The sequence below is a fragment of the Buteo buteo genome, chromosome 8 (assembly GCF_964188355.1).
Source record: "Buteo buteo chromosome 8, bButBut1.hap1.1, whole genome shotgun sequence".
NCBI lineage: Eukaryota > Metazoa > Chordata > Aves > Accipitriformes > Accipitridae > Buteo > Buteo buteo.
The window spans coordinates 16187233-16314254 of NC_134178.1; the positions used below are offsets into that span (position 1 = coordinate 16187233).

The 127022-nt window shown below is 42.7% G+C and overlaps 2 protein-coding genes and 1 long non-coding RNA gene across 10 annotated transcripts; all 3 read right to left on the minus strand.

Annotated features, from left to right (window-relative positions):
* Positions 1–21657: 21657 nt before the first annotated feature.
* Positions 21658–22868, minus strand: LOC142034018 (uncharacterized). Its single transcript, XR_012651428.1, has 2 exons — positions 22806–22868; positions 21658–22697 (listed from the first exon to the last, which is right to left on the minus strand). It is a non-coding gene; the product is annotated as an uncharacterized LOC142034018 (long non-coding RNA).
* Positions 22869–24056: 1188 nt separating this feature from the next.
* MRPS6 (mitochondrial ribosomal protein S6) lies at positions 24057–71528 on the minus strand. Its single transcript, XM_075034800.1, has 4 exons — positions 71515–71528; positions 70882–71431; positions 37450–37589; positions 24057–25100 (listed from the first exon to the last, which is right to left on the minus strand). Exons 1-4 carry the CDS (start codon positions 71526–71528, stop codon positions 24920–24922), a joined length of 885 nt encoding a protein of 294 aa, XP_074890901.1. The 3' UTR covers positions 24057–24919.
* On the minus strand, positions 48699–87450 carry SLC5A3 (solute carrier family 5 member 3). Of its 8 annotated transcripts, XM_075033756.1 has the most exons (6): positions 70882–71013; positions 62934–63042; positions 61652–61942; positions 59925–61539; positions 57515–59581; positions 48699–57076 (listed from the first exon to the last, which is right to left on the minus strand). In XM_075033756.1, the coding sequence occupies exon 6, from the start codon at positions 56772–56774 to the stop codon at positions 54633–54635; it is 2142 nt and encodes a 713-aa protein (XP_074889857.1). In that variant the 5' UTR covers positions 56775–57076; positions 57515–59581; positions 59925–61539; positions 61652–61942; positions 62934–63042; positions 70882–71013; the 3' UTR covers positions 48699–54632. The 8 variants fall into 8 exon arrangements, with proteins under 8 accessions (XP_074889857.1, XP_074889856.1, XP_074889859.1 ...); XM_075033755.1 differs by having other exon boundaries at positions 57515–61539; XM_075033758.1 differs by lacking the exons at positions 57515–59581; positions 59925–61539.
* Positions 87451–127022: the final 39572 nt, after the last annotated feature.

The following is a 127022-nucleotide window of genomic DNA, read 5'->3' on the forward strand; positions in this document are numbered from 1 at the left end:
CAAGGAATTGCCAGAGCGCATTTTTTCCCAGCCCAAGGGTGTTTTCACTGTGATATAAATTTGCTGATTCAGGACAAACCCAGAATTTCATAAACTGTCTTTTCGGTGCCCTGCACACATGAAGACCAGGCCATGTGCTCACAAAAATAGTCTCATGCACACAAGCAGGACTTTAGTTAAGCCACTGTAGTAGGCAGGCCTATAATTAGGAAATTTTGATTTGATGTTAAACATGGCTGGATTTGGGAGTCAAAATGTAGGCTTCTTTTACACAGCTGACATGCTGCTTGATTTCACAGGCTGCAAAGGGTGACCAGGAAAATGCCAGAACTAAAAGTATCTTTCAGTAAAGAATCCAGTTCTTATAACAATACCTGCCTGCAGTTTCCCACAAAGGAGATAATAGCTCAGTGAATTGTTCACATATAATCAGCCATCTAATTGTGTGTGCAACTGCCAGGCTGGAATATGCAAATCCACCAGCAAAATGAATATGTGCATTCTGAAAAGTGAACTTTAAAAGGTCTATGGTGACAGGCAGCCAGCAAGGTCTAGTTCCAAATGTCTTCTACAACCTTATCATGAAATAAATGGCACTCAGTTAAGTTCTCAATCCACTTCTGACCATTTGACTTTGAGGTGACTTTTCCTAGCTACTAAACTACTTTCCCTACAGTCATCCTTCACACTACTGTGAGACCATATATAAACTTCAGGAAGGTTCTTCATCAAGGTAAAGTGCACCAGCTCTGCTCCATCTCCTGTAACAGTTCAGAAAGCCGGTTCTCTCATTTCAATCATAAAACAGCTGACAGTAATTGCTTGTTCTGTCTTGCTTCCAAGCAAATGAAAACAAGGACCTAAGGAACAATAGAGTAGAAATGACACTTGTGAAACAAGCATGTTGTAAGTCCTAGATAATCAACTATGACAAATGCATTCATAAATGTGTAATTGTTATATGAAGGTGGGGGGGCAGCTGGAGAGGTGCTGTGTTCAGACTCACAAATCATTGAAATTAGAGAGGGAAAAGAAACAAGCCACCTGGGGCCAACACAGAATCATCACCAATGGTAGTTCATTAATAAAAGGCCCTAAGGAAATAACATATGCCTAAATGGGAAAATTCAAGAGGCTATTCAGGACTAGCATGCAGTTGCATGTTTGGAAAACCAGCCATAATGAAGGCAATGATAAATGACTGTGAGCAAAAAAACAAGAGAGAAATCAGAAGAGCCAAAATCGAGTTTGAAAAATAAATAGCCCAAAGTATTAAAAAAAATCGACTAGAGGTCCTTTCAGGGTTTGTCCACATTAGTGCTTCAGTTCCAATCAGGAGCATGCTTTTGAAGCAAATCTCTCCATCTTCACTTAACATGCTGTGCTCATGTCAGAGCAGACAATCTAGATTCTTCTCAGGTGAAACTAAACCAGAAGATGCACTCCAGGAATCCACTGAATGTGCTCCAGTTGCTAAGTGGTGGTCACTTCATGGGACCAGGCCAGAACAGATCTAAAATAAAAGCCCCTTGAAATTTGTAGAGTGTGTGGATCCTGTATCCTCATCAGCACTAACTGTTCCTGCTTTGCAGGCCTTCTCCTACTGGCCATCACCATGTGCTAGCATATATACAGCCTCAGTGTCTCTGAATCTTGAAATAAGAATCTGAAATGAAATCTGAGCTGGGAAATGTGTGAGGTAACCTGGGCACTCGCTAGGTTGGTGAGGCTTTAGGGAAACAGTCACAGCAGAGACTACATTTCTGAGAACCTAAAGGATTCCTCTGCACCCACCTTTAGCACTCAAGTTGTTGAGGAGATACCTATCCCAAACCTGCATTTTTTAGTTCCTAAACCAGTCTGACTAAGAGATGAATGTGTCAGCAATAATGGCTTATGCTAGAGCATAGGAATGAATTTTAAAAGCACCCACTTTCCAGGTTTATCTTCATGAGTCTGGGTGGAATCAAGTCAGGTTCTTACAGAAATAAGTAAACTCATTAAGAACAGTCCCTGTTTCAATGGTTGGGAGGACAGCATAGTTTTATACCTTTTTTTCAGAAAGCTGAAAAGCTGAGTTACACAACACTAGGCCTCACAGGTTAAAATAGTTTAAAAAGAGAACAAGAAGTCCCCAGAAGATCACTCAGACATGGTCATTTCTCACAAATGTGGTTTCTGCCCTACAAAAATCATGTGTCATCTGTTTTCTAGAACATTTTGGTAAAGGCACTGGAGAACTGTTTGACAAAGCTTTGCAGGCACTCTAAAGACTGCCAACAAAGGCGCTGCAGAAGTCACTACAAGTGTGGGGTGGATGTGATTGATAGAGTCATTGCAGTTTAATGAGGTAGTACCCATCAGCTGATCTGCCAAGGCTCTCTATGCCATTGTAACAGAGCGACTTTCACTCAGGTGTCCATGCTCTGCAGACACAAAATGATCCTAGGCTGTGAGACCAGGTAATCTCATGTGGCAACAATAATCTAAATGGTGTGAAAATCAAGAGTCAATTTTCCTCATGGCCAAAGGTGGCAATGAGACCCTTCCAGTGCTACACTAGGTTTGCTGTCTTTAAACACAGGCACTGATGACCTGGAAATGGAATTAGGCAGGGAGGCAGCAACACTTCCAAAGGGTGCACAGTTATTTAGGTTAGTGAGGCAATAAGATTTTCCAGAGGGATGGACAGTAGCTATATGATGCCAAGCAAAATGTAATGCTCATAAATAATGCACAGTGCAGGGGAAAACTGTCTTTCATTGTTGCAGAACACTGCCAGAACTGCATCAGCTCAGCAAAGGGCTGTGTGTGCCACTTCAGATGAGTCCAGGGTACCCTGACTCAGGGTTTTAGTGCAGCCAAAGAATTAAGATATATTGGCTGTAGAAGAAATGGCCTGCAGAACAATGCAGAGAGATTATCATTCCAACTTCCTACATAAGTGGAGGTGCAGGCACAGCTGGGAAAATGCACTGGTCACTTCATTTCAAAGTCAGCATCACAGAAGTCACTACTGATCACTGACCTCCTGTTGTCCTCTGCCATCTGCCAACTCAGTTAAAATAAGCTAAGTTAATTTATACAGTTTATACAGTAGGGTTTTGCTGCCACAGTAGACTCACTTTGATTGGAACAGGTTAAGGAGTACTTACACAGGCAATTATGCCATCAAATCAGAGACAAAATAAGTTGTTTATGCAATGAGGTGTGAGAAATAGCTGGGGTTAGACTTGGAGGAGTGTGAAGGGGTAAAGAATACAACATTTAATTACAGCACCAGAAACAGGACGGATTGACTGTACCCAGAAACTGGAAGGCAATTCCAATGAGGCTATTCAGTTATCTAACACCATTAACTGTAAGTGCATTTAATGCGTTTTAATGTGATGGTAGATAAAATGTTTTGAGTACCAGCCTTATGAACCAATCTTTCCAGGCCTAGTGTGGTAAATGTTAAGCTGAGAGGATCTAGAAGAGTAAACTGAGAGCATGTTCTCATTGAAATCTCTCCTTGGACATTCTGCAGGGCATTTGTGACTTCTCCCAGCTGTTAGCACCCAAAGGTAAAACGCTTGCAGTCACTAGAAACTCCAAAATGCACCCAAGGCTGCTGAGGTAACACTCCCATCCTCTCACCGCTACTCAGGCAGGGACAGGTAGTGGTCCCCGCACTCAGAGATGAAGCTAAGCAAACTTTGTGGTCATCCTCGCAGCTGCAAGGCCTTATCTGCTTAGATCAGCAGCTCATTTCCCAGGTATACAGAAGGCTTGGGCTCATCAGCACTCTCCATTCACTTACATTGCACGGGGTGCTATCTAATAGACGTGCAGGTAGCAGTTTGAATTCACCAGGTGCTGTCACAGGAGAGGGGTGGGGAAAGAGTTAAAAGTAGATAGACATTGGCTATCACATGGTACTCCCTTTTTTGCATTCTCAATGTTTACATTTTTTGGCCACAAAAGGATACATAAGTTGGAATTGTTTGTTTGGGGGTGGAGGAAACAGGTGTTACGTTTATCTGTAACCATCACTTTCAGGTGGCATTGTATGTACTTGTTCTGTTAGCCAGGAACTAGTATGCCCAAACAGTTTATGCATACAAGTAAACAAAGCTTGAATTTACTTAGGCTGTGCTTACATGGTTACTTTAATCCAATACAAGTGCATGCTGCCACTGGCAGAGGCTGCTTGGCTCTTGCCTTTGCCCCACAGCACATCAGCATGCTCCTCCTCCCTGCCCAGGGATTTCATGCACCAAGAAATCAAGTAGCCAAACAGTGATCCAGATCAGGGAACCAGTTCATCTGCAAACAGGTCTTTTTTTCCTGTTAAGTTGCTTTTCAGACAATCAACCTGGCACAGCATGCAACTGCAGTGGCATTAAAACCATGAGCATTTCCGTGTAAAGGAGATGTCAGGGGAACGTGGTGGCCTTCCCAGCATAATCATCTGCTTATCTGTAGGCTCATACTCAAGTTCTCTTGCTGTCAAAAGGAACTTAGGCACATACTTAAAACTGATCTTGTGTCTCAGAAGCTGTATAGAGCTTTTTAGCAGTTTTAAATTCTAACATAAATAAAACTCTATTCTACTCATAAAATCTCTACAAGCAAGTTTCACAGAAGTAAAATTCTCCATGTATGATGATCATTAATATTATGCAATATTTGTATAGCAGCATGAAGTCATAAAACACGGACAAGAAAAAGAAAATTACCTGAGATCATCTTACGACTGTAGTTCCAACAGCATACATACATTTCAGAGCTGATTGAAAGTTAGAATTTCTTTTTTCATCAAAGTTTGACATTCTGAAATTTGGGGTTGATCCAAGGATAAAACCAACTATTTCAGCAATTTCTCAATAAATGGGCAATCTGAAGGAAAACAAGAATTAAGAAGTGGTTAAAATTGTTTAAATTAAATCTTGTTTCCGGGATCAATTTTAGGACTTTGAAATTTCATTTTAAAATTATTTTTTAGAAGTTCTCTTACTTCATATTTTCCAGTTATTTCATGACTAATCAATAGCATTATGCACTGACTAATACCAACATGTCATAATATGACGTATCATAATTTAAATATCTTTCTATTCTACCAAAAAGTGTTATTTTTAAAACCATTAAGGGCAGTTGCTGCCTAGTACTGATCAAAACACCTTTTTTCTCTCACAGGATAGTTTGATGCTTTGACACAGAAAAGAAAGGAAGATAAAATATTTCAGTCAGCACTGAGCAGAAGCTACTCTAAATTACATTTAGAATAAAATAAAAAATAAAATTTAAGTGATAGAATGTTTGAACTTCATGTCATACTGTATGTACTACATCAATGCTAACAGCACATACAATGTCTAGAAATAGTTTAAAACAATGAAAAATATAAAATAAAACAGAATTAAAAATATTTTTAAATAAAAAAGAACATTTTAATTATGTAAAATTAGGTTATTTTCCAAAACAAAATGTGCAGCAGGAGGAAGAGAGTAGCAATCCATTTCATTCTGCTGCAATTTTTGAGCCCAAATCTGGCTCCATCTTACTGAGGAAAGCATTTTTCTTTGAAGCTGATATGACCACTTCTGTGAGAATAGCGAAAAAAAATATTGGCTCGGAAAATGCCTTTCTCAAAGAGAAGGAAGTGATAAAAAAATATATTATACCAATTCTTCTGGGTTTTTAAACACTTCTGTGTTACTACTAACAAACGATCATGCCTTATCTCTAAGTTTTCTCTAATAACCTTCAGGTGACCTGGAATATACTGGGATAATACCAGAGTAATTTTCCCCAGCACATTTAAAATGCCGACACAACCAAATTCAACGCATGGCCTCTTTGTGACTTTTTTCATTTGCAGGGGAACATACTTATGCAACATCTTTAGCTCTGCTGTTGCCTCTGCAACAAAAGGGAAAAGCCCAAACCACCGTCTGTCCATTCCAGCGACTCGACAGGGACCCACCAAACCACTGAGCAAAGAAAAAACTGGAATTTGCAGCTGCAAAGCACAGAAAAGAGCTGCAGTCGTGCAGAGGCACATTCCTCCTGGAAGACAAGGCCGCAGTGGGCAGCTCCTCAGAGCCAGCAGCAGGCCCACGCCAAAGTAATGCACTGAAATATTGGCATTTTTCAGAAAGGGCTCAAGCATTTCGGTTGCCTGACCTGCAAGGCAGATTTTATTTAATTAGGTTTCAAAAACAAAAAAGGGGCTAGGTTTCTGGTCCCTCAACACACCATTTGCCATGTGCACAGTGGAGTGTGGCAGCCATTACATCCCCAGGAACCACCAGGCCCCCACCTGCCCCTCAGGCCCTGCCAGGACCTACCTAATTGGTGACCTAAGCAACTAAAAAAAAAAAAACCAAAACAAAAAAAAAAACAGATAAAATTAAAAAAAAAAAAAAATAAAGGGTTATTTTTTATTAAGGGTCCAAACAGGTGGATAGTAGTTCCTAAAGTCCCCACTGTGAGGAGGCCACCGGACAAGCATCACTCACATCATGGCTGCCCCTCCCTGCACACCCCAAAACTGCCGCATGCCAGGGGCCCCCTCCTGCTGCTGGCTGCTGAGCCCCGCAGCAAGGTGGACATGAGGTTTTTTGGGCATGGCTGTTGCCACTCTTTGCTCTTACGTGAAGGTTGAACATCACGATGCTTGTCGCTGGGAACAGTGTAAGGTGCTGACAGGAAGCAAGTCAGGGTTGGTTGGGTGCTCAGTTTCTCTCTTTCCCCACCTCACAGAGAGCCTGAGATGTAAGGAAGCCCACTTACATAAATGGAAGAAATTCTTCTAATGAAGAGTGAAGAAAACAGCTTCATCACCAGAAACAGCCCCCCGCTGTGCTTGAGATCAGATTTTGAGAACTTGCTCCAGACAGACTCCACAGTGGGCCGAGTTCAGAGACAGTGTCTGGCAGTGGCAACAAAACCCCACATCTTCCTGGGGGAAATAAATGTTTGAAGCTGGAGGATGCATGATCTGTATCTTAATATCATCCCTGATTTAACAGGAAACCATTCCATTAAAACGTGGTGGTGTGATGGGGGAAGACTTGTTCATGTTGTAACATCTCCCTACAAATCTTACCCTGAGTGCAGCTGTTGACGAGGAGAAACAAAGGGGACTTTTCTCACAACCTGAGAATGACAGAGCATTATATGAATGGAAATTCTGGCACCTGCTTTCAAAATAAGCAGTTAATTTCATTTCTGTGTGTCTATAAAGCTCATAAGGGTTACAATGACACATGCTCAGATGCAGCCTTTCATTGCCAAATGTTTTTCAAAGAGTTTTACAAACTCAGCTAGTTCTGCAAAACTGTATAAGCACACATGCACATTAGCAAATTCCTGCCTATTCCTGAGGTGCAGCTGCCCAGTAGAGGAAATAAAACCTTTTTTTAAAGCAGCAGGGCAAAGCAGGAGATAATTTAAGGAATGTAACGGCATGCCCTCGAGCATCTTCATTGCCCTTGCTGGGACACAGCAGCTCTTGAGTATTCATCTGCAGAGCTACATGCACCTTTTATCTAAACATCCATGGCCATACTGGAACTGCCCTGACCCAGACCTTATGCAGGGACTTAGAGGGTGCTCTGGTCCTGACCCTATAACATATGCAGATAGGATGTCCAGTAAAAGCCAAGTGCCTGCATGCCTGTGAGGCTCTAAATTCCAGATATCCCAGGGTGAATAGCTTAAGGACTCAGGGTGGAACAAATTCCCTGCAGTAAAAGCTAGTAGGCAGAGAACTATACGACCCATAGTTACCATTGCTTGCCTTGCAGTGGCCACTCTTCAGCCTTACAACCTACTCACGCCATTCTGATGCCAGTCCCTTCCCAGGCAATTTTCTATGCAAGTATGGAAGCTGAGTGACCCTTCCAGAAGGATGGTCCCTGTTGTAGTTAGCTACAACCCAGAGTGTGATCCTCTGGTCCACTGTCAGCAGACTGGGACAGCATCTTCTGCAGATGGCTGCAGAGAGCAGAGCAGTACAGAAATGGAGTCTCATGATACAATGACTGAAATGCTAGGCAAGTGCGCGTATGCCGGCAGGCAGCTTTAGGCATACAGAGAGTGAATGGGCAGTAAGTACAAAAGCCAGAAAACACAGACCCAGGTTGCTGTGGGAAGGCATTAGAAGACTATCAGAACCTGGCTTATAGTCTTTGGTGCCCAGATTCTGGTTAACTTCTTACTGCCGGGCAAACAGTTTGAAACTCTTTGTTTTACGGTGAAACTAAAGCCCTGGTATCTGTTCCCAGGAAGTTAGCAAGTCTAAGCTCTCAGGAAAGTGCCAAGAGTTCAGTGTAAGGAAAGAGTCTCCCGTGTAAGGGGAAGTGATCTGTGGCAGGGGAGTTTCTCCTAGGTTCACATACCAGGTTATTAGACATAAAGCCAAGACCCTAGCCTTTTATGACCATTCAGGTTCTTGCCATCAGGCCTTGTTCTGTGTTCTTACCTTCTTTAGTCCAACCTGCAGCAGCCCCATCTGCAGAGGACAGAGGTTTTCTCGGCCACACCAGTCTAAACACACAGCAGTCAGTCCTGAAGGTTAACAAAGTTCTTTACCAGCAAGCTGGAAGCGGTGGACCACGCAAGGGCCATCTTAGTCAGGCAGATCTCTTAGCTGTAGTAGTAAATCTTCATCTCTGGTCACCTTGACTTTGTTCACGCTGTCAAGGTGACTGGCCTGGAGTCCAGACCTGAGCTTGGAGATGTAAGTGGTGTGAGCTGGTAGCATCGAAAGTGCCCACAGGAGCAGAGCTTGAGTGTAAGCTAATCCCCTCCTACACCTACCCTTTCATGCCTAGAGAGCAAACTGCTGCACTCCAGGTAATGGCCAGAGAAAGTCAGCACACAGGGAATGTGAACAGGGAGTTCAGGCTAAAGTGTGAACACACAGCCTAAAGTACACATACATTTTCTGTGTTTATACCTTTTTCTCTCATACAATTTATGGACAACTTAGGAAATCAAATATAATAGTGCCAAAGGCCATAATTTCGATGATTTATTTCTAAAATTCATTCATTTCCTCACTCTTCTCTTGAATTTTCTTCTTCCTGATTAGACCACTTGCTTTTTTCAGTGTAGTGTTTTCTCAAACTATTTTATTATTTTCCTTTGCTTCAAGTTTCTCCCTTTTTTTACTGAAAAATATCAAGTTTGGCCATCGCTTTTTCCCTTACTCCAGGTTTGGTATCTTTTATTTCCCCAGATTCTCTCCCTCCTACTGATCCTCCAGGGAGAGGCTCTTGGAAGGAATAGACTTACTTGCTGGTAATATATACAAAGCTACAAATAAACTTACTAGCTATATAAATATAGATGACTTTTCCTGCAAAGTGTCTCATAAGGCTGTTCCCACAAATGGGAAGCTGTACATCACAGAAATATCATAATGAGCAGTATAAGACTTAAAAACAAGCGTTCTTATGAATATATCTTGACTTCTGCTTCTGAAGGTGACAGGCACTGTGCCTCATGCTGCCTTTTTTCTGAGCTTACACCTTCCACTTTGTGCTTCTTTCACTCTTCCAACAGTGGAGGATGTGGAGAAGCTTGTCTACAAAAGCAACACCAGAGATGGTATGCACGGTAGCAGACAGTGGGCAGATCTGGAAAAGCCCTGTATCTAAAAAGCACTGCCTTAACAATATTTGATATTAAAAGAGATCGGTTGCTTTTATCATGTGATTGGGAGAGTGGAGAACCAGAGATCCCATTTTCCTTTTTTTTTTTTTTAAGGTCCATGAGACAAGGGGAAGATTTATTTCAGAAACTAAATCCATAGATTTCTCAAACCCAAAAGTGGGAACCTGCCTCTCTTAAACAGATGGCAAGTTGTAGGAAGCCAAACAGAAACAACATTCATATTTTACAGTGAGAGTGATTAACCAGTGGAAGAGTCTCTCCAGAGGAGGGGCTAGATTAGCTTTCATTTGAAATCTTCATCTGAAGTTTGGCTACCTTTCAGAGAGAAAATCTATGCCAAACCAAACTTGTTGGGCCAACTCAAAACAGGTTGGAGTATGGCAATAAGTAGAGTCTGTGATAGCCAGTAGATTAAACTGAATGATCTAAGGCACCTTCTGGCCCTTAAGGTGTGTAGGACTATGAAGCCAGGAGACTGCAGTTCTAAAGAAATCCTTTGAGACTTGCTGTACACCTCACCTATCTCCTCCATAATCTCTGCAGAGGACATGATAGATCAAGTTCCTCAAACAGCTCACTGGCTGTGGACAATGATAAAAGCACCCAATTAGAAGAACTCATAAGAAAATAAATTGATTCAGGAATGCATTGAAGAAGAGAGAAGTGTAGAATAATACGTGAAAATTAATCTAATCATAGAAAGACACCTGAAATAGCTTGAAAGTCAAGTAAGTGCAAGTACCTCCTAACTCTAGAGTTTCCTACCATAGAAAGAGGATTTTGAAATGGTTTGTCTCCTGACAATGAGGCTCAAATTAAAAAATAAAATTGAACTTCTTTATGGTAAAAAATATTGTAGAAAAACTACAAAGAACTGGTCAAGGGAAAGATGTCAGAAAAAAATGGCATCTGTTTATCTGTAGTCAGAAGAAGTCTTTATCTTTCCCTTAGCATGCCTAAAACACGCCAGCCTGGAGAAGCCAGCAGGCTTTCCATAAACTCTAGAAGGCTCTCAACCAAACACTACAAGATATTTTCAAATAACGGACACACATAGCAAAGAGGAGGAAACTCATTAAAGTTAATTGGCCCACCTAGAGAGTCTTTTCTCTGCCAAGAGTTGCTTTTTCTTTTTTTTTTTTTTTTTTTTTTAAAGAACTCTGTTGCTAGCACTGATCAAAGTCAAAACAGTTGAACCCTCAGTAAAATCTCCCAAAATTTCTACTTTCATCCAGGTCTGAGAAAAAACTAACATCTGAATGAGGAAATAACTGATATGCAGGTAACCTGCTAGACTTTATTTTCAGGATTTAGAAAGAACACAACCTATTATTTTTCAAGGAACATTTGTTAGAAATCTTTTAGGAGAATTCTGCAGAAAGCTCTGAATTTTGAACCTGGATGACATCAAGTAAGTTGTTGATCCTGCAAATTTTCAGGTATGCGCTTAGCTTTGTGCAAGTAAGCAGTCAGATTAAAATCAACAGGGCAAGGAAAGTAAACACACGTTCTCCCCCAGATCCAAGGAGAAATCAATGACAATGGAATAAAACAAAGCATGTGCATGCATTTGCAAGAATGAGATACCTTGATGACCATCTGGACTTCTTAATTTTCATCCTCAGAAAAATACCCTAGCAAATACTTTTGGTAAAACCAGCTACCATGGACTCCAACTGGCTTCAGTAGGTTGACCACATTTACCATTAAAAGAACCCGTAACGTTTCTGCGGATTCTCACATGAGGAAGACCACTATTGTACTTTCTTAAATGCCAGCATTTAAGGACCATGTAATTCAAATCATAATAACACCCAGAGGGGGGCTCTTGCTCTTCACAGCGCAATTAACTGAGGGTTTTAGACCACAGCTGTTTTTAGAGTTCCCAGAGGTCAAGAGGAATGTCACGTGCAGGAGCAATTATAATGCTGTGATTTACAATCCTCTTCACAGTCATCGGCTCCGCTCGTCTCCGAGTGATTACTCAGTGTCAGCGGAGGCTGTGGAGAAGCCGGCAGCACAGACCTACACAAGGAGAAGTGCCGCACTTTTCAGTAGTGATTCACCCACTGAGCACAGAAAGCCTTCAGAGAAACTTGCTGCAGCCTTCTTCAACTGGAAAGATGGGCTGCGTCTACACTGCTTTGTTGGCATGCTTCCCGGCACCCCTTCCCTGTCCCCCCATGCTGCCCTGGCCTCAGACTGTCTGCAGGGATGCCACGAGACCCCCTCAGTTGTCATGACGGGCTGGGAACCTCATCAGTAGCTTTCCCAGAGCTGCCCAAACCCCTTATGCACCCAGAGCATAACACAGCACCAGCCAAACCACTGCACACACAAACTGCCCCACCACAGACAGTGTGTATCCTCCGAGGTCACACATCACCCGGTGCACCAGTGCAGGGGGACTGCAGCAAGCTCCAGCACCAGAGGCAAGTCCTGCTTGCCACTCATCCTGCCACCAGGCCCACGGACGTCCTCCACCCACACAGAGCCTGGGCAGTGCCAGCCAGCGCAGCGAGCCTCTCTGGGCACAGCACTGCATGCATGGGCCTGACACTACTTTGTCATGTGTCAGACTATTGCTCCCCATCCTTCCTGTCCCAGCCAAGCCCTCTCCTCCCACCCTGGAACCTACGCTGCAAAGCCAGGGTGCTGCAGATGGACAAGCCCACCCGGTGCTGTCTCCAACTCAGCCAGTCATCAGCCGCCTGGTGTGGGAATGCACGTCCCAGCACACAGAGACCCCAGGTCATAGAATCATTTATGTTGGAAAAGACCTTTAAGATCATCAAGTCCAAACAAGGTTATGCACTTGTCCCTTGAGGACAGAGAAGGAGGTGCATATGAGGATCCATGAAGTGACTCCAGCTCTGGCCTACCCATTTACCAGCAGCTGTGCCACCCCAATCTCTGCCACAGGCCACCTGCCCACACCTCATTCTGGCTTCTGTTATGGCTTAACCGAGCAGGCAGCTAAACACCACACAGCCGTTCGCTCACTCCCCCCCACAGTGGGATGGGGGAGAGAATTGGAAGAAAGGTAAAACCCGTCAGTTGAGATAAAGACAGTTTAATAGGACAGAAAAGGAAGGGAAAATAATAATAATGATAAAAGAATATACAAAACAAGTGATGCACAATGCAATATCTCACTACCTGCTGACTAATGCCCAGCTAGTCCCCGAGCAGTGGGCTGCCACCACCCGGGCCAACTCCCTCCAGTCTTATTGTTCAGCATGATGCCATATGGTATGGAATATCCCTTTGGCCAGTTTGGGTCAGATGTCCTGGCTGTGTCCCCTCCCAGCTTCTTGTGCACCCCCAGCCTCCTCACTGGCAGGGCAGCAGAAGAAGATGAAAAGTCCTCAACTTAGTGTAAGCACTGCTCAGCAACAACTAAAACATTAGTGTGTTATCAACATTATTCTCACCCTCAATCCAAAACACAGCACTATACCAGCTACTAGGAAGAAAATTAACTTCACCCTACCCGAAACCAGGACAATATCCATCCTTATTCTATACCATCTACTTCATGCCCCGGTCCCACACTTTCCAATACATCCCAATTAATCACCTTCAGCTTTCCTGTCTTTTGATATATACACACAGATGTAATTCCCTTAGTCTATGGGCCTCCCCTCTAAAATGTCTGTTGAGTTCATTTAGTCCATGATTTTGGGGTCTGTCTGTCATAACAGTCCTTCAGGGCAAGAAAGATGGTGTGTGGTGCTGGATTGCTGCATGCTGAAGCCAGTTCTGGTTCCATCACCGCTGCACTGGTCCGGTTCTATCATCACTGCACTTTGCTTAGTTTCATCAGAATTCATTCTTCATTAATATGGATAATTCTTACTGTAATACCATTGATATGGCATATAGCAACCACAGTAGCGATGACATACAGTATTATATAGCAATTAACATCTTACAGCTCAAATCATTGGCTATTCTCACCCAAAATCAAATCCCCTTGAGGTGCACACAGGACTTCCTCACCCTTCTGGATTTCCCACCAAGTGCGCCCAGGTCCTTGATCAAAAGCAATCCCATGGATGGGTTTGTCTTTGCCCAAGGCAGAAATAACCCAGACTGTCTTCCCCAGCATACTTTTAAAGTGCACTACAGTGGCTTTATCCCCTTCTACAGTATGTGAAAATTTTAATTGGGCAGGGCCAGCCCAATTGGCAGATCCCCAGGTGTTGACTAACCGGGTGGGTTTTGCTAAATGTGTATCCCAGTGTTTGGATATCCCAGCACCCTTTGCTCTTAGTGTAGTCTCCAACAGTCCATTGTATCATTCAGCTTTCCTGGAGGCTGGCACATGATAGGGGATGTGATATACCCACTCAATGCCATGCTCTTTGGCCCAGGTGTCTATGAGGTTGTTTCAGAAATGAGTCCTGTTGTCTGACTTGATTCTTTTTGGGGTGCCATGTCACTGTAAGATGTGCTTTTCAAGGCCTAGGATAGTGTTCTGGGTGGTGGCATGGGGAACAGGATATATTTCCAGCCATCTGGTGGTGGCTTCCACCATTGTAAGCACATGGCGCTTGCCTTGGAGGGTTTGTGGGAGTGTGATACAATCAATCTGCCAGGCCTCCCCACATTTATATTTCAGCCACCATCCTCCATACCAAAGAGGCTTTAACTGCTTGGCTTGCTTGATTGCAGCGCATGTTTCACATTCATGGATAACCTGTGCAATAGTGTCCATGGTCAAGTCCACCCCTCGATCACGAGCCCATCTATATGTTGCATCTCTTCCTTGATGGCCTGAGGTACCAAGGGCCCACCAAGCTATAAATAATTCACCCTTATGTTGCTAGTCCAGATCCAGCTGACCCACTTCAATCTTGGCAGCTTGATCCACCTGCTAGTTGATTCCATGTTCTGTAGTGGCCCGAGTCTTGGGTACATGAGCATCTACATGACATACTTTTACAACTAGGTTCTCTACCTGAGCAGCAACATCTTGCCACAATACAGTAGCCCAGATGTGTTTGCCTCTGTGCTGCCAGTGGCTCTGCTTTCATTGCTGTAACCATCCCCAGAGTACATTTGCCACCATCCATGAGTAAATATAAAGCACTGGCCATTTTCATCAATGAGCAATGTCTAATGCTAGCTGGATGGCCTTCACTTCTGCAAATTGGCTCGATTCACCTTCTCCTCCAGCAGTTTCTGCAACTTGTCATATAGGACCCATACAGCAGCCTTCCACCTCTGATGCTTTCCCACAATAGAACAGGACCCATCAGTGAACAGGGCATATTGCTTCTCATAGTCTGACAGTTTATTATACAGTGGGGCCTCTTCAGCCCACATTACCTCCTCCTCTGGCAATATTCCGAAATCTTTGCCTTCCGGCCACTCCAAGATCACTTCCAAAGTTCCTGGGCAACTGAGGTTTCCTATTCAAGCCCATTGTGTGATCAGTGCGACCCACTTTTACCCCACGTGGCATCAGTTGCATGATGTGTAGAGGAGACTCTCCCTTTGAACATCCAACCCAGAACCAGCAGTCGGGGTGCTAAGAAGAGCTGTGCTTCAGTACTAACCACTTCCGAAGCAGCTCAAACCCTTCATATGCTGCCAATATCTCTTTTTCAGTTGGAGTATAGTGGGCCTCGGATCCTCTGTATCCCTGACTCCAAAACCCCAGGGGTCAGCCTCAAGTCTCCCCAGGTGCTTTCTGCCAGAGACTCCAGGTAGGGCCATTCTCTTCAGCTGCGGTGTAGAGCACATTTTTTACATCCTGTTCTGCCTGGACTGGCCCAAGGGCTACTGCATGAACAATCTCCCATTTAATTAGTTCAAAGACTTATCATTGCTCAGGGCCCCATTTGAAATTGTTCTTCTTCCGGGTCACTTGATAGAGAAGGCTTACAATCAGACTGTAATTTGGAATATGCATTCTCCAAAACCCCACAATGCCTAAGAAAGCTTGTGTTTCCTTTTTGCTAGCTGGTAGAGATATAGCTGTTATTTTATTGATCACAACCATTGAGATCTGATGAGTCCATCTTGCCATTTTATTCCTAAAAACTGGATCTCTTGTGCACATCCCTTAACCTTACTTTGTTTTATGGCAAAACTGGCTTTCAGAAGGATTTGGACTATTTTCTTCCCTTTCGCAAAAACCTCTTCTGTTGTGTTGCCCCATATAATGATGTCATCAACGTACTGCAGGTGTTCTGGAGCTTCACCCTGTTCCAGTACAGTCTGAATTAGTCCATGGCAAACAGCAGGGCTGTGTTTCCACCCCTGGGGCAGTTGATTCCAGGGGTATTGGACACCCCTCCAAGCGAAAGCAAACTGTGGCCTGCACTCTGCTGCCAAAGGGATTGAGAAAAATGCATTAGCGATATCAATTGTGGCATACCACTTGACTGCCTTTGACTCCAGTTCATATTGAAGTTCTAGCACATCCAGCATGGCAGCACTCAGCGGTGGCATGATTTCATTCAGGCCACAATAGTCTATTGTTAAGTCACTCTCCATTAGACTTTTGCACTGGTCATGTGGGACTGATAAAGGGTGAGTGAGTCTTGCTGATCACCCCTTGGCTCTCCAGTCAACGAATCAACTTGTGGATGGGAATCAGGGAGTCTCAGCTGGTGGAATATTGCCACCAGTGCACCGTTGTGGTAGCAATCAGCACCTGTTCTTCTTCGACCCTCAGCAACCCCACAACAGAAGGGTCCTCCAAGAGACTGGGCAAGGTAGACAGCTGTTTAATTTCCTCCATCTCCAAGGCAGCTATACCAAGAGCCCACTGGTACCCTTTCGTGTCCTTGAAATACCCTCTCCTGAGGCAGTCTATGCCAAGGATGCACAGGGCCTCTGGACCAGTCATAATGGAATGCTTTTGTCACTCATTCCCAGTTAGGCTCCAATACAGTTATCTGTTGGGATTCCCCTGTCACTACAGAAATACAGATGGGTTCTGACCCATTATAGCTTTATGGCATCAGGGAACACTGTGCACCAGTGTCCACTGGAGCCTTATACTCCTGTGGGTCTGACATGTCAGGCCATCGAATCCACACAGGCCAATAAACCCACTTGTCCCCTTCCTCCACCTGGCTGGAAGCAGGGCCCGTCTAGTCCTGGTCATAGTATTCATTACTCGCTTCTTGTAAACATGAATCAGAAGTCCCTTTATTAAGATCAGAAGTGAGATCAGCCCTTCTACTCTGTCTGGGGAACTGCCCACTGGAAACTGGAGCAGCAATTTTCCTTGAAGAACCCCCTTTTGTGATTTGTTTTTCCTTGCAACTCACATACCCGTGCCTCCAGGGTCGAGGTAGATTTTCCATCCCACTTCCTCATGTCCTCTCGTGGTCACGCAGGTAAAACCACAGGGTGGCTTATGGTGTGTACCCACTATATCCTCTCTCTTGAGCAGAGGAATGCTTACTCCTAATAGCTGAGATACTGGTCTGTACAGGGGTAGAGTAGGACATACCCTCTTTGAATTGATGAAACTCCGCAGACAGTTTCTCCACAGCTGAGATGCAGGCCCGTAGGAAAGAAGAGAGACTTCCTTTGTATTGCTGGAGTTGGCCAGCCAATTCATCCACCGTTTGTCCCTCTCCGTCTTTCCAGGTCATTACTGTCAATGAGTTGGCATACGATAATTGTGTGCTCCATACAAGCTTCCACTACATGGGTCGTGTACACTTGACTTCATCTGGATCTTTGGATAACTGCTTGTTGTCCAGGTCATCATAAATCACCTCCAGCATGGCTAATTCCCCCAGGTACTGGATACCTCTCCCTGTGGTGGTCCACTTGCCTGGGTGACATGTAACATCTTCCTTGAAGGGATAACTTTCCTTCATGCCTGACAGGAGTCACCTCCAGAGGCTGAGAGCTTGTGCTCCTTTTCCAATCACTTTGTCAATGTCCCCTTCCCTACACTCTAATTCCAGGCTACTGGCCTCGTTATTCCAGCATCAGAGCAGCGAGGTGATAATGTGCTCGCCTGGACAAAGGCTGAAATACTTTCATGTATCTTGCAACTCACTCAGGGACAGCATGATGTCATATGGTATGGAATATCCCTTTGGCCAGTTTGGGTCAGATGTCCTGGCTCTGTCCCCTCCCAGCTTCTTGTGCACCCCCAGCCTCCTCACTGGCAGGGCAGCAGAAGATGAAAAGTCCTCAACTTAGTGTAAGCACTGCTCAGCAACAACTAAAACATTAGTGTGTTATCAACATTATTCTCATCCTCAATCCAAAACACAGCACTATACCAGCTACTAGGAAGACAGGTAACTTCATCTGAGCCAAAACCAGGATACTTGCCACCAACATTTAAACTTGGGTCTCATGAGAAGTTCAAGCGGCTGAGTTGGCAGTCTCTGGGCAGCGGTAGCAGAGGATGGTGAAGGAGTGCTTCCTGGGAGATGGCTAAAGCAGGAGAGGAAGAAGAAGGAAGGAGGAAGGCAGGTGCACCACCAGCGCTCACTAGCCATGTCTCTCTGTGCACTCCATAACCTCTATGGCATATCCAAAGACCATCAAATGGGCATTTCTGTCAGCTCTGTCAATCACAGGCAACTCCTGTGGACTGCAGCCCAAAGCACAGCCTTAGACATGGTAAGATCTCAGGACAACACCAAGCATCTAAGTGTATGTTGAACAAATATGCGCACATCTTTTAAAGCCAAATCTTGGGCCCATCAATCAGCAGTTGACAATTGTTTCACAGTTCTCTAACCAGAGAATAAAGTTTCCTTCAGCCACAGTGCAAATATCTCCCAGCAGCTCTTCCAGTATATCCAGCCCGGGGAGAGAAACCCTTCACAGCTCTATCTCCTGACCCACTAAATCACTTTTCAACGAAGCTTAACAAGGGTGCCAGAGCAAGCCAGCAGCAATTTCTCCGCACATGTGGAACACAGAAGAGCCACCACATCAAAGCAAGGGTGGTCGCTACTGACCCGGAGGCCAGTCAGTGTAGGAACCCCAGCATGAAAGTCCCCATGAACAAGTAGCTGAGTGTGACCCCACATACCAATCCCCCACCTTCCAGCTCAGCCTGCATCCTGCACAACAAACAAAGCCTTGGGGGCTGGAGTTCCTTGAAAACTACTTTTCCAACCCAAGATTATGCAGATTTTCCTTCCTGATGATAGTCCTCCTTTCTCTGGCAGGAATCCTAAGCTCTCCTAATGCGGCTCAGATGAATCTGACCAGCATCATGAGTGCACTAGTTCATTTTTTGTTTCGTTTATTTTTTCCCTTTTGGCTGGGTGTAGCTGTTATGTAATTTTTTTCATCAATATAGGGTAGGGCATTATTTATAGGGGAATTACAGGGATTACTAAAGCAAACCATTTGCACTTTCCAGTGGCTGGTACAACTTCCAATATCCTACCCTGCCTCATAGTTAGCAAGTTGGAGGATCAAATGATTTTGGTTTGATTCTCCTCCAGCATGCTGATGCAGCACAAGTCTTGTGTCTACACTTTTGAGCATGCTGGGCACAGACCCATACCCACCAGCTGCTTCCAGTACCACTCTGTGCAAACATACAGATTGCTTCAGGGTAAGAGGGAGGGATGTACTTTTGTTTTCCCCCCTGGTATTCCTACATGCCTCTGTGGCCTGTACTTAGCGTGGGTCCCTTCAGCTTCTCCACACAGACCCTTTACTCCTTTGACACCCTTCTCCATCACTTTTCACCCAGTGTGGTCTGTTATGACCATTGCTGCAGCTACTTACCATTGAATGGGATGCTTGGCCCCATTCACCCCTCCACACCAGTGCTATGGATCCTAGCACTTCTAAGGTGCCTAGCCCCTTGACATTTAAGGAGTGAGTGTATTTCTTTCATGACATTCCCACTCACTGAACAAGAGAATGGGAATGATGCCCATGCATTAATAAGATCATGAACATCCTGCTCTTTACGTTTTCCTCAGTCATGGATTTCCCAGGTATCAATGCATACAGACAGAACAGATTATGTATGACATTTCCATTCTGCTCATCACATACAAAAAACAGTGGAGCAGACAGCCTGCAAGAACTCTGGGTACGCAACAAGCCTTCTCCACCCTGCCTCACCCCGCTGCTGCTTCCAAAGTGAATTGTGAAGGGAAATTCAAAGCCTTTTCTCCCTGCATGTAACTTTCATGTCAGCCCTCAGCAGAAAGTTCAGCTGAAGTTACCTCATTACCACAGTCAGAAGCTCCGTGAGAGCCCTGCATGTTAGGCATTCTCCAAGGCGCACCACCCAGCCCCTGCACGGAAGTGTCATGCGAGTCTTCATCAACAGTCTGCAATCCCTGCTAAGATGGCTAAAGTATTCCCCTTGGGAGAAAGTGCATCGTACTGTCAGGATACATCTGCTCCTGCAGAACTCGGCCAGAGGCCTCCTACTGATTCAGTGGAGCTGCACTATCCCCAAAACTATCCTCAACATAAATGTGCTGAAGATTTCAACAAGCCGGATTTGCTATGTGCCAGTTAGCATTCTCCAAACAAGGTTGACTTGGCAGTCTAAGCACAATGCAAAAACAACAGGGATGAAAACTCTCCCAGGTTTACAGTGAGCATTACCTCCCATTAAAAATGCTTTTAGAAGGCAACCTTGAATATTCCAGAAGTGGAATCTGTCAATGCATCACTCCCCCTCTTAACCAGCATTCAATAAGTGGTGACTCTCCCACTCCCCCGCAGCGCTGCACAAATAGCTGTGCAAAGAGGAGCAGCATTAGCCTAACATAGTCCGCCAGCTGCAGCCTGCATGTTTTTAAAGGTCTGTTGAAGCAGCACTAAGAAAGCAACACATTACATAGGTCATGGAGAGTAACACGTTTTTAATCTTCCCTTTGTGCGGCAGTTGGGAAAACACATGTTTTGGCTCCATATCAATTCTCACTTTCATCCTATCTGAACCTTAGAATTCTAGGAAAGGACACAATGATGATTCCCTTTTTAATTTCCCTTGTTCTGTTTCAGTGGGTGGAGGGACATAGCACCAGTCCCAATGAATTTATCAAGCATCTCATTTGCTATAGTTGTGTTTTTCTGAGAGCTCCTCAGTTCAGATGTTACATGAAAATCATGCCAGCAACAAAGTTTGAAAAAAGTGAATCACAAAATCTAAAAGGCCAATAAAGAGAACCTCATATTTTAAACAATACTCATGATTTTTAAGCCCATGATTACATGCCACGAGTTCAAAATATCTGGGGGGGGTTTGCCTGATGATTCTTGAATATTTATGCTGGAGACACTGGCAGTGCTGGACAGATCCTAGGAGCTCCTCTGAGCAGAAATAATGTGTGGCAGACTGGTCATGTCTTAAGAGAAATTTCTGTGACTCCAACAGCACTGCTTTAAATTTTAAAGACTTCCTTCATGACAGAGTGTAGCAACTTACTAAACAGCAACTGATCTCATTAAGGGACAGGTGATGTGTTTCAGTGATCAAAGCCTAGATTCAACAGTAGGAGCCCATGAGTCATGTCTACTGGTGCCATTCTAATTACTCCTCGGATGACTTCCAAAGCAATACATCCCTGTGTGCTTGTTGTACCCAGCTCAGCCTACAGCTCCGAAGTAGACGACCAGCTGAAAAATGATTTTCAGAGTGCCATTAAAACATTTAGTGACAGAAATATTCTGCTAACACTGAGGATCCTGAAATTCTTTACGTTCACACCATCAGTCAGCTGCACAGCAGATGCACTCTCGTCCATGGGACCAAATCCCTGCATGCACAAACTTCCTGAGGTCAAGCCAGTGATCACACCAAGCGCTCTGCAAACAGAATGCTTTGACGGTGCAGTGCCTTCAGTCTGCTGAAGAAACCTCCAGAGTGCAAGATTCAGCTAAGAAAGAGAGGCAAGATCAGGAAAACGGAGTGCCTGAAGACATACCCAAGATCTTCACCATAAAACCACTTGTGCCCATTTGTTTGCTGAAGGTTAAGATGGAAAAAGAGAAAACATTTCCGAGCCAGGAGAACTACCAGTTGTTATTTTAATAGTTACCCAACTCTGTGTATCTCCACAATCCACAAACAAGAAAACCAGAGTATCTAGGAGCATAAAACTACTTATTTTATACACTCGGGAACATAATCTCAGGAAGGGTTGAAGAGCTTCACTATTGGATTCTTTGGTAAACAAAATTTAAAGTACTGGTATTCAAACTGGTTAGGCCTTTGGGAATGCCAACAGAGTTTGACATTTTAGGTATTTGGCCACTGTTTGGCTGCACAGACTCTTCTGGCTCTCCAGTGACACCACATAGTATCCTGAAATTTTATTCTTGGAGATCAAGAGTCGCTCACAGCCCAGTGGGACAAACCAGCTATCGACGATCAAAAAGGCAAACACATCTGAAAGACGTGCTAAGGTTTCCCTTCCTCTGCAGGGACAATTTATGATTGTTCAGGGTACAGTTACTCGCTTTCTTCCATGACACAACTCAGACTGTTTGCTCAAACCCAGAACTGCTCAAATCTTCTGATACACTCCAATGTCCATTCCTGCGTTTACAACTATTGAGAGAAAAGACACACACTGTTATACATTAGCTTCCCAAAATAGCTAACTACCAGTCTGGGTGGCTGACTGAGCTAAACAAATTGCAACCCAAAACTCCCTCCTTAGCCTCCCCAACCCCACCCCCTATTAAAACAAAAAAATAAAAAATGTTCATATTAGAAACTATCAATTATGAAGAAAATAGTACATCCAGTTGAGAGCCAGCTATTCAGCAAACCTTTTATAAATAAATCCTGCTGCTGAGAAAGCACCAGTGCGTATGTAACCACGCACCAGTCCAGCAAGCACAGCTCTGCTTGTGGCCACTGGTTTCAGTGGTCAGTGTTTCTATCCCAAAGGCAAAGACAACTGTCAGTCACTCCCCTCCACACACTCAGTACTTCAGAAAACAGGATCAGCTGTGGCTCCAAGAGATGCATTACTGCTGATCCGCTCTTGGGACGAGATGGACTCAGGAGCCCAAGTCTTCTGCTTTTGACATCCATCAATCTTCTGTTAAGATCAGAAATGGGCCCCACAGAAAAGAGGGGTATGAATGTCTGACTGGCCAAAGGTCATCATTCACAATATTGTTCATATTTAATAAGCTGATGGTCTCACCTCTAATGAGCATCTAGGATTTTCCTACTGAATGCAGGCATCAACCTAGAAACTGGAACAAATTAAATGCAAAATTTAATACTATGCTAAAGGAAATTGAATAAGGACAAACATACAACATTTACACGTGTACAGCCTCTGTTGACAATCTTCTTCATTTTGTGAAGTTGAAAGCTTATACATTCTCCTTTCTACTCAAATGAAATCTAGGGCCTGAAGTTCTAGCCAAAGGCAAAGTAACTTTAAACTATAGGTTTTCTGTTCACTTTCTATTTAAGAAAAGCTTCTGAGAAACTTTTGAGTAAAACACATTCTTTAAAGCATTCTGTATTTCCCTACTGGTAGTTTGCACTTTTTACACTGTGAATCTGAATTTTCAGCAGCCCATCAGATAGGGCAACTCAGGGAGCCAAACCTGTGGCATAGATTTACAAACCTACAGCTCCTCCTGGCTAAGCTCACACCCGTATGGAAGGAAGGTCTGTCCTACAAGCAAAAATCATTGATAAGAAAAGCTCTTCCTGGAGCAGGCACCAGTGCACGCAGCACAGGATCAAAACTGGCAGTAACTACAAAAAAAGAAGCACACCTAATATAAATCCGGCTTCAGTAAGCATGTAGTGCATTCTCTCTATTATCCCAACATTTTCTCCAGGAAAGAAGAGACAAAATGTGAGTCTGCTCTAAAAAGAAAAGCAGATTTAAAAACAGAAAAAAGAAAAAACACCAGAAAAAAAACCCCAAACCCCACATGCATTCATGTCTCCTAAATAAAGATGCACAGAAAGAACATTTCCTCCTTTGTTTTTCTAATTCACTTTTTCCTTTAAAAAAGATACTCAGAAGAAACACTGGTTTCTTCCTCCCACAAACTTCTGCATCCAAGGAAAAAAGCAGCATCCCCCACCCCTCCCCCCAATTACTCAGCTACCTCCACCAAAAAGAGGGACAAATGCATGATGAAATAGCATGCGGGAGAGTAGTCACACCAACGAGACCTGTCACGGGTCTCTGGGAATCTGACCTTGGCCTCTGGACTGGCCTTCCCTTTGGCAACGCACAACGCTGCAGTGCCAGAGGAGGCAGCTTCTGGATGAAGCTCATTCAAGTAAAGAATATCCTCTTTGCATAACAACGTATCAGTGTCAACTTACTTTCTTCTACAGAAATAACTATCCACACACACTCTCCTTCGGAAGGAGAAATGGCCAGCGCATTCCTTCAGTAGCATGGGGGAAAATATGGACACACTCCAGAAACTACTGAATTTATTTCCAACCTGCAGGTCATACTACATTAATGTCATCTTACACATGCATTGCTTTTTCTCTGGTTTTCACAAGAGCAAAACAAAGACAAAATATACATTAAGACCTTTGCCCTGACGTTTTTCTCAGTTTGAGTCCACCTGGATCTAGCTGATGGTAAAACATAGCGTCTTTTATCCTTCTGTTCCTATATAAGCATGGTTATTCTCTAACCTGCTGCCTGGAAGTTTCTGGCCTTTTCTATAGAGACCAATTTTTTACCTGTAATTTGAACAGACTTATTACCTTAAAGAAAGAAGTATGACGTGGTTTTTGGCAGTGTAAGTTATTTTTTCTTGCACCTTTTCTGCTTTTAAAAAATGAGTCAAGTTTTATTTTTAATCACGCTTTTATTATCTTTTTCCAAAAACAAAAAACCCCACCTCCAACAAATCAAAAAAACTCCAACAAATCACATCCTATACTGCTATATTTACACTGTAGACTTCTTAATCTCTTATGTAAATATACATATTCTGAAGTAATCTGTCTTTGCAAAAGAATGCTATTTTTAGCATTCTGATGATGGATAAATCTTCATTATCAATGTAATGCTCGAAGAGAAGAGAGAAGAAAATCAATTTTCAAGTTGTCAGATATCAAGATAAGCATACAGATTAAGTCTATTCAAATTATTTTAAACAAAAAGAAACCTCGAATGTTACAATAACTTAAGATAGTGTACTATACCACACACAAAACATGGCCAAAACTGATTGGTTTTGATGGACATTAGTTATCACAATTTTTTGCGGAAGTAGGAATAAAAAGGTTTTTTAAAAGTTTCAAACGTGCTATTTGGAATATTCACTTCTTCTTCGCAATTAGTTTATCTTCATAGTTGACTGGAATTATGCCACTGCATTCTTCTGTCTTTGATACAGGATGCTTTATAAAAGCACGTCTAATTACATCAATATCACGTCCTAAATGATCCATCATGGTCGATACAATCGAAGGTGGGCCCTCTAAGTCTATCAAAAAATACCTGCAATGAGAAACATATACACAATAAAAAAATATACCTGTACTGCAACAACTTTAATTGAAGTAACTGTTTTGTGGGATTTCTTAAGTGAAATTTTCTAATTTTTTCTTGTATTTTAGTACCAAGTGGTTTGAAATAAAAGCTCAGTATTATCTTGATTTCAAATAAGAAAACTTCAATTGAAGCAGGCTCACCCTCAACTTTTCTTTGTTGTACAGCATTGCTTACCCAAGGAGATTAAAGAGAGCTTACTCTTCTTGACCTGTTCCATTCATTTCTACACCTTGATTTGAACAGTCTTAAAAAAGAAGGTAGGGTGGCACATTCATTTCAGTTACAACATGCATCCTCCTTCTTCAAATTCACAGCATTGTTTCTTTGGGAACCAGATGTCAATGTGAAACATCTCAAGCTTATATATATACAGGCACATTTCTGCCTTTAAAGTTCTGCTTCAGAGCTGAATGGAAATTTAAAATAAAAAAAAAAAAACAAACAGCAAAAGAAACCCAAGGAGATGGACTTATCCCAAATTAGGCACATCTCTGATATGAACATAGCTTCAATTTTCAACCTGAGGGTTGGAGCAGAAGCCACATACAGGCAATACCCACTTGCACAGTTGGCACTTGGTGACCATACTGTTGTGCTGACCTTGGTGGGACTGAAAAGGTCTTACTTCCACACATGCACAGCATGTATAAAGCATACTGCTCCAGGTAAGCACTTCGTGTCCACCACACAGCTATCTTTGACCCAACTGCCTACCTACAGGAAGGAGAATGTTACTCCCCATTAATATCTTAGGTCATCAAGGTTACTTCTACAATAAATTCCTTTGCTGACGAATTGCACCTTCTTCGTGAGCTCAACTATAACTTTGCAAGAGGCTTTTAAAACTCCAGTACACCCAAACAAGCAAAGAGGTTGTCATGGTTTAACCCCAGCCAGCAACTAGGCACCACGCAGCCGCTCACTCACTCCCCCCCACCCAGTGGGATGGGGGAGAGAATCAGAAGCAAAAAGGTAAAACTCGTTGGTTGAGATAAGAACAGTTTAAAAAAACAGAAAAGAAGAAACTAATAATGATAATAACAACAATAATAAAATGACAATAATAATAAAAGGATTGCAATATACAAAACAAGTGATGCACAGTGCAATTGCTCAGCATTCACCAACTGGTGCCCAGTTAGTTCCCAAGCAGCGATCCATTCCCACCCCCCCACCCCACCCGGGCCAACACCCCCCAGTTTATATAGTGGGCATGACATCACATGGTATGGAATACCTCTTTGGCCAGTTTGGGTCAGCTGCCCTGGCTGTGTCCCCTCCCAACTTCTTGTGCCCCTCCAGCCTTCTCACTGGCTGGGCATGAGAAGCTGAAAAACCATTGACTTAGTAGACTGAGCATACTACTGAGCAACAACTGAAAGCATCAGTGTGTTATCAACATTCTTCTCATACTGAATCCAAGACATAACACTGTACCGGCTACTAGAAAAAAAGTTAACTCTATCCCAGCTGAAACCAGGACAGAAGTCTACTGCACCTCATGAGCCCCATTTCAGACACAGGACACAACTACACACTGCACATTAACTTAATCTCAGATATGCAAATTCAGATCCTGTCTCTTAACACGAGATGTACCTTAAATTCATTAGCAACATTATGTCTGCTTTTCCTGCAAGTTATGAGGGACCTAGTGCCAGCCATCATACTAATGCAAAAAACAAGTGAGCCATGTCACTGGCCATCCCTCCTCCCCTGAAATACTGTGAATGAACCAGCATTGTCAACAGAGCTGTAACCAGAACACTTTTTATCACTTTGTCTGCATTTGGCATGGCACTAATGACACTACAGTAAAAAGACACTGCAACTGTCTCAGAAATCCTACTGAAGAGAACTAAGCACTCACCTCATTTCCAAGACTATCAGTAATTTAAAAGCTAAATGTACAGCACAGCACTTCCCACCTAGCTATTTCATTTTAATCTTTACACATCCTCTTATTAAAGCTCCCCTTTCCTCCTAGTCCACTCAAGCACACCACCCCATGAAGCATCAGTATAACCTGAAAGTGATATCCCTTAAATGAAGTCATATTACCCAAGCAGGATCAAGCATCCCAGTTTGATTTAAAAACTGTACCTAACAGAGAGGACTTTTTTCTGCAAGAGGTATGGATTCTTACTAAGTCAACTATAGTGTGAGCATCACAGTCCATCTTCATAGAGATAATCTTGGAGGGTAAGTCCCCAAGACCAGAAGTTGAACTGGGAGTCTGAACAGGAGATAAAGGAGATGGGGTCATGAACAACAGACACACTCATGTTCTTCATGCTGCATGGCATTCATTTTCATCCAACTAAATGTGTTACATCAAAAATATTACACACAGAGGAGACCTGTCAGGCCAGAAATGACTCAAGCAGCATGTGCTGGATTACTGCACAGGGGTGGAATCCACCCGTGGAAAACATGGCGAAGATGCTTCTCCTTAGCCAGACATCCTAATCCTGAAGCTATTACACAGGTACCTGCATTAATAGCCACAATTTGTCTCTGAAGTCTTTTTCAGAAAGACCAGATTAAAGCACTGAATTCTTGTATGTGAGGGGTCTGATGGCAAAAAATCTCCCCACAGCCCATACTGAAGCAACAAGTCCTCCAGAACAGATGCCCAGCTGGTGCAGGCTGTGGCCGAGCGTCACTGAAGCCAAGGGACCAGTGCCAGGTCACATCAGTGAAGGTGCTGCTCCTCTGACTGCAGCAGGGCTACTGAGAGCTACAGGCATACCTTGCCTCAAGAAGAATTTGAAGAAACTCTGGTGGGTTCAGTTCTCCTCACAAACCCTCACAGGCTTCAATGGGGAACAGGATTTGGCTTAATATATTTGGAAAACTGAACTGCCTACCGTCTTCTGGTCTCCAGAATTAAGAGATGCCACCTGGTTAAAAGTTTAGGGAGAGAAACAATTTTTAAGCTTGGACAATTCATTAGAAATACTGCACAGCAACATCTGAAGGATGCACATCCCTTAAAAAGGGAAAGTCATATTTTCTGTTAAAGCCATTAAAAGCCACTGGTAAATTTAACAGATGACACTTAACTCTTCTTGGGAAGGAGCCTTCCAAATCCTCTCACAGTTGCAACTAACAGAAAGGAGAATCGGGGGAGAAATTCTAGCTGGTGATCCACCACCACTTTCATGCCCCTTTCCTTTAGCAAGAGCATTTGTTCCCTTTGCTGCGCTGTTTTAGTCCCACCACTTCTCAAGAATTTAATTTCATTTCTGCTTGCAAGTCGTATGCTGCTTTTCGTTGTGTTCCTAAAATGGCAATAGTTTTTTTTTTCTCCAAAGGCTGCTTTGCAACTTTGTGCTTTCTCTCACATTAGCAAAGGGTGGAAATTTCCACTGACGCACTGTTGATAACTGAAGGAGAAGGGGGGGATGGGAGGATGAGCTGTTACAGCATATCTTTATGACTCCTCGCAGAATAGGTATTTTATCCGAGCATACAAAACTGCAGCAATTGGGGACAATGTGAATTTTTAAAAACAACCACCACTCTTCAACGTTAACAAGCAACGATCGCCTTCCTGTGCCAAAAAAGAAAGCAGGAAAGGAGGGCCAGCGTAAAAAATACTATTTCTTCATTAAAGAAAGAGAAGAAACTAATGGCTGCAAAGGTAATAACCAAACACAATTGACAATGTAATCCCTGATGAGATCTGGAACCCCTTCCACCCAGATATACACATTTAAATCAGCTGTCACGAGGCAGTGGGGTTTTTTTAACCCATCCTCAATAAGGCATGCAGCTACCTTAATTTCAGGCAGTGATCTATGACCCGATACGCAATGCTGTAGCTACTGTTTGTGTAGTAAACAAACCCAAATCCCAGTGAGACTTAAAGATAGGGAAAAATACAGGAATGCAGGAGGGAAACCACCTCATTCTTGCAAGCAAAAATGCAAAAGCATTTAGGCTCTCTAGGAGTCAGCCAAGTCATCAGGGGAGAAATGCAGGAAAATTCCACCGATTCACTACGAAACCACAGTTATTTTTGTCATTCTGCTCGACTGTAAATAGAAGGATGATTTAAATACAGGAGAGCAAACTGAAACATACTAAAACAATGCATTAACTGAAAAAAAAATTAAAATATCATATGATCTCAAATAAAGGAGGACATGACTTTGCATATGAGAGAAGAAAAAAAAAATAGAGGGAAAAAAAGCCAGGTTTCATTTATCCTTTTTAACATATTCAAGCCAGATATTGTTTGAAATTTGAGTCCTAAGGATACTCAAATATTTTGCTTTCAAATGGACAGTCTAGGACTTCAAAGAACCCTGAAAAGTACCTGGATCAAAACTCACTTTTAAATCCTCCTGTAACAGAACTTTGTCAGCCTGGGGAGCCAAGGGAAAAGCACGTGTATGGTGGACTTGGAAGAGGCTATGTGGTCCCATGGTTGTGCCCACAAAATACCTGTATGCTTAAATTTCTCCTTCACATAGTGGCAGTAAGCATATGTAAGCTTCCCCAGTGGGGAGGTGGAAGACACAAAACAAAGAAAATGTTCTGATGAACAGGTAGAGGTGAAGCATTGAACAGGGAAACAGGAAACTGCCTGGAGGAAAGCAAGCTGCGGCACTTGTGAGAGCAGCTGGACATTCGTTCTCATTAAGGTAATTCTATATAAAATTTTTTTCTACCTGAATGATCACTAAATCTTTGGGACCACTGCATTGTTCTGAAGAGAAATAGTTTGCTTTTCTTCTCAACTCTTGTGGTAGCTACCCTTCCTCAGCAGGACAGGCAGGCAAATTCATGCTCAGAAAAATTATCACTTTGTAGCTGGAAGGACTAGTACACATGTTACTTTTAGCTTTTAAAAAATACATAAGGAATAGAAGGAAGTCCCTTGAAAACCACAAGGACAGCAACAGGGAAGTACCAGATCAAAACCAAAAGCTGGTACCTTGGTAACTAGACTGTGCCACAGCAATGACGCAAACAATCAATAATGAGTGAGTACTTTGGGGAAAAATACATTTTACCATCCACACTCTTCAGAAATTTCATTTGCCAAATTCTACACATAGATGCCTGTTATTAAGCTAATTAAATAATGGAAAGACATTTTGCAGCGTTGCAGAAAAATAAAAAAAAAAATGTTACACTGCAAAAGAGAAACCAGCCTGATCTCTTTGGAGTATTTGAAATGCTCACTAGGCAGCATTTGAAAAGTTTGCAAAACTGTTATAAGAAGGGCTGAAGTTACACAGCAAGTATTAATTCTGTATAATTTACAGCTTGAAGAAAAACAAAATAGTGACTGATTCCCATCCCACTAAGACCACTATTTGAGAGCGGCCATCACATTTAATCAATGTGCTCGCACAAGGATGCTACAGAATTTAGTGCATCAGAAAATGATAGTGTGCCTCAACATCACAAACTATTGCACAGTGCCATTTCTTCTGAAAAGCATCAAAATTGCAAATTGCACTCCCACTGGTCAGGTGGAAGAAAAAAACCCAACTATTTCAGGGCTCTGATACTTGAAGCACATCCACACTTACATGTATGTGCATGTGGACAAAAGCATTTGAAGGAAAAGTGATGGTTCAACTCATCAATGAAGAAAGCCCCATCTAGTGGAAGAAGACAATCAATTTAGCAGAAAATACTACAAATGTGCGTAATACTCAAATATTCAAACTGGTTTTGTTCTCATTCAAGTGCATTACAGACCCAGAACTCCTTTTTGCTGAAACAGATCAAGATTCTAAAAACCGAACAGAAACAAAGAGCACAGGCTGTACATTAGCTATAAATTTAGTTCGGTGGTATTAAGAAAGGAAAGTTTGCAACCCCTTTCATCTGTTTTTCTTTCCTCCTCTTTGGTCTTCAATAGCCATGAAAATCATCAAGAAAGTCTACCTGAGTGAAGCTAAACATATCGGTACATTTATCTGCAGGATGAAGTCCTTTAACTATGTAATAGTTTGTAGTTTACTAGGGGGTGGAGAGAAGAGAAGGGTTCTTAAAACTTGTAAACACTCCAAAGCACAATTCTGATGAGTAACTATTTTTTTACTCTTACAAATAAAGTAAATAAAATTGTATCCAGACAATGTGGGTTATTAGAAGACACTTCAGTTCAGCATCCCTTCTCCACATGGAATACTATCTTGCCACAAGCTGCTTGTTTAAAAATAAGTTGTGTAAGTACAGCTCCTAAGCTCAGATATTTTATGGAAAGAGGAAAAGTTTGAACATGTAATGTAATTTACATATCTATGTTTCCAAAACATTCAAATGTCTTAAACAACATCATGCTCAATTACTGAAATACTCTTCTTAATAACTATCTATTCCTTGCATATTAGGCCACTGAGGCACCAAGAAACGAGAGAGAGAGTCAAGTCCCCTTTCCTGAGCACACGCTTTGGCAAAGCAACGTTACGCCACGTGCCATAGAACGAAGGCAAAACACAAGGTGCTCCCGTGAGAAGGCCAACCGCTTCAGACCCTAAACCACCCAGAGGAGGTGGGAGTGATTTGGGGGAGGGCCAGGACGGCCTCCAAGCCTTCCCCGCCATAGCAGAGGGGAAGCTGGTACTGAAGCTTGGTGCTCCCAGCTGCTGGGGAGTAACCGCAGCGCTGCAGGGCCTGGGAGCCAAGTTGAGTTCATCATGCTGCATCCTTGGGATAGGACGTCCTTGCCTTGCCATTTTCCCCCATTGCACAAACAAGTCCGCAGCGCAACTAAAACTGCAGCATGGATTTTCTGACTCCTGATCCCATTAGATGCTATCAGTATATATCCTGAGCTCCTCAGTGGACCCTGGCAATCACCAGGGTCCCTGCACACCTCCTACAGAAAATTCCCCATCCGGGTGTTAAAATAAGCTCCCAAAATATAATTCAGCAAGAACAAAAGTAAGACCTGAGTGCTATTTCAGAGAACAAGTGCGCTGATGAGATAACTGGGAGTGAACAGCAAAACAAAAAGATTAAGAGACAAGCAAGCAAATAACAAAAGAAAATTGCCATCTTTTCAAGATCAAATTTGAAAGGGAAAAAAACAAGGCAATGAAAAACTGACAAATAGAACATGGAAATTGTTATGAATAATCAGAATTATGCACAGTTTAGCTGGAGAACTCACAAATAAATATATGAAATAATAAAAATGTAGGGAGTAATGTCTAAAAACATTACTATATTACAGGTAGATTTAATAGGGGAAAGCACACACGTGCACAAAAAAAACATAGAGGAGAAAGGCCACAGTGCTCTACTGATTTACAAAACCATACTAAATCTGAGCACTGACGAGGCTGATGTATATCAACTTTTCTACAATGGAGATTACAAAAATAAGAATAGAAACAACATTTGGAGGGAAACAAAATCACTAACAACAAATCTCTAGGGACAGCAAGATACACAGTATTCAAAACCCAGTTACACCTGGGCACTTTCTTCCCCCCAAAGTTCCTGTCATAGCTCCTTCCAGTTTAATAGATTCCTGGTCTGCAAAAAGTTTGAGCCATTACCTTCCCAAAGAAATGTCTGAAATCTTATTTCTTGTAAAGATCTGTTTTGGAGCCACCCTTGTACCATCTCCCCTAAAGTAAAAATATCCTACATACCACCAACGTCCCCCAAACCACCTCCTTTATCTGATGCCCTGAAGCATGAAGCGTCACAAGCATATGATTGAGGCATAGCCTGGCAAGGCCAAAGAAAACAGGTATGCCACAAAGTGCAAACCCACAGATTGTGCTACTGAGATCTATCATTTTACAAGCAGTTGCAATATTCTCCAGTTTAGCAGTGACCAAGTATGCGCAATGGCTCTGCAATGTCATCACCCAGCCCCAGTCTGGACCCTTTATTTGAAGGTTGTTTTGAGGAATTCAGTGCTTCTGTATCATCTTAAACAGCAAACAAATCCAGAGTTTAAGATTCCTTGAATTCATTTACTAGCACACATCTTATTTAAATCAGTTCACTTTTGTTTGTTCCAGAAATAAGCACCTCCTGATACATGTAATACAATATTTAAAAAAAAAAAAAAAGCATCATGTTAAAAGCAGTTTAAATACAACTCATTAAAAATGATAAACAAGTAGCGACTGGTAAAACAAATACTTGGCACAAATCTATTGCTCATTAGAAGATGAAGTTGGTAATCCTTATTTACATTCTTCCACTGCTTTTTCAGAGACAGGGTGGCCATGGGCAAGTTACTCAGGCTCAATGCGTCAACTAAATTTACATACCTAACCCACACTGGAACCTATGTGTCCTTGTTACATTTTATTCATCTGTAAAGTGAACAGTATTTGTTACAATTTTGTTACAATGTTGTGAGCTGTTACTTCAATCAGGGCTCTTAAATACTTTAAAAACAAAATATTAATGTTCTACTATGGCAATTAATACCATCAATGTAAATTAGTAGCTAATTCAACTTCAGTTTAAAATACCAGTAAACCAGTGATTTAAAAGTTTGATTCTTCAGAGTCACACAGTTCCTGAAACATACTATTTTCATAATTACTTAAATGCAAAAGCTGTCAATATTAGGTCTCTAAAAAAAGGAGGGTGTTTTCTGCCAAGAGAGATGCATTTAAGAGAAAGACCTAAATTTGTTTTATTATACCCTCAATGCACATGCACCACCTGCTCAGTGAATATAATTTCCTGAGAAGAAACAAGTCAATTATACGTACGATCTGAGGTCTTCAAAGCTGCCTGGGAGAGTAAAACCGCTCATTCCAGTGACAGCTGTGGGCCACAATCCCCTGCAGAAGGCTTTGAAAAATCTCAGCTTTACAGATCAATTGGCAGTAAAATTCTCATTCTCTGTAAAGTCTCCTGGATATTCTTAAATTTGTAATGTGCCTGTAATGCAGTATATCCAAGACAGATGATTCCGAAGCACTACAGGACTCAGAGTGGAAAATGAGCTTTATTAAGAACACAACTATCCTCCCTATTGACTTATGAATAGGTATTTTCCAGTCTAATTCTTTACTGTTCACTAAAGACACTACCAAAACCTGGCTAAGTCCAGCAGTATCTTTGCTGTGCATGTGGCACTTGTGTGTCCTTTCACTGTCAATCACTCAGTTTTATGATATGCTCATAAAGACTTATGCTTATAAAGACTTGAACTGCAATTAAAAATTGAAATTAACTAAATGAAGAAAACGTACAGCAAGTTCTGGAAGAAGGATGACTACTGGGCATACCACAGAGCACATCTCAGTTGACCCATGAATAACTGGTGCTGCCCTACTGATGGCCCTTGATTTGAGGTTAAGAGACACAACCTGGATAGCACTGGGAGTTTTATAAGGGAGCAAAGCTAGGCTCACTACACTGGTGAGGAAGTTTGCTTTGTTTTGTTTTGTTTTTCAGGCAAACACCCCACGCAGGTGAGGGGATTCCATGCCATTTGTGTGGTGGTCACTGGAGCTGTCTCCAAGAGACATGCTAGTAAGCTGTGACCCATGCTACGACTATTGTACTGCACTAATTTTCATACAATTTTTTGCTACAAATATTGTGTTCCACTAGTTTTCATATAATTTGCCAGCCAGGAGGTCCAAGGAACTAACAGATCCAGCGTACATCCTAACTCTCCAACCATCTACATACTGCTGGAAACTAAACTAGCTAAAGCTCTGCTAGGAATCACAAAACTAAAAAAAAAAATAAAGTAAAATTTAAAAATATTTTTTAAAAGAAGGAAAAAAAAAAAAGTTTTGAAAGATTCAACACTCTACCCCCCCAGACACACAGTATCATTTGCACTCTCACAGAAGCCCTTTCAGTTACTTCAGAAAAAGCCCAGACTAAGGAAAAGGTGACACACTCCGTACTACTCAATATACCACTCTACACCAACCTGCTAAGAAAGGGAACATAGACAGAATTAAAAATTGGCTATGAAGGAAAAAAGACTTTAGGACTTCTTCTTAAGTACAGGTGTATATTCAGCTTAGTGAGGTATCTTGAAAAGCCTTTTTTTTCCTTTTTAACTTTGTCCTTTAAAAAAAAAAAAGATTACTTTTTACAGATGCTGTAAAGTAGAACTGACTGATTTTATAAGGTGGATCAAGAACTGACTTTTCACTTCCTGTTCCTAGATTATGTTTAATATCCTGAGTAACTTATCCTCCAGACCATATAAAATATTGGATGCTATACCAGGAATCCACCATACCTGTACACTGAACTGCAATCTCCCTAGCAAAATCCACAGAAATATAATTCTCACCCATTACCAGGTACTGAAACTGCCTGCTGCTTCCCCTTGTAAGATCTTGTGTCTCCTGAATTTGAGTTCTCTAATTAAAAGCACACAAAACAACTATTTCCTGCAGTACCCTCTCTCAATCACTTCTCCCTTTCAAGAAGCCAAGCAATTTAGGGGAGGGAACTGTCATATCCAAATACAGAGGATCCAAATCCAAGGCAAGCAGAATGACTGCTAAATATTTAGAGACACTTGAACTGGGAGGTGGAGGAGGAACAGCGATGGTGACATTAATCTGATGGCTTCCTGCCCGTGTTTCAAGACACGATCACAATTATTTACTAACAAAACCTTGTCTCATTCAGAACACAAAATATGTCTGCTCTGAAGACTCTGCAAAGAAGAGGGTTACAGTCTAAAGATCCCCTCGTCCTGCTTCTTAAGTAGGTAATCTGCTACAGTAAATGAGTTAAGCTAGTTTACAGGTCTGAAAGATACCCTGGAGAAACGGCTTCTATTCATCTCTGCTACATAGTTCTTGCGATGCTGGTTACTGTCTTCTCCTGTCCTGGTTTCCCTGTTGAAGAACCCAAGATCTGATCTACAGAAGTATTGCCACCCAAGCCAGGTGGAAACTGTCATCCGAAGTGGTGAAATGTTAGAGAGTGCTAAGTACTCTAGGGGAAAAAAAAAAAAAGCTAAAAGCTAAAAGTCTCAACTTCTGCACCCAAAATGAGTGGAACTTAGTCCCTCTGCCTTAGCTTCCCACCTGTGCAAGGAGAGTAACACCAGCTCCTTCTTCTGCTGAAGCTGTCAGAAAAGACTTTAATGTTTATAAAATGCTTCTACTCCAACAGAAGGATGAGGTAATTAGTAATTCTGTCTTGAGACAAGGCTTTGATTAGCTTCCGTGTGTAGGCCTCCATCCTAAAATGCAAAACTGGCAGGATCAAGCCACATTTTGAAGGACGCCACAGAGCAGGAGCGCAAGACGGTCACGGCCACACCACCACATTGCTTTTGGTTAAGTAAGAGGCAGGTGGTGGAGATTTCCTTCCCTACCTACCCTTTCTGTCAGTCTGCTTTAACTGGCAGCTGTCACCACTCCCACTTCACAGGAGAACGAAGAGGTCCTCAGAAGAGGGAGTGAAACCGTGAGCCCACCCCCGGGGAGATGATCCAAGAAGGGCTTCATAAGAGGAGCACCTCTGGAGTCACCTCGCCTCCCCCAGTGCCAAGGAAGACGGTAGGTGGGCCGGTTGGCCAACCATCCGATTAGGCACAGTTGCATTACAGGGATTAGGAGGAGCGTGTCGCTAATTGTTATTTTGATTACCGCCGGCAGCCCCAGCACAGCGCGGGTTGCCTAGCAACATTTCTGTCCTTGCCAGAGCCAGCATCCATTTCAGAGGTAGCCTCCAGGAGCAACAACACGCTGGCGTAAGCGAGCAGGGGGTGCGATCCGCAGCACCTTCCTCCCGCTCCGCGGGGGAAGCCCGACATCCCAGATGCCAATTCACAGCTCCATTTACATTTGTCATACTGCCTGTAAACCGCACGGTCATCTTTAACATCTTGAACAAAAACCATATCAGCAACACAAGCGAGTCTTACACCGTACACATGGTAATTAACATTTAGTTCAGATGCATTACAGAAAAAGAATCAATCCTGCCAATTAGCAACCAGCAGATTAAGTATGACTTTTACCAGTAGACAGCCTGACTGTCTTGGAAAATAGTTATGTAAAAATGACATAACGAAATAACATTGTGTATGTTGGGGAAAGTAGTTCTGCAGGCCTGGACTCAGGCTACTTGTAACACGATGACTAAACACTAACAAAAAGCCAACACCACACAATAAAAGACACAAAACACTTGAAGCGGAACACACGCACGCACAAACAGCCACACAACACCTTCCTGAGACCACAGACATCACAGGTGTGCTCCCAAAAAACACAAGGAAGACCAAACAATGAGAGTTACTTATGTACATTTTAAAGTAGCACTTAAAGGATTTTAAGGAAAAATGCATCATGCATACCCTCCTCTTCTGTGGCGCTCCTTGTGCTTGGAGATTTTGTAAGGTAGAGACCTTTCTCCCAGGTTTTCTAGGTTCCTCACAATGGCTCCTCTCTCCATAAGAGCCTCAACAGTGCGCTTCAGCACAGCTGCAGTCTCAGGCTTTAAAAGAAAAAAAAAAAGAGGGGGAAATGTACACAGATCTGGTTATTCTTGTTACGCGATTAGAAGGGACACCTGTACTTGCACGGCTCAGTGCTGGAAGAGATCATTCTGTAGCCTGAGAGGGCAAAGTGGAAGCAGCAGCAGACCTCCTCCTAAGGAAGAAAATTTTTACAAACAAACAGCCAATTCCTCTGTGAATTACAGCAACAGCAAAGGTTCCACCAAAGTTTTCAAAGTCAGGCCCCAACAACAACAGGAAAAAGGAAATAGTTAATGGATTTAACTCACCTGGTATCACTTTGGCTGACCCTTGCACAGGTGTAAGTAAATACATGTGGCAAACAGCAATTATGAATTGGCAACAGTTTTAAAGTCCCTGGACCATCGATGCTCATTAATATTGTTCACCACCATATTTAAAGTGAACAGTGTGAGGGGACACAGTAACCCATGGCTTGCTACAGAGACAACAATTAACACCACATTCATTTTATATTGTCATTTCAACTGCACATGCATAATAGATATTTGGACCCTTGGCTAAATCACTGCATATCTCATTACTTTTGCATAGCTGACATCCAAGCCTTTTCAAGAGTTAAGGAACTGACGTGCAGTAATTAATCTAACATGCAGAGTTTCACTCCTTAGAAAAACAAGTTTGAGGGACAGGCAGCCAAAAAACAGTAGGTAAAACAGATGCAACATTTTCTTGCTCACTGCATAACAGGGCTCTTTAGAGCGCTGAATCATTTCAGTAATGACACTCAACAATATCTACGAAAATGTTAATAAAGTACAAATTAGAATGTTTTGAAAACAACTGCAAACTTATACACTCTCAGGAACAAGAAGTACTTTAAGAAACAGATCTCCTACAGAGAAAGGAAACTAAATGGATGTCCAATGGAACACAGACCAAACTGTATAGCTTTCTTCTGCATTCCTTGCACCATTTCACATCAAGATATATTCCCAAGTCTACTTGTCCAGTGACATGGCAACAGCTGTAAATGGAAAAGTAATAAAAGAGCTGATTTTCAGCTTTATTCGGATTATCAGACCACCATAATAATTTCACTGTCCCTTCTCAGCCAGAAGAAAACTTGTATAAGCCTTCAATCACCTTATGTATAACATGACTGAAAGTTAGTTTCTTAAGTCTAAGGTAGAGTTGTACACCTTGACTAAGAAAAAGGGTTGTTTAATGTCCAGATCCCTTAACAGAAATTGGTGGGAAAAGGTGGTACCAGAATCTCACAACATGCCATGCAGCCCATGCTCTGAAGTGTGAAATTTCTCTTTCATTTTCCTGAGGATACAAGGTGATATGAAAGAGCCTCCAAATGCAGAGCAGAGATGTTCAATGTATGACACTTTGCAATGCTGACTGCTCTGAGAAAGACCTGAAATACAGCCAGCCTGAAATGTTTTCTTGTTTCCATGGGCTAACTGCCCTGTGGCAGTCAAAAGTCAATCACAGGATCATACCTACTGCTTCTCACTATCAATCAGAAATTTTATCCCCCTTTCTCCAGCTGTATAAACTCTTTGGGAAATTTATTTTCAACACAAAGAGCCTAAACAGTTATAAGGTCAGCAAAAATGCCTGAACTTTTTTTCAACAAATGTTTAGATTGTGTTGTAAAACAATTACGGGGATCAGACAAGTATGTTCACACATGAAGAAACGTTGCTACCTTGCCAAAATTCTTCAGTGCACTAAAACTATTGTTTCTCACAACAAATACTAAAGATATCTCTTGTCACAGTGTGAAAAGTTAGGATGAAGGGATTAAGATATCTTATGGATTATACTATATTAATTTAAATTGTATTTTAGCTCAGAATCAGGAGTAACACTATTCTTCAGTAGACTTAGGATGGCTGCCTCCATTATCACTCATTAGATTTTCAGGTAAGCACCTTTCATGCTTAGGACCTCCTTCCCCAAAAGATTTGCAGAATTAATTGGGTCTTCTTACAACTCTTTTTGGCCTCTTGCCACAAAGCAAGCTGTTTCCACAAATATTACAGGAGTCTGAATTTCTGAGATTTCCAAAGGTCATTCGAGCTTACCTGAAACAAAACCAGTGAGTTCAAAACTTAGGAAGGAGAGACTGACAGATGGGCAGGCAAACCACAACTATACAGCCCTTTGCTAGAAAAATAGCATAAACCCAATTCTGTAAAATCATGTGGGCACTCGCACATCAATGCTACAGCTGATGATACTGACCAACTATTGATGCTGACCATGTTAATACTTTCATTCCCCCCCCCTTTAAATCTCTCTCATCTCTCAAATACTTCTGCATACTACATTAAAATACTAGAGAGTATCCCATCAACACAAGGATTTTCTTCCAAGACAGGATTCTTAGTCTTCTCTATATGCTCATATTTTGTGTTACTTTTCATCCTCTAATATGTCTGACAATTACCACTAAGCATTCACATGCAGTCCTCTCTCTCTCTCTCCACAAACCCAAGCAGAAGGACAAGCAAGTATTATCAAAGAAGAACTGGAAAGCAGCAGCTATGGCATGTTAGTCCCTCAGTACTTTGAGCAGTACTCGAGGAGTGGGAAGGGTGACTGTCAAATCTGTTGGCTGAGCTGACAGGACTGAAGATGAGGAACAGAATCAGGAAAAGCCAAGTAAGGATATTAAGTAGTGTCTTCACAATAACGCCAACAACTAGGTGAGAGATAGAACAAAATCTCTTATTCTGCATCACACCCGCATGTTGTTTTGCCATAGTGGAAAGCGTTCTTTCAAACTTCTGCTATTGGAGAAACAGCAGTAACAACCAGAGAAAGGTAGCAGCTCCACTTTACCTGACCCTGTCCTCCACACTCCACAAATGCCGAAACGCAAGGGCAGAGAGGGGAACAGAGGCTCTTTTCTTAAGACTTTCTCCATGAAGAATTTCTACCCAAGCTCCTTATGGCTGTTTTAGCTTGACTTACATGGCACAAAGGCAAGAGAAGCTGGCCCAAACTCTAGACAGGTTTTAGGCTGCTTCCATCAACACAGGATCTCAGCACTCAAACCCATCTAAATCAGGAGCTACTGGTGAGACACTCTCGTTTGTTATGAAGCAGCAGCTTCACACAGACAAGCCAAAAACTAGGGTAACATAGTTTAAGGCTATAAGAACTACACTAGAAATGTGGCTTCAAGAAAGACGAGAAAAACAAGAATAACTGAGTTTGTGAAGCAGGCACCAAGGTACGCATTACTATCTAGAAAGTTTTGCCTTTTAAACGAGAATCTGACACCAACCATTAGGATTTTACTTACCCACATTAGTAAGGGAAATGAGCAGTTTTAGGAGAGAATGGGCAGCTAACTTCACAGTTTTAATATTTTGTGCACTGCAGCACACCTGTACTGCTTCCAACCCTAGGCTTGAAAATACACTCTTGGAAAGCAATAGGATCTGCCATTCAAGTCTTCTCCCACTGTGCCTGCTGTGGGTGGTTAGGTTGCAGAAGCCTCCACGGTGCTCAGACAATTATTGCAGGATAAATCTGGCAGGTCGATGAATAAAAATACTGTTAAGTTTACTGCTGGTACCTGTCTCCCACTTGCATAAAAAATGCTGATCCATAAACACAGCTCTGTTCAAAAGAGATCTTAATTGATTGAGACCTTTAGACAAACAGCTGTGTGTCCAGCAGCAGAGTTGTCCGACATACCCTTCTTAACAACCATGCAGATTTAAGTCAAATGTTATTGGGGAAGCTTACTCCTCTACATCCCTCATCCCTCAAACGACACATAACCTTTTTGTCTCTTTTATACATGCCAACAGATCAGCACATTCCCTGAGTGGCTGCATGTCCAACATGGTGTGCAGTTTCTAAACACAATGAAGCCTAAGATCAAGTCCCATGTATTTAAAAACAAAACAAAAAGAACAAGAAAAGAAAGCCACAGATTTCTACATTAAGGATTGTAAAATATTACACATTTTTGCAACCTCCCCACTTGCGGACATACTTTGAAAACATAAACTAATTGTTGGTTTTGAAAGCTTGTCACTGTAATCCCTCTCATTCTTCCTCTCCAAAAAAGATCATGGTTTATCATAGCTTGCCTAAAGCCATCAACCAAACTATATATAGGCTAGCCTTTGCTAACCATAATATCCACAGACACAGGTTCCTTGGTTTGCCTCAGAGCCAGACCAGTTGAGGACATAGCAAATGGTATTGCCTGGCTCCCAACCCAGGAGCCACAACATTTTTTCCTGAACAGCCAGCACTAATTCCAGTACCACAGATGTGGGGAAGCAAAGATAGGGGAGAGAAAAGAAGAAAACGGAAACTGGTGCCAGGATATCCATGCTGGAGAGGAGGAAGTGCTAGGAAGAGTGCATAAGCCCTGGTATGTAATTCTAGCTCTGGTTCCCCCTCCTGCGTGCACAGTCAAGCCAGAGCCCTTTCAACTGCCTTCACCCTTAGTGAACTTGGTGAACTTTGTCAGTGAACTTGGTTCACTATCATTCAGCCACGAGTTCAGCTACCTTGTTCTCAGAAAGGTACAGCCCTATGGACCTGACCAAGCCATGGAAGGAAGAGGAGGGAGGTCACTGCAGACTGTCCAAGGGCTTTTCCTTGGAAAACTGCCCCTAGAAGAAGTAATTGAAGGACTGCTGTCTAGAGATCAAAATTCCCCACTCCTCTACCCCCACTTAGAGCTGCCCAGAAGAAAAATGTTAACTAGCATGTCAACCCTGCATCTGTCGGGCAGAACAATCACAACAGAGGTATGTTACAAAACATCCCTTCTGCATATCATTGGCTTTCTCCACAGATGAGGATACCTGCAGCCACGCTTACCAGGCAGCTGCGCTGCCACAGAGACCTCGCGCAGCTGCTGCCGATGCCGCAGGAACTACGTGCATTGAGATCACTGGGCACCTTTCCACAGAGACTCCAGTTCAGCGTATTTAAAACTCCACTATTCCCATGAAGTTATACATAGCCCCAGGTGTCACGCAAACCACAGCTGAACACCATGCCCTAAGCACTTCCTCCGTACCTCTGGCTTCTCCTCTTCTCTTCACCAGTCTTTCAGCTTAGCATAATCATCACCCAAATGAGCAGAAAGCTCTTTAATGCACAGCCTTCTTCAGCATCTCCCCAGACTGCACAATTGGAAACGGACAGGGGTGCACCATCAATTACCACCCAGGATCAAAGCCACAAATGCACGGTAACAACCAGCAAGTACTGCAACACAGCGCCAACAATCTCTTTTTCAGGGCAAGTCATATACCACCAGTGTGACTAAAAACTACAGCATGGTTTTTATCAGTCATACAGAACTCACATGGCAACTGGCAAGTGTATTAAAAATAGGCGAACAGAAAAAAAACGGGGACTACTCTGACGGCAAAGTATCTTCTGTTCTACTGGAGGCAAAACAGACATGAGCTCAGCAAAGAACAGCTTGGAGACAGACCAGAAACATGGCAAGGGCTTGAAGTAAAGCTTTTGTAATGCTGATGTCTCCTTAAAAACAAGGAGCCACCCGCCCAATCCTAATGGGAAGGACAACACTGTGGCTGGAACTAGAGCCCTGTGAAAGGACTCTGCGCCACTGCTTAATTTTCCATCTTGTTAGCTGGCCAGAGGGAGCTCAAAAGAAGACAGAAAGTCAAAGGGACAGAAAAAAACAAACTGGCTAAAAAAGAAGCCTTCTCAAGCCACCGAAGCTCCTCCAAAAAGAGTCTTTAGAGAAAGAAAAGGAAGCAGACACCAAATACTTAGTTTTAGGGCTAGAACTGTACTCAAGGTCTTCTGGCCACTTACTCAGTTTAACAGGAAGCATTTAAAGTCAGTGGGCATATCTCCTTAAGTTATAAACAGAAAGAAATCCATCATAATTAGCTTGATTATCCCTTCAACATAGTAATAGTAGGATAAAACTATGTCTTCTTTTGGTTGTTAAGCAGTTACAAAAGGTTGTTCTGAGATTATTTATTGAGGTGGAAATCAAAGAATGCAAAATGTATGTTTACAAGAAAGCTGCAATTCAAAAGCAGCAAAACTAGGGGGAAAAGCGTTGTCATTTACCACATAATAAAACACTAGAAACTTATTAGTGAAAATGATAAAAAACCACACATACATTTGTGAACTAGCCAAGATCAACACTGGCATAAGAAAGAAGAAGAGCTTTTGCAATGAGAAACAAGGGGAAGCTGGAAAGGGTCATATAATTGTCACACCCTGTTTTAGTACACAAGACGACACAGCAAACAGATGAAAAAATAATCAGTAGATTAAGAATGGACAGCAAAGAAAAAATTAGTGCTAATATTAGTAAGACCCTTAGCCAGGCATACAATACAGCTAGTGGCAGGGTTGTCCTTTATCTGCCTAGGAAACAAACTTGAACTCCTGGTGCAAGATGCAAAGCTGCAATTACTATAAAAGCATAAACAACACAGAACAGCAGCTCTAAGTAGGGTACAACCACTGAAGAATATGTACTATTCGAACAAGATCAAAATAATGATAAAAGTAGTAGATCAAGCAAACAGAACATGTGGGAGCCGTGCTGCATCCCTGCTAAAAACAGCCTGCATGTGACCGATGAGCGCGATCAGGATGTCCGGAAACTGAGCAACAAAAACGTGAGGACTCTGGATACCTGCCTGGAAGTTCAGACCCAGGCAGCGGTGGGGAGGGAGCGGTCTAGGGAAAGCTGGAAGTAGGGCAGCACTAGGTAGAGACAGAGGTTTCTGTAGCTACGACAGTACAATTTTTCTGATATAGAATAAGGACCAAAGGGGAGAAACCCAGGTGCTCCTGAATGTGATAACCGTTTCATATTTCCATCAAACATTGATTGAACAAAAAAGCATGATACTATTCTAGAAACGGATTTGGCAAATAGTGAGAAAGTTATAGCAGGCAAGTCACCAAAAATAAGTTTGGGGGAGTGATCAAAATTGACTCAGTCTGAATTAAAAATAACACCCCATCCTCAAAACAGATCTTTAATTACCATTTTAACAGGGTATAAGCCAAGGAACTAGCAACTTTACCTGATGCGACTATGAAGTCCAGGGACTTAGATGCAGAGGAAGCAGCAACTTTTAAAGTCAAAGTGATGCTAGTATTTCTTCTGTTCCAAAATCCGCCTTTTTTCTTCAAAGAATCTAAATTCCACAATGTAATTTTTTTAACTCAGTATTTAAGATCAAAGGAAATTATTAAAGAAACTGAACTAAAAGCCAAGCAAAACAAGTACCCTATAAACACCATGTCACAGTTAAATTAACACACCAGTCTCAACACTGAACTTAGCTGAATTTAATTCATTTTAGAGAGTTGATACTCTGGATAATTTCTAAAAAGAACTCTAGAAGGTGTCTTGTAAGTCTGAAGTAAACAGCAACAAAATCCTCCATGATTCAGGGCCATTTCAAGGGTTTATTACCAGAAACAGTTAACATAACAATTGGCCACAACTTCAGAATCAATTAAACACATTCCTTAAAACCCCATTTCGAAACTTAACCTCTTCTTCTCAACCACAATAAATTATAGTATGGACTTCAACGTAACACTCTGGGCCAGCTAAAGTCTACTTATCAGAAACTTTCTAAGACCAAGCTTACCAGAAACTACAAGTAAGTTTTCTTCCTCTCATGACCTTTAGATCATAGAATCATAGAATGGTTTGGGTTGGATGGGACCTTCAAGATCATCTAGTTCCAACCTCCCTGCCATGGGCAGGGACACCTTCTGCTCCACCAGGTTGCTCAAAGCCCCATCCAACCTGGCCTTGAACACTTCCAGGGATGGGGCATCCACAACTTCTCTGGGCAACCTGTTCCAGTGTCTCACCACTTAGTAAAGAATTTTTTCCTAATATCTAATCTAAATCTACCCTCTTTCAGTTTAAAGCCATTAACTCTCATCCTATCACTACAGTTCCTGTTAAGAGTCCCTCTCTGGCTTTCTTGTAGGCCCCCTTTAGGTACTGAAAGGCTGCTGTAAGGTCTCCCTGGAGCTTTCTCTTCTCCAGGCTGAACAACTCCAACTCTTTCAGCCTGTCTTCACAGGGGAGGTGCTCCAGCCCCCAATCATCTTCATGGCCCCTGCTCAAGCAGGTCCATGTCTTTCTTGTGCTGGGGACCCCAGAGCTGGACGCAGTACCCAGACGCTGGCATCTCACCAGAGCAGAGTAGAGGGGGAGAATCACCTCCCTTGACCTGCCAGTCACTCTTCCTTTGATGCAGCCTAGAATGCAATCAGCTTTCTGGGCTGCAACCGCACACTGCCGGCTCATACTCAGTATTTCATCCACTAATACCCCCAAGTCCTTCTCCTCAGGGCTGCTCTCAATCCATTCTCCGCCCAGCCTGTATTTGTGCTTGGCATTGTCCCAGCCCCTGTGCAGAACCTTGCACTTGGCCTTGTTGAACTTCATGAGGTTCTTTCAGTTTAATTGTTAGGGGCATGTTCAGCATTTTTCAAATCAGCTTTCACACCTCTGTAACTGGGGGAAATCTGCACAGCAGCAAAGGAAACAGGCACTGCATGCCTTCAGAAGACAAACACTAGTTTGGCTGAGTCACAGCTGCAAAGGCCAAACACAGTTAATTTTTACATTCTCTGGGTTGGAGGCTTCCAGCCTTGGAGTGCCAGCAATGGTCCAGCCTTGGGAAAAATACCTGCGACTGTCCAAAGCATCCATTGTAGCAGTTAGGCGTCAGGATATATTCTAACCAAGTCCCCAACACTCCAGACCTAAGGTGTACCACTAGCACCATCCAGACTAGTCTAAGCCACTAAGAGCTCCCTTCTATGAAAAAAATCTTTTAAGAACTAGAGATTGGTTCCTAACATGTAGCTGTTACACACATCATACACATCCTTACTGCCACAGAAGAACAAAGAAGAGTCAAGACTAAGAAAAAGCTGAACATAGTTAAAAAGCTTCCAAAGAGTATGTGAGGGCCATAGCCATCATTTTGAAGTCCTCATGCTTTTGCAGAAAAGTAACTATCTTTGGCTCTGAACCAGAATAGCATTTAAGGTGGAAGTCACAGTGTTTTCACCAACTGGTATGCACAAGCGAAAGCAAACTTTGGCAATTTCTTGCTCAAATTCTCCTGTACACTACAGCATATATACTGAGATACTCAAAGCTAACTTACAAAACTAGTTTCATGGTTCAGGTAACTATTAAAAATAGTTGCTGACAAATTAAAGGGTTATAAACATCATGACCATGAAGTCAGATTGTCACCTTATTCCTATCAGTCTACGAACACATAAAAAAAAAAACACAAAAAAACATCAAAAAAGCAATTCACTAAGTACAACCTGATTAAACATGCTTGCTAGACAGGCAAGAAGAAAGCAGGGAGCTGAAACCTCCTGGCTTGTTCACTTTCCTGGCACGAGAACATGCAGAGGGCAAACTGGGACAGCCACATCCAAGGAGGGAGAATTCACTTCAGAGCCAACAGGCAAAGAGTACTCATTACCACCATCTCCTTGGGTTTTTCCAGTGAACCCTCAAAATAAATGCTGCTGCAGCATTTATTGAACCTGCCCACAACTTGCCTAGGCCAAGACTCCACATCCGAAGAAATATTAAAGTCTCAAACATTAGTAAACTAGGGATTGACAGAGTCTTTGCTAACTAATACAAATGGAACCAGCTGGTGACAAAGAGGCTTCTTGAACCTTTTTTCAAATCAGTGAAATGGAAAGCTACTCACTAAATAATCACCTAATAAACTAATTAAATAACCAATTAATTAACAGCTAACTAATGAAAACACAGGAGTCCCACTCCCTACTGGAAATCACAAACCCAAACTAAGTTTGCAGGCAGGAAACTGCTTATTTTTCATCCCAAATCCAAAGCTTCCCCTCTGGAATGTTTTTCATCCATTCCTTCAACAAACAACAGCAAAGCTTCCACTTTTCTTTTACGACACAGAAGCAAAAGAAGAGAATACCAAGAATAATTTTGATGAATGGAGCATTTCCTCTGCAACTGAAAATCTGGGTTTAACATCCTTCTCACAGTTTTTGCCAACATCCCATCTCTAAAAGAACGTCTTAATCCCTAATCCACAGGTGATTAAACACCAGGCCTGTCCCCTTCCTTGCTGAACCATCACTGCTGGACAACTAAGAAGTCATGATTCACACCATGCTTTCCCTGGCAATTAGTTCAAATATGTCCTTATGGGGGACAGGGACGTGAGGGAGAAGGAAGTGGGAGACTCATGTTTTGTCTCTGCTTACAGAACTGCATTGATGTTTTAATCTTTTTGAAATAGAAATCATGAGAAGGTATCCTTCCCTCCCCAAAGGCAACCATCTAAGCACTGACTACCACAAGCTGTAAGTGCCTCCTACAAGGGAGAAGACAGCATCACATGTATCATTCTCAGAGACTGACTGCTGGCACAGGCTCCTTGGAGGACTTGGGCACTAGGACCGACTTCTAGATCGCAGTCAGAAATAAACACAAGACAGACACCAAGGCGTCCAGGCTGGGGCAGTCCCAGAGGGATAGTGAAGCACAACTGGAAGTATTTAAGGGCACTCCAGAATCACATAAGAAGGCGCCTGTCCCACTCAAGAATTGGTTAAACAGCAGCTGAACAGGGCACTTAAAGAAGAAAAAAAAAAAAAAAGAACCAAAAAAACCCCCACAATTTTGCATGATAACCAACAAGGCCGCTCTGCTAAATGAGGGTTTACCCATATTTTGTTTTGCATGCAAGCTGCTGCTCTGCAGGGTGCTTCAGGCAGGTAGCCTTGCCCTGCCAGCATCCTGAGCTGCAGGTCACAGAAAGATCAGTCCACAGTCCAGCCCACCCCAGACTCACCTCCCCACAACAGAAGTTGGCCTAAAGTTTTTGCAGCCAAACTCTGCACCGGTATCTTGGATCCTTAAGTTCTTCTTGCAGTTTTAAAGAATCTAGTTTGGAGTTTTTTACTTCTCTAAGCAAATGCCCACACCCTACTTCAAGAGGTCTGCCTTTTAATAACAGGGAAAAAAGGGAAGTATCTTTATATATAGTGATGCAACGCTTACTACAAGTAAGAATACATGACAATTATGGACAGGTTCTCCAAAATAGCTTCACAAATATCTGTTTTGTTGTTTGTTTGGTTTTTTTCCTCTATTTTTATTGAAACTTTGTACAGAAGTTTTAAACATTTCCATACAATACTTTTAGACAGGACAAAATGCCATGGTAAAGGAATGTAAACTGCAAGAAACACAGTCTGAAGTATCCAAATACTCTCTAATAAGAGTTTTAGTTTGAAGACTAATGCAGTAGGCAAAATAATATGCATACAGTATACAAAGAACAGTATACACAGGGCCAGCAATGCTAACTATGAAAATTTTGCATCAGATTTACTTCAAAGATTTATAGCAATATGATAATTCTATACACTAGACCAAAATTAATTTATCATACATCGTTTCTATGACAAAAAGCTTGTCATTAAGGACAGTAGCAACTTACAATATAATTAAGCTGTATTAATCTCATTAACACTTCTAAATCTATATTCCTACTACAATAATTTTTTTCAGTATATTGTCTTATAAGATCTTAACAGACCTTTAAATAACACTTTACTAAAAGAGACCTGGATCCATTATAGTGATCTTATCTACATGCCCATTTGGCTTAATTCAAAAAAAAAAAAAAAAAAGAAAGAAAAAAGGAAAAAAAAGAAAAAAGAACAAGGGACAAGGAAAAAGGCAGGTTTCAAAGGGTATATGATATCATTTGGTTTTGGTCTGAAATGTATTTTAGTTGAATAGTTAAAAAAAACAAAAAGGCAGTTCATTAACTGGTATTTTATATAAAATCTGCAGAAAAATACAACAGCAACAAAAACCAAAAATACTTCACAGATATCTAAAAAAACATTTTATCAGAGATACAAGGTAAAGCAGCATCACTTTGACACTGTGCTTTAAAAATAAGAAGATGAATGAAGAGACTGCTCTAGTGATATTAAAAATTTGCTTTCTTCTTGAAGAAGACTACTAACATTTTGCACAGCAACTATTTTTATAACCACCTCATTTAAAAACGTGTATTCATAGACACAGAGAATTGTCATATCATTACCATTTTTGCTCAAAGTGTCTGACTTTACACAGTGAAACTGATAATGCTAAGTGTCACCAGATGTCACTATACCATGAATATTAGAACAGAAGTGAAGCAAATGCCTTTAAACCAACACCATAAAAGAAATAATAGAAAGTGTTTTGTAAACAAAACAAACCACTTTGCAAAACAAGAGAATTCAGAGATCTCACAGTGAAATCAGAAATCCTAATTATATATGTTTACATTCTAGGACTACTCTTTACCTTAGGCCAATTAAAGCACATTAAACCATTTAATTATATACAAACATTTTCTTAAAAAAATTTTAAAACATTGCACACAAGTCTGCTTTTTAACATCACATAACAAGGTTAGTTTTATTTTCAAAACAATTACATTTAAGGGCACAGAACACACAGAATACCAAATTAACAGATGAGTACTTTTGCTTCGCTATACATGCTAAATCCAAAGATTTCCTCAAGAAAGCTAGAGCTTAGCAACTCCAACTTCTTCCATGTATCCTGTTCTCTGAAAGGGAGCATCTCCCAATACCTCCTTTATCTTAGGATTTAAAAAAATATATATATAAAAAAAATAAAGCTGTACGTTTTAAAGTTGTAAGCATCTTCTGCTATAAGTGTTCGCACAGAGATCCTTTGATGGCTCTGCCCGCTTCACTGCAACATTGTGGGAAATCCTTTTCACTACTCAGTTACAGTACTCTCATCAGAAGTCTCATGCTGGCCCTTCTGGGATTAGGGTGGAAAGGGGAACACGGAAGCGAAGTAGAAAATACACAAGCGGTACACTGAAGGCCATTTTAATTTCTTACAATCTCTCACCATTTCCTTTCAGGTATTAGTAAAAGCTAACAGGAAAAATTACAAAAACAACAAAAAACCCTAAACTTTGGCAGAGAATAGCATCAAATCAGTCATTTAAAAAAAAATTAAATAAGAACAGTCTCCCAGACTGTACTATGGAGCTCTCAACAAGCCTCTTTTTTTTTTCCTTTTTCTTTTTTTCTTTTTTAAATAAAAGGCTTCTAACAAATTTCTGGGAGAAAATTCAAATATCTTAACAGAAAAATAAGTTAAGGGAAATAACAACAAAAAAAAAGGTGTCATTCCAAAATAAGTTTTTCACGACTGTCGTTCTAAGCACAAGGCAATAAATAAACCAATCGCTGCAAGACAGAAGCACATGTCCTCCTGGATCTACCCCTGCATGACCAGCCAGTCCCACTGAGAAGGAGGGGGCCAGGCCAGTCATTAAAATTTATGGAACTGATTGTCCATTATGGGAGACACTCTGTAGTTTTACTGGTCCAAAAAGTTGGTGTTTAAACCAAAACATATTAATCTGGGTTAACACCTCTTCCATGTAGATCATGATCAGAAGATCAGCAAAGGCATGTTTACGCTATAAAAAAAAATCCTCAAGCAACTTCTTATACTAAGGTCCTTAACATAGGGCAAGGTACTTGCTCACCAATAAACAGTTTGCTTGAAGCCTTATTTTTTTTTTTTCTAATAAAGACCTTTTATTAAGTGGTTATAGGCAGCAAAGAACATTTGCAAGTTCTATGACAGCTCTAAGACATAAAAACAGAGCACGACTGAAGAGGCCAGCATTAGGCAGAGAGTAGCACAGAAACACATTTTTAAAAGACTGAAGAGAAAAAGCACTGGAAAAATAATTTGCTTAAAAGCTTCTTAACAATAACAGGTCTAAAGATGGGGGGATGCAAAGTATTACTTTATTAAGATCCTGGCTGACTGCAAATCACCACTGTGAATAATGCAACAACTTGTTAGTTTAGCAAAAGTGAGAATAAATTAACTGGGAGATGGAGTATCTCAGATTCAACAGTTGAAAGCTACACTGTATATTTGCGAAGGACTGTGACTCCCTAACACAGTCAAAGGACAATTTCACCACGGATCTGACTGTAGTTATACTGAACAGGATACAGGCATCCTGTGTATTAACTCTTTAAACAGCTTTCTCTTTAAATAGCAAATGATTGGGGGGGAGGGGAGGAGAGCAGAGGAAAAAAGCTGGGAAAAGCCATTATAAGCAAATCACTCTTCAGGTGGCAATAAAAGCCATGCTTTCAGCTTCATAACCACGTAAGGCACCCTGGGAAAAAAGCAAGCACAGATGAAGCAATGGCAGCCAAGCAAAAGGGTCCCTGAGCTAACCTGGCTTCACAGGTTAGGTGGCAATGCATTTGTTAATATTGAGAGCAAAAAGGACTGGTCTGGAAAATCCAAGTACCAGCTGCCAACAGAAAGACATGCCAAGTTACTAAGGGACAGTGCCTGGTACATGATTCTCTCCTTCCCTGTGCCAAACTAGGCATATTAGCCAGATCCCAGCCTTTTCAAGAAGGTATTGTTGGACTGAGACTGATCTTTACCCTACACAAGTTGTTATTTTTCATCCTACTAAGATAAAATTTTGCCCTAGATTACTTTATCCTGCATAGAAACAATTAACTATGTTTTATATCTTTTTATAGCACCATCCTTCCCAACTCAGCCCACTAATGAAGTAACTTGAGATGCCATTAACATATTTCACATACTACGATTTTACCATTAAAAAAAGGATTTGAAGTATTTTTCTGAACGAAGCCAGCCACACAAACCGTAAGAAAATCTGTCTCGTCACACTGGTATTAACATCAAGACTCAGGTATGGTAACTCTCCTCTTCTACATATATTACAACACTGCTCCTACATTTATTACTGTATTTCCAGTTAAGAGTAGTCTACTTTCCAGCAGCAAAAACTGAACAAAGTGGAGAAAGGTGGGGCATCCTGGCATCTGGCTAAAGTCTCAGAATGAATGGGATTCAATCGATTTAAAAACAACACAAAACAAACAAAAAAACCCACAAAAATGAAAGTTAATCATTTTATCTGAAAATATGTATTACGGCCTGCAGCTTACAGCACCACTGTACTGGAAAGCAAACTTTCTCCCGCACTCAAAGGCAGGATTAACCCAAATTTCATTTCTACAGAACCATTTCACCCGTAGGCATTGGCTGTTGTTTATGTGCCAAGGAAACACTGCTGGACCCTTGAATCCATGAACTGTCAGCATGGTCCCTTACACCGTTTTTGGCCTAACCAGTTTGTGCTCTCCCAGACAAGTCCCGAGAGGAGCTCAGGAGCAAAGACAGTTGGAGAAATTATTTTCATAGGAAGCCTGGATGTGACCCCTCTGTCCTGGAGAGTAAGGAAGTTTAATACCACGAGTGCAGCCACACGCTGTCAGCTGGCCTCTGTGCGCAAAAACAGACCCTGGCTTGGTTTAGCGTAAGGGCGAGAGCCCCCAAGATGGCAATGCGTTCCCCTGCTTTACCAAGGTGGAAGCAGACCGAACTCTGCAACCTTTTGGTCTGTTGAGTTCCACCGACCTGCTGCACACCCGTCCTCCACACCTGGGAACTGTTCATTCCCTGCCCCAGGCATCCATCCTTCGGGAAGAAAGAACCTCAGCACCTTGAGACCTACTGATTGTCTGTGATTGCCTGGGAAAAGTTTCACTTTTTTGAAGAATCGTAAGGGCAGACCTTTGTTGCCAACAAAGATTACAACTGCACGCGCTCCTCTCCTGACACAGAATACCTCAGGAGTCATTCCTTAAAAAGGAAGATTTGACAGGGTGAGAGAGGAAATGGGAGAAGACACAAGGCAAAAGGACTCTGGAAAGTAAGGACCACTTCCTCTTCTTTCCCCCACTTCCCCTTCCTCTTTTCTTCCCACTTGTTTTTCGCCCCTTACAGACTCCATATATGCAGCAATGGTAGGGCTGCAGAGTATTTCCTCCTAGGCATACACAGCAGAGGAAAAGAGTTATTTCTCAGTGTGCTTACCAAACTGAAGACATGCAATGTCTCACATTTCTCTTTTTCCCATGTGGTAGAACCTATGTACAGGTTTTTCTCTAAAAAGAGGCTAACCCTAATTATGCCCTAAAGGTTTGGGGACTGAAGAGGCTGAATATATACTCTTCTATTTCAATATACCACAAAACTCAAATAAAGAGTATTTCTTTTTTTCCTTTTCCCCCTCTCCTCTATTGCCAGTTTGTCATCTCCAGGTTTTTTTTCTTTTTTTTTTTTTAAATATGGCAAGTTTTCAGTAATGGAATTTACAGAGAATAAAATCAAAAGACAAAAAAATTTCTTACAGAGAAAAAAAAGACAGAAAGCTACTAACAGCTATCATGTTTTAAGTGCCACAAGATGAGACAAAATATCTTCCTGTTGTTGCCATAAGAGAAATGAAAAACTGAAAAAAAACCTAGCAGCAGCAAGCAAAATTAAAAGGTGCTAAGTTGGCCAAGGTAATACAGCTATGTTACAAAGAACAACTACACAGCAATGTGCACTGCAGCCCTACATTTAAAAATCTTTCAACACTGCTTTAACCATTTAGATTTTACACATCAGTAAATGATTACTTGTTATCTTCACCTTAATGCTGACTGAGCTCTGTAACTGCCTGACTTCAAACACAGCCACCTGCCTGCCTTTGGTATATTTATACGTGTATACATGGAAAAACAAAAGGTTAGTACTGCAGATGAAAAAAAAAAAAAAGACAAAAGGGGAAAAAAGAAAAAGACACCACACAACACATTCTGCCTTCAGCAGATAGGACAACATGTCTCAAATGGTCTCTAAATAGGCTAAAGTTGAGTTGATCTTACAATTATAGCGTAAACAATGCCTGGGTTGCGGTTATGCTGTTTGAAAAGAAAGGAAAAAAACAACAAAAAACAAACAAACAAAAAAAAAAACCAAAACAAAACAAAAAAAAACCTCCAGAGACCTGTATCAACTTCTGTATGTTTAGCCATACCCTTAAAAGTTCACTATTCACTCACAAAGAGAAATAGACAAACATGAATATTCCAAGCGAACAGACACAGACCAGTCCAGTATTTAGTAATAGTTTAACTTTTGGAGTCTCTTCCAGCATTTGTAAACAAACAGTCTCTTCCTCCATCTCCCGAACAGCTCTCTTGTTCATGTTTTTACTTTTAAAGCCACAGAACCAATCTATGAATTTCAAATGTCTGTCTCTATCATCAGTTTCTTCCTCATGCTTTTTCTCTCCCATCAAAGCTGCTTGTCCATTCGAGTAACAATCTACTGGCGTCTCGACTTCAGAGTGACTCACAGAAATCACCGGGTTGCTGTCATCTCTGCAAGTAACCAGAAGATTTATATCCTCCGGCTTAATATTTTTAATATTTTCTTCCGATTTGCCATTTGGAATGATATGGTTAGCGTTTTCATTGCACTTGAGGATGCTCTTTTCTTGCACTTTGTACAGCTCCCCCTTTGCGGCGTTCTCTTTTATGTTCCTGTTTTTCACAGCCCAGAAAGTGGTCGTCCGAACCTGCTCCTTCGTAGGTGGAGGTGTGAGGAGGCTTACTACAAAGGTCACAATCCCAGTGATCCAGAACAGAGCTGTTGCAACATACATGTAATGGATGTTTTTGATAAAGCTTGGCCTAGTATCTGGCTGGTTACACTCCGGAGCACGATAGATAAATGCCAGTATCAACCGTATCGCTCCAAGAACAAACCCAGCCATTCCGCCATAGAAAGCCCCCTGCTCATTGCAACGCTTCCAAAAGATACCCATAAGAAACAGAGCAGCCACCGGTGGGGTCAAGTAGTCTGCTACCTCTTGAATATAAAGGTACATCTGACCACCTTGCATTTCTACAATTATCGGGACCCAGGCAATGCTTATAACTACCATGAACGCAACAAAGACTCTTCCTACAATCATCAGTTCTCTAGACGTCGCGCTCTTCCGAATGAGTTTGTAGACATCAAGTGTGAATATGGTGCTGGCACTGTTGAATATTGAGTCCAAGTCACTCATCAGTGCAGCGATCATCACAGCCATCATCAGTCCCCGTAGACCAACTGGCACAAGTTTCATCACCAAACGTGGGTAGGCAATGTTAGAGCATCCAGCTCTGCTCCCGCAGACTTGAAAACAGTGTTCCGGGTTAATGCAGGCGATATCATCTGCAAACAGTATTCGTGAAATCATCCCTGGGACAACTATAATAAACATCGGCAGCAACTTTAAGAAGCCTGCCATCAGAGTGGATCCTTTGGCATGAGCAATGTTTTTTGCAGCTAAAACTCTCTGAACTATGACTTGATCAGCACACCAGTACCAGACAGAAGCTGGGGTCTGTCCCAACAGAAATCCAGGCCACGGAATATCTTCATCTGTTGGCTCACGCAACATTTTAAGAGCATCAGGCTTTGGGTCGACATTGCAGGAATTGGTATTGGAAATGTTGTAGGTTAACAAGATAGACGTAATATTTGGTGATGCTAACATATACCTTCTTTTAACTTCTTCAAACCCACCAACCTCCGTAATACTTATGATCATAAGTGTGAGGGCACCAATAATCATAAGCAGAGCTTGAAGTGTGTCTGTGTAGATGACAGCCACAAGACCTCCAGTCACAGTCAACAGTGCAGTCATTCCAATAAGGAGGATAACCGACAAATAAAGGTTCCAACCTAGCGATTCTTGAATAAAAAGCGCCCCTGAATACAAGTCAACTGAGAGTTTGGTGAAGATATAAAGAATTAGAGACAATGCTGCAAAATATATTTGAATTCTATGCCCTCCAAAACGCTTGGACAAGTATTCAGGCATGGTGTATACTCCTGACCGGATGTAGACTGGGACGAAGACCCATCCTAAAAGCTGCAAAAGCATTAAGGCGTTGAATTCCCATGCACCTACTGCAAATCCACTCGCCGCTCCAGATCCTGCGAGCCCAATGAAATGTTCACTTCCAATATTGCTCACAAATAAAGATGCACCAATAGCTACCCAGGTCATAGAACGCCCTGCCAAAAAGTAGCCACTTACGGTGCTCCGATTGTATTTCCACATGGCAAAAAAACCTATGCACATTACAAGCACGAAGTACAGTGCCACAATGGCAATGTCTGCTGTTTCCAAAGAAGCCCTCATTTTTGTAAACAAAATGACTTCGCACAGCTGACGTCCACTTCTCGCCCCCCAGCAAACGTCTTTTAAGCAACACGTGAACCAGTTAACATATATCAACACTGTGGATCAAATTCTTTGTCCCTTGGTTTGCTGTCCTGATGCTGGTGGTTGTGGTACATTTACTTTCTCCGCTTCTCAAATGGAAATTTGGAACTTAGCACGCACTTTTAATCCACATTCCACAAGAGCATCAGCCTTAACTCAGTTGATGTAGGAGAAATTCTTAGTTGCAGCTAAGTTTAGTGAGGCCTACTGTACCAACCCTGCAAGGCAGCAAAGACAAAAGACAAAGATTGAATTAGAGAAGAATTTCATGAAGTAATGAGAAAAAATTTGAAGTCTAGTAAAACAATGACTGAACACCACAGACTTTTTCCCCATTATATTTCCTGCTGTATTTATGCAATCCATAATACACATAATTAAATATTTGTAGAACTAAGTAGTAACGCCTTTTACAAGTCAACTTTAATGTTTACAAGTACCTTAAAGGACGCAGCAATTCTGGAGTATTAAATGACCCAAATTCCCCAGAACAAGGCAAGGAACAGAAATATATTTTATTTTTCCTTACTTTAGAGTCTCACAAGCCAACTCCTCAAGCCACTAAACAGGCCTTCCTCTTTCAAGCAATTTTAGGAAAAACAAACAAAACAAAACAAAAACAAAAAAGCAAAAACCCATCACTAAGGAGCATTAACCTGGCTAGTCATTTCCTGTATTGCTTTAGCACTGCACCCCATAAATCTTGTTAGATCCTGGCATCACATGCACGTACTTGAGACACCAGCTGGCTGCTAGAGCTAAAAAAAAAATCAAAGTGAAGTCACAACACTGTCAAAAAACAACATAAATTTAAGATCAGCTGGAGAATCAAGGTTATTCCGCAGGTTTTAGACGAGTTTGCACCTGTCTGGGGTACAGATGATCACAGGGTTACATTTTACTCTGAAAGCTCTTCATACATATCCCACGTAATCTAAGTGAAGAAAAAGTCCCATTCAAGCAAATGACAAAAGCAAAACTACGCCCAACATCCAGCTTTAGGGTATTTCTGTCTGCCATGTGCCTTTTGATACCCACACCTGTGTGGTTTCAGGATTTTTTGGGAGCACCCTAGGCACAGGAGGGAGAAGCAGATGGATTTTGGGAGTGGTCACAGTTGCCAGGAAGCGCTGTTCCCAACACCGTCCATTTGCATCCAAACATGAAGAGAATCACTAACATCAGAGGTAGAAGGTTTTGAGGCAAAGCGTACCCTGCTGCTCTATTCCTGAATCCCCAGTCACACTCAATTCTACCAAAGCAAGTCAGGAAACAGGCACTCATTTAGGCAAGCAGGATTGAAGTGCTCAGTGTAGGGAAGGGCATAATAAAAAGACTTGCTGGCAGACAACCAGGTGGGAAAGGGAGGGACACTGAAGAGCTGCACACTGGCTCCTACCTCTGCCACAGAGATAGGATGCTCCTATCTCCTATTTATGCCTTGGGAGGTATCATTTACCTATACCCACCCAAAATCTTTTAATGGGTTTACAGAGTGCTGGACACTAAGATTCTTCTACTTCCTACAGTGAATTGGCACAGCAAGGGAACAGAAGACCAAAGCAAAGAACCAGTTTAGTCTAAAGATCAGAACAGAAATCTTTAGTATTCAAGATTATTACAGAAGAGTAAAAAACAGGGTCTGACTCCATTCCTCTTCCATACCTACTGGTAAAGGTAATACAGGCACAAAAAAAATCACTAGATCTTTTTTCTGACCGTAAGGTCTACCAGACTTAGAAGCCTTACAAGCATCAGCTTCAGGCACTCCCTCTTCCACTGCATTTGCAGAAGTGCTCTGGCACTATGCTGAAGCTCACATTTCCCTATTAATTCATCTATGATTAATGCAAACACCCAGATAACATATTCTGGTATTTGGGTGGTTGCTGTAGCATATTCGTTTTATTTAAAAAAAAGTAAATAAAAACATTACAAATTCTCACATAGACCGTAATAAAAACTACAGTTAAGGTAGAAAATGCACACACTCCCCCCTCTGCCTTACTTTGTGCATTACTGAAGGCAGCAACAGTGCCGATGTAAGAATGTGCACTTCTCATTAAGGCAGATGTATTTTAAAAATAGCTTACAGCAAACCACAACTTCAACCTTAAGGAGAAATTCACAATCACGTTATTCGTACAAGCTGGCTGTTTTTCAAGAGTAGTTCAGAATCAAAAAAGATAATAAGGGTTTCCTACCACCACCACAAACCCACACGAGAATACAGATATTCATTCTGCTGGAGTTATAGCCAATAATGAGAGACTATGGAGACATGGCACAAAATGGACTGATTACAGTAGTGTGCTAAATTTATCATGCTCATAAGCCTCAAACCACAGATGTATTTTAAATTCTTCCATAGAAGAATTTACATTTATCCCCACCCGCAAATGTGGGTTAAATGGTCTATTAGTTTAATCCAACACAAAATTGTAAACACTTCAGATCATATGACACCATCAGATGCAAGTATAACGTACTATTCTTAGTTTTAAGCACTTTCAAGTAACACTTTAATAGTGTTGTATCTTTTACTGTATTAACTAGATTTTCAAATGCAACTACATTATAATGTTTATACCAGAAGTATGAGTATTTTAAGGGAAGGGCAAGAAGAGATTTTACTCAGACACAGCGGAAAGAAGAAAAATTACTATACAGAAAATTAGAATAATGGGCAAGCTAAAGAAATAGTAACGACCGATATTTTCCCTCTTCTATTGTCCTGCTGTTACTGAAAAACATTAAGACTTGAACTTTAGTTCACTTCCCACCATCTTCCCTGTAGGCTAATCCATGACCTTGCAAAACTATACCGTACAGTAATACGCATAAATCACAAAAACTTGTTAAAACTAGGTCTATTTGATACAAGAGGTACCCAGCTCATCGTATGACTATTACAAGCATGTTCAAGCCCTCTGAAAAGTGTGTACTAGAAGATGCAGCTGCTTTTGAATAAATTGTGACATTTCTCAATTAGGATACTTGCCAAACTACAATGGACTCATTCTATCCAAAATAAACAATATGTGAAGTTTCTTAAGCATTTTCCACCAGAAGGTACAGCCAGACCATGCATTTGAAATAATCAGTCTACAGCGACCTGAACCATCACCTTCGTAATCAACATCTGAATTTTGCAGGGTTCAGCTTGCTTGAGCAGGAAGGTGGAAAGTTTTCAGTAGCCACTACAAATTTGCTGCACTGTCAGTAACTTACTGTACTAAAGTAGCTTCTTGTACCAGTTTCTTAGACCTAATTCTAAAATAACCCTGGAACTTTTTTTCATTACGAAAATGAGATTCGTCCCTCTGAACTTTCAGCAAGTTATGACCTCAAGTCTTAAGAAGGACTTTTGAGACGCCCCATGCGAGTTTAATCTCAAGTTATTAGAACAGCGTACACTGTGGCACTGACAGAAAAGAGACAGAAAGACAGCACTGCTGCCAAGGACTGTGAATTTTTTTCCCTAAGGCTGTTTTCTGGCTGGATCATATCAAAGACACAAAACAATGTGCTTCCCTCTTGTCTGAAGATAGAGGGCTACAGCTTTGGTGAAACAATGCATATGTCTCTCCAACAGGCAGTCTGTCCTTTAAGGAAAAAAAAACAAAGTCTTAAGCAATTCCCTGAAGATATACTAGATAATGTGAAGCAGATTTAGGGTGGGATTTTTAGGAGAAATTTGTATGATTGTTTTAAAGGAAAACTTTCTCCACAGTGCTTTTCTAATAAGACAGGTCTTTAAACATGCCAGAATCAAACTGCTTTCTGCTCAGTCTATTTCTCTTTGTGGCAGATAGGAAGTTTCTCAATTGACTCCCCTTTTCTCTTACAGCTAAAAGAGTCAGTCCCAATGGGCAATGCTTTAAGGGTTAATTTGAGGATGCAGATGCTCACATACCACACAGGAACGTCCACTATCATTTGTTAGCAAATTAAGTACATACTTAACTTTACTCAAAGACTTCAAAGTAGTTTTGAGGTTTGTTCTTAGAAACTTTTTTCTTCTCCACCTTCTTCAAGCACGGGTATGTTAACTCATACCGGTAGCATTTTTACCTACTGAACAACTCACACGCATGGACAAAATGTACCCAGACTGCCAGGCTCAACACCTACATGGAAAATAGTAACAATCAACAATCTCTCTCCCAGAAAAAACGGAATACAAGTATCACGTCTTGAGCAGGCCTGTACAACATTCAATCCCTCAACTGTGTTGTTTGGTCTGCTCACACTGCAGGCTACCTGCTACAGACACACAAGTGAGTTCCTACCAGTCCACTGCTCCACAGTAAACACAGGGTTGTCTGAGGTAGCCTATCTCTTGGAGAAAAAAACAAAACAAAACAAAAAAAAAAAAAGGAAAAACTTTGTTCCATTTATTGCAGCGCTCTAGAAAACAAAAAAATAGCAGCACAAATGTTCTTCATGGAATAACTGGTACATATCAACTTATCCTTACGTAGTACATGCCCTTGAGAAAGCAGGGGCTATCCTTGCCAGCTGCTCAACAGAGCCCTAAACCTTCAGGACCACAGTTTCAGGACCTTCTCTTGAAAACCAGGAGCTGGGGCAGAAGAGCCGGGCAGGAATCCCACCTGAGACCAACAGGGTATGTCATAGGAAGCAGGAAAGCTCGGAGGCAGAAGCTGACCTGTAGCATCTAATAAATAACTTGAGTTAAGGTCTGGACTGGCATTCCCAGCAGCTCAACAGGCTGGAGTAGAAGAGTACTGCATTTACAAGTTACCTGAACCAGCAGCGACCTGACTAACCTGTTTGCCACACGTGCTCTGCTGCCACAAAGTAGTACCGCATCAACACTTCCACTGGCCTTGGAGAACACAGGTGCCACAGAGGCAACTCTGTAAATCATCACTACCATAAAAGTCCAATTTGAGGTGCAAGGTTCAAGTCAGTCACTCAAAGGAGTTGTTATGAACACATAATGCACTTTTTTTGTCTGGGGTTTCGGGAATTGCTCCAGTTCTGGTCTTCATTTTACTGCAGCATCAGAAAAAGAAGCTTGCTCCACAATACATTCTTCTCAATTCTTTTCTAAAGGACTGCAGAAGGAGACATGAGAGAAGTAAGTAACCTCACAGCATGCAGTTCAGCAGAAGAAACAGAGAACTACATTGCATTTGCCAGTCAGAAATGTAATGCTACTGTGGACTATTACAGAAGCAGTAACTGGAGTACTGTAAGGCCAACTGAAGCTGAAGGGCACTGTGACTAACAGTGTTAGATTAGTAGATCAATGTAGTTGTTGTTTTTAACCATACTTTCCCCCTATCCCAAGTGTATACACCTATTTAGGTCTCCCAGCAAGTCACAGATTAAGAAGGGGGGGGGAGGAGGAGCAGAAGAGGATACAGCTTTATTGCAGTGCTCATTCAGTACTCAGTGAACACAACAGAAGTTACAGTACTGCTGAATCGCAAAGCAAGAGGAAGATGGCTTATTTTCTGAAATCTATATCACTAGCAGTGCCTCAGCAAGCCACTTCATGCCACTGCCTGCGGCATTCACATTTGGATGGTTTCTTTCCCCACAAGTCACTCCCCAGCACTCTGTCAGGAATAGTGGATTTATTTGCTTCCACTGTTCTTCCAGAAACTCCAAACACCTGAAGGGGAAAGGTGGGGGGGAGGGGTGGTGGTGGGTGTTAAGCTGGGGACAGAAGAAAGGAGACAGAAAGTTCCTTTTTCTTTGTTAAAATAAAGAGATACCAGAAAGAAAGACCATCTTCTCCATACCTACCTAGACATACTATAATCATCTTACTCAGTCCTTAAGAAAGACTAGTCCATCAGCTTAAGTTTAACTTAAAACTGACTATTAGTTTAAAGAAAATATGTAGGTAAGTACTTCCTTTTCCCCTTGTCAGCCCAAAGAATTGGTTTATGCTTACACGGGGGACAGATGTTATCTGGGTTCTCTGACGAGAGCTGAAAGTACAGCTGCTGCTCAGCACCACTGAGGAACTGAGCCACTCCTCCCCAGCAAATAAGCAGAATCATTCATGTCTCTGCCATAACTCAAGCAGATAACTACCAGAGGCTCAGATGCTCAAAGATGGGTTGTCACTATAAGCAGCTCCACTCCTCAGCAAGGAAACCTTTTCTTTGCAACTGCAGACAGATGTTCTTCCTTCTACAAAGAACTAGAAGCAGAAGAAGAGAGAGGGTACTGAGAAGGCATGTAGTCAACATGAAATAAGTAAAGAGCACTACAGGGCAAAGAGGGAAAACAAGCCATTTTAATGGAAGTGGGAGGGGGCGTCTCCCCCAGGAGATGGCATAAAAAAAAAAAAAAGTAGTTTCTGGCAACATGCAGCGTAAGCAGAATTCTCCCTGCCAGGTATGTGTGTCAAGACATCAGCTTACATACCAAGTTGGAAGCTGCAGAGAAACACTGAGCCCAAAGACTCAAATTCCTTCTTGTGGCAACCTAAAGTTCAGAAGCCCAAACATTTTCACTGCCATTGGCAAGTGCTATTTACCTAAATTAGTTTGATGAAGTACTTAGTCATCAAGATCAACAGCAGAAGAATGGGTAAAATAAGCATAAACATGCAAGTATTTGATTTCTGTAAAGGATTTGGGACCACAGTCAAGTTTTCCAGATGTAGAGGACAAACATTATCACCCTATTAGAAGCACGCCATCAGAAAGTGTTGTAAAATCTCTACCACTACTGAAGATGACCGTTTTCTTTAGCTGCAAGGTACAATGGTGTTACCCATTTGGTGGTTATCACCATTCAGCAGTAACTGATGTAACTGGCATACTCTCAGCCTAGAAAAATGTGCAGGTTCACCCCATTTGAAGAGGATTTTGGCTAGGAGAGTGTAGAATTCAGAAGTTACTTGGGGAATGAGAAAGAAGTAGTGGAAGTGACAGTCACCATGCAACTGGGCAAAATACTAGGAAGAAATTATTCCTAAAATTTCTAGGCAGAATAAAAATATAAAACCAGACTCATTAAGCTTATTTAGGACTTCCTCAAGTTCTTATCACATTTATGGCTGCCCACAGCCTTTCCAAGAACATAAAGCATCACAAGTTTTATTGAAAGGTGAGACAGAAGTTTCATCCTAGAATTTAAGTTTAAGACCCTCCAAACCTCCTAGTCTGGTGGGTGCTCTTGCAGTATTTCTGATCCTTCTTGGGGATTTTAAGACACCAAAACAAGGCTTAAATAAAGTTATATTGGTTATAAAACAACTAGTGCTATTCTACATGAAGCTTTGCAATTACCTATATTAAAAGCTACCAAACATTAATTTATTTTTCTAATAGTCTCAAACACATCAACTCCACCGAACACATTCCCCTCCTGTATCCATGCTCTGCACGTACCTTTGGTTTTGTTTGTTATTCCTTAGATATTTGCATAACTGAAGCACAAGGACTGGCTTGCAAGTGGACAAACCAGGATTAAACAAAGATGTGAGAAATAGCAGAACAACAGTTCCTATGTAGTTCCTCGCAATCTTATTTCTAGGGTTCATGACCCTTCCTTTACACCATCTGCTTCTTTCCATCCCCTCTCATCACCAGGGCTGCTGCATCTTCTTTAGTATCTCATTTGCAGCACCAGTATTTGCACTAGTGCTCCTACTGCACAGGTCCTTCATTTACACAGACCTTGCCTTACTTTCCGTATTTTCACTTCCCATCTTTCCTGTTCCACTTCTACATAACAGTTATATTTTGCCTATCTGTCCTCCCTTTTGTCTTTCTCCCCCTTCACCTTCTTATCAGCTCTTCTACAGAATGCACACCAGAGATATTCCTGTTGGTCCACTGGGCAGGCAGTTTTGATGGGAACCTGGTGCCCAGTGGTTCCTGCTGCCCTTGGATAAGCAGCACAGACGCTGGTATATGCAGCTCTATCAAGCAACTGCTTCCACATCAGCAACTCTTACATTGCCACAGACTTGTAGCAGAGGAGGTTGGGGCAGCTGTAGCTCAAAGAATTGGCAGCCTGCTCTGGCTGGAGTCTGACAAAAAGCAAGGTAAGTTACTTGATCATAATCAACAACCACCAAAGTAATTTTTGGGTGGAAATTGCCAGCGTTATGGCCTGGAACAAAGGAACTGGAGAAATCAGCTTCTGAAAGAATATGTAAAGAAAGCAAGAATGTCCATCATTACAAAATATGGTATGTATGACGTACTAGAAGAAAGCAAACAAACACACATTCATACTTGAATTGATTTAACAGCTTATTCTAAAGTGATATAATGGACATCTTTAAAAGAGTCAGTCACTTTTGAGGGTTTTTACAACAATGGAGAGCAATAATGCTATTTTATCACAACAGGTTCTCCTTCCTTCTTTTTCAAGAGTTAAAGGATAGACAATCTGCTCTCATGCTGAAGTTTACAATCATCTCCCTCTTCATATACATGATGCACCCACATGTATACATACACGCAGTGAACAAATGAGAAGAGATACACAGCCAAGAGAGAAAAGCACATTGCTAAGTAGGTAACAGGGGCAAAGAGAAGTCATATCTTAAAGGATAAGTAGCCATTCCTGCCCACTGAAGAGGGGCCAGCCAAATCCCACTGAAGTCTGCTAGTCCCAGCATGGACACAAGGACCTACCCACAGTCCTGCCTCGGTGCTCAGGCTTGCAGCTCTACAGCTTGGGGAACAAGAGCGGCAGAGTTAACCAGCACATCCCATTACATACAGTCACTCAAGCACATCAGTCGATACGCTGCAGAAGCCTGTATAAACCAAGAGGCTTTCGAATCCCTTATTCTTGCTATCAACTTAGTACTCACTTTGGACAACTTTGCCAAATGCACTGAGCTAACAACTATCCGCCATAAAAAGGCTTAAACTATTTTGTAAAAGAGAATAATCCTCTACCTCCCCCCATATCCAAGCCAGGCAATATCCCACACTTGGCAGAAACTTAGAAGAGGACCACTCTCAAGTCTTAAGATTGAAAAGTGGCAAACGTCAGCCAAGAAGGTACCATTCTCAAATGCTGTCTGTATCACACACTTCAAAAGCCAGTTATTCTTATGGAAATGCTTAAGGCAGAAAACAAAAAGCTGACTCCTACAGGAGAGTCAATGCTAGACCTTGTGGTTTTCCAGTCTTGACTTTTAGTTCCAGCTCCTTGGTCTTCCTTCCAGCACCACCCCATGACACAAGGGTCCTTCCCTGCTAGGCATAATACTGTGAAGAAAAGCCTGTTTCAGCCTACCAAAAAAGTCAAAGGAAATAGAGGAAAACTTGTGTAATTTTAACCTGCTAAGTACAGGAGAGGGGCGGGGAAGATGTACCATTCAACTGTAAGAACAGGCAGGTTCACCAGAAAGGAAAGAAAATACAACAGTATCTGCCCGCTTACTGCCCTCTTCATCCTCCCCACCTTCTTCCTAGCAACTAAGATATCAAAAGCTCAATTGCTGCAGCTGCCTACACAGCAATTAAGCGTAATAGTCAAGATGTCAAGCAACGCTACTGCCCATTACTTTGGTTTTCCTAAAATAGCCAACAATCTCCACAGCAGGTAGGGAATTTCTGAAACATGACAACCCAATCCAAAGGCAACAAACAGATGCTGAAGACAAGTTACATTGTGTGAACATGTCAGTCAAACCGAGAGCCCAGATTCACTGTAGTATTACAGAGGTGTTTGCTGAAACAAGGTAATGAGGTTTTAGACTAGGACACATACTATGTACAGGTGAAGTGGGGGGAGACAAGTATGCTGCTAATAAAATATTGATATGCTTCCTCATTTTTTGTGAAATACTCTAATATAAAGTACTTCCAAACTGTCCATTCACTTCAGTCCCAGTTACAAGGTTGTTTTGTTGAAGACGGGTGTCCCAGCTCGCAACAGTCGAGCAGCAGCAAGAACAGCACGGGAATACCGCCACCTTCTCTCTCTGTCCTAGGTTCCCCGGCTGCCAATTTTCCTTGGAGGGTGTCTCGCATTGCCGCCCTGTGGTCAGTCTGCAAAACAGCATCAGAGCAATAGGAAGCCATTTCCAGCTCTTCCTTCCCCTTCCCCCCCACTTCCTTCCCCGGGCTCTCAGGGGAGTTTCGGCAGGACGAGAAGGGTAGGAAGAGGAAGCCTTCCTGAAGAGCTCGCCTTTCTCCAGCAAGCGACAACTCCTGCTAGCGCACTAGCGGGTCACTACCCTTTCCTGCTGAAGGTCCTGCTCTGCCATAACCCCCCTGCTGAAGGCTGAAGATGACTCTCCTGGGAGAAAGTTAGAAATAATTAGAAATTCATCTTTTGCTATGAATAGTAAAGTTTAGAGCATGAACAGCTGTGTCTTCATTTTGCACCTCTACCTTCACCACAACAGTAGTCTTTGACTCGGGCTCTTGAGGGTAGGCAACGTGTTCTGCACACATCTGCACACTACTGATAACAAGTCTGCCATCAAACTCCCCAAGCTCACCGTGCTATTTGTTATTTGCATGTTGGAGTGCAGAAAGACACACACGTGGGCAAAATTCATTATTTCCACCCTAAGTTCCAGTCACTTCACTGGCCTCATACCTTTCTTTTCCCAAAGCGTCTCCTCCATATACTCACACACGGAGTAACACAATCCAAGTCCCTCACTGCAGCTACTCTTCAAATACAGTGATGCCACAGAGAAGAAGTTTTTTATTTATTTATTTTGGGGGTGCTTTTAGGATTTTATTATTGTTTTTCCTATGAGTCACTGACTGGGGTCTCTGCTGAGCAAGGTCTCTGTCCACAGGCAATTTACAAATACGGTATCTGTAGTGCAAGTCAATTACCTGATCATAGGCTACCTACAAAACGGGACAGAGAATGGCTGCTCAGCTTTGACTTCAGAATAAAGTCACAAGGTTTTCTGAAAAGTACACACAGACAACTGGCAAAAAAGTTTGAAAGTAAAGGTTTTCTCCCTTGGCTTCCCCCCTCCCCGCCAAGCTTTTTGGTGTTGCATTTTTAAGACACGAAAGAAAGCTGAAGAAGTCTGCCAAGAAGCAAGGGGACATGGGAGCATCAGGCAGGACTGAGGGGTCACGCTCACCCTGTAACCACGTCAAGGCTAGCTGGGCAGGGAGGAGACCAGCTACACAACAGACTCCACGGTTCACAACAGAAGCTACGTGCAAGAAAAGAATGAGGAGGGATCCCTGACTTGAACACAAGCCGTGCTAGGGAGCAACAGAGTTTAAAGCAACAAAAATGAATTTGAGGGATTTATTCTGCCTACATCTATGAAAACACCAAGGTAACCATTACAGACAATTGGGGGGAGGGAGGGAGGGAGGGAGAACCCCACAGAATCATGAAGCTTGCCTCTGAAGAGACCCATGAAAGTCTACCAGACTGTAGCTCTGAGAACGTTTGTGCTCAAGCTGCCAGGGAGCTCACAGGAGTTAATGACAGCCCTAAAGCACAAGAAAGCCAGGTGGCAGGGGCTTATTTTTTTTTGCAAGGCAGCAGAGCTGTCAGAGATGAGGAAGGATGCCACAGACACCAAGAGAAGAGTCAGCACTTGCTCAAGCCTCAGAAGGCACCAGAGCACACAGCCACCGCACAGAGGGACATGGCAAGACAGTGAACACCTGCCCAGGGTAGCTTCATCAGAAAGCATTAGTGTTAAGAAGCAATGTAATTTATTCAGGACTGTATATGATCTCTCCAACTTCTACAGGAAGGAGTTGTGCAGTCAGTCCATAATTTCAGACTGTTTTATTAGCCCCATATTCAGGTCTCCATGTTTTCACTAATTTAAGTTAGCATTACAGTCAATATTATGCAGTGCTATAGGGGTCATTAGAGAACCCCTTGCCAGGATTTAGCAGCACCACTACAGAATTTTTTTTCATTACACAAAAAAAGGCAGCAGTAGCAAGATACTGGAACGCGAAAAAGCACCTAGATCTGGTGTACTGTCAACAGCAATAAAAAAACCCCAGCATTGAGACAGACTCTCTAAATTTTAGAGTTACAACAAGGGTAGGTTAAAAATAGCAGTACACCTGAACCAAAACTTAAGTGTTTTAACATAATCACAGAGCTAAAAAACACGTTAAGATACATTTATGAGGAAAGAATATACTGGAGAGTCAAATTTCAAAGAGGAAAAGGTTGCAGATGTTAAATCCTGAGTACATAGATGCTCATTAGAAGCATCTTACAGCTAAAAGCTTATCCCTGCATCTCTCTGCTCAGATCCTAGGAACCAAAGATCCTTTCCACTAGACAGCACTCCATGGCATCCTTTCAGAGTAGTCAATTTATTCGTGTCTCAGTATTATGTCAGATTTGCTACGCTTTCTGTCCTGCTCTGCACTGATAGCATCTGCACAGCATAATGCATCTCCCACATTAACAGCATGTATACAAAAAGCATCTCATCACCTTACCTATGGCTTATATACTGATGAGGAGGGGTGTGGAAAGAAAAAAAATTTTAAAAAATAAATCGCATGTTGACAACCCAAGTCCAAAAGCAGCGTGTTTTGTCAGAGCAAATGCTGCTCCGTGAGGTGGTGCAGCAATGTCACCAGATTTTTTCCCTGTTGCTGTATTTCTCCACTAGAGGACTCACCTGAGAAGTCTACTACAGCTTCTGCAGTTAAGCCAAGTTAAAAAAAAAAAAAAACACACCAACCCTGACATGTGGATGGTACATGTAAAATGAATGGAAATGTACTAGTATGTGTAGCACATGTAATACATGAAGACATGCTTCCGTAACTACAAAAGAAACACAGCAACACTATTTAGCTTCCAGTTATTCTATGACAAATATACATGTTCATTTAAATGAAGGTTAAATGCAAGAGCAAGCATATCCACGCTGGGTCAGATCAGAAGGGTTACAGCCTAGTGTAAGTGCTGCTACATTCCAACACCAGCACTGCATATTAAGCTGGAAAGTAGCAGATAAACAAAGGCTATAGAAGGTACTAGAGAAGGGCCAGTATCAGCTATTATCTTCCAAATAAAGGGTCCCATCCACACAGAGATGTTTCTATTTTATTATTATTTTTACGCACAAGTACACACACCCCCCGCACTGATTCAGCTCTTGTAAACCAGAAAGAGCATCATAAAACCTTACTTGCTCACACCACGGCTTATCATCATGCTGCCAAAACCAGTGGCAACGGTTAGCAACCCTTCCCATGGGCGATACAGCGAGCCGTATCAGCAGAGCTCAACTGGTGTTAGCAACGGCAGGAAAAAATAATAATTACTGAGAATTCCCCGGTACAGAGGGGGGCTGGAGAGGCAGGGAGCTGGCACCCCGCGAGGGGAAGCTCACCGGAGCGAGCTCTTGCTTTTCCCCACCACGGCTCACCACAAGGCCTCCCAGAGGCGAGGGGACCTAGCGTGGAGCTGCTGCAACCTAGCCAGGTACCCAGCGAAGCCATGGCAGGTGCTGGGGAGGGGGAAGGGGAGCACACGGCAACGGAAAGAGCTGGTGCTGCAGAGGAAGAGGGGGACGTGCCGGCACCCGTGTATAGGGGCAAGGAAAGGCTAAGTTCACTTGCACCAAGCTAAAGGACGGGGGGGGGGGGAGATAAGAGAGGGAGAGATGCATCTATTTCGCCAAGCGTGGGATCTGCTTACCTGCGGACCAAAGGGGAGGGGGGAGAGAAGGGGACTGCGGCTCTAAGGGAGCAACTAAGCAAACTCTCCCAAGGAGCGGGGGCAGGGGAGGGTGGAAAGAAAAGAGGAAGGGGAGAGAGGGCAGAAAAAGACACAGGAGCCCGAGGCACCCTGCGCAACTCCACTTCAGAGCGCGGCGGGGAGGGGAGGGGGGGAGGGCAGGGCTCGCCCCGGGGGAAGGGGCCGGCCGGGCCGCCCCCCGCCCCGCCGGGCGCCCGGGCGTGAGGCTGCCGCGGCGAGGCCGACACGCGGCGGCGTGGAGAGCAGGCAAGGAGGGACGGGGGGGGGGGAAGGGGGGTGTCTGTCAGGTCCCACCTGGCTCCCTCCCTCCCGTCTCCCCTCCCTCACTCACCCTTTGCATGGCTTTCAGGATCAAAGCCAGTTCATAGCGGGGCATCTTAGAGCTGGCTTGTGGCGGGAGGAGCGGGGATGCGTCGGGGCAGAGGGTTGGGGAGGTGGGGGCGGCGGCGATGCCGGAGGGGGGGGGGGGGGAACCGGAGGAGGAAGGCGCGTCCCCGGCGGCTGGCGACGACTCCTGCCCGCGCGGCTCCCAGGCTGCACAGACACCCGGGCGGGCGAGCGGGCGGCGCGGCTTAAAGGGGCGCCAGCAGCTGCGCAGGCTCCGCCGCGCCGCCCCCTGCCCGCGACAAGCGCCGCCTCCGCCGCGCACACGCCCGCCCGCCGGGGGGCCGCCGCCGCCGCCCGCCCGTTCGCGGGCTGCCCCGCCGCCCCGGCCCGGGGAGGGGGGTAAGGGGAGGCGGGAAGGGGGGACACCCGCCGCCGGGGAGCGGGCCCGAGGCGGGCGGGCCGAGCCGCGGCGCGGGCGCCTCCTCCCCGGTGCCGGCGGCGCGGGGCCTGCGCCCGCCTTCCTCTTCCCGCCGCCGCCGCGGCGGCTGTGGCTGCTGCAGGGAGTGGAAATTTCCACTGTGTCCGCCCCCTCGCTCTCCCCCCCCCCCCCCCTCCCGCTCCGAGCGCGCACACACACCCGAGACCGCACATGGAGGGGAGGGGGGGAGGAGGAGGAGGAGAGTGCTTGGCGGCGCGGGGGGCCCCTGCGCCTGGCTCCTGGCCGCCGGCGCCCCACGGCCGCGTCGTCCCCGCGCACCTGGGTGGGCTGGCAGCGACGGCAGGGCGGCACGGCGAGGAGGGAGCGCCCCTGTGCTGGAGGACGAGGCGCGGGTGGGACAGGGCCGCAGGTGCGGGGCGCCCCCGGCTCTTCCAGAACCTTCCGTGCCCTAGTGCCTCGGGGCGCCTCGGTGCCTGTTGCCCGCTGACAGGAGTGCAGGTGGATGCGGCCCACCTGAGGGGCAGCAGGGTCGAGGGAAAACGTGCGGCCGGAAGATGGCTGGCCTCGATGCCTGGGTGCTCCTGGCGAGGGAGCTTCTGGCCAAACGTTTCCCAGCCAGCGGTGCTCGGCACGCACCCTTGGCGTTGTACTCGCACGCAGCCATCGAGGTCGGCGGCAGAGATACCCTCTGTCAGCAGCGCGTCTCAGGCTGGCGTCCAGCTGTGGCTGTGCCAGAAGCCTACAACCACCTGCATCCACCAAAGAGGGCCATTTGGAGAGCCTGGTCGTACGCCAGGCTTGTGTCGGCAGTATTTTTTTCTTCCACAGCAGCGTCCCTGCGGGGGTACCCCCTTCCCTCATGCTCACACGTACCCCAGAGCGCCCAACACACAGGCTGGCTTTAAGGAGAGCGAGTTCATGCCAAGTTCTGCCCAAGGTTTTGAAGCCCTCATCGCTTGGCCTTGTCTGCTCTCGAAGAAGAGGGAGGCAGGGGGTGAGAGAGCAGAGCCATGGCTCAAGGGGAAGCAGGGAAGAAGGCAGACCTCGAGATTAAAAAACTTTAATGAAATATCTATCTATGAAATGCCAGCCCCACCCTGTCAAGAGAAGCCTCAGCGTCTCACCTGGGAACCCCAGCCATGCCCTTCCACACCAACAAGCAGGGTCACTTGCTTTTGCTCTGCTTGCACAGCAGGGATACCATAGTTGGTGAAACGAATCCCAGGTGCAGGTATTACTAACTGAAAAATTTTCCCAGCACTTTCCATTGTGACTTGCAGCACAGCCAGCACTGGTAGTGCTGTGGGCCTTCCTTGTCTTAAGCAGATGTTAGTTCTAGGTAGTTCCCTACAGGTACTGTGCCCTACAGGCACAAAAAAGCCTATGTGGATGCTAGGAGCTGTTTTGTGTACCACTACAAGTTATCAGCTGTTCAGGATGAATTGCTTATGCAGAATTGTTTACACATATTCCCAAACTCCCACCCCCCAGTGCTTAGGCAGTAATTGCCAGTCAGCTGACAGGTATAATTTACTGCCTGGCGGTGCTTACCACATACAAGCCCTCCCTGGGTTACGTTGCTTGCTTTTTTTTTAATATGGTGTTGTCTGGCCTGAGCTTATTCCTTGTTCTGAACAGGTGCCCAGTCAGTTCCAGAGGAAATCCAGATAGTTTGTAAGTGATGGTCCCCAATGGAGGTGAGAATGCCCAGATATCCCTGCTGTACACACATGATCGGACAGCCGTTCCCACTCTCCCAGTGCCAGTGGTGGCATGGTCACACATGAGCCACACTGTTCTCTTCCCCCAACGTGAAACCCCTACGCCCTGCTGCTCTACCAACGCTCTACCTGCTTACAACACTCCTTTGCCAGAAAAAAAGGAAACGCATTCAATCCCTGTTCCTGAAGTCTTTCTCCCTCACACGCAGAACTTTATGCAAATCCCCAAGTCTATATACTGAAATATCTAGTGCCGCTTTCAAATGCCAATATTTGATTCTCAGTTGGATATACATTGATATTCACCATTCATACTCATTTCTAACTACATTCCACATGCAAGCCTCGCAAATACACATCTGCATGTGGCCAACAAACCCTACCCCCCCTTTTTTGTGAATCCCAGCCACCCACACCTGTACTTCAACGCTGCATCTCAGGACCGTGCAAACTTAAGACTGAGCCTGAGTCCACTTATACCTGTGCCTGGGATTTGCTCTCGCATGCAGAAACACTTATGCATAAGATCTAATAAACACACTCCCAGACAGGCGTTTATATATTCACTGAATGTGATCTGTATGCCTGAGGGTCTCTCATGCATATTAGCAACACAGATACAGTGACTATATCTGTCTGTGTCTGAATGCCACACATGTATGGGTGTCTGGACTCACGCATCATGCCTACGTATAGCCATGCACACTCACTTATGCACTGACTACTGCATACATCTGCGACGTCCCATATCTTTGTGGGAGTTCCTAATGCTTTCTGATTTTCTTACTACTGATGTAGTGTGTCCGCCAGGTATGAGCTACCTTGAATCTCACAGGTTGGTTTTTTCCTCAAAGCACTAACCACAAGTATCCAAAGATTGTAGAAAACTCTCATTTAATATTTAAAAGCACATGGTTGTAGAGGAAGGTCTGAAAAAACATGTAGTGGCCATGCCCTAAATACTCAGTAAGGAAATATAAACTCCCCTAATATAGAATTATTTATTTTTTTAAGTAACAAGTGTAAACTTGACTTTTGAGAGGCTCAAGTCATGACTTTTTCATGGTGGAGGTTGGGCATGCTACAAAGGCAAACCATCCTCTGCATCTTAGTGTCTTTCACATCCATCCCTATGCCAGAGAGCAGCACAGAGAGTGCTAATGAATAACAACACTCTTTCTAATAAAGCACAAGATAAAAATACATCCTCATGCATTCTATATGGATATGTAAATACAGAACCTATTCTGTGAAAAAGCTGTTGGAAATGTTTTATGGAATTAAAAAATGTCATGCAATATCTCATAGACTCCTGACAAAGAAACTAGTCCAGCATGGCAGGATTAAGGGGAAAAATTACTGCACTTTTAAAACCTCTAAATTACCATTAATAACCTCTCTAAGCACAACTAGATTGCACCTCAGTGATCTCTTTCGTATGATGGAATATACCTAGTTTTGAAACAAGTACTATGTGCACCATAGAAAAAAAACAATTCTCTCCTCTTAATAAAAGCTTTAATTTCTAGCTGTGATACATTGCACAATATCAAAATAAAATCAAAATTTATCACAGGTTTAGGACTAGGATGTTGGCTGTCTTGAACTTCAGATCAGGACAGATTTTCAGAGGTGTTAGTAGAAAACAGAATTGCGCTGTGGAAAGAGTAATTACACTGCCAAATGTGGTTTTGTTTGCTTGTACTGCTGTTTGTTTATAGACTATAGACAGAGATATAGATACAGATACAGATACAGATACGTGCCTCTTCTCCCTAGTATTTACTCACCTTCTCAGTAAGATTTGTAGCTGAGCATTATATATTTAAGGTAACAGCATGTGAACTGGGGAGTAAAAAGTCTGCATGGGAATATCTGGATGGCTCTGCGGTCATGGCAGTGATTGTGGTCCAGACATACTCCAAAGAGGTAATAGGAGTAGCTGGGTCAGAACAGTGAAATATCAGAAGTCATCAGGTCCCAAGGGAGCAGATGAGTGAGCAAAGCCGAAGTGAAGGAGATAGTATTAAGAGATGGAGCTGTTGTAAGCTTGTACATAGGGCTCCTGAAGTATCTGCCTGGGAATATGTCTCTTAGACACGGGGGCAGGCTTGCTGCTGGAGGAAGGATTGAAAGGAAGCAGAGCTGAGAAATGAAGGAAAAGTGCGACTATCAGGGTAAAGTGTGGGCCAAAGAGACCAGAGCAGGGACAAGTGGGAAGGAATGTGGAGGAGATTGTGATGTGGTGCTCTCAAACTAGGGCTAGGATCTAATGAGAGGATGTAAAAGAGAGGGCAAGGGGGAAGGGAGAAGTAAGAATGGATGGAAAAAGACTAGGATGGAGAAAGGGCAGTCTTGAAGAAGACTAGGACATTGAAAGATGGGGTAGCAGGAAGCTGAATGGGCTGTGCTAGGAGAGAGCAGGAATAATCATGTATTTCAGACCTTCTAATAAAACCACAAATCTCTGGATTCCCCACACCCACTCATCCCCTGCCACTAGTCCTCTTCTGTCAGCAAATACCTGTGAATCCCCCAACAAAGTAAATTTGTCAAATATTCCTCCTGTCCACACACGGATGACAAGCCACTGCTCTTACCAGTTCCCCTGTTAGCTCAGAGTGGCAGGGACCTCTGCGGTAAAGCTAAAGGCTTCAGCCCTAATGACATTTACAACAATATGATGCTGCATGATGGAAGGGGGGAGCTTGATTTTTTTTTTTTAACTGTTTGCTTTTTTAAAAGCTAGATAATTGCACATATAAAATCTGCTTTAAATGAGGACTAGGTTGCAAAATCAATACTACATAATGAGGAGTGTTATTTTCTCCTTCCTCTCCTTTGCATATGCATATGCAAAGTACATAATTGCATACTTTTCTTTCCATGGGATCTCTGCCACATTTCTTTTTCAGGGTGGAGCTGCTCTGGAGCTGTGTCAGGACTACATAGTGGAGGAGGCCGCTGTCTACAGGAGTTTTTCCACATTTGTTTCAGCAAACGGGAGATGTGCAGAAATGACAGCACAGGGTCATGTGAAAAAGGATGAGCTTTTGGTTAAAACAGCTGAGCTCTGCCTTAGGAGTGGATTCAATCCCTCCTTTGCCGCATAGTTCTTGTATGATGCTGGATTAAGTCAGTTAAACCACACTTCTTGCAGGTGGCCACAAATTTCATGCTCCTAGTTTCTGGGTATCTGAATTGACATTTTGTGGTCTAATTTGCAGAAGTGCTGAATGATCCCAGATGAAACTGAATTCAATGGGTGCTAGACATATAAAGTGCTCTGAGTGAAAAACGTATCAACTACTTGAAATATTAACTGTCTCAAACCAAGTAACCAGAATCTACAAAACCTTAAACTACAGACAATTCCAACCCAAGCCCATCACAAAACCATTGCACCCAAGAGGTAACAAAATCTATTTATGGCTAATGATTCTTTTCTATGGAAAGGGGAGGAAGAGGCATTTCTGCTGTTCAGCCTGATACTCGAGGAGGTCTCATGCCCACCAAAAACCCAAATCCACATGGTGTGGTAAGGTTGCTGTGACGCACCTGGCCCTCTCACAGAGACCCTCTACTACTCCTTTGCATGTGCGTTAATGGTTCTGCCAGGTCGGACCATGAACAAGTCAAATACAGCTGCATGGTGGTGGGAGTGACAGTGGAGGTATCAGGAGATCTGACAGGGTCCAGTTCTTCCAGGCAAAGGCACTGGCTCTGGCACACTGGAAATTAATGTGTGGTTGGGAAGGTGGAGTCACCAGGAGGGCTTGTGTCACTTTTCAAGAACTGCTGAGTGCCAGTGGGGCCTAGGGAAAAAAGTGGGAAGAGAGGGCTCAACTGTGTAAGTAAGGCTTTAAACTAGGAGGTAGGCAGGTCAGTGATACGAGTCCAAAAGTAATTGTAGCAAATGATAGTTCATGGGGAACACAAGATGATGAGGAAACATCTACAAATGCATGAGCAGGTAGAGGAAGACCCTGGAAAGAAAGCTGCAGAGCCACAGCAGGTGCACCATCAGTTTCTGTGCCCAGCTTACAGGCAGCAACTTGTTTAAATCTCAGTAAGTGGCTCATTAGCCCTCCAATGTGACCATACACTACAGCAAACTAAGGACAAGAATAAAAGCATAAAAGGAGCCTGTAAGAATAAAATCAGAAAGGCCAAGGCAAAAAAAAGTCAATATAATTAGCAAAGGAAAGAGAGGGTAACAAGAAAGCACTTCTATGCTTTAGAAGTTAGAGAAAGACAATGGCAAAATTATCTACCTTTTGACAAGGATGGAAAGCTAGTAAGAGGTGACACAGGAAAAGCCAAAGTGATTAATGTCTTTTTCCCATCACTCCTCAGCAAAAAGAATTAACTATGATCAATTGACTAATCATTAATGTCTAAGGCTAAATAACAGAAAGAACAGAATAGACTACTTCAGTAAGTCAGTTATTTTCCAGCCAACCAGACCAGACAGAAACTAACTGAGAGCAAGTGGGAATCTGGCTGAAGCAATCCTAGAGTCATGAGGAATCCTTTCCCACAGCACCTGGGGAATGAAGACTGGTGACAGGGGATTGCAATACCCATTTTTAAAAAAAAAAAAAGAAAAGCAGCTTGAGGAATATAGGTGGAGAAAACAGCCTAACTTGAATTGCTGGAAATATATTGAAACAAATAATTAAACAAAGTTTTCTTTTGTGTATGGGAAATAATGAAATGATAAGTTGAGGCCAAGAAAGATTTGCCAGGAACAAATCATGCTGAACCAAGCTAATTTCCTTCTCTGACAAGTAGCAGGTCTTATGGACAATAGATACTGCATATCTTGACTTGAACAAGGCTTTCAACACAGCCTCTTGTGATTTCTTGTAAGCGAGCTAAAACGAAACTATTGTAAGGTGGACTCATAGCTGCTTAAAAAAAACAAATAATAGAAGAGGAATTATCATCAGTTCACTGTTGAAGTGGAAGAATTATGGAAAGCAGTTCTGCAGATGCCCTTCCCAGGACTCGTACCACTCACTATTTTCATTGTATTTTGGAAGATGGCATATCGAGTATGGCTACCAAATTTGTAGAGGAAGTTCTATGAGCACCTTGGCAGGATTAGCATCTTGATCATTTGAATAAATGGTCTGAAAACAATAGGATTCAGTGCAGTAAAAACAGGTGTAAACTATTACACGTAGGTAAGAATAAACCCCCAAATAGAGAGCAGCCAGCAAGGCAAAAGACCTACACAAAAATGCCTTGGGGATTTTGGAAGAGTTCAAGCTGACTAAGAATTAACAACCCCATACTGGTGTGGAAAAGCAAGTATTGTGCTGAAATGTATAAACTGGCTAGGTGAGATATGTGAAATAATTTCTCCACTCCTACTCAGCACTGGTGAGGTCTCAAACTGGAAAATGGACTGATTCACTTTGGTCACTGAACTCAAGAGAGGAATGGGCAATTAGGGAAAGTCTTGAAAGCAAAAAAAAGTACTAAAAGTCTTAAAAAATTACCCTGGGGGGAAATCTCAAAGAATTGGATTTGTTTAATCTAGAGAAAAGAGGACTGAGAAGAAACAGGATAACAGTCTTCAAATACGTTAAAAGGTAGCTGCCCAGTGGAAGGCAGTAGGTAACTCTCAATGCTTAGAGGGGAGCAGGGAGCTTAAATAGTATCTAGAGTTACAGTTTCTGCTATATATAGGGAAAAACTTCTAGCTAGGAGGCTAAGAAAGCCTTGGCGCCAGTGTAGGTCACTGAGTCTTTAGCACTGATGGTTTTAAACACCCCTGAAAAAGGCATCATTTAGATATTGTTGAGTGTGTTCAGGAAAGAGGGTACTAGACCCAAGGGCAAGAGCTTGTGAGGCAAGTGTACATAATAACTTGCAGACACATATTTGAAAGGCATACGTAGCATCTGGAGCTGGGAGTCATGGCATCATTAGAGTGTCGTCATTGGATGAAGCATCTCAGCTCCCAGTAAGTTCTTTCCAGCACATGTAACCTCAAAGCAGGAAAAAAGAAATCGGATCTAATATGCAAACTTTGACAGGTTTCTGACCCCTAGATAATTTCTTGAGGGCTCTTCCTACCTTATACAATTGTAAATAGACACAGGGTATGCCAGAATGGCCAAATTGCTGCTGCAGTGGTTTCCTGTTACAGGTGAAAAACAAATATTAAGCCTTCACTGGTAATATATGGGGGAAAAAAAATCTAGCTATATCATGTGCATTTCTAGCAAAAGGAGCTTGAAATCCCATCACCTGGGAGACAATCAAGAACTGGCATTTCTCCTTTATGAAAGGACTGAAAAGTTTTGTCATGAACCTGAAAGACTGTTTTTGTTGCGTTGCTTTGCAAATATTTGGGAGGCAACAGTCCTTGTCCTTGTCCTGGGGGCCTGTTCTTCTGAATAGCCAAGGCAAGAAAATGGTTTGAGAAGCAGCAAAGGTACAAACAGAGGGAAATTACATGCATCGAGCTGCACAAAATCGGTATGACATGAGTGGGAGTAAAACCCAGGTCTTTCTGGTGCTCACACCAGTACCATCCATCTTGCACTGCTGTCATACTGTAACAGCATTGGTTTCAACAGTTAAATTTCCTTTACAAAGAACTCATGTGAAGGTTGCATTTTATGTTGGCAATGACCACAGACTGTGTACATTGCTAAGGCATCTTTCTAGTGCTATGAAAGTGATAATGTAATTCTATGCAATTAAAATGATGCGTCCTACATGCATAATGCCTCTCCCTAGCTTTACAGCTGTTCGCCATGTTCTCTGTGAGGGCATTTGCCGATAATAAATTGTGTTGTGGAAATATAATAACATGAACAAGGAAATCTAAAGTGATCCAATTCTTTAATCTAGTTTAAACCTACATTTTCTCAGAGGAATCCCTAACCCAGGTTAATTTAGAGAAGTGATGAGATTTGATCCCATCAGCCTTATAAATCACACATGCAAAATGCACGGTATTACATTGCTATTAATAGTGCTGACATGTATATGTATGCTCCTAATCTTGTAAATATATGAGAAAAGCAAAAAATAAACAAGCAAATACAATTCAGTGGAGCCCACCTGTCTCCTGCTTCCTGGGGAAGCCCTGCATCTTGGCTTCAGATTATTCTCTTCCCAAACTCTAGTTTATTAAAGCAAAGAATGTTCAGCCAGCCAGCCTTTGCCTCTGCCTCTCTTACAGAGACAATAACTTCTGCACCAGGTTACCATGTACCCAGGTTTCCCTGGACATTTATTCTTTTTCCATTCAAAAACTGTGTCTGGGCAGAAAACGCAGATTTCATGTATTTCTTCCAAATTTTCAGATATCAGACAGTCTGACTTGAATTGTGACTTTGAGCATGGCTGATTGATAGGTGTCAGACTGTCATTGACTCACCTATTGCACCACCTGCATATTAGCTCTATGTTTCATGCATGGTGAGGCTGATGCTTACAAGAAGTGAGAGCTATTTTGCATATGTTGTAGAGTTGATTATCACCTGTGCAGGACTTCTGATGCAACAGGAACATTTTGGATTTACTATGCATTGGCAGACCAACTATACCACCTTGCAGAGCAAGTCTAATGATTTCAAAAGCCTCAGATCTGATGCACATGTGTTATCTGGAACATGCACAAGTAATTTTGTCTGAGAAATCCCCATGAAAAAAATAGCCCCTGTAGGTCTCTCTGGAGATATTAGAAATACTCAATAAACAAGAAATAGTTAAGGCTAAAACCTAACTGACACTATGCTTTTTCAAAGGTGCAGGGGAAAGAGCAGGTGAGAATCTGTTGAGAAGAGAGGGGAATATTTGGGAGGAACAGTCAGTTTATGCCAAGTATGTTTAGCAGGTGAGGAGGCAAACCTACCCCTCCTCAGGCTGCCTGCCTGGCAAGTAAGCTAGCTGTGACATGCTTTACTCCCACTTTGAGAAGTGTTATATATCCCACATCATTCATTCCACAAGATTAAGGAATTCTCTCTTGGCATGACATAAAGAGTATTCATCAGGCACCTTCTCTGTTTCCCTCCCATGCTGCCATCCAGAGAAAGATTGTTGTGGGGAAAAAAGGCCTTGCTATTAGTCTTGGTTTCTTTATTATGAAGTGACAGTTTATAATTGTCCATAACAAACAAGACCCCATATTTTTCCCAGTATTAACTTCAGTGAACAGATCTCACTGGAGTCATACTACAAAGGAATTTAGTCCTAGCAACATTATATTAAGAAAGCTATTCAGTGCGATGTGAATAATTTCAGTTAGAGAATTTTAAATCTTTTGGATGATACAGTTATTCATGCACATGCAACCTGCCATAGATGCCTATCTGGTTACAACCTGAAGCTTCAGGTTCAGTTTTTACAGACGACTATGCAGTTGTTATTCAATTCCTACAATTAACATTTGTGCAAGTGTACTATCCTTTACAAAGGTCAGGCTGCTTACAGGTGTTCAGCGTTACTGATATCTACCTGGGAAATGAGATCACCTGGGAATTATGTAGGTTTTAAGAATTTAGTTGTAACAGTTTTTCTAAAACTATTATGAAACTTCTGGTAATTTGTATTTCTGTCAGGATGCGAATTCAGTAGCAAAATGCCTTTTTGATAGCACTTCAAAACCCTGCACAACAACAAGACTTCCAAACTGAAAGTAAAAGCCAGAACATTTGCCTGAACTCCTCCAAGATCTGGAAGATTTGGGGGATTGGAATAAAATTATAAATTCATGTCTAAGTCTCCCTTTATTTTTCACAAGAGAAAAACCCAAGTCTTGGAAAAGTTATGAGACAGCCTCATACACACTGCACTGGAATGACTTCTGAGAATCCCTTGACTCTTCCCTTCTCAACAAATGGAGTCAGTTGTGTCACAGAAAAATGATAGATAGCTTATAGAAGGTTAGCAGCTGGCTAAGGAAGCGTTGAACAGCTCAGCCTGAAATCAAGCAGGACCAACACAGTCACGATGGGACAGGAAAAACACTGTAATGGGCTAGCAAGCACACCACCTTCTGCTGCTGTTTAAAGCACTGCCCCTTCATTTAGCAAGGAAGTATGAAAGAATCGCTCCAGATTCTGCAAGTTGCCAGAAATGTTTTCTCCAAGCTTCAGTTCAGAAACCATTCCACTTCCTTCTAATGAACATACAAACATTTTGGCTCACCTACTTACCTCTCATCATTAGAATAATCTCACATAGCACAATCAAGAGCAGAGAGTGGGGCTGCGTCCTTGTACATCTTTGATGTTTCTGCACTTCTCAAGTCACACAAGAAAAAGCATAACTTTGCTGAAGACACTTAGTTGAAAATCATCTGTAACATGAAGGTATTTCTGGGTACAAAACTGGTGTTTGGTCCAAAGGTCTTGCAGTTGTAGGTGCCTAATAAAATGTGCAGACCACAGAGATGCAATCTGGTGACAGACTGGGATCATCCATGACTTTAAAGAACTAAGACTCCCGACAGGTTGTAAAACCACTCACTCTTCCTTTCTCCTCCTCCTTGCAGATTCAGCTCTGCCAACACAACTCACCCAGATCTTACAAAACCAAAATTGTTCAGGTCTTTGTTTGTTTTCATCTCTTAATCAAGAAGAGAAAACACTGTAAATGAGCTAGGAAAAAATGTGCAGGTGAAAAAAATTATCACCAGAAATTAAAGTATTACAAATGCTAAATCATCTCAGTGGATATTGGGGAAAACCACACTGTGGAAAAAAGCACAGTATAGGAGTTCTTCACAATAAAAAATACTGATACAAAAAAGGAGAGTAAGCCAATGTTCTTTCTGTCACTAGTGTAGATTGATTTGGAACAACCTGTCATGCTCACTGAGATCCATTTCTTTCTTCAAAAAAAATTTAATTTCTTACTAAATTATCCCAGTGAAACTTTCTAGCTAAACAACGAGTATATAACACAATGATAATACCTCTGGTTTTGGTATCACATCTTCACCTGTCTGATTCAACTACAAGTATAATTTAAGTTCTCTTAAAACAAGGAACTGACACAAGTTTACTAATTTTTTTCATGGAATACAATATAATGAACACATATACTAAATAAGTAATCTGCTGTCTCGCTTTTTATTATATTTTTAAAATTTAAGTAAAATATAGGATTCTGTGAAATGATTTATAGCAAGCAACACAACATACCTGCATGGTAAATATATTCAGCTGTATATTTAATTCCCAGCAAACAAAATCAGTGCATGGATCTGGTGTATTTATATCATGGGTATATTCAAACCAATCTACATTAAGAATTTAGTGGCTTTCAAAAAGTTAATGAAGCTTGTAGTAAATCTTCAGCATAATATACTGCAAGTTCCTCAGTGAATGAAGTGACAGAACAGTACAAGTCTGTCTTAGTGGCAATTACAGGCCAGTTCTACATTCGTGAGCATGAAACTTTCAATTACTCTGAACTTTTAAATGGGATTCTACCATGAAAAAAGGCCTGAAATAGGAATCAGGGCTTCCATATTTTTGTCTCAACGATTTTTGCAGGAAAGGTGCTCCACCTAGAAATGAAAGCGTACTCTGACCTCCAGACCTGAAAAAAATATTGCCTCTGAGGATCAGCCCAAGGGTATTTTAATAGCATATGCATCATTTCCAGTCATAACGCTTGTTGGCCTTTTTATGTCCTTAATGGCATCTTAGCTATCCCATTGCCTTCAGTGAATTTGCAGAGTTAACTCAATGTAGTAAAGTAAACAGCTCTGTCTCATCTGTAAGATGGATAAAACTCCAGCTTTTTCAGTCTTTTTTTTATTCACAGAGAAGTAACAAAGCAAAAGCCTTGGAAGAAAACACTGCAAGCAAGAATATCTGAATGTGTAAAAATGGAGGATCAGCTATTTCTTCCATACTTTGAATAAAAACTCAGAAACGTCTCTCAGGACCGCGACCTCAAAAAAAAAAAAAAAAAAAAAAAGCCCAAAGTGATACAGCCAACAGATGAAAACCATTTACAGCATCATTTCTTATAGATACCAATCTGCATCCAAAATCTCTAACTTCTTAGCTTTCAAGAAAATCAGTAGGATTTGCTTTCTACTTACAGCCCTGCTGGGTCTGTTCTGCAATTTAACACACGATTTAACAACACGGCAAGCTTGGTAGGAGCAAGAGTGTGTTGAACCTGAGTTACTAAGCACAGCAAGTTAGGGCACGCACGGAGTCTGGCAGCAATGCACACAGCCCTCCCAAGTGTACAGTATTGACAATGCTACCATAACCAAGGTGAATCAGAACAGAACTTTGCTTTCAGAACTCTATATTATATCAGCAAAATGTGAGGATCTATGTACAGAAGTTAGGATTAGGTAAGTCACAGAACAATGTCTATAGCAAATGTGGGTGAAAAACAATATGTGGAAGATACAGCAAAACAGATGACAGTTGCAGGAAAGTGGGAAGTTAAATAGCCCCTTGCAGAGATGTTATGAATGCTGATACACAAAAAAATTATTCTAGCAATTCCCATTTCCGCTGGTGAAATTAGATACAAAAAATGGACACTGTGAAACAATCAACTGTGTCATTGCTTTATGGGATGTGGAATTGTCTGTATTGTGTAATAAGATGTTACAAGTCTGTGAGGCAGAACAACTTGTGCTATTCTCAGCAGAATAACTCAGGGCACAACAGCAACTCCTTTCCTTGGTTTTTAGCAGTGGAGTCTGCATAGTTCCCTCCCTGAACAAAATTGTGCAGAGGATATGATACAATCAGTAATTCCCAAGATCACTTCTTTCAGCTGGCGCTTCTTTAATGTGTCACATTCCCAAGTTCTCATGGAAAACCTAGATTATAAGACAGAAGGTACCAAACACCTACCTCATGTTAATAGGGCAGTAATGCACATAATTATACCCAGTGCTTTACACCCTCTTCCCCTCCAATATTGGCAATGCAGCAGCTGACAATATTGGCATGTTTCCATTGGCACAACCAACTACTCATGCTCAGAGCTGTGCCAACATCCCCTGATGTAAAATTAGAACAGTAAGACCACATCCTGCCTTCCTTTGTTTGCTCACCTATTTAGGCAGCGGTTTCAACTGAGCCTGAACCATCCACTCCTATGTGCATAGAGGGAACTGTGCACAAAGGAGCTGTGCTGTCCAGCACTCCCATGGCATGGTGCGATAACACAGATTGATACCAGCGGAGAGAACGACCTCTCTGCAGTGGTCACAGACTACTGCAGGCACTGGTGGTGCTCCAGGCAGCATTCACACTAGGGATTGTCTTTGCCGATGGAAAGCCCCCTACAACACCCCTGTCTTTTCTCTGCTCATAGAATATGTGCAATAGAGGCTAAAGTCTTAGCTGTAGCCAATAATTAAATGGTATGACCTTTTCTCTTACCTGAGGTACCAATACAATGATCTTCCAGTGGTTACTTCAACTTCAGAAGATACAAATGCTAGCAATCCTTTTTACTGACTATGATCATTTCCATGGCAATGCTGTTTGTCTAGTGCTTTGTGTGTGCCAGGCACTCAGTGAAGAGGAAACAAGACAAAGCCAAAACTATTTGCAGTTTGATGACCTGCTTCTGCAGCCTATGGTAGCACTTATACAGTAATTCCAAAGGCACGCATGTGTGTGTACACATGTGTACATGTTCATGGAGGAGTTGTGGGGCTTGCTTAACTTTCAGCCAGATCAAATCAATAGTTTGGCTCAACAGCCAGCCAAATAAATGCTAGTCTTGGCAAGCAGAGACAAGAGGAACAAGCATGTGGAGAAGAAAGAGCAGCCGAGGCAAGGTGAGACCACATTTTTGGTGGCAGTGTTAGCATAAACTGTGGAACTGCAGTACCAGCATCACTGTAATCTTGTCTTTTTGGTGGCTTAAACTGCTGTGGAACTCTGCAGCAGGAGCACCTGCTGCAGAGATGCGAGCAGCACACTTGTGCAAAAGCCATTGCAGGTGAGTGTGGGTTGCAGAACCAGGGGACAAAGACACAATACAACAACAACAAAGAAAGGAACAAAAAAAAAAAGAAGCAGAAATTCAGTTACCTGTAAGAAACAGCAGCTCCACTCTGTGTAGCATTTGTGGTAGAGTTTTAGACAGCTACACTGGAAAGAGCTGTAAAAATTGCACTTAGAAATACATAGGAAGCGACAAATGTCCTTTAGCAGAGTGGTAAGGCAAAATTTGCTTTTTTTAACCTTAACTTCCTGGGCTTTAAGCATTTCTAAGTCTTGAAGCTGAACAAGCCCATTATCAGTATGAAAATGCCAAAGAAACTGGAATGCTTTAACTTTCTTTCTTTCCTATCTTTAAAAAAAAAAAAGAAAAAAAGGCTTTTACCACTTTGTAGTTCTACCAAAATGAATAATTAACAATAATGAAATTGTTCCATACTATATAAACAATGGTCCTATATCTCACTTTTTTGTAGATGATTTATATCTAGCCTTTCATTTGGCAAAGATAGCAATAAGTCTAGCTATCTCTATAGATAAAAATATAAATACAGGTATCACACAGCAAATGACTGTCAAAGTTTTGACCTGAACCTGTTGAAGTTCTGATAGGTTCAATCCCAGGTTTCTTCCATAATGTCACCAACAACCACCGTTTATTATCCATAGTAAGGTGTTCCAGTTTAAACAGATTTTCTTTGGTCTCTCAAATTCAGCAGACTGTGTCCAAAATCTCTGTACCCTGAAATAATCCAAGTAATAGCTAGACTTTTTTCTGTTGTGTCACATCCAAAGATCACTCCTTAGACAGATGATGGCTGAACAATGCACCTTTCCAGAAAATTGTATGTTTCTAATACTAGGTTTTTGTCAACAGACCAGCTCAGCTGTTTTGCTATCTGGACTGCACGTGAAAGAATGATCCATTTGTTTCTTGCTCTTCAGCTGCCCTTACAGATGACAAACAGGTTTCTGTATGGGACCCAGGAATAGAACAAGGAGGACTAATATATAATATGTAACTTGGCATTGCATGCTTTGAGAGTGGTGCTTGGAAACAAGGAGAAAAACAGTATGTTCAGTGGAATATTCCTTCATGTATATATTTTATCTGCAGCTGCAATGTACGGAAGCCAAATTATTAGAGGTGAACTGGAAGAGAAGCAATAAAATGCCATTAACTTTAGCACTTCAGAAGTTAGGGATGGAAGTGACCCATAAGACCTCTGCCAGAGAAAGATTGCTCCTTCCAGGACCGCGGTAAGTACACCAAATAGGGAAGAATAGGAAGCACATGCACCATACTTTAACCTTACCTTTCTGCCTGCTTGTCCATCCCCTGGGCTTTGCCTCTCTGCCCTCTCCCAGGTGGCACGCCGTTCCAGCGGGCACTGCTCTGATCCTGTCGTTGCCCACCCACAAGCTGTGCCAGCGCAGGAAGCCAGCTGCGCAGAGGAAAAAAAGGGGGTGGAGGGGGAAAGCGGACCTTCAGAAACAGGCTGCTGAGTTTTCATGGGCACTTTTCAACAAACAAACAAATGTTATAATATGAGAAAATGAGAGGCTTTTCCTCACTGAATATGTATGAGAGATTTCATGTGAAGAAAGCCTACTATCAGTATATAGTCGCAATATTTTCATAAGGATTTGTCCTTCAGAGATGGATTATACAGCTTTTCTTATTGCAGGAATGTGAAGATTAAAGATCCCAAATGCTCTATATTTTTGAGTTGTAGCAAATGTGCCAGGAATCTGGGGAGATTTCCAAAATGCATTTTAATCCATAGTAGGCTAACTGTTTTGCACTGTAAGCAATTTTCATTGTTAGATAGAAGTAAATATAAATTACTGAAGAATCAGAAAATCCTGTTCCAACTAGCAGTTTGCACAGTATTTCAATCCTATGCGTACAGTCTTTTGGAAGGAAGGCAGGCAAAAAAATCTGTGATAAACTACCGCTTAATGACATGTTTTCAAAATCTAGATGTTGGTTTGCATATAGAAAAGCTTTTCCCACACCTAAACTGCTCAAATAGCTTTTCTATATGTAAACTAGCATCTGCAGTACATATGCACCTATATCCAGGATGGTGCATATGCAGAAATAGATGTGAAAATTGAGCCTAACAGTTGTAGAGGCCAAGCTGAGGTCCCTTTTAAAGTTAGTTTTCAGATACTAATTTAAACATATACAAGAGAAGAAATAGGGAGATAATCATTCTCCTCTCTCCACTCTACTTATTTCAGAATTTCCCAACTGTGTTAGATATGAAAGGGTCTGAGAGGAAAGTATTATCGTAGCTAAAGCAGTGCCCAGGGTATGACTCATACCAGAGTGCCCGCTCCTGTGTGTGGACAGAGGGACTTGTAACACAAAAGGCTCTGAGGAGGAGGGACAGCACTTTAGCAGCCCCCAGCTACTGGGAGGCTGGAGGTGGAGCTGGCTGGTGATAACTGGATGAATTGTTTCCATCACATGGTTAATGACTCAGCATCATTATCCCAAAGTATTTATTTTTTCATCTCTACCACCTCGTCCAGCACACTTGTGTGGAAAAGAATGGGGGCACTAGGAGAGGGGAGGTAGGCATTAGGGTTTGTAGCCTTTGCTGAGTGAGCATCATGCATATTTTCCACTGCTGCTTTGCCATCTCTAGGGTTGTAACACTACAACTGTAACACCATCAGAGAGATTCCCACTGACTTAGGAAGCTTGGATCAAGGCTCAGGCACCCCTCAGTCAGTAAATACACCCTTCTCTTCCACAGCAGCAAGGAGTTTTAACCCAGCTGCCTGTGTGCACACGTATTGCTTCTACATGCACACATGCAGCTGGAAACCCATCACCTAGGTTGACAACAGTGAGGGTGCAATGCAAACATTGACTACCCTGTTCCTGCGTTCTCCAAAATGTCAGGAGTTATGCCTCTCCACAATATTGGCAACTGCTGAGTAGAAATGGCCATGACAAGAGTGGGAGTAATCAGCGTATGTGCAGTATATACTGATATGTAGCTGCTGCAGTCCTCCTCCCTTTAGCTGGTTCCCAGAATAAGAAAGTGATAGTATGTGTAGGTTTATTTTAAGTAGGGCTAGAGCACACATATAGCTGGCTTGTACACAGTCCCCTGCAAATACTGCTCACTCGATGGGATATATTATGTCACCATGGCCCTAAATACCTCTGCTTTGGAGACCAAATTCAACACATAACTTTTGAAAAACAGTAACACTTCCAATATCTTTTCTGTTGTCAGTGGAATGGAGAAGTGTTAATGTCGATTTTGGTGCTTTTCTGTATTTACTGCTAGCCCGCTGGCTCTCTGTCACTAATGTTCATAAAGACACCCACAACAATGAACAGTGGAGCCTTGCTAATGCCTCCCACCAGCCACATGGCATGCAGAGCTTAAGGTTGGAAGGTCACATATTCCTTCCCTTTGTTTTTATTCCCCATTTGGTGAAGACCTACCATGCAAGGGCATTCGGTTGCCTGCACTGTTTGGAAGGCCTTTTTCTAGCAGGAGGTACACTTGCTCCCTAGTCTTCAAAATGAAACTCAACCAGCAAAAAGATGAGCCCAATCCTGCACAGATGTATTTAAACAATTGATTGTTGTCATGGAAGTGTTAAGGACCATCCTGCCCCTGCATCCTGCCCCAGTCAGCAAAGAACAGACCCCAGTTCATAAAGAGCACAATCACTGAAGGCCAGTTTGTACCAGGCAGCCTGGTGCTGTGGGATGCTCCTTGCTCTTCTTTCCAGCACCAACTGATTGCACATTGTATCAGCAGCTGCTTTTGCTGCTGAGAACAACGCATGCATATGCTAACAGAAGAAATAGCCCATTAGCTATTTTCTAGCTACTAAGAGCTACCTCAGTGTGCAGTCTGCTACATGAGCAATATCTTCTAGGGCAGGGAGCAGATTTGTTGGCTGGGCAATCATACTGCATGTAAGGTCACTACTTTACACTGAGCTTTTCTACCATCTGTGCTTCTCTGCTTTCTTACTTAGGGGGGGCAGCCAAAGGCAGAATCCAGCTCTTAATTTAGACCCTAAATGTTATATAAAAGTTGTTCATCCCAGATGGACTCAGTCCCAGAAGTCACTGTTATAAAAGACCTGTTAAACAGTCAATTTTACAAATGAAGGTGAATCAATGCCTCCCCGTGTTATCTATTTGTGTTTCCTAGTCCCTACTTCTAGGCATGTACTCATTTAATAACTGAGGTACACACCCAAGGAGTCAGAAGAGCCCCTTTGAACTTAACAAATAGACTATTTTACGAAGTAGGAAAAGCAGTTTGTACTTAATTTAAATTTGATGAAGTTTAACACTTTCAGTCACCTTGCATATCAAACAGAAACAGCCCAAAGAGACTAGAAAGACTAGCAGCCAAATTATCTCCTGATGAGGAATATTAATATTTGCAGTAATTTCCAGGAAGAAAAGTGAGATGGAAGCCAGCATTTTCAAAAGCAGCACCTATTCTGCATGCCTTCAAGCAGGGTTCACCTGAGCCTGAATTTCTGCTAGGCAGCCACCAATTGCAGGTGGCACTCTGAGGACTCCTTTGGTCCAAAATTAAAATCCCAGCTATCTCAGCTTGATAGCTCAGAAATGAGGCACCCTAAACAATGGTACACTCTTGAAAAGATGGCCCAAAGTCAGTGCATATTCAGGAAGTCTGAGAAACACTAGGAGCAGAAACTTCACCTCCAAGTCCTGTCCTGAAGGATAAGACTCGCATGCAGACCTGATGGTATAACACACACTTGTGCTGCCTGATCATGAGCAAGGTTGCCAGCAGTTGTAGAAAAGATGTGCATAATGGCCTTATCGTCACTTTTATGGATAAAACCTTGGGAAGTGAAAAGAGGAACATATCAACTCATGAGCAAGTACGGTATTTGTCCTCCCTTTAACCTAATGTTCTGAAGTGTGTGAAAGATTAGCATTAAGGATTGCCATGGGCCATTTGCTGTAACCCTATCTAGACAACTTCCTGAAATAAAAGAACAAATTTCAGCTCGTAGGTAGAAGTCTTCAGGCACATCAGAATATAACCAAAGAATAATTTACCACAAACATGGGCTACATGTAGAAATGAGACAGATCCATGGTTTACTTGACTCAAGAAGATGAGGTTCTGAAGGCAAAAAGTCTCCTAAAGTGCATTTGGTGAGCATAACCTCACTGAGGCATCTAAGATCACATGATTATTTCCTACTTTAAGCATAAAAAACCACTGACATTTTACTGATAACATTACATGATGGCTGTGGCTAAAAGATGCTTTTTAAATACTGAACACCTTGCCTGGCAGTACCCTCTCTTTTCTTTCCAGAGAATTAACCCTGGCCACAGTAAAATGAAGAAGAAGAAATTCACACATTAAAATTGCTTGAAAAAGTAATCACAGGGCTGAAGCATGCATTAACAAACCCAATGTACCACAGTAAACTGTGAAGCCTGCTAATAGCCTTACAATATCAGACACAACAGGTTGCTAATTTAACAAGCTTCACTAATACAGGATTTCTTGGCTGTTTCCCCCTTAAGTAGGCATTTTTGCCAGTGTTAGTTCCTCACTTACTTTGATTCCTCACACTCATTTTTCTGAATTTTTCAACATGCTCATTTCCTAGGTATTTATTTGAGTGTAACAATTCCATCTTCACAGTATACATGATTCTTAATACACCCAGCATAGATAATAGGAGGTTAGCTCTCTGAAGGAACTAAGGTATTCTAGAGCATACTTGAGAAATCACTGGCTATTTGAAGTGACTCTAGGTGCCACCTTCATGCCAGGTGTGCCTTCTATAGAGCCAAGACTTCACCCCATGTGTTTTCAGAGAAACATAAAAAGGTGACTTGGAAGAATCGTCACTGCCCTGCAAGCCCATTCATGTTATGGTGTGAAAACGTGCACAGAAAATAAGCCAGCTTCTCCCCAGTAAGCGGTAAAACTTCCCGTGAATTCAGTGAGACCATTTTCCTTCCTCTGAGTAATGAATCTGCAATTTCCTAGTAATCTTGTTCTATGCCATCAGTGAGATAGCACTGCCTTGTCCCAGCCACTCCACTGCCAGCAGCAGGTCCTGCTCACACCACTTGCCTCCGGCAACAGTTAGTGGGACTCTCTGCCTGGAGAGGCAGGACCACAGCCCCCCAGGGCAGAAAGGCTGGCAGGGAGTGAGATCGGGACCCCGCTGCAGGAGAGGGGGAGCAGTCTTTGCAGAAGCGGGGTGTGGTATACGGTGAAAGTGCAAAAGCAGGAGGTGGGAGGCTGTGACTTTCTGTTCCTCAGCCAGGTAAAGGGTTGGCCAAAACAGTGAAGAGGTAACGGGGGGTTCAGGCTGGCCAGGAGCAAGAGGAGGAGGGGAATAGCACTGGGAGACAGAAGTGAACCTATTGGGAACAGAATTTATTAGGAGATTGTTAATTTGTTCACCAGGTGATGGCAGGTTAGCCCACGTTCACTGCAGTTAAGTGCATGCGGACTTGTACACCACACACAACAGCACGTGTATTTTTCACTTGCACAGGTAGGCTTAGCCCGTCAACAAGAAGTAGTGGGACTTCTTTTTTCTGAGTTCTGGGCCTTCCCTGCTCGGAGAGCGATCAGTGCCTATATCGGCTGTCCAAGCTGAGAGAGTGAGATTCATCTCCAGGTGACCACGATCCAGGTGTTCTGCAATAGGCAGATGCCTAAGGGGCAATCAAAGTGTCACCTAGAACAAGGTACCTGGAAAAGGTTTTGGTACCCAGGACTCTCTGTGTATCACACATAGCAGAAGACCCTCTCTCAACTGACCAGAACAATTCTGGAAAGAAGGGTAAGTGTCTGTCCTTCTAATGGAATAGAAGTTGGCAACTGGAGGTCTGTCATCTACTTACATAAGAATGAAGCCAAACTGATCTGCCTCCACTTCAACAGTGTCTTTAATGTTGTTGCTATGTCCTCTCCCTACCTCTGAGCTCCCCCATCATCCTGCTTCTCTCCTTTGCTGGCTCCCAATTCTTGCAGACATGATATGATGAAGCATTTGGGAAGGATGTGCCCTACCAACTGGATGCAGAGTTTGTTTAAATGAGATTTACACTGAAAAGGTACGGGGACCTGCTCAGACACACCCAAGTGCACCTGTGTTCTGCAGAGCTGTGTAGTATTGGTAGAAAGGCAGTGAGGAGGGCTCACATCACCATCCAGAGCTTCCCAAGAACTGGAAGATCCCAGGGAGGCCTCCCTGTGAAGAGGACCATGTCTCTAACATTACCACTGCCACTCACTGTTATTGTGGCTGTGCTGGTAGCTGTCGCAGTGGACCAAGGGCAGATACAGCATTTAAGGACCTTTTCTTTTTAAACCTGTGTCACTACAATAAAACCTTTTGATGTCTCGTTGCTCCACCGTTTCCAGCCCTGCCAGTACTGGCTGTGGAACGACAGGCAGAGTCCCTTGCTCCAGCTCTTCTCTCCTGTGGGAAAGCAGCTACTTTTTCTACCACAGAGAGAAAGCTTTGGGTTTGAATAAGCTGGGGAATAATGTATCAGACGGTGCCCCTCCGACAGATACAGCAGAGGGGAACACAGCTGTTGGGGATAGGCCTAACAGGGCATAGCTGTTTTATAGGGATATAATCCTTTTCTGGGTTACTTTCTATTGAAATGGCTTATGCCTTTAGTTTTGTTTATATCACATGCCTCTAAGCCAGGGGAGGAAGACCTGGGCTTGTAATCCGGGACACTTCTGGTTCAGAGTAAAAAAAACCTCAAAGATGCAAAGGCTAGGAAGGAGGGTTTCGTGAAAAGTGTCCTTTGGGATTTGCAGCTGTCTGGTGATACTGACCCTGGGCCTTCCCGATGGCCAGCAACTGTGTTTTGGCTTTAGTCAATACTTTGCATTTGCATCCAGGACAAGTGGAGTTCAAATTCTTCCCAACAGACTAATTAGGCAAATATTTAGAAATGCTGTCATTCCATTCATGCTTTTGCCATACCATTTAGAGAAACAACAATGCTTTTCATATTCACTGATACCAAGAGCCTCTGACAGCGTCTACACTGGAAAAACACATAGTGTCTCCAATGAACACACACTTATACCCAGGCTTTCATAGCTTTTATGACAGAAATACCTGCTGCACCAATGCATGTGCACCTCAGCATCCAAAATTTGCTGATATGGGCACACCCGAGAAACCTTTAATTGGATTCAGAAGGGCTTGCATCTGTTCAATAAAAGGGCAATATCATTTACAGCAGTAGAAGAAAGGTAATCAGACAGGTTTATTCTCTGCCAAAATGGGCAATGTATATTTACAAAGCTTTTCTAGTTCCTTTGTTGTGCATTCTTTCCACACACCATTACAGAAGGATCATGTTAACAGCAATGGCTGCTACATGGTATCATATTGCCTTTATATTTTTCCAAATAATAAAAAAAAAAAAGAAAGAAAGAAAAGGAAATCCTGGAAATGTTAAACAAACTAGTCTATTTTCATTAGGCTGTAACAAAACCATTAAAAACCTACTCATCGGGGGGGGGGATACAAACATTCTCCTGCCTTTTTTTTTTTTTTTATTAGAGCGTGTCATGATGAAACCATCACTGCGTCATGATCAGCGTGCTTAAGAGTGCAGCCAGCCAGTTCCAAAAGGGTATAAAAGCTAATGCCCAAGAGTTTATAGAGTGACAGAGCCAATTCTAGTACTGATTTATTGAAACTCAAACTGGAGCACTTAGATTTCATTTCTGCCAAATGATGTCGTTGGAATGCCTAGTTATTTTCTCATGCGAATAACTGAGAAAAAAAAAAAAAGCCCTGGAACTCTTAAAATTAAAGGCCTTCTCTCTTTTTGCTAGGCTGCAACAAAACCAGCACATTTCTTGGTGCTTCTTTTTGCCAGTGCTTTTTAAACCATTAAGGTGTAGTTTGTTTGCTTTTTTGACATAAAACCTGAATGGATCTTCTGGGTCCAGGTACATGACGCAGCAATCCAGGGAGGCGTGGGCTCCTCCCTCGCCCTATTCCACTCCTGTTCTCCGGTGTGTGCCTAATCCTGTAAACACCTTAAACAAGAGCTGGCTTCGGGTCCTACTATTTGTGCTATCAAGTAGGAAGGCATTTTATTTTTCTGAAATGAAAGAGCCAATTTATGCCCTTTTATGGACCATTTGAGAACTCACTGCAGTGGAAACTTTTCTGCAATAAAGGTTCCCTTGTTTATGAGCCCTTTGTGTTGCAAGTTGCAGTACCACTTGTTACACTTAGGGAGCATCCTGCAGGCTCTGGTAAGGAAATCAGACTACCTCATTCCTTCTCCCCAGGATTTAGTACGGGTTTTCCAACTCTGTCTTTAGCCTGCCATCAACTTATTACAAAGCTAGTGAAAAATACTCTATCTAAAGCTAGTTTGTTCCACACGTGGCATGAAACGGTATTCCTAAATCTGAATAAGTGCATATTTATGAAGTAAATAATACCATGGGGTCCAATACAGTAAACCACCTTTTATTTAAAATATGAAACTTCCTGTCACCCAAAGCTTGATCACATTCAGCTGAGAACCACTTACCCCAGCTCCATCCTGTTTTTTCCCCAAAGTTCTGAGGTAAGCCAAAAAAGCTCAGGAGCAATTCTGCTCTCTGTTAAAACCAGTTCCATCAGTATTGATGCTGCAGTGAAAAAGCAGTCTTTATGCATAAATTGGTCCTGCCAGAGGTATTCTTGTTGCCTTTTCAGTTTTGAAACAGTGTTTTTGTTTCCAATTTACAAAAACCTTCCTTCACTGCTAAGTGAAAGACCAACCTGACAACCAGGGAAAGAAGAAATTTAGCTAACAGCCTTTAATGGGGTTATAATAAAACTACAGAACATGTTTGTACCTCCATTTAAAAAATGAATGAGAGGGGAAAAAGAGACAAAATATCTATCTATCTATCTATCTACTTACCTAATTTTAAAACCTCAAATACTACTTAATACAGCAGTATGTGGTAGGTGTTATTTTTCAAAGGGGAACATAAAACTTCAGTCAGTGATATTCTTTTGACAGTATTATTTAACCACAAATGACAGATAATAATCAACTGGAGGAGATGAGGGTCTCTTAATACCATTAAGCTATGAAGTTGTAGAAATGACAGCAAAATAATTAACTCTTGTGCTTGTTGAGTCATAGGAGCTAAGCTCCATGTTTCCATGGATATAGTTTCCGGTTTATGGTTTGGACTTTTCCTATTTAAAGATCAATATTGTGCTAAGGAAAAAGCAGGATTCAATCAACATTTCTTTTGGTGTCTAAACATCAATACTCCAAAGTTTCAGGCAGCCTGAGCACACACATACAATCTGACTCAATCCAGGCTTCCCATTCATGTGATGCAAAGTGACTAAAAAACCATCGTATCCACCTGGCAGAAGAGCCCTGTCACATTCACAAACTAAACCTCCAGGACATCTTTACTCCACCTCCAAAACCATGACACAGCAAGAGGTAGAGGAGACTGGGCAAGGGCCCCTTGGGTTTTGTGACTTCTAAGACGTGTGGAGTCGCGCACCATCAGCTGTATGTCCGAGTTGCTCTGTGATCACCATTGAGTCAATCTTTTCCCTCTGGTGCACATTTCTGCCTCCTCCTCTTCCCCCGCATGCATATTCCCTATTGATATTCCCCTCCACCTTGATACCCTCATGGTCATGCCAGTGCTCATGTGGCCACTAGTGTGACCACAAGGATATCAAGGTGGAGTGGAACGTCAACGGCGAATATGCATGGAGGAAGGTGGTTGCATGGACTGAGATCAGCATAAAACTGTCCACAGGGTGGTATCATGAGTGCTTTGACTTACCCAACCATCCCTAAAGATGGAGTTAAAGCAGAACCCGATGTTCGCTTCTCCTCCATGCCTATCCCACACTGGGCTCGCAAAATGGAGAAGCTCATAACAGACAAGCAAATACCAAGCTATTGCTGGCTTATCCATTCTAGGCTTACAAAATCAGCTGGCATTTGGTCAACGAGATTATTATTTATTAGCATGTTTCACATTCAGAGCAACTCTCTGCTATTCAGTGTAGAGGTGCCAGCCCCACTAAGTCAACAGCATGCGGGAGAACAATGTCTGTGCAAAACAAATCACACCTCAGAAATACGCATGCCCCACAGTGAGGAGCTTCCAGGCCTGCAACCATGACACCAGCAAAGGCAAACAAGTTAGGCAAGAGATAACAAGAAATCGTTGTGGAAGATGAAAATGGCGGGAATTTATGGAGTAGGTGGGCAAAACACACTGTCAGACCAGGCACTTGATTGGCAGAAAATGGTAACAAAAGCTGTTTGACATTTAATGCTGCAATTAACTTGTGTGGGGGCAGAGGATAGCTCTAGCTCATACATTTTTAACTGACCGAGCCCCAGACTCTCGACAGTGCCATTACGGCAAGGCTGTCTGATGCCAGCATCTGTGAGCATGAAGGATTGGGGTGTTACCCAACACTTCCTGGCGCCCACCTCCTGGCAGCCTGGGCTGTCTGTCTCCCTTCCTGGTCGGTGCCCTCCATGCAGCGCTGCCTTCCTTTACCCGCCACATTCCCGGACAGAGGGAGTCAGGAAAAACAGAAGCTTTGAAAGCAGTAAGTCAGCCAGCTGGACTGGAAGTCCTCCCTAAGAGTGGTGGTTTAGAAGAAGGGGAGCTGGCAGAGGAGCATTAACATTATGAGTAGCCATCACTTAATCAAGGACATGAGAGGAGAGAGAGAAATGGTTTTAGCAGTGTGGAAGGGGCTGAACTTCAGCTGTTTAATAGAGAAAGCTCGGAAATACCATGCTCAGAAACTCTGCAGGTGGGGTGACTAGACAGAGATATTGCCAGCCTAATTTGCCTCCCACTCTTGATCAGAATACACAAGCCCTGGGGTAGCAATGGTTTCACTTCAAGCTGTAATGCTGGTTTTCTGAATCCCATTATCACCCATTCCTACATTACTGAGCCATTCCCTGCTCAGGCTGAAGTTTCCCTGCTTTGTCACTGCATCAGAAAAGATTTCGTTGGATCCTTTCAGCCACAGCTGAATTTTGCAAGAACAAAAAGTACATCTGTAAGACGTGCAGGACCTGACAGCCCTTCCCATCTCCTCATCACACTGAGGAGCACAGCCCTTCGCAGCGGTCTTCAGCAAGGCTGAGCGCCTGCATCTTCCCCCTCCCCTCATCTCAGTAGGATGTGCATGGTGCTCAGCCACTTTGGAAAAAATCAGGCTATTTCCACAGAAATTAAGTCATCTCTTGGCTAAATCCTATCATGTGCTGTTCAGCAGATGTAGGGGGCCTCTTTTTCCGGCCCATGTAGCTGATCAGGTTCTCCACACTCAAGAAAGCACTAGCACAGAGGACCAGCTCACCATGTGGGCAAGCTCACGCAAGAGCTTACCGCGGCATGTGGTTTGGGGGGGGGTGGCTAGTTTATTAGGCTTGCTAGCACGACAGCTGCCTTTGGAGGAAGGCCCGGGTGTGTTTTCTTTTCTAGAACATACTGCCTCAACCATCCCAAGGAATCTTGGTTTGGCCAGGAGGAGCCCTGCGACTCAGGGCCTTTCAGCAGCGTTTCCTCCTCCCTAATTTGGGCAGGATTTAGTTCTGCAAGAGCAGTGCGACTGAACCATAAGACCATTCTTTTTTTAATTTTTTTTTAAATTTTATTTTTAAATAAGGTATAATTACACGCAGCACACAGACTCATGAATCAACCTGATTCTGTTGTGACAAGTTTAGCTCAGGGTGTGTGATCCATACTAGGAGATCACACAATTTTTCCTTCTTAGCCTTTCAATAGTAAAGTACTCTTGCCTGCCCTCACTTTCTTCTTATTTAATCATCAGCTATTAAAATGACACGGAGAATAACACCTCCATTTGCTCAAACTGTTCAGCCTGTCATTTGACATCTTTCTTTCACAATCACAAAACAGTTTCCCTGTTTACTCTCCACTCTGGCATGGACCTTCTGGTTCCTTCTTTGCTTCTTCCTTTCTCTGCATGTCTAATACCAACTTGTCTACTGCTCTCCTGCTCTGGTGGAAAAAAAATGAAGGAAAAGAAGACAACTAAATGCCATATCAAAAGAGATTTCTGTGGAAAAACAGGGAGCTGAACAACTGTTTATGTCTACAAGTCATCTGACAAGGGGCAGGTAGATATCACTGGGTTGATCAGTGTCCTTTCACGTCCTTTGCCTCCCTCCTTTCTTACTGCTCTTTCCTACCTGCTTTTTTGTCATATGAGTAGATGGCTACCCTAAGGTCTTTGCAAAGGGGACTCTTTTTGTTATTTGTGGCTGTGGTGGCCAGAGAAACAGGATTCTTAAAATGTAAGCAATAAATTGTACTAATTTATATCACCCTATGAGATGTTACATGCAGGTCAATTATCATTATACTCAACATCTGAGATTCACCTTCACTCATAGGACTTGACCTCTCCAGTACTGATGTACGCCATACAATTCAGCATGCCATAATTGTCTTATGACCTTGTAATTCTCTTTTTTTAAAGATCAATACAGTTCTTTTATAAGATTTTATGAGAGCAGAAATAAACACTGCAAGCTACCAGCTGTCTTCATCAGGCAGAATGAAAACCAGTCCCATCATCACAAATATTAAAAGATCAGATGGCAAAGGACGGACTAGTGTTTAACAGAGAGTAATGGCATCTGAACAGCCCTGTCGGTGACCTTTACAGCTCCTTGGAGCAAAAACACCAGCCTGGAGGATATGTAAAATGCTGCCGAGACGTACCTTGAAGAAAAAGGCCACACTCCTGAACTGAAGCAAAAGCAAGTGGGCTCCTTAAGCGCTTCTCAAGGTCAAGATGAAGTATGCCCTGCTGTCCCTGCTGGGCTGCAGCCTGTGCTAGTCTGCTACCTAGAAGCTGCAGAGGGTGGAAAATCACCAGGTCCAGAAGCTGTCCCACCATTGATTTATTCTGAGGCATTCATTATTGAGCTAATCTCCGCTCTACAAAGAGACTGTCAATAATGCCCTTGGAAAGAGACCTCTGCCTGTGGCGCAGACACAACCCTGCCCCTTCCCCAGGCAGCTGGGAAGCAGGCTTGGGACTGTCCCACCTCCAGTCACTGCAGATGGTCCCCCATCTCACTGCCACCAAAAGGGGAAAGGGGTCTTGCTCCCTCTCCTCCACTGCTTCCTTCTCTGCTTCAAACCCTGCCTTAGCGCTCACCTGCACCCTCGACAAACTGATGTGGCTCACTACACCATCAGAAAAACCTTTACTGGGTTTGTGACTCACTGCTGCCTCTTGGCGCGGACGGGTGAGCAGCCCTGACCTGCAGACTGGGCGGTGGGAGCAGGGGAGAGGGAAGGGGCAGACACAGCTGCCGTGCCAGCCTGCTGGGAGTCAGCCAGCTCAGCTCATCCTGATGAAAAACATCCTCAGACCGTGGGCCAGGCCTGCCATGACAACCCCTTTGTAAAACTGTGCCTCTCACACCTCCTCAGCCTCTTGCTCCACCTTGCACCCCACCTTGCAATAGCAGGTCCTGACAGTCCCACCGTTGGCTTCCACCTCAGCCTTGTAGGCGATGAGAAACCCTCCCCATCGTGTCAGTACACAACCAGGCCTGTAAAAACCATGTGGCTGTGCCCTCACGGGACAGGGCATGAAAAGGGGTTGGCATGCCGTGGGTCAGCACGTGGAGCTGGGGGCCTCCTCATCTGCAAAGCTGGCAGCTGGCTCCCACTGCCTGGTCTGTGGCCTGCCTTGTGCCCTGACATACTTTGTTCTGGCCACCAATATAAATGACAAATGGCTGCAGTAAATTTTCATCATTGCCCTCCTATTGCCTGTAGGTTGTTAATTGTACATGACTGAAGTTATAAATCGCTGCAATAAATTGTCATCATCGAGTTACCACCTTTGAATTGTTCATCAGTTAACAGCATCCAAAGGATAGCCAGAGTGACAGGGAGCAGGTTTTATGAATCCTCTGTTTATGGCTACAGAGCAGGCAGCATCTCCTCCACCACACACACAGGCGTATGCACACCGGGCCACCCAAGCCACTCCGCAAAGGACAACTAGAGGGAGGAGCAGCAGCAGTGCTGCACAGCAGAGGGAGAGAGCACGGCTGGACTGCACCTTCCCTTGCACCCCATTGACTCGGTGCCACTTACAGATTTCATGAGATCGTCTCTTGTTTCACGAGACCCGCTCTCATTTAACAATCACATGGCTGCCGTGCTAGCGAAGATGGCCAGCCCTCGCCTCTCTGTTCACTGCTGCTGTAGCCAGCGGTCCTCTGCTCTCCAGATGAAGGAACCATCTCCTGCCCAGGGAAGCACCGCTGGGTTTCCCCGTCGCGTGGAACAGAACGGCTGCCCTCTGGCCAGGGCTGAGCTTTAAAAATAATAGCTACACTACCGCAAACTATCATGAGGGAAATAAACAAGTCATCCAGACATCAAAAATTGTCAAGGAGCTAGTCTCCTGCTGCTTCTCCAGCACTGAAATAAAGTCCTGCTACTCTGGATTTATACCAGTTATATTTGAGGCGAGTTTTAGCCTCAGGTTTCCAAATCCTTTTATTGAAATAAGGGCAGAATTCCTGTTTCCAAAGTTTCATATCAACATGACAACACTGGAGCAAACAAGAATAGTCTATTTAAAAGCAGGCAAACATTTTGCAGATGAAAGACAACCACTGTAGGTATTTATTAAGGCCCTAATCCAACCAAATCTCTAATCCATTTAGCAAAAGAAAAAAGTTTCAAACAACTATTTTCAAGATTCTCAAGAACTCCAAGGCAGCTGAAATGCTTTACTTTATCTCCTTCCTCAAAGGGATCCCCTCAGTGAAAACTTCTTGGGTTTTCTGGATACTGCTGTGATGAAGGACCACAGCACCTTTTCGTGCTTTTGCAGCATCACGGACTTAGAGACTCTCTTTGCAGCCCTCTCACTGCATTGCTTTTTTCTTTCCCTCTCAAATCCAGACTGGTCTTGAAAAACTCCATAAAGTGGTTGGATTCAACACTGTATTTTGGAGTACTCCTGCCTCAATTTTCTTCCCTCCAGGGCTTTTTCATACAGAAGACCTGCAAGTTGGTGGCTGAGAATGCCTAGATAACCTCTGTCCTAATGGAGCAGTGTTCTTGAAGGCTTCAGACATCACCGCTGCAAAATCTTTGCACATGCAGGATGCTCCCTGCATACACATAACCTATCTGGAGATTCCTCTGTCTTTCCCTTTCTTCCTCGGGCTCTTCTTTTACCGGTGTTACACAGCTGCCAATCCTCTTCTGGGACAAAACGGCGGCTAATGTGGCTTAAGTATATGTGTTCCCACCTGACACTTTTTTGTACTTGGTCTAGCTTCCCCCAGGTGTCTTCAGTTCTGTCTTCTTCAGACTGTCATGAAATCCAAGTTCTCTTTCTATGACAAAAAACAAAAAGTATGTTCCTCTGGTGCCTATTCTGAGAGCCTAAAGAACAGTTCTCCTCAACATAGCTGGTATGGTAAAGGAGCTTATATACAATTCAAATTTTTTTCATTCCAATGGCTTTCCTCCTAACAAATAACGAAATTTAAGTTTTAGGAGAAAAGCTGTTTGAAGAGCTGCCTAAAATATGAAGTTTTCCGGAATTGCCTTGTTTCCAAGAAGAAAAAGAACATTTGCCTGTTTTTAGATTAGCAGAGGAATAAATACAGATGATTAAATATATCATGAGTCTGAATTTATTTTTATTTTTCTGATGATCAAATGCTGTGCGACTGGCTTTGTTGTGCAAGGTTTTTCCCATTAGTTATTTTTAGGGGGTTTAGATTGTATTTTCCCCTAACCGGTGACATAATGTCTTGTTAAGACAATTGACCCAGATAAGACTATGCCAACTTCATCAGAATTGGTCTTATGCATCTGGATTTTTGATATTTTGGTGGGTCACAGACCAATAGTCTATGTGGCATGGAAAATATTTAATTTTTTTTAGACTGCCAGCTTCAGCAAGACTCCTCCAAGTTGACACTAGTTAACAGTGACCTAATTCAAGCTTGATTGGACAAAGATGCCTGGCCCTAAGGGAAACAGTGCAAGGCAACCCACAAAATTCAAGGGTGAGGCAGAAAAGCCTTGTCTTATGGGTCAGCAAGCAACCTGAGGGAATATTGCTGCTTCAGAATATCAACAGCTATCATTTGGGGAAAAGCAAGTCATTGCATCAACATTTTAAAAGCTCCTTCAGTAGCTGACTAATCAATCATCTTCCTTCTGCAGACTAAAAAAATCCCTCCTAGTGGAAAGCAGTATGCCAGCAAAACAGTGCCACATCTGCTCTGCACTTCCAGTCCCTACTACACAAGCATGCAGAAGACTCCGAGAACTGAAGAGCTTGCACTGCCCTCGTATTTTTAGTGTCTTCTTTCTTACTTTTCTGTTCCTTAGTCTGGTTTCCCAAGGGCACAAAGCTACAGCTATTACGTTGTTCACCAGGCTATTAGTTCCCACAATAACAGTGCAAACCAGTGGTCTATTTCTGCTAAAACTGACCAAGAAGGGGAGGTTTCAAAGAGGTGAGAGGGGAGGTTTCTATGCCTGCCTTTTAACCTGGCAAGGGAGAGGTGTGGGACCAGTGCTCCCATGGGAGCGAGCAGGCAGAAGCCAGCACCTTGTGTTTGCCATGTGGTGCTGGCCAGCGGGCCAACATGCAGGCAGCAAACGGCAGGGCAGGCAGCACACCTGCGGCCAGCTGCTGGCTCAGCCAAATGGGAAGAGAATTTAGGAAACATGGTTTAGAGAGAGAGGGCACAAACCCACAGGAAGCAAAGCTTCTTCCTCGTGAAAGAGCTTCTCTTATCTTTTGTTTTACCCAGTTGTGTGGGCAACCTGACCTCTTTCTTAATTTTAAGGTGCAAAAGTAAAAATGTAGCAGTGTGCTTGTCCTGTGTATGACTATAACACAGATTTTAAAAATACAATCTTCATCAAAAGAAAGGGGCACCCAAAATAACCCTCTGAAGTATGAAACAACCAACAGATTCAGATCATTAATTTAGGTGTTCAATACAACAATGTACGTGAGATTTATACCAAAACTTGGTATTCCACCTTCTAGAGTTGAGCTCAGGATTGCTTAGAGCTGGTGTTCATTTGGTGACTTAATTCTTACTCAGTATTAAGATTGATTTGCTTTTTATTTAATAAAGTATTTTAATCCTGGATCAGTGTAGTTTTACTAGTAATTGCTTCATACTGATCATGTGTCTCCTGGTTTTATTTTGCTTTTAAAAAGCATTTTAATAGCATTTCTAAAATAAAAGCTGGCACTGAGTCACTTTTATTTCAGCATGTAACACAGGTCCAGTATATTACAGGGCCTGCTATGGAGACCAGGTTTCCATCTGATGAGGTCTCCCTAGGGAATTAGGGGTTTTATACTGTTGTTATATTTTGCTCCTACATTTAGAGTTGGCAGTAAATTTCTGGGGGCCCTGGTCCCCTCCCTCCTGCCACTGGCTCACTGGAGGACTTGTATTGCCATCCAACCTCAGCCTCCCCCTGCTCCCAGCCTTACTGCTCACCCCCAAAACCAGGTTGGTATCTATTCATCATTTTATTAATGGGATTACATGATCATTCTTCAAGCAATGACTGCAGTTAGAGGGAACACAAAGCCACTTTGATCCTGACAAGCAACTAGCCTTTTAACTTGATCACTGCAATTTAGTCCCAAAGTAATAGAAGCTGTTGAACTCTTTGGCTTAAAATTTAGCTACAGAGCAAATCAGAGGAATCATTATGTATTGAGCCTCCAGAATGGTGGCAAAGTCCTTTCCAAACTTTCCAAATTCGTCCCCAGATGAGTCTGCTTAGAACTTGACTGGTGCAAGGGGTACAATACACTGTGCCCTTTTACGAATTAATGACAATGAAGTATTTGAAATCTGTACTATTTTCGGAGCTTGCCAATGCAGAATCTGACTGTAGCTACTGAAGGAATTCTGGGCAGGGCCAGAGTGTTGATACAGGTAAGTTGCATGTGTCAAATTACTCCAGCAACCCTAATGTTTACACTAACAGAAGCAGTGTCTCCAGGTATAAAATCCAACCTACTTCTTTTGTGCAGTCAGGAATAGCAATGAATGTAAACTAATTCCTTGGATATTGATGGTCCCAAGAAGTAACACTGTTCCTGACTGACCACTACAGCTAAGATGGTGATGCACAGTACAACCCCAAACCCTCTGAGCAGGGGATGAAACATTCAAAATGAGAAAAGGTAAACTGCATAACCAACCTATATGCAAGACCTTCAACCAGAGCATACCAGCAGTGCTCCGCTAATATCTGTAGCTCAGTTCCAGCATGGTGGCATGGGCATGTTTTGCAACAAGCAGCTCTATTTATGCAACTGTGGTGATGAGTCTCCAGCTGATCATTAAAAGATCACTGTCACTGCACCTTCCTGGATAAGGATGACTGTGCCACAGTGGACATCTGTGAAGCCAGCATGGCATGTGCTTAGAAGCCTTTAAGCACCCTTTGTCACAGTATGTCGGCCAAAATGCTGCTGCAGATGTTGACATGTCCTTTGCCTTAAGCGCTTTTCCTGCTCACGTGTGCATTATTGCTGCTCTAAACCCCTCTGCCCTGAACAGATACTTTGGCTTTAAATCATATAGGTTCAATTTCAAGCTTTCAAGTTTCAGCTTCAATTTGACAATCTTGTTCCAAGTGTTTTTTACGATGGCTTATGTCAACCACTGGAGCCCAAAATCACAGATTAAAAGCTAGCCCACTAAGGAAAAGCTGTTTCTGAGGATTCAGAAATCATTTTTTTCTCAAGGGGAAGCAATAACCAGAAGACCTTACTGACATGTTACTCAACAACATAATGCTATCTTGAGCTGGTGGAAGGGTATCCCAGGAAAGGAGAAAACAATGTGTTTGTTTCAAACTCTACTCATTGCACCGTTGTTTCTGTGCGGCTGAAGAAAGAATACGAGAATTTTTCTAAATGCCTTGTTGGTATGTCATGAAAATAACTGAAGCTAAAAGTGCTGAGGAATAAGTCTAGATGAAATACATGGACTACTTAGAATATTTGCATCTTCTTGAAAAAGACAAAAGCTGTAGAGCATCAGAAAGATCCTTCAAACTCAAACCCAAGAAAAAACACCCTGAAGGCTCAGCAGCACCTTTCCAACATTGTTTTCCAAGTTTTTTTTCTATATTACAACTCTGTAGTGCATTATCATTCCAATACTGTTAACCTTCATGCTAATACATCCTTTACACAACCATGTGAAGAGCTGTTTATGGTAATGCAGCTATTCCCAGGCACTAAGTGGAATACTTTCACCACAACAAGTGGGTTTTGTGCTGGTATAACTGCACTCCCACTAATGACTATACCTTTATTACAACAATACTAAACCATAAAAACCCACACTTCTAACTGAGACAGTTACATTGGAAAAAAAATGTAAATTTAGGCCAGTCCTTAGCAATGATAATGTTGAAACACTGGCAACTTTATGAACAGATGAATGGTCTGTTGAAAAAACTGTGACTAAGAAGACTGAAGATTGAGAGTATGGCTCAGTGGGATCTGGCTAGCACCCCATAAAACAACATCACACTTCCCTTATAAAAACCCTGCCACTGAAATACCACCCAAACATTAGAGTGCTTGGGAATGAGCAATGAAGGAATCAAACTGCTTCCCTCCTGCTGAATATAATCCTTCATCACTCACTCCCACCTCATTATCTCAGTCACTCACGGCCATGCATGAACTGCTCTATCTTAGACCACAGTTAAGTGTTCCAATACCCTCCGGTTCTTGGGAGATTATGTATTTGCTGTTCAACCCTGCTGCTCCTCCGCTTCCTGTCACATCCAGGACCTCCTCCTCGAGTCCCCACTGTTCTCTCATCTGTGCTCTTTTTGCCTGCATGCTTTTCACAAATATCACCAGTACATGCATGCTGTCCCAGCAAACTCCTTCCATTTTCACTCTCCATCAAGGAACAATGCCTCGGCCCATACTGCCTGGGGTTCAACAGCTCTCAGATGCTTCATCTCCTTCAGGTTGCCCAAAGATGGGTCTCCCTGAATCTCTACATTCCTCACACCATGTCATGTTCCCACCAGGGCATTCAAGCCTGTCCTGGTTTCAGCTGGGATAGAGTTAACTGTCTTCCTAGTAGCTGGTACAGTGCTATGTTTTGAGTTCAGTATGCAAAGAATGTTGATAACACTGATGTTTTCAGTTGTTGCTAAGTAGTATTTAGACTAAAGTGAAGGATTTTTCAGCTTCTCATGCCCAGCCAGCGAGAAAGCTGGAGGGGCACAAGAAGTTGGCACAGGACACAGCCAGGACACCTGACCCAAACTGGCCAACGGTGTATTCCATACCATGGGACGTCCCATCTAGTATAGGAACTGGGGGGAGTGGGGGCGAGGGATCGCCGCTCAGGGACTAGCTGGGTGTCGGTCAGCGGGTGGTGAGCAATTGCCCTGCGCATCATTTGTACATTCCAATCCTTCTATTACTACTGTTGTCATTTTATTAGTGTTATCATTATCATTATTAGTTTCTTCTTTTCTGTTCTATTAAACCATTCTTATCTCAACCCACAAGTTTTACTTCTTTTCCTGATTTTCTCCCCCATCCCACTGGGTGGGGAGGAGTGAGTGAGAGGCTGCGTGGTGCTTAGTTGCTGGCTGGGGTTAAACCACGACAAAGCCCATGCAAGACCATGGCCTCTTCCTGACCATTACTCCTGTCTGCAGTAAGGGTTCTGGGGCACTCACACATAGAAGTTTTGCTTTGGAAGATATGATACATTTGTTGAAACATTAATGAAATGCTTAGAAACATAAAAGCATCTGCCAAACATTGATTAAAAGTTTAACGTAGCTGCTTATGAAAAACATAAATGCTTGTTTGAGGCAATGCTATACACTGTTGAGAAATGTCACCATTTCATTGACTGAGTTAACTTACCAAGTCTTTTTTAAGCAATGAGCTGTGGTAAGTCACCTCTTGCTTTAAATTAGGACAATCCATTTCCTCTTTCATTCCAAAGCCTATTTTTTATGTTTTTTAACCTGATGATAGGGAGGATCTAATCAACCCTTTACATGAGCTCCACTAGGCCCATATCTGCTTATCTTAATGTAAGAAAAAAACCTCCAAAGACGACACAGGAGCATTCACATGACTCAGGTTACTAACTCCAGAGAGCCACTGCTGTGTCCAAGACTGAAACCACGGTGTGAAGATTATTGCATGGTGAAACCATTTGAATATATGTGTACTAGCCTTTTAGATAATATTTAGAAATTACTCAGAAATAAGCTACTCTTAGGATAAAAACTGACAGTATAAGATCAAGATAATCCACAGTTTATGTAGACTTTGCAGCCCCCATTCAGCCTGTGCTTAGCCCAAGACAAAGTTAAGGACCCCAGGATTTACACACACATATACACAGAGTTCCTCCAGTTCTGTTGAATTTAATCCAATCTTTCCAAAGCTCTCATCTGCTACTTTATACACTCCCCACTATGTTAAACAAAATCCTCTTCTCAGTATCATACCACATAGGCCATTAGTCTTTGCAACTCCTTGTAAGGAGTATGCTATTAAAACAATGCAGAGCTGATCAAAATTATCACTGTCTAAAATGTCTCTCTCATCCCCATGGGTTCTTGGCCAGTTGCTGCTTCCATCCCAATTCCCTGAGATCCTCCGCTCATGGGCACAGCAGAGGGGCTACAAGGGGAGGAACAAAGGTGGCTCCAAGCCACTTTCCTGTCTCATAACCCACGCCAGGCCTGCTTACGCTGCGCTGGCTTGCAGGCAGCCCCTTGGGGGCCCTGATGTCAGCCGAGAGTAACCGGTTGCAACACATTTGGGTTCCTCCCCGCCAGCTCCCCTTGGCTCTGCTCCCTTGCCAGGGGCTGCAGCGGGGGGTGGCAGTGAATCCTTCCACCAGCCCAGGAGCCTTCCCTGCTGGTGCCCTCACCCTGAAGGCTGCGAGCAGCCAGGCTCTCTGCTCCTCCACTCACTGGCACGAGGCAGCGGGGCCAGCTCCTAGCAAAGGCTGTGGGTGCTGCATAGCTGGGAAATGGAAGGGACGGAACAAGGTAGTCAGTCTTGTTTTCCAGGGAAATTTTCCTCTAAATACTCATCCGAGGCAGATAAAAGTCCTGTTTCCATGACGTAAAACATCACTGTCCCTTAACAGCACTTATAAACAGGACACACAATATTGCAAAATTATTTCCAGTGGAGGAATCACCAGGGTGAGGTAAGAGAAGCACCAGTCCCTGTAGGTAAGTCACTTGGTTGCTCCAGCATCACCTCCAAGTATAGCTTGGATTAAGCTAGAAGCCTTGTTTTCTCAAAGAACTTGAAACATTAACAATCATTGAAGTACACAGTTCCTTCTCCCTGCCCTTTTCCTACCTCTATTTGTTTGCTTGGTAATGATTACTTCAGCCATTTGTGTTGCAAAAAGTCACCAGTTTGGCCTTTAAACAACAACAAAAAAATCATTGCTTTGTTCAAATTCAGGGGATCTACCCTCCCTGCTCTAGCCTGGTGCTTGGAGACGCACATTCAATTCCCTGTTCTGCCACAGACTGCCCACATCGCCTTGCCTACATCATTTTCTCTGTCCATGGCAATAGAAGGGAGGTTGGTTGCGTTTCCTCTGGGGAAGGAGAACAGAAACAGAGAAAGTAAATCCAATAAAGAAAGCACGATATTCCAATACCTTAGACAGATAGAAATACGTGTAAATGTAATGCGATCATTAATTTTCTAGTGACTGGATTAGCACTCTGAATAGGCAGTGATAACATTTCTACAGCACCCCATTACCTGTATAATCAGTACTGGCACAGGAGGATTACGAAGCCTGTGACCGTGATTACAAAGACTCCTGATTTCTGGAAGCTTTAAATGTCACTGATAACAGAAATCTTTGTTAAGCCTTTCTGGTTTATGTGGTGATGGTGTCAGTGGGGAGAGGAGGAGGGAGATGAGAAGCCAGGGCAGAGGAAGTGGGGAGGAAGGGAGTGGGGAGGTGGCAAATTACGTGTAAGTCTCCTTTCTCTTTTAGTACGCAGCCTGATCAGAGTTCATTGGAATAAATGGAAAGACTCCCACTGACTTCAGTGGACTTTGGACACGGCCCCAGAAGCTTCAAAATGTAAACAGACAGATACGGGTATGCGCCTGCCAGTGTAATTTCCCCTAAATAAACCCACTCCAGCATAAGAGCCCCTCAAACACGTTTGTGGGAGGTGAGCTTGGGGAGGAAGAGCACGCCAGCCTGCTGCCAGGTGTCATTGACAAAGGATTGCCAGAGACCCTGGGTCCCCCAGCTCTGAACAGGGACAGTGGCACTCAAGGATGCCATGGCCCGTGCTCCCCTATGCTGCCAGAGCTGTCACACACTCCCCAGAGGGGTCTGGGTCTCCAGGAGGCATGTACCACCTGGATGTGGCCAGAAGCCTTAGCTCCTGCCTAGCCTTCCTCGTGGCTGCTGCTGCTGAGCAGTTCCTCCACTGAGCATCAGCACAGCCTCGAGCCAAGCGGAGGGGAAGCTCAGTTGATGGGCTGGCCTGGGTCCAAGTTATCATAAGGTACCCAAAAAGGAGGGGGACTTATAATGTGAGCTGTTTCACCAGAGGAGGCCGATGCAGATGGGCCACAAAAGGGGAAAGGTGAATGTAAGGGGAATACCAGGATCAGGCTGCATTTTCCAATTCCCTCCAAGCTGTAAGAGCAGCCAATAGTGCAGCCCCAAAGTGCAGGCTGCTGCTGGAGAGCACTGTAATATGTCCTGCTATTTCCTTTGCGCTAGGTCTAGCTTTCACAAGGCCAAGCAAGCGGCAAATCAAGGAACTGAAATGGCTGAATATTAGCCCTGTGAAGCAGCTGAGACAACCCCTGGTCACAAAAGTACTGGTGCCAGCATGGGGAAGGGCAGCACAAAGTGGCCAAGGTCAGGGCCTGGAGCAGAAGGTATGTTCAGGGGTGGTGACACTGTCCTTTCAGATGCAAGGAGAGCAGAAGTCAGGAGGCTGAGGATGGGAAAAGGTTTCAACAACCAGACTCAAAGCATGTCCTCCAGATAGGGAACAGAGACAGAGAGAAATTAGGAGTTTGATCCTGCTCCTGGTGAGACCAGCAGTTGTGGCACTGACTGCACGAGCAGCAAGATGGGCTTCAGAGGGGATTCTCCAAGGAGAGGCGCAGGACCTAGGAACTCCAGGCAGAGAAGCCAGATGCCTGGGCTCCTAGTCAGTATAGCAACTAAACACTTGCTGAAGGGCATGCCACTGCAGTCACCAGGATTGCACCCATTCACCCAGAGTCCATGTTGTCCTTCACAGAGCAAGTATGACTGAGAATTTAATTTCATGCCTTGACTACAAAAGATATTGTGAAATCAGTGTCAACACACCTCATGTTAACGTTTTTTGCTCCTCCGACAATTTTGTACCTGTGCCTCATGAAAAGTAAGTAGCAATGGAGACTACCCAAACATTTTGAGAGGTGTGAGAGTTTCTATGCAACTCTAGCTTCAATTGCACAATTTCTTTAGGAATTTTACACTTGTCTCAGTCAGCCTATTAACTCTAAATGTTATAATAATGAGCAGAATATTCACAGCAGGAAAATGGTTTTGACCTGGCATTAAAGACATAATGATTAATGTCCATATTTAGCTGCTCATAGTAAACATTTTTCTCCAACTTTCAGAACAGGAAAGTATTTCAACACATACCAGGATGCATTGTAACATCATTAATCATGATGAATTACCCTAGTATTCATGTGGATGCAAAATATAATTCCTTGGGAATTTCACTGTAGCTTAGCATTAATTTGTATTTACTTTATTACAAACTCCCATTCCCTTTTTTGCAGTTCCCCCAGGTTCTCTTGTGTAGTCACATACTGTAACATTTCATTTATTTAATATTGCTTTCTTTAAGTTTGTAGTATTTGTTTGTTGTTCTTTGCCGCTTTCACCCACTCATCTAGTCATTCATTCCTGTTAGAAATTAACAGGCTATGGCAAAAGCAACTTGTCCTCAGCGAGTCATAAATTCACCACCACACTTCACTAAGGATACATGACAACAATACAACATCATAGTCTCTTCTCTCTTTCCCAGCTCCCCTACTTGGATTTTCTATTCTCAGTCCCACAAGTCTACATTGCGCTTAAGCACCTAAAGCTCTCTGTCTCCAGCTGGTTCTTACAGTAACCCACACTTCTCCAATTCAAGCACTATGAGTTACCAATCTTAACAAATTATAGATCTTAAAACCAGGGAATTCCACAGCCCAGGATTAAACAACATCTCAACTTCACTTGGAACAGCCACAACTGTGTATGAGAGAAATGAGAGAAACTCATTCTCTCCCTCAGTTTTAATGGGAAAACCAGTATAAAAGCCCTTAGAATTAATAAAAAGCATGAGCCCTACATAAGTTTATGCTTAAAGAAGCTGTCCTGAGGGCAACTACTGAAGTAATCTGGCTGGAAAGACCAAAGAGCAGATTTGTCTGAATTAGTGCAAGGAAAAAAGAAAGAAAATTTCCACTGCCCCAGAAAAAGAAGACTACAAATACATCCCGATGATTTGTCCTCCAATGATAGCTATTATGTTTAACATGAAAAAAATCTTTATTCATAGCAAGCTTAGATAATATACCTCAAAATATTTCCTTGGTGCGTAGATGTGCATTTTGAACATCTGATTAAGACATTCTTAGCCACAGGCACTGTGTATTTTTTTTCATACGTCATCCTTTTTACGCAATTATGTTGCGTGTTGTACATATTTGATGCATGGAATATTTATGTGAGAAGATGCTAGCAGAAACATAGGCTCTGCCATAACAGATGAGGTAGCTTGTCCATCAATCCCCAACACCCAGCCTGTAAGGAAAACATTCCCTATTGGTACAGTAGGAAAAAATTACTGTCCAAGATTGTTCAGAACCAGAATTCTGGATCTGAAAACACTCAGATTTTGAGAAAAATAGGACCCATCTCCAAAGCACTCATTTGGAGCCCTTCTGAAAAGGCTCCAAATTCTAGTTACAAGTCCCTCTACTGTACTCACTTAAATATCAGGAAATATTGAATACAGATTCTGGAAACTACCTTAAGTTCCACTTCTTGAAGCCCTTAATTAAATCACTGTATTAGAAAAATTAAAACACAGAGAAGGAAAACATCACATGGGAAAACTCCACGTTATTGTACAACCAGTGGTATGAATAAAGCCAGATTTTCTGCTATTTGTTGCCCTTTATCCCCTACCTAAACCAATTCCCTGCACCTTTCCTTACGAGATTACTATCAAGCAAGAAACAGCATGCAATGCAGCTAGTCCAGGGCTACATATGGGCTGATCAGCCCACCAAATGCTTGCTATCAAGTGGACAAACTAATGCTTGAATTCCGCCTGCCTGTCCCTCGGTGGTGATGTTGAATTGACCTTCTCTCTCTCCAGATTTTGATTTTCATGAAGCTGGTAGGAATTTACTATCTTGGAAAACCCAGCCCCTTTATCTCATGTAGCTGAAATTAGCTAAAAGGGTCCAAAGTGGTAGGAAGGGAAGAGGAGATTGACCATGATTACACAAACCTCAATTCCTTAGGAAACTGTTACAGCTTGTCATGGTTTAACCCCAGCCAGTAACTAAGCACCACACAGCCACTTGGTCACTCCCCCACCACCACCCTTGGAAGGGTAAAAGTGAGAAAACTCATAGGTTGAGATAAGAACAGTTTAATAATTGAAATAATAATAATAATAATAATAATAATAATTGTAATACAAAGGAAAATAACAAAGAGAGAGAAATAAAACCCAAGAAAGACAAGTGATGCAAATGAAAACAATTGCTCACCACCAACAGACCAATGGCCAGCCAGTCCTCAAGCAGCAGCCCCCCCAGACAACCTTCTCCCTGGTTTATTGCTGAGCATGATGTCATATGGTATGGGATATCCCTCTGGTCAGTTGGGGTCAGCTGTCCTGGCTGTCTTCCCTGAATTTTTTGTGCACCCCCAGCCTACTCCCTGGTGGGGTGGTATGAGGAGCAGAAAATGCCTTGACTCTGTGCAAGCACTGCTCAGCAATAATGAAAACATCCCTGAATTACCAACACTGTTTCCAACACAAATGCAAACACAACCCTATACTAGCTACTATGAAGAAAATTAACTCTACCCCAGCCAAAACCAGCACACAGCTGTTGAGGACCAGTGTCACTTCTGACTCATACAGGCATTGGCTTAATCAGGGTGGGGCAAGGGGTCTTTACCCTCACCTTTCCCTTCCTAGCATAGTCCTTTGTCTCCTTTGGCACGTGACATTGCCATGTATCTGCACCAGCTGCCGTATTAGGGAAGAGCTTATCTTCCCCAGCGTATATAAACTGTATCATCCGATGGCATTAGATTGCTCTCTGCTATCAAACAGTAGATCTTCAGTTATTCATAAATCTTTGGTTACCACTTTTATTACATAAAACAGGGAGAAATTACTTAAATTTACCTTATGACTCATTACAGATTAGTTCATGAAGTGAGTAACCCCTCCTTGTTCATTATGATATAAATTCACTCACGTACAGCATTTCATTGTATCTATACCCATCTCCTACTGCATGCATGTATTAATATTTATATATGTGAGATAACCTGTGGCATTTATCTATATACAACTTGTGAAATATCAAGTTGTTGTGATATACTGTTGTGTGGCTCTGGAATTCCGAACAGTCCCAGCTCTCCCAGCCTTTCCTCACAGGCTTTCCTCCAGTCCCTTCACCATCTTCATGGCCCTTCACCAGGCTCTCTGCAGTGTGTCCATGTCTCTCTTGTACTGAGGAGCCCAGAACTGGACACAGCACTCCAGGTGTGGCCTCACCAGCACTGAGTAGAGGGGAGGGATCACCTCCCTCGACCTGCTGGCAACATTCCTCCTAACGCAGCCCAGGGTACCATTCACCCTCTTTGCAGCCAGGGCACATTGCTGCCTCCTGTTCAACTTGGTGTCCACCAGGACCCCCAGGTCCTTTTCTGCCAAGCTGCTTTCCAGCCAGTCGTTCCCCAGCACATACTGGTGCATGAGGTTATTCCTTTCCAGGTGCAGGACTACGCGCTTCCCTTTTTTGAACTGCAAGGGGTTCTTGTCAGCCCATTTCTCCAGCCTGCTACCATCCAGAGGGACCTCTAGCATATCAGCTGCTCCTCCTAGTTTTGTGTCATCTGCAAACTTCCTGAGGGTACACTCTGCCCTGTCATCCAGATCATTAACAAAGACATTGAACAGAATTGGACCCGGTATTGACCCTGGTGTACACCACTAGTCATTGGCCTCCAACTGGACTTCGTACCACTGATCATAGCCCTCTAGGCCCAGGCATTCAGACAGTTTTCAATCTACCTCAGTCTTTGTCTACTCAGACAAGGGCTATGTAAAGCAAGTTCTTTCCTGTTTTAGATTGGCAAATGCTCAAAGACATGGCAAAGGAAGCAAGATACTGACACTAGCCTTCAGAGCTCCACAGTAAAGTAAATGGGGAGACTCCCAGGTCCACTGGAAGAAGACAGAAACAGATAGTCAATGTTCTCACAGTTGGGTGGGGTCCAGGCTACTTCAGACTGTCCAAAGTTAGAAAAAAGCTGACCAGTATGAGCTGGACAGTGCTGAGAAGAAGCACAAAGCTGCAGCAGAAGAATCACAGGCACCCACAAGTAAAAAACACTCCTTCAGAAAACTGCGGCAGGAAAAATATATAGCATTTTATGCTTTATTGGCGGCGGGGGGGGGGGGGGTTAGCAGGTCAGTGTATTTCCTGTGCTATCAAAGTGAAAATTAGGCCTTTTTAGAGTCTGACTAAAGTCTGGTACCTCTAATAGGTACTGCACCTAACACATGAACCTGAAAAACTACACCATAACCATAACACAGGTATATTGCTGCTCTGGAGGAATGTGTGTGTGTGGTACCAGGTGTGGGAGGCTTTGACACTAACTCTATAAAGGGGTGAAAAAGAGAGAGACTCTGTGCTGAAAATGGGCTAGAGGACTTAAGCCAAGGTGTTAATGATATCATGGGACATGGAGTGGAACCAAGTGGAAAGTATTTTACTCCCTTGAGAATTTGTTCTCAACTCAATCAATTGAGTAAGGATGATTTGTGAAATTTAAAATTGGTCCAACCTTCGAAGTCCACTGAGGACCTAACAAGAAACACAGCTCAGCTTGCAGGCTTTCTCTCCGGTCAAAACCAACAGGGCCGAGGCCCACCTCTGCTGTCATCGGACAACTGAAAGCCAAGATAAAGGCACATGCCATGCTACTCTGCTAAACTTTGAGCTTCCACATCTCCAAATGAAGGCCATCACGAGGCCCCAATCTGATATCACAATATTGACAGGAGGTGAATGTTCTCACAGCAACAGCTGCCAAAGGGCAAAGTCTTCCTCCTTAAAGATAACATCACCCAAATCAGGCCCACTTTTTATTTTTTTAAAAATAGACTAACAAGCCACTGTATCTGGGTGGATCACACAGCTATTGTATGAGTCAGACCTTGAGATTTATTCAATTATTACTCCATTAAGACAAACCGTCAATGAAGTCAGTGGGAGTTTAATCTGAAAGGGGAAGTGGGGAGTGGAACAAGGGAAACACTTACCCGCTGGCCATTTAGATCTTATTTCAGTCATATTATATGGCTGAAAAGCACTTCAGGTGGTCCGTAAGGCTGAAATGTGCTCTTCTTAACAGCAGTCCAATTCTGTGAACACAGAAGATTCTGCCAAATTCTGCACATGTTTTCATATATGTTTGATTTTACTTAGGAGTATCCCAAAACAACCAGGATTGAGTTAAAGAGATATACGGTCATCTGGCCAAATGACAGCATTTTATATTTGGACCTATTTTGGCACTGCTTGTTTGGCTCTAAAACATGGTTTAAATCCACATCACCTTTAGTCTTTAATTTTTTAAGTTATCTTCTCTTCCTTTAAAAGGTCCAGTTCTGCTTGCAAAACAGTGGCTGGCTTTGCTTTGCTATGAGAGGAAGAACTGACCTTAATGCTCCACTTGATCAAAAGCAATTGTGTTTTAAAGTAAGTTTTAAAGGTCAGATGAACTAAGGAGCTTCAAATAATTGCATAGGCGGCTGGCATAATAAATAGTTAACACATTACACACTTTCTCCCGCGCACTGTTAAACTGATCAAACTGGCAGGATGCTTATAAGCTACACCTCTTCAATAACAGTGTCCAAAACAAGCAAGCCCTGCATTGTTTGGTTTGTACTACTCTTGTTTAATCTGGAGCAATCTTGTTTGAAAAAGAATTGATCAGTGCCCAGCAAGATTTTGTGATTAAAACCAAAACAAAACATGTTGGGTCAACTTTCCTCTTGATGTCATTTTACTCATTTCAATAAAAAAACACTAGGAATGCCTATGATCTGTGCTACATACTTGCCAACAAACTCTGATCAATGTACTACTAAGATAATAAAAATAATAACAAAAAAGCAGAGAGTGAAACTGGCCTCTCTCCTGCTCCCACAGAAGGCAGAGTAAAGACCTGCCATTTGCTTGGAACAGCCAGCATGAATAATAGGAATATGAATGCTAATTAAACCAACCAATTGTTTCCTCTTTCATTTTTGTAGTTTGATGATGCGAACAGCCACTTTTATCTTCGGTGCTTCTCAACAAAACATTCCCTTATTTTCACTTGAAAAGCAGTGTGGGCTGGATTGTGCTGCCTCTCACCAATTCTACGGTGGTTGCAGTGAAATTATCCTGTATTTACGCTGGCAGAAATGTCAGAGAGCAGTAGATCTCTACCTGTAAAGATACACACTGATACTCATTCAGTAGTGGATGCGTAAAAGCTAGTCACAACTCCTCCGGAGCATACACCAGTGTTAGAAGCTATGCTGCCAGCCTCCTCAGAAACGCTTTTCTGCTTCTCTGCCATCCCACCTAGTATGAGGCATAGTGGAGCAATGACTGCGACATCCCAGTCCATTCCTGAGATAAGCTCCCAGCTCTACTGCAAACTTTGGGCAAGACCTTTTTCTTAGTTCTCATCTTCCATAAAACATCTCCTAACAAGTGCTTTGAGAGCTACAAAAGAAAGCCTTGGTATAAGAAGAACTGTCTCAGGCAAGTGGTAATCAGAATAATTTAAACAGCTACGTTCTCACACAGTCATAGCTGCTTTCAGAGAGGACAAGAACCAGATACACTTGAGTCAGCTGTGATTTGCTGACCTTGGAGGAGGAACTAAAAGTGATTATCCTGTTTCTCTTGGCATTTATGAAAGACATGTTACCATATATAAGAGGGGGAGGGAATGAAAGAAAGTGAAGCACTCGTGTCATGATTAAAGGTTGACTAGGCTAAAATTGGATAGTTGATTTCAGTGTGATTCAAAGTGCCTCATCCAATTTGAAACACCAAAGGTCTATTGCATCGTCTTCCAGGAAATAAGGGAACAGTTGAGGTGCAAGGCATTTGTGGGGATTAGGGGCCAGCTGGGAGGAGCCAATGACCTGAGAAACAGTGGAAACCCATTAACCCTAATCAGCTATGACTTACAGAAAACCCCCTACACAGAGGCTGCTATTGTTATTGCAGTCTGAAAGTGAGGAGAAAAAAGAAATAAGTAAGAAAGATGAGGAGTGGGTTTTTAGGTGATGCCACTTCAGTTGGTGTTTACTGAACCATCTCTTGACAAGCAGTGACCTGCAAGCATCCGAGTCCCTTGAACCATTTCTCACTGTTTTCTCTGTGTTTCACACAAAGAGTATGTGGGCAGGAAAGTAACAGAGGTGCATTTTGAGGTATGTGTATGTATATGTAAACAAATAAATAAGTAAATATGAAAGTATGGGGGGTGTATATATGTGTCTATATATACATATATGTGTTCATATACATACTTCAAAGTATATATATGTTTATGTAGGTATATGAAGTATTAATGGCATACATACATATATATGTAACTCTCTTCAGAGTAAACAGAAAACCACATCAAACAACATCAAATTGTGCCAAAATCCAAATTCTACAAACACGCACTGTGAAGTCTTCCACCTTGGCTCACTCCAGCATTTTACACTTAAACCTAATTCTACCTGACCTATTTTTTAAATGTTTTCCAGTTTGCATCCCTAGAAAATTTCCAGTGGAGCTGCAGATCCCTCTGTAGTGATTCAGTTCCCAAGCCAGTGGGCTGTCTTTCTTTAACCGCCTTTCAGTGACTGCATAGGAACAGTCACAGATGAACAAAATGCTCACAAACTGCAGGTTGACAGTTGCTGTGTGCATATATGGCTATTCAGTGGTGATTTTTTCACCCTTTTGTCTCTCAGGCTCATGAGAAGACCCATAGAGCCTTTTTTCTACTTGCACATCCACCTCAGGCTCCCTTTCTTCCATCTGGGAAATCTCACCACAACGGATCATGCAGTGCTGGAACAGCTCTGAACTTAGTGTGGGCACACAGATCAACCCTGCAGACTAAGAGCAGGGTGCTTGGCACAGCCCCGACATTCTGGACTCATCACACATCCTTTGCACAGTTATTCTACATAGGCACAGTGGCCATCCCTATGGGATTTGGGACATCTGCCTGGCAGCTGGAAGTTCAAGGTGGATGCTTACCTTCTTCCTTTTGTGACAGCACAAAGTTTCTGGGTGGAAGAAGGTATATCTGGACATGTGACAGTCCTGCTTTTGGATGAGATGTTGAGCACACAGAAACAGTGGCAGATTTTAACTGTTATGTTTCTGTTGAAAATAGATTCTCTTAAAATCCTGTTTAAATCCTAAAAAATCTAACCTATAATTCCTTATTTTGACCATTATGTTAGCAGCCGTTGTGTAGTCCTTTTTCTCTATATCACTTTACATCTAATTAGCACTTGAACCATTCCAGCTGTTAACCATCATCACCAGTCCAATATTTTCTACAATTCTGCAGCTGTAGAATTTGTCCATACAAAGTGTTTGAACAATAAAAGAAAAAGGAGAAGGAAACTCAGGGAATATTTTCTCCCTCCTAATAATTAATTAGAACTAAAAATCTGAAATTTGCACGCTTTCTTCTGTCCAGTCCATCAAACACAACAAAATATTTAACAAGACTTGGATCCTGAAAAGATTTATTTCTAGACTTAACTTTCAGCAAATAATTACTTGCTTTCTTAAATCCAGGGTTAGTTTTGTGTGGAAAGAGGTGTCAGAATGCCAATACATATGGCCAGGGACATTTTAGCTGATTGAGAAATACATGCCTTTTTTTTCTTTTTCTTTTTTTTTTTTTTTTTTTCCTGGAAACAGATATGTCCCTTCTAGAACTTTCTGTTCCCAAATTAACCCTGTTTAAATTTAAATACTGGAAAAATTTCTCCCAGAAATGGGGGCTTTATCTTCCTTCTTTGCATCAGAAGTTATTCCAAACCCCTGGCCAGCAATTTTACATGTTCCGTATTGATTTTCCTTTGCTGGCACCTTCCAAAAAGGCAGCAAAGCCCAGAGAAGGCTAGCTGAGCTCAAGGGTATTCGCAGCATTTATTGCAATAGACACCCCCCTCAACGGGAATCCACATGGGAATGTTTAATCTGGCCAGTCAGAACAGGCCAGTTAAACATCAGCTGGAAAAAACACTTGACAATATCCTGTGGAGAAGCAGCTAAGCACCAACAGGGGCTGATGAGCGAATAGATTTTCCCAACCCTGTTTCCTGCAACTTGCTCTTCAGAACTATTTAGTGGATTACAATGTGCAACTCATAAATATTAATTTTTATTTTTTGTTTATACCATCGGAGTGGTTTGAAAGACATTTTAAAGATAAATTAAATGAGATTCCTCTGAAGAGGTCACTGTTCATCAAATACAAACTGAAGCTATGGGAGAAGAGGAAAACACCTGGGAGGAAGGACTGAATGTGACAGTCAGAGGCAATGAATAGCTCTTGAAACTTGAAGATGAACAGCAGTCCTTCCAACCTGCAGGTAGAATTTAACATGAATTTTAGTGGATTGTCAAGGCTGGAAAGAGGACCACAAAGGTCATCAAGGGGAAGTCAGTGTGACAAGAAGCCAGCAACAAATTTTAGGCTGTCTATGCAACAGGGAGCCTGTGCGAGGAGTAGGAAACTTCTGTCCTCCTTCTGTCCTCCTAACACCAACGAAGTGAATAGAGTTGCAAGAAAATTACTGCCGTGTAAATTAAACCATGGGTCAATTCTTCAAGCCCTTCTCCACTTTTAGAGCAATGCAGCTCCAACAGTTCTACCTAAATTACCTGTGATCTTCACAGGGCATCTCAGCCCCATGAGCCCCATGTGCCCCATAAGATCAGAATCAAACCCTCTCTTTTTTCCAAACTAAAAAGCAAAAAAAAAGCATTGACTACATAACATATATTACAAGGATGTACAATTTGCTGCAGTAAGGAGCACAATGACATGCTGACTAAAGGATAGGCTGGCATCACTTTCATTGACACGCTGTCAACCATGGGTTCATGTTACACCTGAACACAAATGTTGCTACGCAGAACAACATTGTAATATCAAAAGCTAGATCACATTACTCACCCAGACTGAAACAACAGATTTATTGACAGAGAGTAAGCTGGCTATGGTAGTGCTGCTATTACCCCTAACCAGTACAGCTACATTCATGAATCAGAAAGATTTCTGTAACTGTTTTTCAATAACTGAGTTTTTCAGTGAATTCTTCATAGCAACAGCGTGGTTTTATACTGTGAGATAGCAGCAACATTAACACGATTTTAAGGAACAAAAAAATGGCCCCAACATCTATAAACCAGCAATCAGCAGCCTCCCCTGTATTGGAAAAATATCCAGGAGGGTGTTACTGTCACTGATCCAGGACCAGGCAAAAAAATGCATGCTTAGATATTTCTGTAATGCATGTTCATCTTCCAAACCAGCTTTTAGGGCTCTGGTATTAAAAATGACTGAATAAAGGAAGGAGTTCTACTATTTTTATTTTAATTTTCCCCTTATTTAAAGAAGGAAAAACATCTTGAAATGTCTACATCTACAAAAATCCTGATTTCTTTTTCTTCTCTTCTTAGGAGGAGTGTTTCTTCAAAAAAAAAAAAAAAGAACCCATAACTTTTTGATCATTTTTCAATTCACTGCAATTTGAAATATAAACATAAATAAATGTTTAAATAAAATTAAGGGTAAATATAAATAAAAGTAAATATAAAAAAACCTCAAAACATAATAAATGTGAGACTGCTTCTAGCAATACCTAAAATATAACTTTGCATGCAAAGCCTTTGTGCATATCTTTGTGAGCAAACCTGGGCTGGCTACCCTGCAACATCAAATCAAAAGTGCAAGGCCAAATGCAAGCAACACATTTAAAATAAGCATCAAAAGAATATGATCACAGTAAAGTCACACATATTATAGCTCAAACAGTAGTCAGAGGGTGAAGGGAGGAACTGTAGTTTGAGGATCAACAGCCTGAATTTTGCAGGAAGTCTGATGAGATGATGATGATGGTCCAAATAGGTTTAACAAGCCTTTTAGTGTATTTGAATTATTATATCCTTCTCTTACAAGATCAGATATTCTTTTATCTAAGAACACCTACCACATTCAGTGCTCAGGACCAACAGCACTGAGCTAAAGAACAAGTTGACTTTTTCCTTTTCGTCTTCACTGGTTAGCTTATGACTTCTGCATTATACTCTGTTATGTATGCTTCCAGCCCTTCACTGGGAAGTTTCTTGAAGGCATGTCTATCACATTTTCACCCTGACAGACAGGGATCTGAAAACATTGTTCAGTGGTCACCATCTGCTTCAAGTCGATGAGGTGGGTGGGTATTCTATGAACAAATGGCAGGTGACTGTTTAATTAAAAACTTGTCCTAAAACACACGTGCAGAGGGGGCAAATGATCAGGCTAGTCTGCTTCTTTCATGTATCCATTCTCAGGGGTTTGGCTCATAACTTTTAACACTGTTTTTTAAAGTATCAGAGGCTATGCCCACAAACACATACACGTCCTATCTGATTGCACTTTTATGAAGTGCTGGTTTGCACTTTTTTCCCCAATTATATTAATTTCAAGAGTTCTTCCAGGTAAAGTAGGTGACATGTAACCTCTCTGGCATGCCACATATTTGTCCACATTTTTATAGCAGAGCTCTTCTGCTTCTGAACATAACTACATGTTATCCCTTATCCACACATGCTAGGTAGATAAAAAGGAAAGGGAAATATGCAAATAGTTTTTGGAGGAGACCAGCACTGGATTCAGTTCTTGTGGGTTTATCTGTGAAAAGCTTGTTCTGTTAGAGTTGTTTTTCAGTTTATGTTGACCCTGAGTCATTTGGAGAGAAAGAAGACTGTGACATCTCTTGTAGCATGAAACAAAAAAAACCCAAACCTTTTTTCTTGCAAATAAATAGAAGAAAGGGGAAAAATGAAGTTGTGATGATTAATTTAAGGAAGTAGAAGAAAAATGTTGCCTCTTCTTTAAAAACATAATTGCAGTTTCCCAGTAACTATAGTAGATTTTGTACCGGCCTCCTCCCTTACTTTCTCACAGCAGATGCCTACAAAACCAGATTAATGGATCCTCTCTTCAAGCCAGGTGGTAATGAAATGATGATACAATATTTCCAGCTCTTAGCACAACCTCCAACTTGTAAAATGCCGAGGCGTGCCCACAAAACACAGACAAAAGTAAGTGGGGCTACTGCTTAATAGTAGTCATAATAATAAGATATTAATGATACCAAAAACTGAGTGGTATTTACCATGAAACTCAGAGAGAAAAAGTCCTTCAGCTATTTTCTTTTCCAATTTCATTAGAGATTAGCTTGTTTCTTTTTTTCATTCCTGCCCAACATAACACTGTTCTACTTTCTGCACAGACTTAGATGCTTGCATGTGCTGTATTTGGCACCATTTTGTGGTAAGGTGTAATTTATCTTTTAAATTTTACTGTGATGACTCTCAGCCCTCAAGAAGGGCTGAGACTGTCATTTGTATTAAGACTCCACAGAGGTCTTGCAGCAGGTATAAATGACCTTTACGCTCATAGCAAAGTACCTTTCTGCCAAAGAAGTCCTCATGTTGGCAGGAACCAGGCATGGCGCCTGGCTGTCCTAGACATGCGCTGGGTCTGGCATTCCTCTACCACTCACAGGTGTCCTTCTGGAGAAATTCATGCCTCTGCTTGAATAATAAGGGGAAGCCATTCCTTGACACGTCAGTGAATGTGCACAGTTATGAGCCTTGTATTTTTTTGCTTGGTCTTCGTTCACCAAAAGTACAGCAGCTCCATCCGTTGTCAAGTGATCAGTGCTGAGAGGCTTTGTGAAAGTGACAGAAAGATTTGCAAATGTATGGTGAAATTCTGCAAATATTTTGTACACCTTAAATTTTACTGTGACTGCTGTCAATATTTGTTGAAGCATTTTATCGAAGAAATATCTTGCTAAAAATCTAGCAATATAACTGGGCAATCATTCCAATTCAAGTCCTTCAGGTTAAAAAAAGATAGATTATAAATATTCTTTTTTATCTCACCTGACAAAAAAGGCTGCAAAACCAGGACAGGCTTGTGGATGACACTTGTGCCTGAAGCACAGGTATAAGAGGGATGATATTTTACTTGTCTCTAGCAGTAGTTTTCAATCCAAAGTGTTAGTTACATATACTGCTTTCAGCGCAAATTCTGAACATCTCCTAGCATTAAATTGGCTTTATGTACAAACAAAGATTGAGGAGCCTGACAGAGGAGCTGAGCCTTGGGCACTGAATTTGCTTCAGTCTGCCGCGATTTGGTAAAAAAACGTGAAATGGAAGTTCTGTCGCTGTCTTTGTTCTGCTGTTGGACAAATGCCATTGAACACCACGAGAACGGTTTCTCTATCAAACTGCAGTCGCTGTACTCCTCCAGGATCTGTAGTGCAAAGACATACCACTCTATTGTAGAAAAGTCTGATTTATCTGGTTCCACCATACACCCCAAGATGCAGTAAAGTGTGCCCACAATAGAGTGGGTTAAGCTAAAACTAAGTTCCTGCTCTCTTCAAAAATAATTGTTGGACAAAACACAGTTTTGCTGACTCCATCAGTGCTGCCATATCTGCCAGTGTAAATGGAGGGTAATGCAGCTGTTCATCTCACAAACCGTTGTGTATTTTGACAGTGTGGTTTTCCCCTCTTGCTTCCCTCTTTGCTTGGCTCAAACAATGAGTCTGTCCACTGATGTGCAGAAGAAAAACACCGTGTTCAGATGCCAGAAGCTATCTGCTGCCTTTTACCAGCTCTTTTGCATTCCCCCCTTCTTGCCACCTGCTGCTAACAGTATCAGTAACGATATGTCCAAAAAATGAACATTGTAGAGATGTAGGTGCAGAGATTTCAGAACTATTCAAACCCTGTCCTGTGCAGACCCTTTGCAGAGGCCTCTTTTGCACTCAGACAAGACAGCTCCTGGTTCTGGGTCTGCACACCTGAAGTGAGCTGCAGATGCCATCTTCTCTGTAGCTCTGGGGACCAGTCTCTCTGTTGTCTGCCTTCTGTAATAACATCTCAGCTTCTTATAGAATAGAATTGGTTTTCTCTTTTTGTGTGTGTGTGTGTGCGTGCAACAGCTGGTTATGCAATCATTTTGGGGAGGGGGCTTGGCAGGCAGACTCCACTGAAATCACACTCATCAGTCTAAAAAACTACCACTGGTGTTTGTGATATGAGCTCACATCCAACAATGGATGAGGCATGGAGGGCCCTCAAAAATATCCCAGAATGTGGAGTAAATGTCCCTCTTTTTGTGTACACAAACACGCGGTCCTCACAATAGGATTTGCTTATGCCAGTCAGAGGAAAAAAGGTGTAGGGCAGTACATGTTACATGTATTGTTCTGTCTGTCACATCACCTTCACTGCCTTGTTATTTATTTATTTATGTTAAAGCCAATCTCTATGCCATCTCAGGTATAGCAAGTGTTTGTATCTCAGGAATTGTGCCCACATTTTACACACCAGGAGCTCAGCTCAGCCTGAGGCTGCTTGTGACTCCCATTACAGTCAACAGGAGCTGCACATGTCCACCCGGGAGGCAGCATCCCTCAACCTCCTGGTGCCGCGTCTGCTGGCGAGCAGAAAATTAATATTTTATAGCAGAGAAAAATAACTGGAAGCAGCCCTGCTACACCATAGTAGCCAGCGCTGTGCATGATGTATAGCATGCTGCCTAGCAATGTTGCTAAGCAACACAGCACCATCCAAGAAAATCCTGCATTAGCTTGTGGTGGCTGGTGGGGTGGGTTAGACGTGACACTTTGCACACAGAGCTATGCGGAGAGAGGTGTGCTTTGCTCAAGACTATTATGGCCGTCTCCGATTGCTAATACGCCTCCCCTATTATTCTCCCTGCACTGATGAACTACATCACGATGCACCATGCGCTGCAATAATTTTCCACTAAAAAAATGCCTTCCCCCGCCCCGCCCCCCACGCTTCCTGTTTCTTAATGCTCTTCAAACCTGATTTAGAGAGTAGCGAGTAGTGGAATTTTACAGCTACATCCCATGATGCTCTCGCTCTCGCTCTCAGTCCCATGGCCTGGCTCATACCTCAAACTAACCGTAAAGTCAGATCACAATGATGTGACTCACTATTATAACTAAAGATAGATCTTGTCAAAAGCAGTCATGAGCCCTAGATGCTAGAGGTTGTTTATTCAGCATTGTGTTTTGGGGTGGGTTCTTTTCCCTCTCTCTCCTGACTCTTTAACTTTTGACATTCAGAGGTCTATCCTGTGTTAGTGAGCATTTAGGTGAGCATGCAGGTATGGCACACAGTTTTGGTGATCTGGAGGAAA

What these genes read in the sequence shown, in the direction of transcription:
- MRPS6 (XM_075034800.1), bottom strand. An exon ending in TCCTGAAAGCCATGCAAAGG is followed by an intron (nt 37,590 to 70,881) that starts GTGAGTGAGGGA and finishes TTTCTTTTAAAG; the next exon opens with CCTGAGACTGCAGCTGTGCT. An exon ending in GAGCGCCACAGAAGAGGAGG is followed by an intron (nt 25,101 to 37,449) that starts GTATGCATGATG and finishes TTCTCATTGCAG; the next exon opens with GTATTTTTTGATAGACTTAG.
- SLC5A3 (XM_075033762.1), bottom strand. Translation starts at nt 56,774, where the DNA reads ATGAGGGCTTCTTTGGAAACAGCAGACATTGCCATTGTGGCACTGTAC.